The 144,179-nt window shown below is 46.7% G+C and overlaps 1 protein-coding gene across 1 annotated transcript; it reads right to left on the bottom strand.

The window, feature by feature from the left end:
- Window positions 1-55,404: 55,404 nt before the first annotated feature.
- On the bottom strand, window positions 55,405-136,828 carry LOC115332177 (neprilysin-1-like). Its single transcript, XM_040216234.1, has 20 exons — window positions 136,738-136,828; window positions 133,507-133,548; window positions 128,395-128,556; window positions 121,870-121,953; window positions 101,527-101,720; window positions 91,882-92,064; window positions 91,120-91,188; window positions 90,274-90,407; window positions 85,704-85,932; window positions 77,392-77,490; window positions 77,240-77,317; window positions 76,934-77,046; window positions 76,252-76,310; window positions 75,874-75,925; window positions 75,546-75,613; window positions 65,768-65,898; window positions 62,295-62,360; window positions 61,895-61,996; window positions 60,889-60,965; window positions 55,405-55,504 (listed from the first exon to the last, which is right to left on the bottom strand). Exons 1-20 carry the CDS (start codon window positions 136,820-136,822, stop codon window positions 55,405-55,407), a joined length of 2,127 nt encoding a protein of 708 aa, XP_040072168.1. The 5' UTR covers window positions 136,823-136,828.
- Between the last annotated feature and the right edge of the window lie 7,351 nt (window positions 136,829-144,179).

Raw genomic sequence — 144,179 nt, 5'->3', positions numbered from 1 at the left:
CCGTCTTGGTTGAACGCGACAACTATGCATATTTATGCAGTCACACGTGCCGTGTGGGGGTGGGCATTGCCGTGATGCAGGGACATACCGAAGTCAGCAAGCCACAGCGCTTTCACCTGATCACAGACTTCAAGTAGTTCTCGAGCAGGCCACAATACGTCGTGTTGCTGACGCTGAGTCCCCTGGGCATGTAATGTTGGATTATTGGTCCTCTATGGCCCCAGATGTCTACGAGCAGAACCGTGTCATGTGCCTTCTTTGGTCTTGGTGACGAAGTGTGCCTCCCAGCGGCGTAGACTTTCCATTTTCCCGGGGGGGGGGGGGGGGGCAGGGTCAGAAGTTTTCCGGAGGGGGGGTGCTTTTCTACGCAATTTCTACACCGACAATTATCAGTTGTTTATTTTAGGGGGTACATTTTACAGCGTATGTATATCGCCATGTGTCCGTCGCTGTGTGTCAATGTCAATCACCGTGCGAGCGTAGCCGTGTGTACATCGCCGGTACCACGGTGCACGCGCCGGCGAGCACGAACCTGAAATCTTTAGTAGCGACTCCATCGGAGTCGCTACTAAACGGACTTTTTGAACAGCTCCGGATGGAGTAGGCGCCCTTTATATGAATTTCCGGTAGTTTTGTTTATCTTTTCTTTTTTTTTTGTTTCTGGTGGGACATCGCAAGATGCAGGCTGCTAAGAAAGCAGACCAAGTGGACGTAAAAGTGATCGATGCCGCGTTACCTTCTCGCCAGAACTGAAGATCGAAGCGAACGAAAGCACGCTGTGATTCCATTGCCCATGTATTTTGTCAATAAAGGCAACGTGGGCGTTATTTTGTTTACATGCCACTACTAGAAGCTCGTTACATGGCACGTGAACAGCGTCGCGGTATGCTCGGTAAGGATCATGGCCCGGGGGGGGGGGGGGGGGGAGGGTGGAGGGGATCCCCCTGGATCTCGGGGGTATATCGGGGCTCGTGCCCCCCCCCCCCCCCCCCCCCCCCCCCCCCCTTGGTGAGATCCCCCTGGATCTCACCAGGGGGGGCACGGGCCCCGATATACCCCCGTAGTCTACGCCTATGGTGCCTCCCCACTTTGCTTGCCGGCTTGGTCTATGGCTGGGCATAGTGAATTCAATGTTCGTCCCCGGTAACAATGCTTTTACAAAAATAGTCTCTCTCAGCTTTATAGTGTCGGAGCAGCGTCTCGCACACGTCCACATGGCGCTCCTTAATGTGTAGCCTATGTTGACTTGGCGTTCACCTAGCGGACGTTTTATGTTACTGCAAATTAACATGTATACTGTAGAGTCCCTAGACATGACTAATATTGAATTTTTCAGCCATTTTACTGACAGGGACTTGGCGGGATTCTTGTACAACTGTTTGACTTCTCATACTGAGTGCAGCGTCGTCGAAGTATGAGTGAGCCCAGCCGGGAGCGGGGTGCATCAGTCAGAATTGACTCTACGTTTTGAAACATTTTTTACCGCACGCACAGTTATCGAAGCCCAATACGGGCGCCTCCATACCGCTTCAACATCTTGTGATGAATGTCTGCGGACTTCTTTATTCTGTGGACCCAAAACTACAATTAATGAGCGCTGCCCCTCCCTGGTGCACGCGCTCAAGAGGGCGGCCGATTTGAGAGTGCTGCATTTACCTGACATTTTTTAGCAAGTCGCTGGATCGGCGTACACGGCTTACTTGAATGGAGGGCCAAATAATATTTGAAGCACAGCAGTCTATAGTAAGCTTTCGATTCTTTGACTAAAATTTGGTTTCTTTTTACTCTGCCTTGTATATAGAACACCTTCGATAATCTGCAAGAAAAATTCTGTTAGATGTTGAAAGGGCTCAATTAACCATTAAGCTTTTCGTTTTGTTAATATAGTGCTTTATTTACCAAAAATATATTAGTTCTTAACTCGTTTACGTTCTTCAGTACTACTCGCAGGACCTAATACTGGGCATGGATTTTCTCTGTAAATACGGCGCCACCAACGACCTTGAAGCGAACAGGCTAACGCTGCGAGAAGCTATCCCTACGTCGAAATATCACGATGCGACATGAGCTACGGTACGAGTCCTTGCCGACCACGTGAACCTGCCGCCGCTGTAGAGTGTCTTTGTGCCGGTCGGGATCGCAATCAGGCTAACGTTTAAATTATTCAAACACTTTTAATTGATATTTCAAAAGAAAGCGCATCAATTTTGAAGTTGCATATAGAGTATTTCCTTTAACGTTGAGATGTAAGCAAAGATGACATTGGTTAAAATCAGCACCGTAGTTTAAGCCATATTTTACACTGTTAAGACAAATGGAGGATGAGTCTTAACGTTTCCGATGAATTTACATCGAGCATCCCAAAAAAAATGAAATAGTGCCGTCACTGGTATACGCATTATACACTTTTGTTTTCCCAAACTGCATACATAAATGTGTAAAAAAATCTACATGAAGATTGCGATATGTGGCCTTAGGTTATCTATTGAATAACAACATTTTAAGCAAGCTTATCGATGCTAAAGCCTTTTGCGGGATAGAAACCCTAGCAACATAGGCACAAATGTTTGCGCCTAAAAGCTTTGCTTATACATTTTAAAGTAATTCCGGTCTGCACATGTTGCCACGTACATGACCAAGAGTAAGGCTTATCCATGCATCTAGATGATTCGTGTTTGTTGTTATCCCGAGTGTAAAATATAAGGGGAACAGAATGACCTTGCCTAGTTAGTCTGGCCCTAGCGCATTCCCGAAATTTCTAGGTCGAGTGTTCGAGAGAGCCGAGCGCTGCTTGGCCGACTCACGCAGGCTCTCCCGACGACGATACATTCTCTCTCGCAGTCTTGGTGAAGCCACCTGTCACGGCGATGTCGCGACGTTCGCTGCTGCTGCTTCGACGGTTATTCTTTTTCTTTTTTGTTTTTGGTTTCTGACAGAAGTTTACTAATTAAGCCTTTATTTTCAGTTTACTCTTGTCGGGCCCTTTCCATTCGTGACATTGATGGTGGAGGTGCAGGGTACTTTCTGATTCTTTTCCTCGTACGCCCCAGAGGAGCCACCGGACCAGATCGATTTCAAGTTCCGGGAAACTTCTTTCTGTGGAGCCAGACAAATCCCGAGCAAGCCGCCACACTCAAGGCCAGCCGTCAGAATCTAGTCCATTGGGGAAACAACCAAGGAACAAGTCCCCGAATCTAAAGATGTTTTCCCAGGGCCAGACGACCGGCAGCCTTGCTGCTGCACCCCCAAGTCGTGTTCCTGCTTCTCGCATCTAGTACGCCGACACCCTTCCATGGCGACGTCTAGGAGAACATCGATGACTGAACGCAGCATTACGAGCAAAGTGCCTGTCACAATTTAGCTGGACGCCGGAGCAATGCAGGCAGAACGTCAACTTTTCCTTCGAGAGACCGGCACGTTCCTGCTAAGAAAACCACGAGGGGACAGTCACCACCAGAGAAGCATGCAAGGATGAGCTCCGCCGAGAGTTTGCGACGCAGCAGCGACAAGAACGCGCTGAGGAGCTGCTTCAGGCAAAGTTGCAAGGCCCCAACAATGTATACTAGGGCCCAGGTCTCGTTCATGTTGTCCTGTGGCCCTAATCTACCCGGCATGACGAAGCCGGACCGAAGGACCGGGATATCGCCGACGGTTGCAGTTGGCCAGCTCGGCGCCACTGCTCAATCCCAGCAGTCGGCGATGTCCCGGTTCCTTGGTTCCGTCATGTAGATTAGGGCCCTGGTCGTAAAGAAAATAATTCCTCAAAACGGCAGTGCGAACGTGTCCAGACTGCTCGTCTGTACTCAGCCGAGTGACTTCATAAATCTAAGATGCCACGCGTGCGTCGCTACCTCGTTGTGAAGTAGAAAAGGAGAAAGACGAAGCGAGGGATAAAGGCAAAATAGAACCGTTAGGACAGTTTGAGAAAGACTGATTAAACGGTACATGAATAATGGCTTGGCCTCTTGACGTTCTACTTCCGAAACAAGAAAGATCCTTGATACTCGTAAGGCCCTTCCCACCTAGGAGCAAGAGAGGCAGCGAAACCGCAGTGGTCAAGTTCTTCGTAAGACGACGTCCCGGATATTGAATTCCAGGTGACGATGACTCTTAGCGCAATGCGCCGCCTGCTCTATGCAGGGGCGGATCCAGACCTCTATTTTAGGGGGGGCGGTTCCCCCCTAAAATAGAGGTTTTTACTCGGTGTAAAACGGCGGGGGGGGGGGGGGGGGGGAGTGTTTATATTTTTTGTGGAGTTATCGTTTTTACTGAACTCTGATAACATAATATAGATCTTGAGAGCTTTTGCATCGGTTTACCTGTCGGGAATGAACTCTTTGAATTAAAACCTTTCGGGTGACCACGCTAGAGGTAAGTATCTAGAAAATTGTGTTGGCACTATCCTTTCTGAACACCATAACGCAAGGAATTTTGTAGCTTATAGGAAACGGGATTACTCCATTCGCGTGGCAGCGCGCTAGAAATAGAGAAAGAAGTTTAACAACTGGGGATGAATGTTTGGTGCTATAGCGGCTGTGACAATTGCAGACAGTGTAACTTGATGGCTTAGATATTCCCGGTGGGGCTACAATTTTTGGGCTCCTTTTGCTTAAATATTTATATATTCTCGTTACACCCGCAGAGCATGTACGGAGAGCCAACCTTTGCCAACTATACGGAGGAAGCTCATGCAGCTAATGACAATGCGAAAAACGTTTTAATCTAAAACTCGGCTGTTCTTTGAGATTAAGCTTGGCATAGTAGTTAGAACTTTATATTCAGTGCCAAAATGCAGGACGTGGTTTTAAAACATACTTTTCATTGTCGCCGGTTGCTTCAACGGAGCGAGTACGTTGCAAACAAGCGACAAAAATGGCCCGGCGGCTTCGACGCTGCTCGCGGCGTCAAAACACTGTTGACGGAGCGAGCGAAACGAACGCTGCCAGGCAAGTTCGTCGGTTGTACGCCGTATATTTGGAATGTCCAGAGCGCAGCACATGCGGCATTGCCAACCCAAACTCGTGTTTTCACGTGTTCTGAATGCAACTCGAGAGAAAGAAAGTGAATAATTGTTGAATATTTTTGAAAGCATGTTGCAGTTCGAACTTAGACAAGACCTTAAACCAGCAATGGATCCTTCCAAATTATATTCAATTGCACTTCGTCTGGATATTTTCTGTATGAAAGGAACACTTGTTTCTGGGTAGTTAGCTCATTTGTCAGGGTCGAGAGGACAGGTGCAGAGATAAAATGTGGCAGAGCGGTTGTCCGATCGGCGAATCTCAACTGGGCTAAAGGCCGATCACGACTGCAGCATGGATGTTTGGGAGTCGGTGTTGACTCGAACGGGCAGAGGCACTGTCTATTTAATTTATGTATAGTCGCATCTTTGAAAGGGCTCGTTTTCCCCAAGTCTCTAAGTAGGGGATTCGAAGCCGCAGTTGCAAACCAGCAAGCTCCGCCTCTGTTCCGTTCGACACACACATATTCGCTCCTGCCAAGCCGCGCGAAAGCTCTGCCGTCAATCCACGGAAGCCGCGTTTAACTCGGAAAGTAAAGACGGCGCCTAGGGGAGACAAGCGGTAGCGGGCGCCTTTCCTAAAATATGTCCCGCCACCCTAAGTTGAAACGGCATTGTATACAAATAAATGCCTACGGCATCGGCTTGAGGACCCCGTGTAAGCAGCCTCCAGCCTTTAGAGCGCTCGTACCGTTTATATTTCTTTTATTAGCTACCCGCCACGAGAAGTAGTACCGCAGGCAGTATGAAGCCCATTAGAGGAAACATCTCCCCCTTCTGCCGCTCGTCAGCTTCTTTCTGTATTCCGTGCTGCGGCCTATCCTCAGTGAGGGATGGAGGCGAGGACGAAAGCGGGCTTATGTTTAAGCCAAGGTCATGGCGAGGTCCGGAGCGTCTTCGGGAGAAGCTCAGACCCAGACTGCACTGTACCCCAGAGCATTTGCTTCCTCTCTCAGTTGAGAAGAAAAGCAATTGGTCACCTGGTTGTACAAGCTGCATCCCCCCCCCCCCCCCCCTGGAATGTCGCCTCCTGGTACGTCCCCCTCCGCACTTCCCTTGGCAATGAGCACACCGTACCAATAAGATACCTTTAGTGAGCCCGTGGGCGACAGCGTCTCAAAGCAAGCCAAAAAAGACATGCCAAAAGACAAGCCCAGAACCACGAAGAAACCATAAACGAAAAGTGATGAAAAGGCGGCCGCTAGAGAGGAAGGATAATCCGCTGTGTATAGGATCGTACCCTTGAGGAAGGCTGCTTGGCGTCTGCGTTTGGGAGCTTTCAGGGCACAACTTTTTCCCAGACAGCCTCCAGAAAGAGAGAGGGAGACAAAGAGAGAGAGAGAGAGAGAGAGAAAGGGGACTAGATATGTTGAAGGTATTTTCCCCCCGTGCTCGACGTGCTGGCCTTGTTTGGAAGTGTGCCTGCAGTCGAGGACCCTGATATTTGGTGCGCCTCCCCACCGTCTCTCCACTTCGAAACTCCTGGCGCCGTCCCTATCGGGAAGACGTACCGTGATCTTGACGGAGATAAACTCCCTTTTGGAAGCGCCCAGCAGGCGCGTCCACCCACCGCTGTTTTAATCTTTTGACTCTCGCGCCGATTGCTTACGTTTTTTCTCCGAGCTGACGAAGAACCCCGGGGGGGGGGGGGGGGGGAGTTGCCTGGCGAGGCGTTTGGGATGGGGGGGGGGGGGGGGGGCGATCGCCCCCGCCGCCCCCCCCCCCCCCTTGGATCCGCCACTGGCTTTATGTTTGCAGAATCGGCATCTTGTGGCAGGGGCTTTTTTATTGCCGGCGACTACCTCCAACGGGGAGTACCTTACTGTTAGCTGCATGATTCTCGGAGGCTTCCCGCGTCTCGGCTTTGCTTTCTGGCAAGACGGGCATCCACGAGTGTACCGGAAAGCATACAGCCTCATGGCCTTATGTCGCACCTCATATCGAGGCGCGACATAAGTTATAAAAGGTCTTGCTGCCACTGGTATGACCAGCCAGAGCGTAGTCGTGGAAGTTCTCGATAAACCTCTCCCATGTATAAAATCGAGACCCTGAAGGGAGACTATTACCTTCCTCTTCATCAATCCTTGAGAAGCAACAAGCCGTCTTCGCCCAGCAGATATAAATCTAAATGCTCATTAGCATGTCTGCCAGCGCTCCAGACGTTAACTACAACTTCTGCAAGATTTCCTCAACACCAGCTTACAAAACACATCTGCTTACTGGGCCTCAACAAGTTTTTCTGTGAGTACAATGTCACCTCAAGTCACGATGCTCTGCTGTTTCGTGCAAAGTCCTAAAACGGCGACGATTCCGGATCTGGGAGTCCACGGTCTCTTTTTTCCACGTGCCGCGGGGCTTCCAACGTGTCCTCAACTGGCGGAGGGGGTGGGGGGGAGGGGGGGGAGGGGGGGGTTTGTACGCATCCAGGCCATGTAGAAAACCGCGGACCGATTTCCCATTAGAGTACCTTCAACATTTTGACATCAAAGCGTTCAACCGTGGTCCGGGCACAAATGCAGGCCGATCATTCCCAAAATCCGCGAAAGCGTCTCGAACATTGCCGTCATGAAGCGCGTGAGCTCACCGACGTCTCCCCCGTCCGCCGCCGGAGCTGGAGTCCAGAGCTTCGTCTGGGTTCGGAAGCCAACAACTCTACTCACTGATACACGCCTGGAGACGTTCGACCCTCTCTGAGCCTCGCTCTCGAACGAAGTTCCCCTATTCGAGCCCACGTTCCACCTCGTATCGGCAAACATCATGATAACGAGCGCTGAGCAATTTAGGCGACCCTATTTCCCCAAAACGGCCGAGTAACGCGTCGAGTGTGACTTCCAAGGAACAAAAGAAAGTGAGAACCGGCTGATGGGGCCACATGGTCGAGCTCTATATAATGAGGGGTGTACACTTTAGGCAACGCCGGCTCAGGCCCCGTTTCTACCGCCCCGAAGGAGATCTCACATCGCGTAAATTTACTGTCTCAGTGTTGTACGAAATCGAGGCAGCCCCTGAATTTTTCATCGTTCTATGGCCGGCCATTCTGTAGCTTGGTGCCCGAGCACTGCCCCATGCCATCCTCATATCCCCCCCCCCCCCCCCCTCTCCGATTCCAGGTCAGGCCCCATCGCGGCCGCGATCTCCACAAGTGGCAGGCATACACTACAAGCCTCGTACTACCTTGTTGCGTGCAAAGTATAACAAACAGAATATTCAAACAAAAACCAGAAATCGATGTGTTGAGATATGCAGTATATAACAAGCTTACGGCCTATTTGACTGTTATCCTGAAAAATGTATGAAAGGTCCTTATATGTTTCAAGGGCAACAGTAACATGTTTAAATGTTTTACCTTTTCTTTCCCGGCCGATATACGTAGATCGCTTGACTTTTCAACTTGTCTCTCTCTCAATGCCGCATGCATATGGCACACACACTTTATATTACATATATATAGCCTGTAATCAAACGATCCGGAATTATATGACATTTTGGGAACTTCTTACGTCAATGAATTTCTTGGAAACGAAACAGATGTTTCGTTTGCAACGAATCCATTGACGTAACATGCTCCCAAAACGTTTTGTTTCGAATTTTAGCTCATCCCTCCCACACTGTTGGCATGCAATGGCATCCGCTTACTATTGTTTTACAACTTCTCATGTCAAGATAACAACAATCAGCGTGCCGGACGTTCAGCTTTTTTGTCTAGATGCGTAAACAAGAATCTTTTTCGCCAGAATTATGAAACAAAACCAAAACCTCTCTGCTAGTGCAGCGTAATGAGCGTTCTTCCCTTTATCCCGAAAACGTTGAATAAATAACACGTCATGTCTTCACACTTGGACACTTGCTTTAAAGGGACTGTTTGGTGATATCAGGAACTAATTTTAGGCGCTGGTCACCGTTGAGGGATCCTATATATATACAGTCAGAGTTGATATTTATTTTACTAAAAGACGCCCGAATATTCGTTACATCAAATATGAGCATTAATACGAAACTTCTCGCCAAATTTCGCAAGTATGCATGGCTGGTCGTGTCTTGACGTTACATCAGGCATCGTGACGTCAGAGTCGCGGGCGTTGACTTAATCCCGTTTTTGATCAACGTGGCTGATGGTCCGCACAAATATCATCTGCGGAGAATCGAGCTTTCCTCAATAACTTAAATCATGTCTTTTTTATGACAAAGCTATTTTACTGAGACAGCAGTCAAGGGTTGTCGTGTCTCTCTTGGCATGATGTGGCATCAGAGCCTCTGCTCTTGCCTTGGAAAACGCAGTGCGTTTTGCGGATACAATCCGAGCAGTTGGGCTCAACTACTTGTGCGGCGGAGGATTAAGAATTCGAATATTGTGCGGATAATATTCCCAAAAACAATGATGATGTAATTTAATTGTTTTTGAAGCACAAACTTTTACCCGGCAATCCCTTTAAGCTACATAAATTGAACCAGTTTTCGGAATAACCGGTGTGTTTTCTTCCAGGCCAGCGACTTATACCTAAATTAAATATTGCTATTGAGAAAACGGCGATTCAAGGTTATTCCCAAGGAAATATTCAAACGTCTACGAGCTTTTCCTCGGGGTGACGTCGGATGTTGCTAAGCCTGAAGGTTGAGCAGGTAGTCTAAACAAGACTCAGTAGACTTATCTAAACAACATACTATGTAGCATATTTTTTTCTTTTGCTCTGCTGGAGTGTTTTTACCCAGTATTGATTTCACAGCATCAAGTTTCTTATAAACCGTCGTGAAGAAGCCATCCCGCGGACATATAAATCTGTCGCCACTCTTTCTCTGTTGCCAGTATATCCTTTCTGTTCAAAAAACGTTGAGGACAATAGTTAAAAATTAAGTTTCTAATAAAACAAATAGGTCCCCTGAAAATGAGGTTAGTCGTTAAAACTTGCGTATATAATGTGTTGTAAAACATTTGAGGCACGAAACAACTCTACCATCGTGATGGATAACCAAATATTTAAAGTTTAAGTTGAATCCTTACAGGCGAGCACATTTTGAAAATCGTTTAAATGTCATATTTTGATATTCTAACCACTGCAGCATCGTGTCGCCAAGCAATTAAGCGTAAACATATCTACAGGTAATATTTTAAGCATTCACGTAATAAGGTAAAATATCTGATTTACTATATTTTTACTGAATGAAAATGGCTTTTGGTTTAAGAAAAAAAGTAACGGAAGTTTGAAAGTAAGTATAGATTTCTTGTGTTTTTTTATGCCGAAAAAAAAAAAAAACTATACTGTTTCTGCGAAAATGTAGCACCTCCGGTCCGGACAACATGCCAGAGTTTCAAAGCTAGCCGTTATTATATTCAATTATTAATTTTACGAAATATTTCGTAAACAAATTTGCCCCTTTAGGTTGCTCGAAGGTATTGGAAGTAAGAATTGTAAGAAGAGCGGCCACTTCGTCACGCGGTGTCGGCAGGAGCTCACACCAGAATGTGTGGAGTGGCGACAGCTCTTTGAGTCCTATGTACCACCGATTCAGGGAATCGACAGAATGATGCCGCTGGCGCCTGCGAGAGGTCATCAGTAGTTCGGAGCATCCCAGGTGACGAAGCAGTGGGCACCAAACAATTCAGGTTACACTTAAAAGGTTAAAACAGCGCAAAAGACAACGGACAGGGTAAAGAAGGACACAGACAGCGCTCTGTCTGTGTCCATCTTTACCCTGTCCGTTGTCTTTTGCGCTGTTTTAACCTTTTAAGTATGTCACACCAACTCGCCCAGGCTTCAACCTTAGCAACAGGTTACACTGAACGAACAGCCTTTGACAGCTTTCTTAAATTTGAGGGCAATGAGAAGTCTCATCAACGTTTCCATCGCCGGTTAGCTGAACCTTCTGATTCAACCTTCTTCTATCGGTCTCCACGGTGCAAGTAATACCCCTAAATAAAAAAGGTAGTGACATCTACTCTCTTCTCCTCTGAAGTGCACCCTTTTTATCTTTATGTTTTGCTTTTCTACACCCGCGCGTCGACTGTAGCGCCGCCTGGATCGGCCCAAGATAGCAGACGGCCTTCCTATACTTGGGTCAGAGTGCGGTCAAAGGCTGAAAGACACGCAATTACATCCACACAGACTAAAAGCGCACTGTCACGGTTTACCAGCCTCGAAGGATGGGCTCAGAAAAAGACGATAATGGCGCGTTCACACTGGAAGCGGATCCGCGAACGCAAAGCGGATGCGCGCGTTCTCAACCGCAATGAGGCTTGGATCGAGCGGTTGGAGCGCGTTTCTGCCAACCGCTACGGGACCGATTTCTTCTAACCGCTTTTACGAACCGCAAAGCGGCAACCAATCACAATGCGACGCTGACGGGATGCCAGTGACTTTCGAAAAAAGGTGCCACCTGTCGCTTGTGAGGCGTCCAAGGCCTAGCGTTACAGCAGACAAATCAACAGAGAAACGTGATGTTCACGTCCGTCGCTTGAATCCGCCGCGAAAAGAATTGACTCGTAATTTTAAGGGGCTTAGCAGCGGTGATTGGGTTCGTGTAAGAGTTTGTTTATTATTCCGGGTGCCACAGCCCGAAGCTTGCTGCGTTGTTCTGCCCGAAGGACGTCGGAACCCGCCCCTGATCCGCCGAAATATCAGGTTTTCTACCCACTAAGATAGTCGCGTGAACTATTGAAAGCTTTCGACACCGAGCATGGCGACCACGAAGGCCGATAGAGACGTCGTGAGCCCGATTACGTAGCCAAGGCACTACCGCGGAGCGGGCAGGGTACCTGCGCTAGCTCAACCTCTAACGTTTGCTACTGACAAAAGATATAAAGGGAACCTACCCAAGGAACAAAGTGTATGTACCAGACGATGCAGAGATAATCCATACGGCGTTTTTTTTAGCTTAATCTAAAACAAACAGTAGACTCGATCGACGTGCGAGTGACGAGAGGAGAGTCCACCACCAACGAAGCTACGACCGGCTAGCACCGAAGACATTCCCCCGCACCACGGTTCACCCCACCGCTCACGACTTCGAAAATGATAAGAGCGAACGAGGAGGGAAAACTGGCCCTCTATCCCGAAAACAAGGTCAGCTAATCATGCGGGAAGGGTCCACTTCGAAAAAAAGGTCGGGGCATCGTGTTCTGGGTCAGCAAGGCGCCTCTAGCTGGGCTTTGCTTGTGGGCGAAGTCGAGGGAATCACAGGCGAGTTTGGCGGGTCCATGCTTCATTTCTCGCTGCCTGAATGCGTGATGCGTGCGAACATCCCGGAGAAAAATCTCCAGCGTGCCAAAATAGCAAATGTTTGGCGTTGGATCTTGGATTAAAGTGAATTTCGGACTCTAAAACAGGGTTGCCAAACGCAAGTCTCAATAGATCACGCGTGATCGCCGAGAAACCGCCAACCGCCTCCCTGTGTGTCTAAACGGGGTCGCTCGTGAACCACATCCGCAACCGCTTCGCGAACGCGGATCCGCTTCCAGTGTGAATGCGCCATAAAAGCCGTGACGTTGCACAGTCGGCGTTATTTGACTGGCGACTTGATCTCTTAGCATACTTTGCACTCTAACAGCATAGGCATTCCTTTTCCCTCCTTGTCCCTCATGCATACTCATATTGTTATATTTTGCTCTTTAGCGCTTGCGCGTCGACGGTAGCGCCGCCTGGATCTGTCCAAGATAGCAGGTGGCATTCTTCAAAGGATGTCGCTACTTTTCCGTATGAAGGGTCTTTAGGTGCAAGGGGTGAATGCCTCGCGAACCTTGGCGATGCCACTGCCACAGTGACAACTGAGCGACAGACGCTGAATTAGGCATTCATCGTGGTCCCACATCTGGAGGAAGAAAGTTTACTTTTTGGTGACGATTTCCGGACAGCGTTCAAAATCATGATCCATCGCGGTGCACATAGCTTTTCAATTCCTCCGCCTACGACATGTCATAAGGTCATCTTGGTTAGGGAGCATATACCTCCGCGGTCCTGAAGGCTTGTTCAAACACGCCTGAAAAAACCTGTCCGAAGGCAACCTACGTAGAGGTGAGCGGCACAGAATTTTTAAAAACTGCCGTCTTGTTCAGCCCATTGTTATGGATAAGACCGAGAGCACATTCTACGTACTCGTGGCCTACCCGTCATCTCGACAAGTGGCTCTACCCTCTGATGCTGCTGTCGGAGTCAGTAAGAGGGGGGGGGGGGGGGTCACAACTGTCGAAGACATCGAGCTTAGCGACGACGAAACTACGTCCATCTCAAGTTGCTCAAGCTTGCCTTCACTGGGAGATCTGAATAGCCCAAATGCTTTGGAAATCATCGGCCCTCAACATCAAGTGCTATTGGTTGAGCGTGTCACGCTCAACATTGCTTCAACGCTGGCACCTGAAGAGCTTCAAAAAGTTTAAGAGCTTCTTGCGAAAAACATGGCTTGTTTCGCGCGAACCAGCACTGATATTGAAAACTGTCAGCTTGAGCAGCACTCCATTTCGGCAGGCAATGCGATACCTATCTCCCAGAGACCACGTCGACTGTTACCGGAGCAGCATGATCTTGTGAAGTCGATGATCAAGGATCTCATTGATATCTAGATTGTGCAGCCATCGCGCAGTCCGTGGGCATCTCCCTTGGTCTTAAGCGCGGTTCAAACAGACACGGAATACAAATACGGATGCCGGAACCCGTAGTGACGTCAGCGCTCCCTCCGTACGGGCGGTGGCGTAATTACGGCTTCCGGCACCCGGAGTGAAGAGTTGAAAAATTTTCAAGTTTCTCCTTTCCGGGTCGTGACGTAGTTCCTGTATTTGCTCCGCGGCCAATCAGCGCGGCGCGCTTCCCTCCTCCACCCTCTTTGCTACCGGCGTTCACGTGGTTCCACGTGCAAATACCTCAGACGCTCCGTGCTTGCTTTCAAGAATGGCTGCGACGATAAACTTCCCGCCCGTCTCCGACGCGAGTAAAGCTGCTCAAGTTGCAAAGAAGAGTGCCGCTGCCGCGAAGAGGGCTGAAGTCGCCGCTGCGTTTGACGTACCCGAGAAAACCTATAGATTAATTCAGCTAGTTCAGGGGGTACCCCTGGATGTACGACAGGTATCGTAGCGACCACAAGGACCCGGACAAGCGAAAAAACTCGATACTGCTTTTAATAATTTATTCACCCGATTTCGGAGACACGAGAGGTGGTTGCAACCCGATGAAACGGCACCTTCAATGCAAATATGAGTGGCCTTTAGAAAGGCCGTTTGTAGAGGCAGGCAGTGGTTGGCTTGCTGGCTGCAAAGATACCAATAAGGCAGTGGGATGTTATTCATAAGCAGGTGTGCCCCGCTTCCAGCTTTGAGGGCATGCTTGTTCACTACAATTGTCATGAAGCAGCTCATTTGTTTATTTTTTTTTATACACAATGTGTTACCAGCCTCAGGCACTCTGTAACCCACAAAATGTCATGCGCGCCCCTCCCCACCCCTCCCCCCCGAAACAAAATCCTGGTTACGTTCCTAGCTGCAACCATTGTGCATGTGAGCTACATCCGACACTTAAAAGGTTAAAAAGGTCAACGACGCCGGTACGCGCTATAGATGAGAGTTTTTAAGCAGTATTGTCCGACGGCTAGCCAAGGGTTTTTAACACGCGTCACGCAGTAGTGAAACACGAACGTCTGCTGGTACGATGCTCATCCAGATCGAAACGGGCAGGGGTGGGGAGGGAACCCAAGATCCCTGGGTTCTGCAGCGCGAGCTTTCGTGCAGAATTCACTCACAAGCAGCTTGTAAGCACACATCCTAGCTAGCACAAAGGACAAGGAAGCACAACGGGCTTCCGTCATACATGCACTCCAAGGAGCACAACACCGTGACCAGATTTAGTGATCAGAAAAAGTGTGTCGTACGAGCTGCACCTGTGCCTGCCATTGCTATTTTTTTTTATAGCGCAGACGCAGTAAAATCTGACAAGCGTGCGACTGTTACGAAAGCTGATCTCGTGATCCTGCCGTGTTAAAAATGATATCAGCGTGGTTTCACTGCGGGAGCGCACGCTCCACGTGAGTATTCCTGCGAGCGACGCGCGGGCCCACGTGGAACGCCACTTGATATATAACATGCAAATAATCCAAAATAAAAAGCAGCACACCCTACCTGGCTCGTGACATTCGGAAGCACTCGAAGAAGTCCCGGCCGTCGGGGTCTTCGTACATCTGTCTCACGATGGTGGCATACTCGCCGAGCGTTTTCCGAGACTTCAGGAGCTCGCGTACGGCCTTTCGCGTCTTTTTCTTCACGCTCCGCAGGTACTGCTCACACGCAGCCGCGAAGGTAGTCAGCCGACGCCGGCTGATAGTTCTTGCATCTGTGACGTACCTCACTACACAAAGGTTCATAAGTGCAGTGGCGGATCCAAAAAGGGGGCGACGGGCGCGGCCGCCCCCCCCTCCCCCCCCCCCCCCCCCCCCGAACAAAATCGACCCCCCTCCCTCCCCCCTTCTCAGAGGGCAATTTGACATGGGTGGACCCCCCTTGCACAAAAAAGAACGCATTTCGCGGTTCCTAAAGGCCATAATTTTTGTTATGTGTTTGCTTTCTTCCTGAGTGAGTATGCCGCGATAACTTTAGAACCACTGTTCAGGCACAGATCTTGGGCGTCAGTAAAGGCTCATCCAAAAAAACTTCGTGACGAGTAGGGGACGCTTGTTAGGGACTCTGTCGTAGTTAGCCAATACCGGCGTTTGCGGAATCTTAAGCTCCAATTGACATAAAAGTTTAGTGGGAGATATATGATGACGCGAGGAGGACTTTATAGTAGCTTGTGTGCAGTAGTGAGTGCGAAAATTTATTGCCTTTGCTTAAACTTCTATGCGGCAACGTTGGGCTCATTTGTGAGTATCCTGTGATAATGCGGTTTGTTTTTTGCGCAATGAAGCAGCAGGAAGCGGACGTTTGGCGAACAAAATAAGTGTAAGGGTAAAAGTGACCAAATTTCAATTGTGGTTCACTGGTGCTGGACAGGATTATTGAAAGTAAGCTCAAGGATGCAATCGTGGGGTGAAGGGACCAAGTCACGTCTTAATACGTTTGCATACGTGGGCGCAATATCTGGCATGTCGGGAACCAAGGAAAGTGTCCCGGTCTTCCTTCTATATCGCTGGATAATGTTTAGAGTATTGTACATTTTTGAGAGGTCGGACAGTCGAAAACGCAAGCAGCGCATTCGGTCACGGCGTAATAGCATGAATTGAAGCTCCTCAATCGAAACCGAAATTGAGTGGCCAACTAGTTCCCAGAGTGCACTGCGTGGCATTTCGCCGCGATGGGGCGCTTCGAGTTTTGGAAGTATTTTATTTAGCAACCTCCCCAATGAATCTAGAGACTTGACCCAGCTGGCACGTAAAGAACAATGGCCTGATATGCTTTCATGATACCGGTGTCGCCGTGGGACGCCGGGTTTGTTATCGCCTCAAGAGGGCGAACGCGTAACAGGCGGAGGTGCGGTCATTCGCAGAGTGTCGTCGCCACCTAGTTAATGGTGGACGCTTATACTTCCCCCAAAAATAGCGTGCAAATCTTATCGACAAAACTTAAAAAAAGCAAAAACAGATGCAGCCACGCCACTCATATCCCATAATACCAAGCGAAAGACAAGCTAAGACACACGAAAATTGGGTGGATTTATTAGCGAAATTTTAAATCTTAACTGGTTTCATATAATCTTTTACTTTTAGCACGTACCATAATCCTAAACCAAACAAAATGTTGCAGGCTTTGTACGCAACACAAATTTAATGAAATATTGAAAATTCGCAGACTATTAAGACGATTATTATTTGTATACAATTTGGCGATGAAAGAAGGGTAGACAAAATGGCGCAACATCAAATTGGTCTACGTTTTATTGGCTATTATATGGTATTAGTGTTCCATAGTTTGATACTATATTACGGTATCTGAGTTAAGGTAATTATGTGATTTTTTTTTCAATGCGAGGGTCGAGAAAAGCAATAATTTCAAGAATACGCAAAATATGTTGCATCACAGGATCGCCACTTTGTTTTGTACATTTCATATAACTGGGGTTATCCCAATCGTATGGAGCGTGACAAGCTTTGGAGGATGCATACCGAACGCGGGAAATGTTGGCATCGTATCAAGAACCACGTTATGATACCTCCTGAAATAAGGACCCCGTCGTGTGCACACGCTTCTTCTTAGTGAAGCAGATATTTTTAAATTTAAAACTCAGCATGACGTATTTTTCTATTCTCTTGCCTTAAGCACATTCACACATGTGGAATAGGAGAGTTAATATCAGAGGTGTGAAGCTCACGGAAGCAGCTGCGCGTGCGAATCTATTTTGAAAAATACTTAGCGAACGCGGAAATGCCTTCGTATTGAACCCCATTGTGATATGCTCTAAAAGGCAAACACTGCAGTGCCCACATGCTTCTTGTTAGTGAAGCAGCTGTTTTTAGCGGTCATATTTCCGCCCGCAGGGCCGAGAAAGCAACGTGGTTCTGCTTGTGTTTTGTGTATTTTGTGTGTTCAGTGATGCATGTACATGTTCTACTATGTGCGTCCACAATTCGAGAGAACATTGTAATGAATTTTTTTTTAGTGTGTGCTGGCTAAAGAAAGTCATAGGAAAACCCATACAGCCTTCTTTAGCAGATCATATAAACGGCTAAAGACACCAAACGAAAAGCCATAGGCAGCTATAGCAAGCTGGCTATAGAGTCAGCCATTAGAAAAGCTAAAGAGCACTATGGCTGAACAGTGATTGGGCCATAGAGAAAGCTAAAGAGGCCTATAAAGACGACCATAAAAATGATAAAGACAGCCATAGAAACGTTTTTAGCTAATTGGGCCAAATAGCTGAAGCGGACCATACAAAAAATTGTTTATAGCCGACCATAGGGCATTTTTGTATGGGCGTAAGACAATATTGGGCTTTGATATATCAGAACTCTAGTGAGCACACCTCTTTGGCGAAGATCTGGCAGGCATTAAACTCGGTGACGGGGAAAGCAAGGTTGAGACATCCTCTACAGACATTAGCACTGGCGTTAAAAAAGAAAACGCAAGAAGTGGCCGACGAGTTGTATAGGCTATTTGCGCCGGCAGAAGCCCCCGAACAACCGGGAGTACTGGATATGACCAGGGGACCCCTTGATGCGGCTTTTACTGTGGCGGAGCTGCAAAATGCACTAAGAAAATGTAGAAAAAAGAGTGCGGCGGGGTCCGATGGGATAGCATGTCAGGACCTGATGAACTTAGGAAAATACTCACTGGAACCACTGGTGAACTGGCTCAACAGTATCTGGGAACAGGGATAGGTTCCGGAAACTTGGAAGACTGCAAACATCGTACCGATTCTAAAGGCAGGAAAACAAACTACAACAACAAACGACGCCAACAAAGACTACGTCATATCGGCCAGTAGCACTTACATCATGTGTAGGCAAGCTCTTTGAAAGACTGGTCCAGGCGAGACTGAGCTGGTATCTGGAAGAGCACCACGTTATCCCAGCGTGTATGACGGGATTCAGGAAGGAACTAACAGCACAGGACAGCATCTTGGAACTAACCAGCGACCTCGAAGAAAAAAAGAACCGTAGGCGGAACACGATGGTGACGTTTATGGACGCAGAAAAAGCGTACAAATGTGTCCAGAGTTCGGTCATTCTAAAGAGGCTTACAGAAATCGGACTCACAGGCAGGATTCAAGGTTTCCTGGACAGTTTTCTTTGTGGCCGAGTCCTCCAAGTAAAGGCCGGCGACACCGCGTCTACCTCAAGGAACCTGCATAAAGGACTACCACAAGGAAGTGCACTTAGCCCCGTCTTGTTCAACATTGTAATGGCTCGGCTCCCAGAGGTGATTCCCAGAACAACACTGCAGGTGCAGGTATCGATTTATGCAGACGACCTGTGCCCGTAGACAGCAGGAATCTACACAAGCAAGATCACCGGGAGCATCTAAGGACCGATCGACGTGGTGGACGATTTTCTTGTGGAGTCCGGCCTCTCTGTATCTACGAGAAAAGCAGTGTCGATGGCAGTACGTGGAACCGGAAGTAGATTCCGTCCAGGTGACGTAATGCTGGCGGGAAGGCGCATCAAGCGAGTCCCAAAGCAACGATTCCTGGGATTTATTATTGAAAACCGGCTGCAGTAAACCCAAGCCACAAAAGGGGTGCTTGAGGCCTGTCGGCCCGGAGCAAATGAAATCCGCAGGCTGACTGGAACGTCCTGGGGAAGCTCAGAGAAAACCATCCTCACGATGAACACAGCCCTGGTGAAATCAAGAGCGCTATACAGGCTGCCCTACATGACACCATCGCAGTCGGACGTCTTAAACTGGAAGCTATGCACAGGAGGGTACAGCGGACAGCACTGGGAGTCTTAGGAATCGCGGGGAACGAAGCGGTCCTCAGCCAGGCGACAGCGATACCTTTCATGAAAGAGGCCGGCAGAAGACGACTCCTCCAACTGGCGAGACTAGCAACCACAACCTTAGGAAGGTGGTTTTTAGAACGGATTCAGAATCAAAAAAAGACCTCGTGGAACAGCACGACAGAAGAATTTTCAAAGTTAACGTTGCCGCTACCCCAGGTGACAAGGGGTAAACGTAAATGCAAATGCAAACGTAAATGCGGGGTAAATGCAAGCGTAGCACCATGAGACATTGCCAGAGTGGACTAAGACACAAGTATCAAGTAGCTGAGGAAAAAAAAAAGACCGGACGATACAGTAGGTTAGGGCCGTGGTTGGGAATCACTTGGAAGAAAACCACTCAGATAAACTGCAGGTGTACACAGACGGCAGCGTCAACAGGGCAAGACCATCATGTACAGTAGCTGTGTACATTCCGAATACCGGGCTGGGGGGGAATGGAAGGCTCTCAGTACCAGCGTCATCCTCTACGACGGAGATGGTTGGAATTGACAGAGCATTACGTATCGCCGTGAAGTTGCCACCACAGCGAATTTTAGTCATCACAGACTCCAGAGGGGCGCTGCAGGGGATAATGAACATACCACAAGGAGATCCAGCCACCACAGCAGCGTGGGCGGCACTTGGGGACCTGAAAAAACACGGAACTGAGACATGGTTGCAATGGATTCTTGGTCGCGTAGAAATAACAGGAAATGAAAAGGCTGACAAACTGGCAACGGCGGTTCATGGGGAGGCTCCAATCATTTCATCGCCACCAGATCCGGGACAGGCAGCACAGTGTATACCATTGCACTTTCTAGAAGAGGAAGATGAACTGGCGCTGCCAAAAGGGGCGCTTACAAGACTGGCACGGGCAGAAACTACCCTGCTGTGACGCCTGCGTACGAGAACGGCCTTCACAAACAACTACCTGCAGAAGAGGGGAAGACGGCGCTGCTCGGAGTGCCACAACTGCCCAGTCGTGGAAGCAGTGCAGCACGTCATAACAGAGTGTCCCGCATATGACAGAAGCCGCGAAATAATGTATGGCAAACTGGCCATCGGAAGCAAACGAACGACGGAAGAGCTGCTGTTTCCGCAAGGAGCAAAAAGAGCATGCCGGAAGGTTTTTAAGATGCTCCCACAGTTTTTCCGCAATGCGGGACTCGCGGCGCGGCTCTAGACAAGAGCAAGACGAACGGACCTGGAGACAAGCAGCCTCAGGCAGAGGATCTATAAATAGCCCTATTTAGGGCTCGTCCCCTGCCAACACCAGCACAAATCGCTAGGCTAACCTAGGGGACGTAAAAGCAAACAAGGTACCACCACCACCCACCTATGCCTGGATAGTCAGAGCCTAAGCACCTTCCTACACGAGTCATAAGAACACTTAAATTACAGAAATGAAGTTCATGGAAGCAGCGGTGCTCTCAAATGTTAAGATGAAGCACGTCCCAAAGCTGGAAAAGGCGCCTTCGTATCAAAAACCTACTACTTGGCACAAACCTAACATCCCTAGGCAGGGGAGGATGCAGGTATTTTTAGAGGGGCAGGGGGGGAGGAGAGCCTGCGTATCGGATGTTTGATAAAACACGCCCCCCCCCCTCGTTTACGCTATCATACAATTTTACACAAACGGAGCTCGAAGGACGGTTAAGGCGTCCAGACCCCCCCCCCCTCCCCCCCCCCCCCCTCTTCCTTAAAATTCGCTCTGATCCGAGGGATCTAACTTCGGCTTAACACTGTTTCCTTCCAAGGAGCTAGTTAGGGCCCGAGTACATTTATTCGACTTTATAATTTTTCTTTGACTCGTCACGTAATTGACGAAGTGCCAGACTTCTGTTGGAATCGTGAGAGCAGCCCATGCACCAGCAGTGACGGCTTTATCTTTGACTTGCATTGCAATTTAAGTCAAAAGTTGCCGCATCAAAACGAAACGGCTAGAAGTGGAGCCTAAAGAGCAATCCAAACCAACGCGTTTTTGTGCGCGCGTAGGTCGTGAGCTTCCCAGAATATGCGTATTTCGTGATGTTGCGCTGATTCTTTGCGCCTTCCGTGCGCGGATAAGAAAGCTGGACGTTTCAACTTTTTCTGAAGGCTCACAAAAACGCGCTGTGATGTAGTAGGGCGCTCCTCTCCCGGCCAATCGGTGGAGGGCAGTAGTTCCGCCTCTGCGTTTCTACGCTGTCTTGCGTAGATGCTCGCCGCTCGCCCAAAAGCGCAACGTCCTAACCAATGCGCATGGTTCTGGCTCAGAAATCGCACCGTGAACAGCAAAAACGTCACCAAATACGCAATTTCCGGGAAGCACTCGGCCTTCGCCCGCACAAGAACGCGTTGGTTTGGATGGCGCTTAACTTGGCACTTGTTTGGCGACTTAGGCCCAAAGATTCCAGTTGAGACTTAAACCACCAAAGCGATGCCTTTCACTGGCATTTCTTTGGTGAATTAGGGCCAAGATATACATACTTTGGACGAAAAAGGTCAACCGTGATTTTTTCTACCTTAGCTTTTAATATATTTTCTAATTTTAAATTCAGCGTTACCTGGTGGCTCAAATAACAACATACCGTTTGCACTACTAATGGCGGTAATCGACCTGCAGTCTGTAGTACATTGCCCAGCACCATCTTTTTCACTAGTAGGCAGCTGTGAAGAATGTGTTTTATAGCGGTAGCTGTTAGTTGGAAACTTCGCGGTTTTGCGCCATCGACCGTGCTTCGTATCGACGCGGGGCATTTTCAGCACCCCGCCAGAACATTCCACGGGCCGTTGATAACAAGAAATAATAAACAAGCAAGGTAACGTGCAAGGTTACGCATGGTAGCAAGATAACATGTACGGTCAGTAAAACAGTCCCTGCCGGGCAATCTGGCAGTGCGCTGGGCCCATGTGACTCAGAATTCGCCCAAACAACAATTCTCGAAAGATACGCAGAAACAAAACTGCCTGAGAATTTCACGATACATTCTGAAGCATAAAGCAAGGGGAAAGCAAGAGCGTTAGTGTCGCGTCGATGCAATTGACAGGTGCAGAGTTCTATCTTCTAAATGAATTGACAGAAAGATGGTAGCAATGGTGCATGCTTTCTTAATAAACCTTCATTTAAGAGTGCACTTCGTGTTGTGTATTTTATTGTCCCTGTTTATTCGGCGCTTTTCGTTAAGCGCGTATGACTATTTGTACCGAAGTGATGTACGAAAACACGCCCTCCTCTTTCGCAGACGGTTGAAATGCTCGCCACTTAATATACCCTCATTGGTTTCAAACGCTAGAGAAGTTTCGTCCTGTGTGTTACTCGCGGCTTCATACGAAACGCCTATGCGGACTCAGTGATGCGTGCTTGCATCTTTACCGCTCATTCAGTCCATCTGTTCCGAAATGACACCTTGGCAGTTCTCACGTCGTACCTCAGTTGTCGCTGTGGTTTACCTTACGGGTTGCGTAAGAATTAAAAAAAAAAACTACCTCACAATTCTTTCGGCATCTTTCCATTCCAATGGTGACAAATATACATCCGCTAAGGAAAAGGCATCCACCCAAATGGACGCCGTGATAAACTTTTATTCATCAAGGACAGGTGCGCGTTTATGGGCCAGACTCGGGGGGGGGGGGGGGGGGGGGGGGGCGTAGGCATTTGGCTGGCGGGGGAGGGGAGGGGGTGAGTTTGCTGAGGTATGACGGTATAGCCGAAATGTTGCAGATTTTGTTGACCCATTATTTGCTCTAAGCAAAAACTAGACTTTCTGCTAATGCATTTCAATTTTCTAACAAAAAGAATTTAGGAACACCTAACCACTTTTTATGAGTTGTGAATGCGACAGCATTACGTTCTCTCTCCTAGCGCGTTTCGCCGCTGCTCGTTCCACCCGCCGAGAATTCGGAGACTTAACAACGATGGTGCATTACGCTGCCTGCCTCTTAGCCCGTTTTGCGGCGTTCTTCCGCTCCCTTAGTTCGTCTGCGATGCACTGGCGTGGACGGGCACGTTTCGCTACTGGTTGCGGCCGCCGACGATGTACAGATCGCGACACTGTTAGCGCGAACACAACATCGGCGAAGTTTCGCATTTGACCTCTAAATAGTAATAGCGAGCACGAAAGTTTATCGCTTACATTATAGAACTAAATGAGCTCTTTCCGTAGCAATAATAACTTGGATGACATCCCTTGGTTTCAAAGAGAAAAATTGGAAAAACAGGCGATCGCTTGTTCGCGCTAACAGCGCCGCGATCTGTACATGCCTCAGGCAGCGTCATGTTCCTCTGGGCCGAGAGCAGCAGGGCCGACTTTCTAGAAACAGCGCCTCAGCTGAGACCGGGGAAAACAAAGCACCGCCAAAGCCAGCGCACGAGCTAAGCGGGACTCAAGTCGTGTCTGGAGACGCTCGCGTGCCCCAGCCTTTGCAGTGCTTTCTTTCACCGAGTCTCAGCTGAGACGTTGTACTAGAAAGCCGGTCCACAAGCAACCGAAAGCACCCCCCCCCCCCCCCCCTTCTCCCTCCGGCAACGCCTGACATGAGAGCGGTATGGCCGAACGCGCGCTCTTGTGAAGCAACCGCAGCCTCCACCCCCCCTCCTCCCCCATCCCCCCTATTGCAACGCCTGGCATCAGAGCAGTGGCCAAGCGCACGCTCTCGTGAAGCAGCCGCCAATGGGTATCTAGGAGCCGTTTCACTCAGCCAAAGGGAGAATGGGCCTTTCTTTCACGTGTTTTCGCGGTTACAGACGCCGCCAGCTCCGCTCCATGGGATGGTTCAAGCCTTCGCATTAGAACGTTGACTGCCCACTCCTTCTCATTTTGCCCCTGATGAAGGGGCTTTAGAGCCGAATATGTGCTGCCATTAGACTAACTGGACCCGAGTAAGAAATGAACGCTACATGCAGGTCTAAGGTTCGATTCCTGAGTCGCATCGTACTAACATCTCGAATGTATAGGCTTCCCATCATCCGCTTCGGAGCGTCTTAATTGCAACCAATGTCTTCCATTATCAGTGATCACAATGCCGCCATTAACACGGCACATATGCCATTTCTCAGATGAAGATAGTTATAAATATGGCCAGACTAAATTTCGGTTAATTAAATTCTCCGAAACTTCGGAAGCGTCGTTCTAAGCTGGGAGACAAGTCGCTCGTTGAGGCATACACACCCCAATTTTTTGGGGGGTTCACTCTAGCCTCGCGTTTGCCGTTACCAGCAAGGGCTAACGGTCGGCGCGGCGTAAGACAGCGTAGAAAAATAAACTGAGCCAGATATCCGATTGCTTCCGAAGTTTCCATTTTCGAGTCCTTCAAACATACTTTGTGAACGCCCTATTTGCTAATGGCGTTGAGCCTGTAATGAGTAGCGTCAGGTAAGCACGAGTCACGGTCGTAGAGGACAAAAATCTTCTGACCGTGATGCTTTTTTTAACGCTTGTACGCTCGGCGCGTGCTTGGCTCGCTTTCGGAATCAACGAACTTGTACGTGCTAAGCTGTGCTCCAGCACCGATCTTCACATTCCACCATTTTATGAACAAAGAGCTTCTCGCCAATGCCATCTTCAGCGTTCGTGCGTGTGGCGGGTGCTTTACCAACACCACCTAGAACAGCATTGGGTAAAGTACATCTTAAAGGTACTTCAAGTAAAGTACAAAGTCAATGCGACGTGATGTACTTTAAGGAAAGTATTAAGTGCACTGGATGCAACGTACTTGAGGAAAAGTACTATAAATACAATGTACTTTGAAAGTAAAGTACAAGTATTTTAACACAATTTTTCACGATGCCCTTTCATTCCCCTGTACAGTGATTTTTTTAACTGGTACGCATTGCCCAGGGGTAATCAGGGGTGCAAGACCTATTTACAGAAACAGTGACGAATATTTGATAAAATTAGGGGGCCACAGAGTAGTTATTTTCAGGAATGGAGGCAAATTAAGAAGTCTCTCTTCTGAACTTGGTGCCCCTTACACTGGATTGTTGCACCCAAGGGGGTTAAATGTATCAGAAAAGAGAATGACGTCAGCCCCGTAGCTTCCGCAAGCAATCCTCTCACAGAAGAGTGTCCTCTACTTAATAAAAAAAAAGAAGAGTGAGTGTGCAAGCCAGATGGTGATAATTAATCACAATGTGACACCTGAGATTGCTGTGCGAAAAAAAATTAAGGAAATTTCAAATAGAAAGAAAAGTCAAAAGGTAATGTCTCAAAACATAGTGACGTTCTCTTCTGTTGTATTTTACTTCAACTTAAAAATTTAATCCTTCCGCTGCACAGTCTCAGGTGCTACATTATGATTAATTTTACTCTCCTAATATTTTAAACCTCCTCGCTTGAGCTGACCGACCGAGAAGTAGCAAGAGTTCAAAAAGCTACGGGAAAGCCGCTCCAGAACAAACGGGACGATGCGTCGTGTGCTCACGTTTCTGGTCAAAGTAGATTATCCCTACCAGTATTTCTTCGGAGTGTACAAAGCATAATTTTGTGATACGAATTTAAGAAAACCAAACTGTACTTTTGATAACAATAATAATAACCCTTCATTTTCGTCGTGTCAAGTATTGTGCTTTCATTGGAAAGTACCAGAAAAAATATATAAAGTAAAGCACAAGCACAAACTCAGTGAATATACTTCAAGTAAAGTACAAGTTTCCTAAACCTACTTGAAGTAGTACTTTAAGTGCAATGTACTTAAAGTACTTGCCAACACCGACCTAGAATGATAATTGCCCCAGAACGTGCCACTCTTCCTACATGGAATGTCGTCAGGGTCGGATGGCGCCAACTCAGCGGTTGGACCGGAGCTCGACGCCGAGCGTCCTCCGACACGTTGATTGGACACGAGTCCCACCCGAGCACCGACGCAGCACTCGCATCCAATCGCTGTCTTCGCTCAATCTCACTACAATGGCGTCAAATTCCGAGCGCACAGGCTTCGAATATTCCATGGTGGTGTTGGCTTTGCTCGCTTTTCGAAGAGAACGAACAAGCGTTTGCTAGCCTCTAAAGATAGCAGGCTGGGCTGCGATTTTGTAATTGTAGAAACTGCGTAAGCATCTGCCAGCATTTTCTCACCCACGCTCATAAAGCGCAAACATAAAAAAACGGACTCGGAACTTGACCTTTAGCGTCGTATCAAACAACTAACAATGGTCTCCATTCGGTGTTTTTGTAAATGTTATTTCTTCCACACGTTTAAGGCCCATTCAAACAAGGAAGTTGTTTTTTTTGTTACGTTAAATGTTACCGGAACATCCGTGCTTCGTATGATGCCTGCAAAACAACTTGAATTAGCTGTACTCCGTGCAAAGCACATACGAACTACACCCTTGCATTGTATGAAGCCACGCTTCATACGAAACACGGATGTCACGGTGACTGTGGACCTAAGCATGCGTAAGCTCCCGTAACATAATGCAACTCGATCAAACGGTACTGCGTGAATGAACTTTTATAATTCGTGTACAACTTGGGCGAACGCACAGGACTGGTGGTCGAGTGTGTTAGCACACCGCAGCTCGGAGCACGTGGAGCGAAAGCTCTCGCTGCAGAACCCAGGGTCCCTGGGTTCAATCCCAACCCCTGTCCATTTCGATCTGGGTGAGCCTCGTACCAGCGTACGGTCGTGTATCACTACTGCGCGTTGCACGCTAAAGGCACCAGGCTGCCAGTGGTACTGCTCTGGCTAAATGTGTCATCTACAGCTGAGAAACCAGACGCCCATCGGAGCTGACAGACTTCCGGCTTTCTAAACATAAAACAAATTGGAGCCATTCCATCCTCTGAAGGTGGTTGGCCAGCGAAGCTGCGGAGCACCACCACAAGTGATTCACCAAGGGATTAAGAAAAGCACTTAATCAATATACATCATTTTGAAAGAGCAGTAATGACTGCTTTGTGATCATTATGGTACACACAAATGGGTTCCATTCAGGGTTGTAAAGTACCTAGGTACAAGTAACTGAAAATCGCTATCTAGGTACTTTTGTTGCACCCGAGATACAAACCTAAGGACGCTACTTTCGACTCTGGGTATCTGTATCTGCGTCTTAGGTATACATTTTCCAGTAACTTGTAACTAAGTGAAGTTACTTTTTGCAGGAACTTTTCTATTCACTCCGTCAAAACGGTAAAAACTTTAAATCTCGAAGTATTAACACACTGCTATGTGCCGTGGTTAACATTGAGTTGGGTAGGTCCTGGAAGGCAATGACTTGATAGAACGACGTTTTAGCGAACGAAGCCCCACCCATGATGTTTCATCGAACGACGCCTGAGCGAATGGCGGTCTTCATTTGAGCGAATGATGAATTAACGATGACGTTCTAGCGACACCAATTGATCGAATTACTTCGGAACTCCGTTTAGGGAAAATAGCGACCTGCTTCCTTCATATCAAACCGCAATCGACTTCACTGCGTGTCTGAAGATCCTCTGACCGCTATACAAGGGAGGAGATAATTTGAAAGATGTGCGCAGTTCCTGTTGCCTGTATCATGTCCTGGTCGTGGCTCTCTGCTGCCAGAAATACAATAAAACTATAACTTAAATTGAATTATAATTACAATCGTAATATAACATTGTGTATATAATATAGTTTCCACTCAATTGATCGGGCTCAAATTTTGTAGTTGTCAAAATTGACAAGTTCAAAAAAAAAAAAAAAATTCCGACTAAAAAAAAAAAAAAAGGAAAAACGAGGACGTACAAAGTTTTTCGTTCGTCGTCGCGAAGGTTAGGTGCATATGCACTTGACTCGTACGTCTCTTCATGCGGTTTTCCTTATTACCCGCATTGACACCAATAACGCACATTTATCGAACTCGTTTTTGTGTGTATCCTTAGTATAAGAAAACTTTACTTCCAGTATATTCTGACGAATTTGGGGAAAATAAATAAAGTATCTTTGAAGCAACTGGAACTGCACCTAGGTACATCTTTAAGCGAGTATGTAAGTGCATACCTAGGTACCTTTTCGTAAGAGCAACTTTAACTTTATCTTAGGTACATTGTTAAAGTAACTTTTACTACAACCCTGGTTATATTACAACTTTGGTGAGATTATTTGCTAAAGTTAAATCTATACATGACCCATGGCGCTCGTCGTAGGCACGTTGCTCTTTAGGAAATACGTGGCCTTCCCATAGCAACTGCAAAGCACAATGGAATGACCTGCTCGGCAGCTACGGCTTTACTACACGTAAAGCGGTGACGTCACCCGACTCAAGTGGGAGAAAGTTCACTGTTTTCGGATGTATCTACATCATCACACGTATCGATGTCTCTGCCTATCAAAACACATATCGAGGTGACGAGGCGTATATGAATTTCCCTACAATGAAGCGCTTTTACATGCAGTTGCTTACTTGCGCTTGCACACAGATACCGGAAATGCATGGAACCCTAGCCATATGGCATATACAGCTTCGGTGTAAAACAACACGATTACAGTGCTGAGGCGCGTGGCATTAGTGGAGAAATGAGGACCACGCGTTTAAAGCTTTGAATAGCGCTGAAGCGGTGCGAGAGGTCGGACGCCAAAAACTTTAGCCATAGCCCCTTATTTTCGCGTTGAGAAGCTCGCTTTGGGCGCTTCTGTTTTACTCACTTGGGGTGGTGCAAAAGTAAAACAATACCCACGCGGTATTTTTTTAGTTTTTTCAGTGCATAGGAGCTTGGCATTGCACGTGCTTGCACAAACAGGGGAAGTTGAAGCATCCTCACTTTGGATTGTAAAAACGTTCTACCAGGCGGTGATATTCAGTTCAATCCTCACTCCTGCCCGTTTCGATCTGGATGAGCATCATAGCGGCGTGCGGTCATGTATCACTACTGCGTGGTGCACGTTAAAGACCCCAGGCTAGCGGTTGTACCGCAATGGCTAATTGCTCATCTACAGCTGAGCAGCTGAGTCACCAGACGCCCACTGAGGCAGACTAACTTCCGGCAGTATAAACACACACACAACAATTTGCGATATTCATACTTTTCGCCACAAATAGGGGACTGTTATTCGGCTTCATATCAAAAGAGAGTGGTGTCCAGGGGGACTATGAGCTTACGCTGACGTTTAGTAAATGGGTCTGAGACTATGGACGCATGATGTAGTGATTTTATGGCAACGTCCAACTGCTCGCCGCCGCGCAAGTTCCTTTCACTCTCAAGAGTTGATCACGGCCGACGCATCGGTATATCCCAGAGTGACTCTATTCAGCCGATCCGGCACCACGTATCTTGAGCTCTGCCAATCGCGAGTTCAAACCAAAAAGGCATGTGCTATCAGTGCTGGATGAACTCCGATGGCTTTTAGCGTCAACTTGACAGATCTCGGCTATTCATTGGCTGATCTTCCTTTATGTATTCGTAAATTAGTCGGACTATTGCATCTCTCGGTACGGGCGCGTGGACTCTAGTTAATGCTTAATAGCGCTTTTTAGAAGGTCGCGTGCTTACGGTTAAAAGGTGTCGAGCACTGTAGAAAGGCGGAACAAATAGCACTTCAGAACGCACGAATCTAAAAGAAGGTAAAACTATTCGCTCTTGCGTGAGTTGAAACATGGTGGCGCCAGTGTGCGAATTGCCCCAACTACAGTGAACTAGAATAGGAGTAGTGGTTTGTTTGTTTATTGTTTGGTTGTTTATTTCTGGGGTGACGGGAAAGCGTGGACACCAGAAGATTGTGGGCCTCCGTTAATGGGGCGAGTCACTATTTGGTGGATTAGGGAAGGGGATAAAAAGGGGAATAGGAGAGAGTGAAAGAATGAGAAAAAGGGCAATCTTTGCATACTGTGAGTGCTATGCAGAGAGGCTCAAGAAGGGACATGAAATGTTCAGCACAGCGCCACCGCAATAATGTGCCCGTCCCCGCCACGCTGGGAGCAGACCCGAACCGACCGCAAGGAAACGCTCCAGCCTAGAGTTCCTCGATATGCTCCCCGAAGGGGGAGCAGAGTTGCGCATCTGTTTTTTCCGCGCCGCCACGCGGCTATTCGCCGAAATCCGTCACGTGAGGAGCAAAGCATCCGGCGCCGTGCAAGAAAGCCAGCTTTACGGTCGCTCCGCCGACGTTGCTCGCGCCCCGGCGTATGTTCCCCTGCTTTCGCCTCCTTCTATTTTTCTGTCTTCCATGCGCGGCGGCGCGCGCGGCGCCGCTATTCGCCAAATTTAGTCACGTGAGTAGCAAAGCATCCAGGGCCTGCAGGAAAGCCGGCGTTACGGCCACCCGCCGAGGAGGGAGGAGGAATAAACTTTATTGTTGTGAAAAGCGCGGTTCGAAAAGAAACCGTCTTGACGGGTGGCTAGGCGCACTTGATGGCCGAGAGCCCGTGTGCCTCGGCGACCTCGGCAGCTCGACGAACCACCTTTAATTGGGTGGCCGGGTCCCAGCTGCGCAGCACAGCCTCCCACCGCTCCTCCGAGGGGAAAGGGAAAGGAGGGAAGAATGGGCAGTCCCATAAAATGTGGGAAAGTGTGGCTCGTTGTTCACAGAAGCTACAGTTAGGAGTATAAAGGGGTGGATAGATGTGGGAGAGGATTAGGGGACACGGGAAGGGGTGTGTTTGTAGCTGTCGGCACATGATACTCTCTTCGCGGGAGAGGACAGGTGCCGCTGGAGGGTAAATACGGGGGGTTAAGGCCCGTTCACGCTCTTGCGACCGAGTACGACTGAGAGAGACGAGATCTCTTACAACTTCTTAGATGTTTCTAGAATGATGGAACACACTGACATTGTGGCGCCATCTATGCGGTGACCCTAGAACTGCATTTCACAAAAGCGAAGGTTTTGCGGGATTTCCGAGGTCAAATGTGCATAATACCCATAGAAAGGCTCGTTTATAACATTGACAAAAGTTTTTCGAGCCAAAAAAAAAAAAGGATATTGCGCGAGAAATAAAAAAAAATATGCCGGACCGCCGAGTTTACACAGCTTCCCAATAGATGGCGCCAGTGTGTTCTCTGGTTTAAGAAGTTTTAAGGAACCCAGGTTTAAGAGGTCGCAAGCAGTCGCAAGAGTGTGAACGGGCCTTTAAACGGAAGTGAGACGTAATGTCGTGAAAAGTCACCAAACTGTCACGGGCCGAAAGAATCTCGGCGGTCCGGAGCTGTGCCCCCTCCGCCCGGGTGGTGTATCCTCGGGCAGTGGAGTCGGCCAGCTCGTTCCCGGAGAGACCTGAATGTGCCGGCGTCCAGACCAGACTAACGGCAGATTCCAGCGGTTGTGCTTTTAAGGTCCTCAGGATGGCCTGAGCGGGGGTGGACACGTATCCTTTGGCGTAGTTAAGGATGGCGGTTTTGGATTCGGATATGATTGTGCGGGGGCGGGGCGTGGGGGTGAGGACTAGTGCTATAGCTGCCTCTTCCGCCTGTTCTGGAGAGGTGATAAAGATTGTGGCTCCAGCGGTTATCTGCCCCTCAGACGTCACGGCGGTAATAGCGAAAGCGGGTCTGTGCCCGTATTCTGCGTCCACGTAAAGGACATCCGGTTTATCGGTATAGATTTTGTGAAGGACAATGGCTCTGCTGCGTCCGCGGCCTTCGTGAAAGATGAGATGCATGTTTCTTGGGAGTGGAGCTACCGCGAGGCGCGAGTGGATCTCGTTCGGTATGGGTCGCTTAGGAGTCCATTCTGTGGGGGGCTTTATTTTGAGACGTGACAGGATTAGGCGCCCGGGTAGGGAGCGCGAGAGTCGCTCGTATTGGCTCGTGCGGTGCACTTCGATTAGCTCCGCTGCGGTGTTGTGGATTCCTAACCCTAAGAGGCTCCGTGTGGGTCTGTTGTGGGGGAGTTTCAGAGCAGCCTTGTAGGCTTGGCGTATGAGGGTGTCTATCTTGTCAATTTCGGTAGGTGTGAGGTGAAGGTACGGGAGCGCGTATGTAAGGCGGCTGAGTACAAAGGTATGCAAAAGGCAAATGAGCTCGCTTTCCCGCAGGCCTTTGCGGCGCAGAGTGATCCGTGATATGAGTCGGATGATCACTGGTACCTGAGAGGAGAATTTGGTGATAAATTTTGAGATTTTGCGGTTGTGCTGTATCATGAGACCGAGTACCGGTATCGAGTTTACCGTGGGGACGACATCTCCGTTAACTCGGACTTCTATGTTTGTTGGGGTAGAAGGTACTTTACGTCGACGGACTGGAGGTGGGAGTAAGAGCAGCGCGGATTTGGACGGTGAGCACTCTAACCCTGCTTGCGCTGCAATGCTGTATACCGCGTGCGCGCCTTTGTTTAGGGAGTCCTCCAGCTCTGCGTCGCTACCCTTGGTGACCCATAGGGTGACATCATCCGCGTATATGTTATGATGGAGCCCTGGGATTGTGGTTAGGGCGTCGGGCAGTTTAATTAGTGCGAGGTTAACGAGTAGGGGGGAGAGGAGCGCGCCTTGCGGGGTGCCTCTTCCTCCCATAGTTATTTCGGGGGAAGTGAGATCTCCGATTTGAAGGGGCGCAGTCCTGCTCGATAGGAAATCTCGAATATAATTGTAGGTCCGCACTCCGGGATTTGTGGAAGCCAAGCCTTGGAGAATTGATGCGTGTGAGACCTGATCGAAGGCCTTGGTCAAATCAAGGGCTAAGATGTCCTGGCGGTCGTGGTGTGTGGGGGGAGTTACAACGTCGGGATGGAGCTGGAGCATCACGTCTTGTGTCGAGAGATAAGCCCTGAAACCTATCATTGTAGGGGGTATAGTTGTCCGCTTTCTTCTAGGTATCTCGTAAGACGGGTGTGGATAACGTGTTCGAGTAGTTTCCCGAGGCAAGATGTAAGAGGAGATTGGTCTGAGATTTTCCAATGCCAGGGGCTTTCCTGGCTTTGGAACTAACACTACTTTAGCGTGTTTTCAGGTAGGTGGCAGAGTGCCGCTTTGCCAACATTCTTTGAAGTAGGCTGTCAGAGCTTCCAGTGAGGGGGCGTCGAGGTTTCCGATGGCCTTGTTAGTAATCAGATCTAAGCCGGGGGCGGATGATGTGCGCAGCTCGAGTATTGCCGCGCGAACCTCCGGCAGCGCAAAGTTCCTGTCAAGGTCCGGATTAGCAGAACCTGCGTAGTCTAGTAAAGGCTATGTGGGAAATGGACCTTTTCCAGTAAGGAGTGCCCCATGACGGTTTCGCCGCCTACTACAAATGGAGGGCAACCGGACTCGCCTTCTCCCACAGGAACAGATTAGTGTCGCAAGAAAACAGTGCCCCCCCAAATATGGCGAAAGGGCGGTCAAGGTCAAGTGGAAAGGGTGTGCGCGTGCGCAGACACTTACTGGAAAAAGGTCCATTCAGGGAGGTATTTTATCTGCGCTTCTTTGAGGAGGTCTTCGTCCGAGCCCGGATATTTGTGAAGAAGCGGCGTCATGCGTCTGCGTTGCTCCGCTTTGCTCGTTGTGGGGTCATGCAGGTGTCGGAGCAGCTGCCACGTTGAACGCCTTCCGAGGCTGCCCTTCATGCGGTCATATATGTTGTCCCACTGATTACGCTGAAGTGTGAGCGTGTAGTGTTCTACTTCAGCTCGCAGGGCCTCCAGCTGGAGTCGGAGCGTTCTATTGGGTTCCTGTCGCCGCCACGCACTCTCTTTCTGAGAGAAGTTATTCCATAGTATTGCAAGATGCGAGTCAACGGTAGGGGAAGTTACGTTCTCCGGTAGGAAATGCGTCGTTGTTTTGACGTCGTTAACCACCTGTTGTGTCCATTGTTGGATGTCCGTTATGGGATTTCCGTTCGTGCTTTCGCGAAGCGTGCGGAAGCGATCCCAGTGAACTAGTGTGGCTTGTCGACATTTCGGTCTAGGGGTTTGAAACTGGAGGAGTGTAGCGAGGATGCAGTGGTCGCTTCCTAACGTGTGATCTCTGTTTGTCCATTGCGCCTGACCTTGGTAGGAGGTAATAAAGGTTAAATCGGGACAGGTGTCGCCGGTGACACCGTTTCCTTTGCGGGAAGGGGAGGTGGGGTCGGTTAGGAGAGTAGAGTGTTGCGTTTGGGATTTGTGTCCACAGATCTCGACCCTTTATCGAGTCACTGTGGTATCCCCATGCCGGGTGAGGGGCGTTGAAGTCGTCAAGGACTAAGAGGGGGGGTCCCTAGCGGCTTCTCGTTTAGCTAGCGCTAGAAGGTATTCAAATCTATGTTTGTGCTCGCGGGGAGAACTTACACATTTAGGATGTGGATGGGTGAGTGTTTTCGGGATTGCGGGTAAAGAGTGGCGAAGGTATGTGGGATTTCGACCGAGTCAAAGTGCGCGGACGTACATGCCATATTCCGTCGAACAAGGATTGCCGTCGCATATTTGTTCTCGGAGTGTGGCTGTTGGAAAGGTCGGTAGCCCGGTAACTTAACCTGCGTGTTTGCCTCTTGGAGCGCTATTATCGCTGGAGGTTCTGCCATCGAATGAACGTGTTGGAGGAGGTGTGGTAGCTTTCTACGCGCGCCGCGGCAGTTCCACTGCCGGATCAGTAGTTTTGATTTTGAGGAGGTTGGTGGGGACTTGATGGTGTTATTATTATTATTATTATTATTAATATTATTGTGTCGGGTGGATCTCCTGGAGCAGAGAAGCGGGGGAGCTTGGATGGCTTGGGAGAGGGATCCTATAGTTGCCAGGATTTTCATTTTGAAGGATTCGAGTTGCGAGGCGAGTCTCTCTATAGCCTGACGGTTTTCGGCGGGCATAGTTCGAAGAGGTTCGACTCGATCGTCGTCGTCGCGACGGGGTTTTGAGTGGGAGGGCTCGGGTGCTGCACGTTTTTTGGGATTAGGTCCACCGGGCTGCTCGGTCCACCCGCCGAGGCTGAATGCGCAACTCTGCTACCGTAGGTAGCTATATACAGGAACTCTACTCCAGCCTTCCTCGGTGCCCTACTGCCCGGGAGTTTTCGTTCCAGCGCGGCACCCACATGACGGCCGGCCAAAACGTCGCCCCTCCTCCTTCTCCGGTGCGGCCCCAGCCCTGCCCCGGCACCGCAGCAACAGAAACGGCACCGCGGCACCGCTGTGTTAAAACTCGCTAGTCACTGTTTCGCTGGAAACCTGATCAATTACCAGCATCTGGCCGACTCCAGCTGAGGCGCTTCGTGTCGAACCTACCAGGTAGCGCTGGTGTTCCATTCCGGAGCACTTCTGCCAGCAAAGTTCCCGCCTAGCGCAGCTGTTTTTGATCTTGGCGGTCCATTAGTGTGGCCTATGTATGCTTTATGGGTGTTTCAACGTCTATGAACTAATGTTTAAAGCTTGCTTGGGGAATGTAGTGAAAACCGGGGTAACCAGTCTCGCATGCTGGCTCGTAGCGGTGCGCATCCGTCTTCTTTCTCTTCGTTTTCATTGCCTAGCGAGAAGGCTCGAACCTATGTAATCACAATGCCAAGCACTTGACATTCACGAAAAAAAATTGCGAGAACGAACCATAGACGTCACAGAAACTATCTGAGAACGTACGCGACGTAATATCCCATGTTACAGTAGCCATGTTCTCCGGATTTCGACAACAGCGCCACCCGCGGCAGTCCACACTTCTGGCTTCACACGGCTAATGGGGCGCCGCCGACGCTTTTTCCACTGCCCCTATATTTTAATTCACTGTACCTCAACCACTTGGCGTTTCTGAACTAGACGAAGGGTTTCGCAGTATTTACGAAATCAAATATATACACCATCTTCTGAAAAGGGCCGCTTGTAGCACTGTCAGACTTAATTCACTCTTACGATAACAGAATGATAAGTAAAAACTTTCAGCCTTTCCAGTCAGGTGAAGGAGGAAGACCAGCGGAGCTGTACAATCGGAAGTAATGGCCGGCCGCAAGTCGGCAAGCCATGGTGATGATGATGATGCGGCTGTTCCCTTTGGATCGGGCGGGCCTGAACTATATTCATGCCCAAGTTTGGGGTCATTTGCATGTTATTGCCCCTTAAGGTAGATCTTTTTCCACCAGTCCTCTAATTGTCTCTGTTGCCTCGACAGACGGCCTATGCGGGCCGCTGGAGGCCGTAGTCTCGTTCAAGGCAGGCCTGTCCGCTTGTGCGGCTGGCCTAATCGCAATGGTTTAGTGTCCAACTCCAGAAACAGTGAAGCCCAATACTTCGGCAAGCTCCAGGGGGCATTGAAGGTCTCGGTCGTTGTCTCGTGACCGGGTTGGCTGGAGTCCTGCACATTCCAGTACAATGTGTGCTACTGATTCGTCATGGCCGCGCACACCCGGCACACCCTCCTGGCGGGTGTATCACGTGCCACGTATCTGACGGCAACCCGATACGTAGCTTGCCGGCGTCGCTCACAGATGGCGGTAGGTGTCCAGAGTTTGGTGTCTTCATTTTTTTTCGGGGGACAGAATCCGGGGGAACTAGCCATGAACAGCTCCGCTGTAAACAAATTAGGAAATAAACGTGAACCGAAAGTGTGCCCGGACCACCCGATTGATAGCGCGACTGAGTTTGCTGCTAAACAAAAAAAAAAAAAAAAGAGGGAATACTATGAACGTTTTCTATTTCTTGTCGTTTTAAGTCACGTCAGTTCCGTATCTGGTGTGCGGGACGAAAAAAAATAAAGCATTTCAACCTGGAATGTGCGAGAAAATATAGGTGAGTCAAAACAAGAACGTTTAGATCACTTAGCCTTAGATTCGGTGTTAGGAAGGTAATGTAATATTGCTCTGCTTTGTGGCAAACTGTTTAAACATTTGTGCAGGGCGGAAAAGCGTTTTCTGTGATTTCAGATAAAGCTTCGGATAAATGGCGACCATGATTTTAAGGCACAATATGGCCAAGTGTCGTTACTCTGAAGCGTAGCTTATTTAGTGGCGCTAGGCCACGCATTTCAATACTGCGACACCATTTGCTTCCAAGGGAAGCTCGACACACGGACCTCGACCACTGGCAGATTTGACGTTACTTTAAAGACAAGCGCAAACATATTGAGAGGCTTTAGAACTAAAGGCCAAATTTTCACTTCGATCCGATACCTTTTTCAAAAGCTATACTTGATTTTGTGAAAATTTCAACAGGAAAATGGGACTGATTTCAGCCCGTTTTCGGTTTCTGGCGCCTTAGAGCTCCATGTATTTGAGAGCTCCGTCGGCCATCATTTTTCCATTTAGATTAAAAAAATAAAATTATAACTTTGGAATAAAATTCTCGTTCGTGTTGAAACTTTGGCATCTAGTTCGGACCTCTAGCGCTACCTTTGGGTGAATAATGAGCGTTCGGCGATGCCTAGTTTATTTTTGCGGCAAAGAATACCCTGTAAATATTTTGCGGGGACACCACGTACAGCTTGTTCCACACCCCAAAATATGTATTGAGATTTTCTTTTTCATCGTAAAAATGAACGACGAAATCGAGATCACTGGCTGTGCAAACAAAAATACGATTCGCAAATGAACTCATTCAATTTACTTTTACGCAAATAAACATTGTTACCCTACATTTATGTTGTAATATCGAGCACACACAGGTAAACACCGCATCAATTTTTTTTTATTCTTACAGTGAACGTTCCATTTTAAACTAGAGGGGCCTTTCCGAAAGTTTTTAAATGCTCTGCAGGAAACCCGATAAATTTATCGAATAAATGCTTTTTCTGGTGATGGCCTTGGTCCGTTGTTCGGGGTCAGTCCCACCAAACTTCCTCTATGAAAAAAAGTTGCTTAAGGATGTATCAAACAGAAAAGTATCAAACGAGAAAAAGGTTTTTGTTTTTTTACTTTAATGCAGTTCACATTATTTTCAGTAGTACGTTTGTTAAAGTTACCGAGCGCGAGCATTCAAAACGAAGGTTTGGTGAATATCATGGGTAGACTTTTAAGCCGTGGTCACACTGCTCATATATCATAGAAAGGACGGTCTGCCAACACGAGTCACCGCGATATCCGTGGTTCGAATGCCGCGTGCAAAGTTTCTCCTTGAACTCGTTGCCATGCGGCATTCGAAGCACGGGTCTCGTGGTGACTTGCGTTCGAATCTTTATGCAGACTGTCTTTTGCATGATGCACAAGCAGTGTGACCCCAGCCTTACGGTTAAGGCTTTATGGCTTAAGTGAATATTAGGCTGCAGTCTAAAGACAAGGAACTACATAGCCACACGCATATATCTCTCTAGTAATGATTTAAGAAGCTCGTATAATCATTTTCATATCACACAGAAACCTCGTTCAAGCTACATAAGCCAGTAATGTGCTGACATGTTTTGTTAAAGGCGCTGTGTTCCCGTGCTGTTAGTATCGTATGGGCAAGCGTCCTGCAGGAAATTGGGTTAATTTGTTTAGCCCGAGGTTAAACATCATCATATTGCCGCGAGCGCAGCTGACCAACCAGGCAGCGCGCTCGTGGCCTGGTGGTTATCGCGCTCTCCTTCCACGCAGAAAGCCAGGGTTCGATTCCTGGCCGCGGATACGCATTCTTGTTGTCTTTAATGTGATGTTCTGGAAAATTCAAGAACTGTTTTTAATTCGAGGTTAGAATGTTGTACGCGTCGAACCTTCTACGCCGACCATTCCAGAAGCCCACGCGTGTACATAAGGGTCTTCGCGTAACGAGCCAAGGTCAGTCTCGCCCGAGCGCTCGACCCTGCGGTTTCGCCGACATCGACGCACGCGACGTTCTGCAGTTTTCGTCTGCTCCCTTTTAGAGCGCAGCTCTTAGGGGCCCGTTTGCGGCTTGAGCGGCGTCGGCGTCGCCGTTGGCGTCGCCGTCGGCGTCGGCGTCGGCGTAACCGCGCGGTGCATCATGGGAAATGTCCCATAATGCACCGCGCGAGCCCCCCACGTGACTTCGTGGGGGCACGTGCCCCCCCCGAGGTCACGTGACCCCCCGAAGTCACGTGACTCCCCTGAGGTCACGTGACCCCCTCCTCGAGGTCATGTGACCCCCCGAGGTCACGTGACCCCCCGATGACGTCATCGACACTGATGACGTCACCGGCATCCACATCGTCATCGTCATCATCACTGATGACGTCATCATCAGTGATGATGACGATGACGATGTAGATGCCGGTGACGTCATCAGCGATGATGATGACGATGACGATGTGGATGCCGGTGACGTCATCAGTGATGATGACGTCATCAATGATGATGACGTCATCAGTGATGATGACGTCATCAGTGACGATGACGATGTGGATGCCGGTGACGTCATCAGTGATGATGACGATGACGATGTGGATGCCGGTGACGTCATCAGTGATGATGACGTCATCAGTGATGATGACGATGACGATGCGGATGCCGGTGACGTCATCAGTGATGATAACGATGACGATGTGGATGCCGGTGACGTCAACAGTGATGATGACGATGACGATGTGGATACCGGTGACGTCATCAGTGATGATGACGATGACGATGTGGATGCCGGTGACGCTACCGACATCCGCATCGTCATCGTCATCATTACTGATGACGTCATCAGTGACGTCACTGATGTCGTCACCGGCATCCGCATCGTCATCGTCATCATCACTGATGACGTCGTCAGCGACGTCACTGATGACGTCACCGACATTCGCATCGTCATCTTCATCATCACTGGTGAAGTCATCAGTGACGTCACTAATGACGTCATCGGTAGCCGCATCGTCATCGTCACTGATGACATCATCAGTGACGTCAGTGGTGACATCATCGGCATTGGGGGTCACGTGACCCCCTAAGGTCACGTGACCCCCCAAAGTCACGTGACCCCCGCCCCTGGTTAGTCTTACCCCCCCAGCGCCCTTCCCTCCTCCTCCTCAAGAGCTGCGCTCTAATTCGGCGTTACAGGGAGTTGTAAGCGGCTTTCACTTTTTTGTTTTGGGCGCAAGTTCGCCCCATTAAACGTTTAGTTTCTTCAGTTATCATTGCCTCGTCAATTGTCATTCATGACAATATATTGATCAGAGAAATAGATTGAATTATTTTTGATGCAATTGATATTAATGCCAATGTTAAATTTTCAGGCGTTCTCAATAGTAACAATATTCGATCGAGTAAATTATCGATTCTTAGAGTTGAAAACCACACTGCAGACTTTAACTGTTAGGGGACCGGAGTTGTTTAAAGTACGATAATAGGAACCTTTAGCAAACCATTGCCGTGCTCCGCGTACCGCACTACCGGAGCCTTTGAAGCATGCTTTTAAGCGCGCGCCCGGGTGATACCGTGACCGCGGAACGCGCGCTTAAAAGCACGCTTTGAAGGCTCCGGTAGTTCGGTACGCGGAGCACGGCAATGGTTTGTTAAACGTCCCTAATATAATCTCGGCAAAATGTCAAACATTTCACCATAGAAAACGCATCCATAGAAAACAAGAATATGGAATAAATATATTTTTTTAATTCAATGTTTATTTCAAATTAAGTCATGCAAAATAAAGAGCTGGCCCACAATGGCAGCATTCTGCTTGTATGTGGGGCCATGCGACCAAAGGAAATACATGTTGTGAACAAACAAAGCTCCGCGGCACAAAACGAGAAAGGGAAGGGATGTAACACTGCGTGAAAATGAAAAATGCACAAAATTAGCAACAAAAAAGAAGCATAATTCGACATGAAACATAGGCACTCATAACCAAATCTACTCATGCAACAGTGAAACAAAAGTACGAAATTTTTACAACGGTCAGTCTATGATATCTACAACTCAGATGTTTGACACCAAATTTTTTAGTATTTGTTTCAATACCATAGTGAATGTTACATTAATAAGGTACTCTGGAAGTTCGTTAAACAAGGAAGGAATGCAATGATTTTTTATGTTTATTTTTGTACAGTGCTTATATTTTCAGAATGACGTACATTTCAGTTCATCTCAAATTTCTACTTTTATTTACGACAGTTTAGTAGAAATTACTGTAATAGTTATTTGTTATTGCTACGTATGCAAAAATACTTTTAAAAAAGTGAAAGCCGCTTACAACTACCTGTAACGCCGAATTAGAGCGCAGCCCTTGAGGAGGAGGAGGGAAGGGCACTGGAAGGGGGGGGGGGGTTCAACTAACCAGGGGGGTCACGTGACCTTGGGGGTCACGTGACCCCCAAATGCCGATGATGTCATCCCTGGCGTCACTGATGACGTCATCAGTGACGATGACGATGCGGGCACCGATGACGTCATTAGTGACGTCACTGATGACTTCACCAGTGATGATGACGATGTGGATGCCGGTAACGTCATCAGTGACGTCACTGATGACGTCATCAGTGACGATTACGATGACGATGCGGATGTCGGTAACGTCATCAGTGATGATGACGATGACGATGCGGATGCCGGTGACGTCATCAGTGATGATGACGATGACGATGCGGATGCTGGTGACGTCATCAGTGACGATGACGATGACGATGTGGATGCCGGTGACGACATCAGTGACGTCACTGATGACGTTGTGGGGAACGAAGTTCTCTACCTATTTTTATCTACAAAATTATATACACGTCCAGTCCGGTCGGGAGCAGCCGGTGTTCTGAGCTCGGTCTCCCAGCTCGTTCTCTCTTGTCCACCTCTTCTTCCTTCGTCCGAACAACCGGTGTCTACAGGTACTTCCCCTCCAACAAGGAGGTCGTTGGGAAACGCCGAGTTGTGGTGGTAGAGGTGCCCAATTGACATGGCGTTTTGGCCCGTCAGGATGCTTCTGTGGCTTCTTTTCGGAAACAATTCGCGGTAGGTGTAGGGATAAGTGTTGGTGTATGTTCTTCGAAATTCCCGGTGTGCATGTCCTTGATTCAAGTGAAGTGGTTGGAGGTGTAGAAGCAACAGGAGTGTCAAGGTAGGCTGGCTTGAGGCGATCGATTGACACGGTGTCTTTTCGTCCCTTTAGATCCAGAAGAAAATATTTGTCCCTACGATCAAGCACTCTGAACGGGCCGTCGTACGGATGTTGTAGAGATGGGCGACTGGCATCGTGGCGGACGAATACGTGAGTGCAGTGGGCGAGCTCAGTCGAAACGTACGTCGATTTACGCTGTTGTGGACGAGGAGGGGTCGCTCGGAGGGCTCGCATAGCCGTCGTGAGTTGCGTGGCATAGCTGGCGGGATCGCTATTGGCGCCGTGATCAGCCGGGATGATCAATTCCCCTGGAAGGCGAAGGGGTGCGCCATATACGAGTTGGGCAGCACTGCATCCGATATCTTGTTTGAAAGCGGTCCGGAGTCCCAAAAGCACCAATGGGAGGTGGACGCTCCAATGAATACGATCATTGTGTGCTATTAGAGAAGCCTTGAGCGTGCGATGGAAACGCTCTACGATGCCGTTAGCCATGGGATGGTATGACGTGGTCCGAATACGCGAGCACCCTAGTAGCCTCATGAGCTCTCGGAATAAAGCGGACTCGAACTGTCTCCCTCGGTCGGTGGTAACCGATGAAGGCACACCAAATCGAGCAATCCAACCTTCGACGAATGTCCGTGCCGTGGTTTCGGCGGTGATGTTAGGAATGGGAAATGCTTCAGGCCAGCGGGTGAAGCGATCAATGCATGTCAGTATGTATGTGTTTCCACCAGATGTTGGGAGAGGGCCCACAATGTCTAGGTGTACGACATCGAAGCGCGCTGTCGGTGTTGGGAAGGCATCGTATGGTGCTGACGTATGACGTTGAATTTTAGACCGCTGGCAGGCCAGACAAGACCGAGTCCAGTTTCGTACGTCTTTGTTGACACCCGGCCATACGAAGCGTTCAGTGATTAACCGCTGAGTTGCTCGAACTCCAGGGTGTGCCATGGAGTGTAGGGACTCAAAAACTTGACGACGGAAATTCAGCGGTACTAAAGGTCGGGGTGCGCCTGTGGTGTGGTCGCAGATGAGTGGTGTACCACACATTGGTAAGACTACCTCGCGCAAATTCAGGCTGCAGTGCGGCGATGAACGAACTTGTTGAAGCTCGGTGTCATCTCGCTGAGCTGAGGCCATTGCTTCAAAATCAATTGTCACAGGTACCATGCTGCAGCAGGGAGTGACGATAACCCGGGAGAGCGCATCGGCTGCCAAGTTGTCTTTGCCTTTGACATGGCGGATGTCTGTCGTGAATTCTGATATGTAGGACATTTGACGAATCTCACGGGGAGTAAATTTGTCGCTCCCTGATTTCAGTGCGTATGTTAAGGGTTTGTGGTCGGTGAAAACGACGAAAATGACGACCCTCTAGGAAATGCCGGAAGTGTTTGATGGCTTGATGAATCGCAAGGAGCTCTCTACCGAATGTACTGTAGCGTGACTCTGTTGCGCTGAGTTTTCGGGAGTAGAACGCGATGGGCTGCCAGTTCTTGTCGGAGAGCTGCTGCAGGACAGCGCCAATAGCAATATTGGAGGCGTCGACCATGACGCTCACGGGAAGCTTTTGGCAGGGGTGAACGAGTAGGGTAGCGTTAGCGAGATCTCCTTTTATGCGGCTGAAAGCTTGGAAAGCCGAGTCACTCCAATTTAACGGTGTTGAGTCCTTGTGTTCGCCTTTGAGCATATCAGTGAGCGGCAGGAGTGTTAAAGCGCAGTTGGGAATAAAACGCCGATAGAAATTTATGAGACCCAGGAACTCTCTGAGTTTATGAACGGTTGTTGGTTGTGGAAAAACCTTAATGGCTGCGACTTTTTCGGGAAGTGGCCGGACCCCTGTGTGATCCACTTGATGGCCTAAGAAATTCAACGTCGTGACTCCAAACTCGCATTTTTGCTTGTTGATTATGAGGCCGTGCTCTTCAAGGCGCTGAAAAAGCAGTCGAAGATGCTGAATGTGTTCTTCATCGTCATAGCTGTAGATTAACAGGTCGTCAACGTAGGCATAGACGAAGGGAAGTCCTCGGATGACGCTGAAATGTTTGAGCTGCATTTCGTAACCCAAAAGGCATGCGAAGATATTCAAATAAACCGAAAGGTGTGATGATGGCCGTCTTGGGAACGTCACTCGGCTCAACTGGGATCTGGTGGTACGCCTTTACTAGATCTATTTTAGAGAAAACCTTTGAGCCATAGAGGGAAGTTGTGAAATCCGCGATGTATGGCAGCGGGTACCTGTCGGGGACTGTGGCGTTGTTCAGAGCACGATAGTCCCCGCATGGTCTCCAGTCACCAGGGTTTTTCTTGGGAACCATGTGCAGTGGAGACGCCCATTGGCTTGATGATGGTTGAATGATGCCAAGCTCTAGCATGTGATCAAATTCATCTCGCGCGATCTTCAAGCGGTCTGGTGGAAGCCGACGTGGTCGAGCATGAGTAGGTGGCCCAGTAGTCACGATGTGGTGGGCAACATTGTGCTTCACTGGACGCTGAAAGTTGGTAGGGCGAGTGATAGACCCGAACTCTCGTAGCAAACGTTCGTACGGCGAAGTTGGACTGGAGCAGTTAGGCCTGTCCGGAGGTCGTGCAGGCTTGCATGCGAGGTGTGTGACAATATTTGTAGTAGCATCTACGAGGCGCTTACGTTGCATATCAACGAGTAGGTTAAAATATCGTAAAAAATCAGCGCCGATAATAGGATAGGACACGTCCGCGACGAGAAAAACCCAGCGGATTACTCGACGCAGTCCGATGTTGAGGGACAAAGCGTGTTCACCGTAAGTAGCGATTGGAGTCTTATTGGCTGCTTGTAGGGTGGTAAGTGTCTGCCTGCCTTTTGTTTCAACGGCAGAAACTGGTAGTACGCTCACCTCCGCGCCGGTGTCAACCAAGAATCGCAAACCGGAGCCGCGATCAGTTATATTCGTTCATATATTCGTTCATATATATATTCGTTCATATATATATATATATATATATATACAAACCACTAGTACAGCGAAAATTTACTTGAAAATTAACTTTACACGGGAAATGAGCAGATTAAATAGCACTCTTTACAACCTTAAGTAAAAAAAGAATAATTTCTGTTGATAATTTGTTAAGTTTACCATTCTCACGCTTCTGTAAAATAATCTATGACTTGTAGACAAGATCTCTTTTAGGCACCAAACTTGAGATGTCTACAAAAGGTATTGTAAACTTCAGCAGCAGACACTCTGCACAAGTCAAATCCTGGCTGACTTTCGCCGTGAATAATAGACTGACCTCAGCGAGCGTTCGGCGCATGCGTGACGCCGCCATAACTTTATATATGTATATATGTATATGTTTGTGTGTGTGTTTTAGAGCGCAGCTCTTAGGGGCCCGTTTCCGGCTTGAGTGGCGTCGCCGTCGGCGTCGCCGTCGCCGTCGGCGTCGGCGTAACCGCGCGGTGCATTATGGGAAATGTCCCATAATGCACCGCGCGAGCCCCCCACCGGGGTCACGTGACCTCGTGGGGGGGCACGTGACCCCCCAAGATCACGTGACCCCGGTGCATCATGGGAAATGTCCCATAATGCACCGCGCGAGCCCCCCACCGGGGTCACGTGACCGTGGGGGGGCACGTGACCCCCCCCGAGGTCACGTGACCCCGGTGCATCATGGGAAATGTCCCATAATGCACCGCGCGAGCCCCCCACCGGGGTCACGTGACCTCGTGGGGGGCACGTGACCCCCCCCGAGGTCACGTGACCCCCCGAAGTCACGTGACTCCCCTTAGGTCACGTGACCCCCGCCGATGTCGCGTGACCCCCCAATGACGTCATCGTGACTGATGACGTCACCGACATCCACATCGTCATCGTCATCATCACTGATGACGTCACCGGCATCCACATCGTCATCATCACTGATGACGTCACCGGCATCCACATCGCCATCGTCATCATCACTGATGACGTCACAGGCATCCGCATCGTCATCGTCATCATCACTGATGACGTTACCGACATCCGCATCGTCATCGTCATCATCACTGATGACGTCATCAGTGACGTCACTGATGTCGTCACCGGCATCCACATCGTCCTCGTCACTGATGACGTCACCGGCATCCGCATCGTCATCGTCATCATCACTGATGACGTCACCGGCATCCGCATCGTCATCGTCATCATCGCTGATGACGTTACCGACATCCGCATCGTCATCGTAATCATCACTGATGACGTCATCAGCGACGTCACTGATGACGTCACCGACATTCGCATCGTCATCGTCATCATCACTGGTGAAGTCTTCAGTGACGTCACTAATGACGTCATCGGTACCCGCATCGTCATCGTCACTGATGACGTCAGTGATGACATCATCGGCATTGGGGGTCACGTGACCCCCAAGGTCACGTGACCCCCCCTGGTTAGTTTAACCCCCCCCCAGTGCCCTTCCCTCCTCCTCCTCAAGAGCTGCGCTCTAATTCGGCGTTACAGGGAGTTGTAAGCAGCTTTCACTTTTTTAATTCGCGCACCCTGCAACAATTTTCCCTTTTCTTGGATACAGTCTCTCTACAACTGTTCAGATCTCGACATATGTGCATCAGTGTCTGAGTTCGGCCGCCGGTGTACTAATTCATTATTTATTTTTAATTTTTTTTGTGTGTTTTGCACTATATTTGTGTTAGCGTATCCTCAGTGTGACCCTGTTTATATTTCTTCCCTATCGTATATTTGCGCAAAAGCACCAATCTAAAGATCATTGTTTGTTGGCACATTTAGTTGAATATTATTATTATTATTATTATTATTATTATTATTATTATTGTTATTACTATTAATATTAAAAATCCAGGAAGCACATTCTGTATAAGAAAAATACGAAAAAAGAAGATAAGAAATTTCAGTTTGATTCCGGAATTCATTAACATTAATTGTCGCCAAACAAGTACACCATTTTGTTTTCAGACCAGTTCAAAAAACAACAAAGCTTTTAACCTGCGTGTTCATCTTTTGGAAAAAAAAGAAGAAAAACTATAATTTTTAAAAGTTTTGGCCACAAGGCCACACAGACATAAACGTGGCATTGAAGATTAGGCGTAGGTTTTCTTTGTTTTTTGAAACCATAGATCATGCACTGACGACACGCGCTAGTATAGAAACGATATTTGCACGAATGAAACTCAGCAAAATGATATATAACTGAAACAAAAAAATTGGGGCTCCAGTCCACGTTGCGAAGGTGGCTGATCAGCGAAGCTGTGGTATCAACTGCAACGATTGCCTACTCCACTATACGAAATGCCGGCGCCGGCCGCAGCACGCCGCCGCTAATCTTATTGCCGTTTCTTTTCCCTTGTTGCTCCTAGGATTCACGCTGCTCCTCGAGAGTCCTAACCTATTCATGGCGGAGCCGCAGCAACAATGAATTCACTTGCTATACTCCGTTTCATCTTACGTTTAAGCGCCGCAGATTTTACGAGCCATCGGAGCCAATCGGAGGCTGTGAGTGTCACGTGACCTTAGAGAGGGGGCACAGCGACGCGCGGAAAGTGTATCACGGGTCACGCGTCCACAGAACTGGATTGGCTAAGATAGCTCGTAGCATCCACTGCGTCCGGACGGAAGGTGAAGCGGGGTATTGGCGGGCTCTTCTTTTGTATACGAAAGGCTAGTGACGTCACTACGTGCTTCGCATTGTTCGCAGGCGCCGTTATCATCCATTATGCGGTTTGTACTTCACAGGAGGGCTTCGAATGACGTCAACCCCTTTCGAAGCAGCTGCAAACCTAATCTCTACCGGAACGCATGGGAGGGTGTTCCCATTGTTCACACGCGCCTTATCATCCATCATGTGGTTTTGATGCTTGTTACGTGGTTTTCTTTATTGAAACGGATACTGAGCTGCCCGCTGTGTGCCTGATATCAAAAGAGATATGCTGTTTTGCCTTCAGTTCGCCGGGAGTTTTTCGCTTAAAAACGCCAACGAAACGAAAATTTCATTGGCTGGTAGAGGTATACAGCTTCACTGTGAAATCAAAACTTTAATGGGTCGCACTTGTGCCAAAACAAAATTACGATAACTGGAATAACGGACGTCGACATCGCCGAAACAACCGTCACGACCGCTAGGGTGGGCTGACTGAACACAGAGTCCTAGGGGACCTTTGATACACGCTCTAGATTCCGAACAGTTAAACTAGAACATGCAATGACGGCTAAGAATTGACTGAACTTTCGCGAAGAAGAATGAGTGGTAAAAGGCGCTCTAGATATCTTAAAGCGACTTTCACGCCAAGAAAGTTGGAAAACCCGATTTACGGAGGCAGCTCGGCGAATAACGAGGCTGAAAACGTACTTATGCCTACAAAATACAATATCTATACACTCTGCGCTGTATAACTAAACAGTGGGAAATGCTACGCGCAGTGCCAAAGCGAAGACAGTTTTTATTTTTCGTCACTAGACATATTTTCACCCCCATCTTTCGCCGAGCTCTGTCCGTAGATTGCAACGATTGGCTGTCCCAATTGTAGCGGGGAAGTAGCTGCTCCAGATATTTTAGTGTATGTCAAACTGCGTTGTGATTAAAAGAACGACACCGACATGGAATGACTGGTCGAGTAGGTTTTATTTAGATTGTGACATCTACAGGCGTTTGGAGTATTTTTGGATAAAAATGCTTTGGCGCGGATTGAGCGGCGTGACCTCGAAGCCAAGCCTGCAAACGCCGTCACGCAAAAAAAAAAAAAAAAAAAATGTTGATGTTTGAGAATAATAATTTACAAAAAAAAGTGACAAACATTTTTGGCCTTTCAACTTAGATGAAGAAGAAAGATCAGCGGAACTGTAGCTTCTGTTCTTGGTGGTGGCCCTCCATGCGGGCGATCTGCTCTTCTTCCGTAAAGGGAGTCGGAATCGGTCGAGGCAGTGGAACCTTAGGCGATAGCGGCCGCGCAGCGGTTGCGGAACCATTTGCGCTGCTGCACACATCGCCACTCGTTCTGTTACCGCTCTTCCCCCTAAGAGATGTTGCCGCCACCTATGAGCGACGGCAGCAACCAGTTGTCTGTTTGCCGAGGCTGGAAAGGTTGCCGCTATCTATTAGCGACGGCGGCAAGCAGACAACCGGCAAACACAACATTCTGGACAGTTACCGCCATCTATCAACGACGGCGGCAACCAGCGTGTTGTGTCGACCGCGGGTGTCGACAATTGTTTGGTACCCGAACGATCTGGGGAAACTAGCCTTTAACAGCTTCACTATAAAAATGCTAAGCACTCAAAAGCCAGACTTGAAAATCTTATCGGGCGTAGCACGGTTACTCGAGGCAGACGATGTAAACAGCCTCGGGTGCGGCAGACATCATGATGAAGGTGGCCTTCGGTTGGGAAGCAATGCATACGGAGAGAAACTGAATGAGAGGAGGAGACGAGAGCGTGCGGTGACGTCAGAGCGCAGAGCTCTGATTGGATGGATTAGGGGGTAGACGCAAAGGCTGGACCCTTTTGTCTCTGCCCGCTGTCTCCCTTTAGTCAAGGTGAAGAGAGCGTCGTCTGCTCCCGCGCGGAGTCTGCGGGAAAAGACGACGCTCTCGCTCTGACGTCACCGTAAGCTTTCGTCTCTTGCTATTCCTCATTTGTTTTTTCCGCATAGCTGTGATCACAACAAGGTGGCAAAGCATATTTAGCTTCCAAAGTAGCGTTTTAGCAGTTTCTCGCCTAGACCGCGGTGCCGTGTCAGTGTCGACGTCCACACCAGGTCTCCTGCAGGCTGAAAGGGGACGTCGCGACATCAAAAGCTGTACCTGTTGTAGTCGACTTGCTCTGCTGGCTTGACATCATCTAGGATCCTTCGGGACGACTTACGCTTAGAAGACAACGGTTGCGGGAGTTGGACCTCGCAGATTGCCTACAATTGAAGCCACACGCAAAACAGCGCGGACTGTCGGTCACGAAATTCTGTGGAGTGGACCACTCTGCACTGCACGCCACTCATGTGGCGGAATGTCGGGAATCGAAAACAAAAGGTGGACAGATGTAAGGCTGAAAATGATATTTGGAGATACTTGAGCTTGATCCTACTACAACTAAGGTAACGTACGTAGTGCGGCGGTGACAAATAGGTCTTTGCCTGGATGCTGGCACTGGCGGTTACTTTTCCACAGAAATTGCGTCGGCAAAAAACTTGGCGGACGCTTCAGCTTCGCCTTTAGGAGTGGAACGCGATAGACTTATCGGGCGCCGTTCGCAAAGCCTTCTCATATCAATCCGCGCTCGTTCCGAAGCCGTGCAAACGCGTGTGCGTGGCCTAGTCGATAGCGTCACGTGTGACGTGATGTCACATGGCGTCGTATGATGTCACACGGGGCTGCGCGCGTTGCATTAGGGGATTTTACGGTCCCACTGACGCCGACATCGGATTTTCTGCGACACGAGATCCTAATCGCCATCGCGTTAAAACATTCCAGACGTAAGCACCTGTCCGGTTAGGAGATTCTACTGGAGCATTCCGGGAGGCAAGCCGAAGATGAAACAGAACTATACTGATTTTTATTTGACTTCCGACCGCAGTCTACACTACCACTCGATGGAGCCACCAATCAATCAGCGCCGAATGTGCATCGTCACGGAGCTCATACCGCATTTGTCCGTCTGGTGTCCCCGACTAAATCAATCATGCAGTGTAAATGTGCCGCCATCGTGCTTTTTTTTTGTGGGCGATTGGTTTAGTTGGTGATAGTATAGTGTAGGCCTTGACCACGGAGAGACGCAGACGGAGGCCGTCTGCTTTATGTTGCATCGCATAGGTGGCGCCACCACCTATGCGGATTGGCGGGCTATTACGGGCATCTGCCGGGCTTGGCGGCAAATTCAGAATTGTTCTCTATCATTTCTGAAGTATCACTTTCGCAGTGCTTTTCACTGCAACGGACATAAAGATTACACGCTCTAATTTGTGATACTTCGGTGCATTTGCACACGCATAACATTTCTTCATGCTAAGTATTTTAGCAGATGTCGTCTGCTTTGCTCTTCGCAAATACGAACGGCGCGGCGCACCTATTCTTCCCGTTCGGTAGCACATTCAACACTTGGTGCTGCAGATTATGTGAAGTTCGGTATGGACGTGGTAGCTTCCTCTAGTGGCCAAGTCTGCTCACTGCCAATAAACCGTTTATAACCTAATTAATTTTTTTTTAAAGTTACAATATTTGGGCTCCGCCGGCAGAGGAGCCTCCTTTCGGTTGCAGATGAACTTCAGCTGGGCCGATATATTTCCCTTTTTTAACTTCTGTACCGTTTTTTATGTTTGCGTACTTGGTTCTTTCTTCTTTTTTTTCTGTTTTTTGATGACAATGAAAATTAAAAAAGGGAGAGGCAGAAGATGCCAAGTCAGCGACTTTGTGACCCGGTTTACTCATTATGCCGAGTCTCGAACACGATCAAATTTATTATTATTAGTATTATTAAAGGAATTCAGTACCTTTGATTTGCAGGTATTTAGATTAAATGCTGGACAATTAAGCTGCACCGTCAAAGAACCAGGTTCACCATTTGCATGGTCCGGAGACACCAGATATGAGAGACACGGGAGAGCGCCGAGCAGCAGTAGCTCAGCAGACGACAACCGTAATTGGCAGCCCTAAAAAGGGCCATTTGTCAGAGGTAAACAAAATAAAAACGGGAAAAGAACGCACACATGGCGGAAGCTATTCTTGCTTCCAGATGAAGGTATGTGGAGTGCGTCAGGGGCAGGCACTGGAAGGCAACACCGTAGTCCTACGGTTCTGCCTCAACGTGACCTCCCAGCTTCCAGGTGCAACGTCCAAGTCTCGCCTCGTATTCGGCAAACACCGCAGCCCTCATTTCGTGCGTAATGAGAAGAAAGGCAGCCTCAATGCATTGCTTGAGGATGTTGAGGGTGGAGATTCGGTCGGTGTAGACCTGTGACTTGATGAACCCCCATAGCAAAAAATCACTAATTGTTAGGTCAGGGGATCGCGGTGGCCATGGCGTGCTGGGCGAGCCTCTTTCCATCCAGCGTCCAGGAAAGGTGTCACTTAACCATTTCCTGACGGAGGTCCACCAGTGTGGGGGGCTCCATCTTGCATGATTACGCAAACTTGTCGTTGCATGTGGAGGGCCTCGAGCTCGGGGAGAAACTCCTACTCAAACATGCGCATATAACTTCTGCCCGTCACAGACTCATCGAAAAAAAAAAGGCCCAACAACATCCTCCCTCCAGATCCCGCACCAGACAGTTGAGAAGTCTCCGTCCCAAGGTACGGAGACTTCTCAACTGTCTGGTGCGAGATCTGGAGGGAGGGTGTTGTTGTCAGACAGACATTGAGAAGTCTCCGTCCCAAGGTACGGAGACTTCTCAATGGAGAAGTCTCCGTACCTTGGGAGAGTACACAGACTTCTCCCATGTCCAGTGCGGTTTGCCGTTGCTCCAGTACCGGCAGTTCTGAGCGTTGACATTTCCGTCGAGGTGAATGACGGCCTCGTCCGAGAACAAAAGGAAGTCCAGATGGGAGGGTTTGGCCGCGATCCTTAGGATCTCTTCGCGGCAAAAATCGAGCCGTCTTGCATAGTCCTCAGGCTTCAGCTCGTGGAGAACGTGAACCTTGTAGGCATGCAGGTTGTGTCGGCGAAGAATCCGGCGCTCAGTGTAATCTGAAACTCCAAACAAACTCGCCGCTCTCTTCGCGGACAGGTGCGGGTCCGCTTCGAAAGCACCCATGATCCCGTACGCGAGCTGCTCTTTCTCTGGCGTGTTGGCGAAAACGTGCTTCTTGTTCGCGACGCTGCCCACTGCGCCAAAACGCTGGACCCACTTCCAGATGGTTCTTTTTGACGGCGGCCTGGAACGGTGCACTCGACGGTATCGGCGGCGAGCATCCTTAAAGCTTTTGCGCTTTAAATACCAAACCACGACGTCCGAGCGTTGCTTTTGGGTTAATCACCTCATCAGGCAGGAAAGTGCAATGAAACACGGTAGAGATTAAAAGTAATCAACGGGAGAACCGGTGTTCGGGTTTGCGAAGAGCAAAGCAAACGACATCTGCTAAAATAATTAGCATGAAGAAATGTTATGCCCGAGCAAATGCACCAAGGTATCACAAATTAGAGCGTGTAATCTTTATTTCCGTTGCAGTGAAAAGCAGTGCGTAAGTGAAATTTCAGAAATGATAGCGAACAATTCCGAATTCGCCGCCAAGCCCGGCAGATGCCCGTGATAACCCGCCAACCCGCATAGGTGGTGGCGCCACCTATGCGATGCAACGCGAAGCAGACGGCCTCCGTCTGCGTCTCTCCGTGGTCGGAGCCTCCCCGTAGAGATTTCTCGTTTTTTTTCTTTTGATTCAGGTAAGCTCATGTTCTGAAACTTAGGAATCTTGATTGGACCGCTAGGGTTACATTCTGGCGAAGTTTGAGCGTTCTGCGATGCGTAGTTTTTTTATGCGGGCCGAAAAGTAGGGTTTACTTTTTTCGATCGGACCCTGTATATATATGTTTATATTATATTCCGAACAGTTGTACATGGTACTGAGGCATCACCCTCAACATTTGGAGCCTGAAAACAAAGTATAGACATATAAAAAAAAAAACACATATTTTGAGATAGCCGTATTTGAAATTCCCGTGCTCCTCGGTGATGTCAAGAATGGCTTGGAGCATTTCCTTGCCCTCTTCTTTTTTCCTTTTTTTTCCTGCCGCTTAAAGGCCGACGACCAGACTCGACATTCTGCAAGGCAGAAGATCCCCCTCACCATGGGGAGGAGGAAACGGGCAACAGTGGGCAGGGTAGAAGGGGGGAGAGAAGGAAGTGGGTGAAAAGTGGAAAGCGCGAACTGGTCGTCGGTCTTCAAGCGAGAGTGTCCTGCATCTTTTCCTCTTCTCTCCTCGTCCATGAGGCACTAGCTCTCGGATTTCGCTCCGCAGCGCCAGTGCGTGCGTGGGCGGACGAGGAACGTCCGTTCCGAGTTTCGATTAATTGCTGGTCCGAAGCGGGACAGTGGAAGGCGAAGTGCAGCGGATTTTAATATGCGACGTGTGGGGCGATGTCGCTTCAGTGTTTGCACCAGGGACTGTCCCAGCACTGGCATATCCGAAAGTGCTGCTCTATGAAGCTTCGAAAGAATAAAACGGAAAGGAAGGCGTTGCTGGAAGACGTTTCCTGCAGGACAACTACTCGGCCGCATGCAACGCAACCATAACAGTCTGCGTTGTCGAGGAGTTACAAATTTGAAGCGGGTGTGAGTACCACGACCCGACAGCGTCCTTATCGCGATCTCCCGGCACTCGATCCAGCGTCTCGCGCGGTACAGGACCCAACGTCCGTGAACGTTCAACTACCATCTCCCTAAGTACGAAAGGTCGTCTGGTACGGAAAAAGACACTCGCTCTTCTCAGCCGTTGCTAAGATTGCACTCACTTCCGGCAAAACCGTCGGACGTTGTCATTTTGAGAGACCGAAGGAAATATGACAATGAGAGGACAGGAGACGATATTGAGGCGTTGACCTCATGACGATACCACTACCGGAATTTTATTTTTACATTTCGAAACCAGCGTCGTCGTGCGCAAGCCAAGGTTGTACAAAGCATGGTTTCTAGACCTTTTTCACAAGGGTGTCGCCATCTTGAAGTATCGTCAATTCCATTATGGGCGAAAACATTGCTGTGCCGTCGCCACGCCAAAGTAATGCATTTAGGATAGAAGCGTAACCGTCACCCATTCTCGTTTTGTCACCCCTTTATTGTTTTTCTTTTGGCAAGTTGAAATGTTTTATTTTTTTGTTGTTACAAATACCGGATAAGCCTAATTGGCGGCTGAAGGCGAGAGTAAGCGAAAAAGGCCTACACACGCCATAATAAATGTTATAAAAATCAAAACTTGAAACCTCAATATTTCTGCCTATTGAACCACCAATTACGTCGCATCAAGTAATCAGAAAAACAATTGCAGGAAGGTAAGGTGGAGAAGGGCGAGCTCGTTTAAAAAACGCGTCTGCACAACAATTTTTTTTTCGCGTTGCAATTTTTTTTAAGTAATTGATTTGACACCATTTCGGAGCGTTTAAGGCTGTAAAAAAAAAAGACCAATTATGGGGTATTGGTATTCCTTAAAAGTAGAACGAAGTATAGGCGTGCGGGGTTCGAAGCACATAGTTCCTTCCGCGTTGTTGCGGCGTTCATTTCTAGCTCCGATAAAGACGCGGCAATATGAAAAGTAGTACAGCCTAGCTAAAGTGTAGCTCTCTTTAACTTTGTTTTAATATAATTTAATAAAGTAAAATAGACTGCATGATAAGTTGTTACCACAAAATGCATTTATTTTTAGGAGCCATGGGAGAACCTGGCATACACCTGAAAGCCTTTTGAAATGCGTTGCAGTTCTGCAGGGACACATTAACTCTGAAAAAAAGAGAGTAATCGTGAACAAGAATGTACTGGCTGTATTGAAAGAAAGTAACGCTATTTCGAAGCTTTAAATTAATGTTGTTTTTAAATATGAATAATGACAATAAGTACTAAAATAAAAAAGACTCGTGATTAAACGCGATCTGGATGCACAGACAAAAACAACATGGTTGAGTTTTTGTTTTAAAATTTTCCGTTCAATGTTGTCCCCCGAAAAAAAGGGGTCCCTTGAACAGTAATAAACCTACTTATTGAGGCTAGACGTACGAGACAAATAAGATACACACAAGTATTCTACGCTTACTCTGTAATTACACAAAACAAGTGTTATGGAAAGTGTATTTAAGGTAAGGGCTTGAATTACTTCGTATTAGTCATCTTGAACTTGTGTAGAGAGGGGAAGAATTAAACGGAGAGATTGATGTTAGCTGGTGTCTTTTCTTCATTTAACTCTTCCTCTATCTACACAGGTTCAAGTTGACCAATACAAAATATCCAAGGTATATTTGGAGCCTTGTAATGTTATAAAATAAAATTATGCTTTGAATATTTACACCCTAATGGCCTTACTTAGTCGATCGCAGCAGCTGTTTTCTTGTACCCTTGCAGCGCATCACGAGCATCACAATTAGACTGAAATTATTAATACCTTGTTTCGAATATCGGTCATATATTTTGTAATCGATGTATTTAGCTAAAATGTCTGCTGTAATTTATTACTGTGCGTAATCAGAACATTTTTAATGTAGTTTTTTTTTTGCAAAGCTATCGTTAACCTAGAAAACAAACAAACATACTGGTGAAATATAAAGCCGAAAATTCAGTTGCGCAGCACGTACTTCAAACTCTTCTTACATGACCTGCACCAACGAGTTGTGTTAAAGGTGTAGTTCTAAATGTAGGGCATCCAAGATTCGTAAACATTTAACCAAAATATTTCTTTCTAAAACGGACTATCAAGCATTTGCCATGTCATTTTGAAGTATGTCTCCAAAATCTGAGGCCAGATTCATAAAAAACCTCTTACCTACGGCAACTTAGCTAAGAAGTTCGTAAAGTTACGATCATCGTAAGATGAGGCGAAAACGGTATTCACAAACGCGTTCTTAAGTGAGAGGAGGAAAGTTACGACTTCTTACGGAGAAACGATGACTTCCGGTGCTGTTGCTATGCCAACGGCGTCTTCGGCAGAACAAACAACCAATTAGAGAGCTAGTCATAGTTCGGAGCACGTGGATTTTTAATAACAAACACAGGCTAACGACTCGTTGACAGACAGCTCTGTGTATGTCCTGTCCTGTCTGTGTGTAAATGTGTAGTGTTCAAGCTGATTCTCATAAACACGGGCGACCTTTCCACCACCGCTTGTCTGGGGTTCGTGTCCGTGCAGTGGTATATTGACGCTAACACGATTTAAACGCTTCGTTGACTGCTACAAACTCGATCGCTACGAAGTCAACACAACTGTCATCGTTGGTAAAAGCCCCGTGCCAGTCGTTTGCAAAGCGACGTAGAAGGAAACAAACCGCCGCGGCGTTTCTCGCGGCCTCGGAAATGCAGGAGTGAGCCGACGTTAAAAAAGATAGGTTTGAACTACGAGAGTGTCAGCAAGAGTCGCGCAAATACCTGTTCACACTCGGAGCGGACGCGTGCGTTTGATCGAAGTGCTGGATTCAGACTGCGTTTTGGTAAGCGCTTCGGGACCGATCTTCTACGATTGCAACTCGATACTGACGTGACACTCGGCAAAGAAAGGTTGGACCGGCATCGCGTAGCTCCCACAAACTGATACAGCTCGACAGTTAAAAATGGCATACTAATAACAAAGTGTACATACCGTGTTCCGAAGGTAATCCATACGGCGTTTATTTGAGCTCTATATCACACAAAACAAGGAGATAGAATCGAGGAGTCCCTTTTCGACGACAGCGTTCGTCACCGCTGCCTCGGAAAACAAGGTGATCGAGATGATAAGGGGAATCGGTTGACCTCTGAAATTTAGTTCAGCTATCAAACTATTCATACGGGGAGGGTCCACAAGAGTCGCGCGGGCATATTCCATTCAGCAAGCCAGCCGGTCGTGGGCAGACGGTCTTGGCCAAGGACCGTCTGAGCAATGCTGCGCCGGAACGGGTCGGAGTGCCTGCTAGGCCTATATATTCTGCCGAGCTCGCTTGGTCGGTGGGATCGTCGCCTTTGTTGCCTTTTCCGGGTGTCTGTGGATCCAGCGTTCATGTTCGTCGTGGTCGGTTTCAAGTACTTCTTCATTTTTTTCTTGCTGCTTGAAGTCGGGACGCGCAAGAAGAGCAGGTAGAAAAATAAATGTCCATTGGGTCGTCGCGACCGAGCAACTGAGCGACGTTGTCGGCCATGTTATTTTGATCGTAGAAAGTGCGTAAGACAGCTTCGGAGCTGTCGTAGGATTTTGTCGTAACCTGCGCAAAAGTTACGACAATTTCGTTTCGAGAATACGGATTTTCTCTCAAATTTGTCGTACGCATTTTTTTCGTCGTAAGTTCGCTTTGAGAATCTGGCCTCTGGATAAGAAAGGCTTTCGAAGCTATACCTTGTAGGTCGTAATAAAGGTTGGGAGCCTGAGAGCTAGTTAAACCCAATACCACTAGATATTAAACAGAGGGTCCTTATCCCATACAACCTGTCTCGGCCATAGCCCGATATTATCATTGCTGCTTCAGGTTCTATATTACATGAGCAAATGACATTTTAGCGAGCAGTGTCGTGTGGCCGAATTGACATATTACCGAATAATGGGGGTGTGCGTTAACCCATCCCCCGTTTGCTAAAACGGCGCTTTTGCTAAAACGGTGTTTGCTGAAACATCGTTCGATGAACTGAGTGCCACCCGCTGCTTCATTTTTATATTGTGATGCTGGTGTTTTCTTCACTGTAAAATGAATTGCCGTCTAATTTGAATTCTGTTACTCAGTTAGTTTAATGCATGCAGGACCATGAAGATATACATTAGGGCAAACATAATATAAAAAATCTCGAAATAAAGGTAAAACTTCTAGGGACAACAGGCTACTCAGTTCCAAATAGAATCTTCCGTTTGACACAATATTAGCCGATAAATTTGCTTAGTGTATTAATTCAGTATTCTCGAAAAAATGTTCTTGAAGAGATCAGTGCAGCAGCAGAATAGCCTTAAGTATTAAATTTCATTTGAACTGTAAAACCTATAGTAAAAAAGAAATACTTTATTTTTATGCGAATGTTGCAGTTAAACATCTTACAAAAGAATGTCATCCGAAGTACCATTTTTTACTCTTGCTTTGTTAAAGGCTGACCTACAGAAGCGTCTTCTTCCTGGGAAAGCACTTTTCAAGTGTCCTTTCCATTACCTGTCGGCTCTCGCGCGTTTGCATTTCAACTTTCCGAAAAAAAGTCCCCGAGCTAGTTCCCGCAGAATGGAGAATCTCCTTTCTCGAATGGAAAAAAAAAAAATTGAGGGGAAGTTTCCTCTTGTCTGGTTGCTCGTCGGCAATGAGGCCCCCTGTTGTAAGCTTGGTAATCGAACACAGACGTAAAAAGTAAAAAACAATATCTTAGAGCAACGGAAGAAGAGGGGAACGTAACGTGCTCGCCAGTTTCCGACTTAAATTAGGTTTTATACCTCTGCAGAGTCTGAAAAATACAGAATAATGACCTTCACAAATTAATAATTTCTGCAGTGACTATGATGACCTAGCTGAAAGGGGGGCAAAAATGTATATATAAAGAAAAGTAGTCTAAATAATAAAGCTTTAAGGTTGCTACAGCAGCTTAGCGTATAATGTGTTCCGTGCCCTTCCGTGTAAACAATTAAAGGCTGAAAACATTTTAGTTTTGATAACGTGTCGCTGCCGAGCGTATTTACCCGTTTTAAATTCGCGATATTTGAGGTCCACATTTTTAAACTAGATTACACTCTCCGCTTGAAAAAATACAACATTATTTTTAGAAAAAGAATACTGATAGTCAACGTGATCCCCAGATCAAAAACGTAATTCTTCTCATAATCTATAAGAAAGAAGCACATTTTTGACAGAACAACGTAGTTCATCCCAATAGGAAGCGAGGTTAGAGTTCACTCCGAAGGCTTAAAGTATAAAATATAACTTCCACCGTCCTTAAGATATCAGTTGTAACCCTTGAATAATAAAAAGTGACGGTTCCTTAACTTTTATGTATGCGAAGGAACAGTGACCTTAATATGCAACGTACTGCCGAACCTATGTCGCCAGCAACACGAGGGTGTGAAACAAGATGAAATGACCTTCACTTGTACATTGCTACCTGCTTTTAAAATTATACCTGATATTTTCTAACTGTCGAATAAGTATAATTTAATTATAACTATTTTTACAATGAATGATATACATTACAACAGATGCCGTCACTCTCTAGACTCTTTGCAATAAAATTGCGGTACTTTCAGTCTCACATAAGTATCGCAAATGTCCGGTTACTTTTTTGTTCTAGTGTCACTACAATCAAATTACAAGTAACCCAATCTGATACTTCAGTGGGTTGCCCAACTGTTCGCCATTTTCACCTCCGTAGAGTGTATTACTCTCCATCTCTGATACGATCTCTCCTTAGCCCGATCACCTACGTTTTTTCGAGAGTGAACCACTCGTGAACGATTTCCCGACTCAAGACAGAATGACCAAATTCAATGCCTACCACTCTTGCCTCCTACCCGAAATTATCATATACTGGAATGACCTCCCAGATGACTTCGCCTTGCACTAACCAATCCCTTCTCCTTGCAATGCTAGCAGGGCCCCTAATGGTACTTCTGAATAACTTAGTTACTTAATACACGAATAAATTAATCAATAGAAATACATAATGGTCTATTATCGATTATCATAGATTGGAGAAGATTGTGAGCTGATGGAATTCGTCTGGAGTCAACCACGATTTGCGATTACAAAGACTAACTGAAAAGCGGCCACGGACCATATGGTCGACACATCAGTATATGCCCTCATGGTCTCCAACAAATAATAATAAATTAAACAATTGCTCGTTAACGTTCGCGAAGTCGCGGTCAGCCAAGTTTGTGAGCAATGCTCAGCAGGCTTTGTCGAAACTGCGATTGTTGCCAAAGAATCCACGACAAGAAAATAATGCATATAAGCAAAGAGCGTTGCCACTAACAATTTTTATAAAAACAAAAACAAAAACAAAAAAATGTCCCGTGGTTATCAGCTTATGAAATCCTGGATGGCGTAAAAAATTATTCTTTTACTTATATTGTTCTCAAAAAGCTATAATCTAAATTAAAGAAATAACGCATAGAAAAGATTAGTAAAACTAACGCACCTAATACGAGGACAACAGAAGTAGCGGTAGTTAAAATATTCACTTACCTAAATTCTGGAAGACTGTGAGAATTAACTTTTATATATTGCTTCCGTGCTCTGGTTGTGTATTTGCTGCATAGAGACTAAATTCACGGAATATAAGTTATATAATTAAACACTATCCATTATGCGCAATGTAATACATCTACCCCAAACACTGAATTAAAAATAATACAATCAATTAAGTACAAAACGAGCGTGTTGGTAACCATATCCACAATAAGGAAGTTAACACAGAGAAGGGTCCGATCCTGTGTTACCTTCCATATTTTGTATAAAATTAATATTTGCAGGTACAGTGACTCCCGTTATCACACACGCATACTTATTATAGAGCGATTTCAGCTTTGTCGCAAAATACTTTTTCTAAAATAAATCTTAAATGATACAATAATACGGTTTGTACAGGTTAGTAATGCGGCAAGGGGAACAAACTATGAAGGACGAATAATCCCAATAAGACATATCCAACTTGTAAAATATATTTTGACATTAAAAACATTATGGTTTGAATTGAAAACTGTACGAATCCAAAATAGCCAATTAATTAATAATTTGGAGAAATATTTGACGCGCGTGCTAATTTTTGTTTCCCGAAAACGCAACAAAGTTGGACGAAACCGCGCGGCTTTTACGTCTCTTATCATACGCGTTTTTACACTGCCATCCTCGCGCCTCTAGCAAAGGTGGTAACTTTAGCGCACCACCGCGCTTCACACGCGCTCCAAGTATTTCTGCACTTCACTGCTTAGTGGTTTTCCATAGGTTCAGGAAGTTTCTAGTTCGGACAGTGTTTATTTTCTCAACTTATGAAGGTAATTGACAAAACTGAGTTAATTATGTGTCTCACAGTGGACAATGAGGCCCCTTTGTCCGTATAACTCACCTGTACAAATAGCTATATGTAACTTTCACGGCTTGATTAAGAAAAAGTGTTCAAGATAAAATAAAACAGCCTACATCTGTACAACCTCAAGATAACATGTAGGTTACCGTTAACTTCAATACATACATTTCCGAACGAAATAAAAAGTAGCTGGCGTGATGAATGCTGCTCTAGGCCAGGAAGCTTCACATCCGCGGCTGGTGTTTCTTTTATTATCGCTTTCAAGGCCTGAAAATGAAAAATTGTTCGTGTCATGCTGGCTGTTTTTGGCTAAACGTAAACCTAGCACAACGAATTCAATAATGGTCTATCTATGTGGATGTTGCTTTCTGTTCATGACTCTTCGCAACATCATTTTTGCCAGTGAAATTGAAAACATACCGTGGTACAACTTTGTTTGCAATTTTATGTGCCACCACTTTTTTAAATAACTAATGAAAAATGTATGTTGAATGTCTGTTACAAGCTCCACTATTATTCACAATCTTCGACATGCATGAAGCCCAGTAGAAATGTAAAGACCCACCTTCACAGCTGCTCGGATGCCACCATTATCCGCAATATTTTCGACTTTTGTACGGACTCCACGCAGCTGCGCAGAAACACAATAAGCAATAAATCAATATATTCAACATAATCAGCGCTTTAGTTTACACGTAAGTTTTTTTATCCCTTAAACTAACTGATCAATTTACTAACTATTAGTCAGAGCAAGCCCGAAATCTTGTATAGACACCGCCTAGATGGATTTCACCTTGTGACGAATGACAGACAAAGAGGCAGAAGAAAATGAAATGAACTAAAGATTTATTGTGGGCTAAATTGTGCCAAAAACGGAAAAGAACGCACGTCGAGAATGCAGCAGCGAGGCAATTGTACAGTACGTCGCGTAACAGTTGGCAATTGCGAGAAAGAATCAGCGAATAAATCGGCAATACGGCGCACGGCTCTTTATCTACTATTCGACGTAGCCACATAGAATGTTGGACCAAGAGCTAGGGCGAGCCTGATTAGGCGAGGTCATTCTTACCTCCTATCGTTTACGCTCGGGGTAAGAATGTACGCGAATCTTCTGGATGAACGGAAAAGCGTAGCTTCTCGATCATGCACGCGGAAATATACGTAGAATAGAAGCATTTCGTATTGCATTTAGCCCAAAGGAAGTGTAAGAAGTTCTGAACACTGTTCGTCTTAATTTCAGCGCACTGATTTGCAATCATGAGTTGGTTCGGTGCTCACATATATTGCGTTAAACTAAATATAAAATAAAATTCCCCTCTAATAAAGTGCTAAGTCACTTTAAAAAAAAAAATTTTGATATGGTCAGTTTCCAGAACCTCTTGTAGAGGGATGTCGTCGTTAATAGCTTTCCTTCAACACAGGCGGCTATTTGCACCTCGTATAAACAAACACGTCTTAGACTACGCAATTTTTATAGAGTACGCTGCATACACTAAATCTATTCTCTTATTTGTAACAAATTGTTTTGTTACAAATAAGTCGAAAAATAAGTCGTCATCGAAATAACACTTTTACAGAGTCCAAAATACCGGACAAAATGAAACAAAAGCTTTTAATCTGAAGAATTACATGTAATGCTGCAGTCCGAGATATCAAGACTAATGGAAATCTTAGCGGTTAAAACAATCATACGAAGGAATTTTTATTCGGCGGGAGCATAACTTTGGCACTGACTCGTTTAAAGTTAACAAACAAACTTTTTTTATTGTTATTCCGCACGTGACTTTGTACGGTTGATCTTAATTGGAACATGTCCTGGAACTTTAGGTACACTTAACGAGCCAAAATAATTCATTTGATTATCAGCCTAATCCAAGACCATTTCCAAATTAAAATCTCGCCAGATATTTATGCTTGCAAACTTAGCACTTCATTAAATTTCAGTTAGTGCCGCATCTTTTCAACACGACAATACATGGGCTATATTTACGCCATAAAGAACTATATTGTTGCAGCGAATCCTTCGTGTGATTCTATTTAATCGGAATTAAAATAATTTATATCTGGCACATAATATACAACTAATGTATTTATATTTTAAACGTACACTGAAATAGTGTGGTCAATAAGGTTTGCATTCAAAAAGCATTTTGTGCGCAAGGTTGAAGCACTCTTAAAGGCCTTTTATGATGTGTTCGTTATAAGGGGTAAAGGCGCTCGGTGTGTGTTTTATGACACGCAGATCTAATGGGTTTTATAATATTGAACTAGATTATTCTATAAACAATTTTTAGAGATTCGAGTGAAATCTGTCACAAGTAGAACAAGACAAAAGAAATTTCCGTAAAAAAAAGAAAAAAAAAGAACTGAGTACACCTAAGTACTTTTTATAAGCTGTGATTGCGAAAGCAAGAATGTTGCTATCCGCTCCCGTAGTTCGTCTGCGGTGTACTGGCGTAGAGAGTCACATTTCGCTACTGCCGAGGTTGCGGCTGCCGACGATGTAGATGACTAAGGCGGCGCCATGATCCTCGGCGCCGAGAGCAGCAGAGGCCGACCAGAGCCGTATATGTAGAGAGTTTGGTCAATGGGAGGTGCGGGCAGAGCCAGGGCGTGCGGCAGACTCGGAAAGAGGTCTTGGCATACTCTCTTGATCAACCAGAAGCCGAAAAGAATCCCCTAGCGGTGGTAGCCAGAAACAGTTCTGATCGAAGGTCTATGTTCGTATATGGTTTTAATAAGTGCGTAAGAGTAAAGTGTAGTAACTCTTTGTGGTTGAAAATAGGGTGCACCTGTTGTTTTCATCATGATCATGCAGAAAGATGTAAGAAACGAATGCGCCGCTCAACTCTGTTTTGCTCGGACAGAGTGTGACCGCTCGGACGGCAGATTCCAGGCCCTTGCCGTTTGGCGTACGGATTATGTCGATCGTTCCGCTAGTCGCACTCTTCCACCATCATTTTGGATGAGCGTGATTGAAACATCACGTGTACCATATTTTCAGCCATTGAGGGTTAATCCAATGCAGTTATCAGGTTTGTTTTTCGCGACCACCGCCAGGGTATTATTTCCGGCTTCTGGTTGGTCACATTCGAATTTCTGAAGACGGCGTGGAACACGCCCCGCCCACTTTCGGCCAATGGCGCCTCCTCATTTGTCTCCTATACTTCCCAACGAATGGCCACTCTCTCTACATATACGGCTCTGGGGCCGACTTGCTACAAACAGCGTCTCAGCTGATACTGGCGAAAAGAAAGCACTGCCAAAGCCAGCGCACGAGCTGAGCGGGACTCAAGCCGCGTTTCAAGACGCTCGCGCGCTCCAGCCTTTGCAGTGCTTTCTTTCACCGAGTCTTCGGCATTAAAACCATTAACAGGCAATATTGCGAGCCTTTCTGTAGCAGTTCGTTGATATGTGAATGCTGCAGCTAATCGGTGATTGCGGTAATAAGACTGTGTTAAAAATGTAACTCCAGTGAAGTTTGAGTTAATGGTTCATTATACTGTATATCCCGAGGTAGTAATAAACGGTGCTACGTAATTTCTTAAAACTGTACTATTTCTCGCGCAATCTATATTTACAGCTCAAAACAAACTGAAATCGAAACATTACTCTCGGTGACCAACATTGCCCCTGCGTCGTCATCTACATGTTATAACAGCTCCAATCACATTGCTCAAATCGGGACGCCACGTACAAGACGTCCAATCGCAGCTCAGCGCAAGGGCGAATGTGTTGTATGCCACGATCGGCAGTTTGCTACACCCGACGACGCTTGCACAACCACGACCTCACCATATTAATTGTACTACGAGCGATTAATACGATGAGAACTACTTTAGAGTCCTCAATTTTTGAAATAGTAAACGTATATCAGTAAAACCTTGGAATTGTTTTGTGTCCTGATAAATTACCATCTTAGTATTTCTTTAAAACACCTCGGCGATATCATATTCAACACTTTTCCCGGTCTCTTTTTCAATGTGCTTACAAGCTTTCACGCAATCTCTTGCCGCTTCGATTGAAAATTATGCTTACGTGTTCTTTAGCTTCCCTGTCATATATTTTCGAATACTGGTCACGAAAGCAGTCAGCTTGGACTTCGAAAGAACTGCGGACAGCTTCAGACCACCAGTCACGATACCGGCCAGTTGAATCGTATCTAGATCCTGGGATAACAAAGACATTTCGTCTCATCATCTTGAAATACGCAGAGTTTCCCCGCAAGGAGAAATCGGAGCTATTTTACTTTCCGCAACTAAATCGTGAGACGTCCTAGCATTTTATTTTTACACTACGTGATTTCACAAGGACTAGGCTACGTGGCTGTGGAAACAAAATTCAGTTTTTATTTTGCGACACAACTAAAGTTTGTTGAAGGTTTATAAAACCAGGAAAGCATTTTTCGAGAAAATAATCTACTCTTCTCACTTTAATCAAATCAAAAAAAAAAAAAAAAAAAAAAAAAAAAAAAACTACTCCGAGCACGGAGCTTTGTGGGCGGGTCTTGTGGTGCTTTTCTTTATCTGCAACACCCTATAAGGTAATAGCGCAGAGTCTTCCAAGGCACGAACTGGTCGAATGGGCGTGGTGCATGACCCGTGAGGGACGGGCATGTCTGTTACCGCAGTGTAATAACATAACTTATATAAGAATAAATCACAGCATACATTCGTGTCATGTATTCTCAAATCTAATGAAATATTTTATACACGTATAAGGGGGGTTTTCATTAAGTGTGGGCGAGATCACTCCTAAAAAATATGCATATCACAAAAAAAAAAGAAAAAAGTACAGTGTCTAAACTTACATAATAATTCGCTTATTTCCATCTACATCGATGGTGGAGGTCGAGGACACAAGCTGTGAAATACAGTTTGACAAGGCCTTCAACCCCCTACATAGGCACAACAGCAAAGTTACAAAAAAAAAAAAAATGCCACTTCTTGCGAAAGTACAAAACGGGTGGATCATATACGCAAACAACACACAAATAAAATATTGAATAATCCTAGAAATATTAAACCAACCGCCATATCACTGGCATTTTACCTATCTAGGCTTACAAAATATTCTCTAAGTTGCTTTAAATAGCATCCTAGTCAAATCCAACTAACTGGCATCAAACTGGTTGAACAATTTAGGCATCGTATATCTAATCATCTAAGAGCTGTAATTTGTCCTCCGCGCTACCATTTCCCAATGTTCTGCGTGACGAGTGGGGTAAGCCGGTTCCTTCACCAGATAGATGTCCCAAATTCGTAAGAAAACGCGTGTTTCCGTAGCTTTCCAATTTGAATGTATTGCTAAGTCTATAATACTATAAATTGTATATACAATAATACCTCGTCAACTCGAAGTCATAAGAACCGGGGAAAAATTGGAGATAAGCGAAATTTTGAGATAAGCAAAGTACCGAAATTGTTTTACCTCTGATCGCGTGATGTTATAAATAAAACTTCTAGCAATCGGGTCGTCGTCACTAAATACTTCGGTCCACTCGGTGTTGGTAACATCCTCACAAGCCGCATCCAACCGATCTAGAGCAATGCTTTGAAATAATATAGGTTGTGTTTTGGTTCTGTTTTGAGATATATTCTTGATTTTATACATATTGGGAGATGATTGCTCAGATAACACGCAAGGACTCCGCTTTTTATGTCGCTAAGTAGAAGATTGACTATAAATAGGTGTATTGTAGTTTCTGTATGCAAAGCACTCCTGGTTGGTCTAGTAATAGTATTTTTACAACCGTTCCTATTTATAAGCGACATCATATCTCTTTTTACTTTCTTGTCTGCACTAATATCTATGTTAAAGGGATACTACAACAAAATTTCGGCGCTCATTTTTTGGTCTATACGTGTTCAAAGGAGCAGCATCACATCGAACATACCATTATCTTGTTAAAAAAGTCACGAAAAGGAATTATAAAACAAATTAAACGATTAGCAAAGAGCACCTGGTGGATATCGCTAACGCCTCGCTTGTAATGCCCGTCTAGGAACCTTGACAGCTAGTGACGGAGGTTGTCTCGCCTCCGGCCACGACGCGAGAAGAGGGGCAGGAGGAACTCCCCTCTTCCCGAGAATGCCTTTTGTGTTTCGCTGAAGTCGCTATTGTCCCCCTACAAGATTACAGAAAATTAACCCTTCACTCAAAATTCATACAAAAGCAGCCGCTTCGGTGGCTGGAACGACTAGGCCAGTGGTGGCCAAGCTGCGGCTCGCGAGCCGCATGCGGCTCTTCCCATGTTACAGTGCGGCTCGCGGCTCCCTCCCCAACCTCCCCCCTCCCCTTACCCGGCTCCCTGCCGGTCACAGAAGCACGTCCCCAAAAAGAGAAATGGAACGCGTTTTAAATCGAAGGCAGGTTCCGATTTGGCAGTCTTGTGCTACTGCTACTCTACGTACAGTTGGACTGCCTTTGACTCGGATAGATTGAAAGTAGTTCGAGTTTCGTTTATTGCTATGGACAAACATTTGCCCCCCCCCCCCCCCCCCCCCCTCCCCGGGGCTCTTGGAGGTATCGTGGCTTTGTTTGCGGCTCTTAGGCCGGATCAGCCTGGCCACCCCTGGACTAGGCCATCCCCTGAACGTCAGCCTCGCCGTAGCTTTGCTTGTCCTGAGTCGACCTACGTCACGATTTAGTTGGATGTCACGTGGTCTTCGCTGGGCCTTCTCCGAGCGCTTGCCAGAGTGGGCCGTTTTTAACGAAAAATACAGCCAGAAGGCTCAAAATACAAACGTGCGATTGTCATTTACTGATATTGTGGGTCATATTCAACCTATTTTTGAACACGACGAGAATATTTCAAATTTCGTTGAAGTATCCCTTTAAAGTCACCAGAACAGATGAAATTATATTTACCTTAATTGGTAAATACCAAAAAAGCATCTAAAAAAATAAAAAAAGCATGAAAGAACTTAAAAAAAAACGACTCAACATTATCGTCTGGAGGGCGGTAAACTACAGCAAAAATATTTTGGTGGTTACGAATGCACAATATTTTATAATCATGAGTAATGCAACAGTATTTATCCAGCAGTTCACAGATTATATCTTATTTCATTAGAATGCTCACACCTCCTCCCCGTTTGGCAACGCGATTTAAGTAGTAAGAACGGTAAAGGGGTAAAGGAAATACGTCCGACTCATCCGTATACCAGGTTTCGGTAAGCATAACTGCGTCAGATAACCTATAAATTTAGTCAAAATACATATCTAGTTCGGTAGCTGTATTTTTGGCCGAGACGGCATTTAAGTGAAAACAGTTTGTAGCGCGTGTGTAATCTGAACCAAGATGACTTTTTACGTTTTGTGGGAGTACGAGGTAAGCCATAGAAAAGCTATGAAACTTTCAGCGTAAACTCAGCACATTCATGAAAATTCTGCCACCTCTCTTCCGCTCATTGCACATTATTATCTAAAAGGTTTACCTGCAGCGTACTATCCTTTTCTCTAACCCCCCCCCCCCCCCCCCCACACACACACACACACAAATAATTTAGAGGGCAGTTTTGGCGTATGAGACGGGCGGGCTCATCAGAATGAGGGAAATACTACGTTTCTTCGGTTCCTGTTGTAGACTTCACTTGAATAGCTAAACTCGTGGAGCAAAACATTCTTCGCTTTTTGACGTAGCGGGGGGAGTGACCAAAAGAACGCCACTAAGTTTCCTCATCCCTGCGCGCGCTCAACTTCGCAACTTTTGAAGAAAAATCCCCCGCGATCCCTAGGCGGTGCACGAAAGCACGAGACAGCGCGGGGAGGCGAGCGTTCACGCCGCTCGCTATACGTTGTCTTTGTGCTCTCTAGCGCCGACAATCCCGTCATGCCTCGCCCAGGCAAGGAGCGAGAGCAGACGACGAGAGTTCGTCTGCTACGATGCGGCATTCGCACAACCGACCTGAAAGAAAAAGTTGGTTTTCTGCTCGAAATCGCGTCCCGCGGGCCACAAACTAAAACGCAAGCTTGAATTGTAAGCGTCTGATATTTGACGAAGGGAGGAATCGACGGCCCGTGTTTCATTTGCAAAATTTGAGTCGTTTTGTTGCCGTACAGACGCTGAGACCTACCAGTGTGTAATGAAAGGCTCAGGACAACTACAGAGGCCGCGAGATCTAGCATCATTTGTGTATGGGTGAAAAGTGGAACATTTTTCGACAAAGCTCCCACAGCAGAAACCTGTGACTCATTCACTCAGCGTCCGGGAAAGCTAAACATGGAGACGTTGCCCGAGACTCTAAGCAAAGTCATATTTGAACGGCAGCTATCTTGCCCCGTCATATTTTGTTTTGAGATAGCTCTCGTTCTCAATGCCCTCACCAGGGAAATAAAAAGTTTTACGAAAGGTATTGCTAGATGTTCCAAAGAACTAGATTTAAGCCGTATCCTTTCAGTGGTTCACTCATAATACTATGCTTAAAACGAAGCAAGCCCTTGAGCGTGCAGTGCCATCAATTTTCTCAAGTGTATGCTGTTTTGCAGTCAGCTGGTTTCGGAAACTTAACGCCGTCTGTAGATATCTCTGACAGCCGAGTTGCTTAAATGGAAGTCATCGCAAATGTAAGTTCCACGTTGCAGCAACCAAAGTTTATAGATAAATGATGGCAGCGACTGGGCACTCTCGCATTCCCACCCATCACGTCGAACAAAATGGCGCTAGTTTCAGTTTGAGGTCGGTACTTTTCTACAGCATCTATGGCGACAGCATCAGTCTGCACTCGGTGCATTCGGCAAGTTCGTTCGGGGCCTGTTCTCCGTGCAGCACTCCGCGGGTGTAATGCATTAGAACTCTCACAGTGCAAGTCTGGATCGCGAATCGGGAGCCCGTCACTGGCCTCGCCGGCGGCCATTGCTTGACGACAGGCAATACGCCGCGTCCTGTCTAGTTCTCCCTTCGTTTTCGTCCTTGTTGTTTTGGCCTATTACACCATGAGGCAATACACGCAAGTCTAAGGGAGAAACACAAAAATTGGAAGCGTGTACGCGGTGCTCGAGGGCGAGCATTTTATGATGTGCTGCGATGATTATGTCGGGTTCTTGGAGATCAAATAGACATTCGTCAAGCGTTTGAACATCGATTAAAGAAAAAATCGGCCGGAGCACCATTGAATTTACCGACGTCGCTTCCTTCGGTTGCTAAATAAATGGCACGTTCAGCAACTGAACGGCACGCTCCGAGTTTCAGTTTGTCACGGAAGCCTTCACAGCAGTTCAAAGAAAAAGCTTTCACCATGAAGTACTATGTACAAGCGGTCAAAACGATGCGAAGGTCCCCAGTAAAGGCCTTCTAACTTATCGTTTGCTGAGCTTTGATGACTCCGAAATCACGGATGACTCCACAATAACTCTCGGTAGCCCTTGTCTTATTAAACACATGACAGTTAACGCCCAACAAAGTCGCCCTCGACCCTCAACCACACAACATTTAGTTAAACAAGATTGGTATTCTAACGCGTTTAATATTCTTGTCCACAATATTAACTGTTATTTGCGGAAACACGTTACAAGTTTCATGGTAGAGAACAACCTACACTCTTAGAAAAAAAAGGTGTACTATTACACCCTTTGTCCCATATAATACACCCCAAAACTTCGATTCGACGTACAGCGCCCTATAATGGAACAGGCGGCCCCAAAGTTTACAAGGGGCTTGATAACCGTGTGGTACAACTTATTAAGGTAGGCAATGTACGTAATATCAACTAAAAAAAAAAAGATTATCGGAGTTTTCTTGGCCCTACTGCAAAAACTCCGTGTTTTCTTTCTTTGGTCTTTGATACGTACTTTAGCGATTTAATAAGTTATATCGCACCGTTATCAAGCCCCTCGTAAAGTTGGGGCCGTCTGTTCGACTATAGGGCGCTGTACGCCGAAATGAAGTTTTGGTGCGTATTATATGGGACAAAAGTGTGTACGGTGATACCCTTTTTATTTAGAGTGTACTAACGTAATAAAATTGAGTTTTCCCGTTTCTCCTGTAGCATGTATAAGATCGTGTCAAGCGATGACTGCCGGTAATGCCGCTCGACCCCAGCAATACAGGCCTCTATCCGCGATCTAGCCTTCTAAGAAATCAGTGGTGCCAGTGCTATCAGACATAAATCGTTTATTTGCATCGGTACACCCATACCTACCGGATGTCAGGTCGAGGCGCAAAACCGTACATCCGGCCAATATTGAAGCCGGTTTTCGGCCGAAATTGCCACGACACTCGCCAAGAAGCAACGTGCTGTTTCGGCGACTCGTTTGTGTAATTTATTTGTTCAGTCATAATATTGGGTCCCGGGCCACTGTGTACACCCCAAAAAAAGAAATATACTGTGGTAATTACACCTTGACGAGAAGCAGGCACGTAGCCAGAATTGTGTTTAAGGGGGGAGCCCATGACAAAGTGCTCTATAAGGGGGAGGGGGGAGAGGAGACCCCAGCAAAATGGAAAATTTCAAGGGGGGGGGGGGGGGGGCGGGCCTTATGGCCCCCCCCCCGCCCTGGCTACGTGCCTGACGAGAAGGGGTATTGTAGTTTCACATCTTTATAAAAAGGTGTAGTACATTATAACACGTTGTAAGAAACGTGTTTAAAAAATTACACATTTTTAAAGGTGTGAGGTTTACATTTTTTTTATAATGTCTTTTGCTACACTTATTAGGGTGTTAGTTATGGGACACCCCACTTAAATGTATAGCCTGACGAGAAGGAGTATTGTAGTTTTACATCTTTATAAAAGGGTGTAGCGCATTATCACACGTTTTAAGAAACGTGTTTAAAAAATCACACATTTTTAAAGGTGTGAGGTTTACATTTCTTTCATAAGGTCCATCGCTACACTTATTAAGGTGTTAGTTATGGGACACCCCACTTACACATATAAAGGTGTGAAAATGTTTAATGTGTATATACCTCTAACGGAAAAAAATCTCTTTTATGTGATTACATTGCGTGCCGATGAAACGACCTGTTGATGACAAGTCGTTCGATGAACTGATTTGACCGCCAATGAGTGACGACTGTCAGTAGAACTTCGGGGAAATAATTCTGCCGGCTGCCGGGAGACTCAACCCTACCCAAGAATTACCCCGGTTCTTGTTTGTTTCCCAACATTTTGAATTGTATACCAGCTTATTAGTACCTCTTCAGATATTACAGAAAAAAAAAAAAAAAAACGATGGCCCCGCAAAAACTTTGGCAGCCCGGCTCATAGTCATGTGGGAGACTGACAGGTGCTCGTCAGTCGCCACCATGCCTTGAAAGCTACCGGTTCCGAAGAACCGCAGCGCGCAGAAAACTTGTTGTTCCACGGTCATGGCCGGTAGACGCGATTGTCCGCCGCCTCGAGGTCCGGGCGCCGAACGAAGCTCGTCGCAGAGTCAACGCTCAACGGCTTTCGATAGCCGGTACTGTCGCCGAATGTCGTCGTCGGGGAGTTGAAAGGCGTCCCCGGTGGTCTCAGTAGCGACGCCGACGGTGGCGTAAGATAATCTCGGCCGCAGCGTACGGCACCGCCATGTTGACAAAGTTCAACTTCGCCTCGATCCGAAGCGAAGATCTCGAGCTCAAACCACGGCTCTCGCAAAGTTCAGAAACGTCACTTTGACGTCAGCGACAACTTCGACAAACGAGGTTTCTTTTTTACACAAACTTCGGAGGGATTTTGAGCGCCAGCAGGTCGCCTAGGGACAATCTGCAAAGCATTAATTTTAGCTTGGCGTAGGGATGTAGGGACAAATGGGCGGTACGTCATCGGCGAAGCCGTTCAATCAGCGGTCTCCTCGCGCCCCTCACGCGCCGCACGCGCGCCTCGATGAACTTTGCTACATTCTGCCTCTCTCAAAGAAATGAGCGTTCGAATGATTGACACCTCGCTCGGCGCGACGTCAGCGTCACGAGAGTCCAATTAGCGCGTTCCGCAAACTTCGGGCACAAAGTTGTGCTTGACGAGTTTAGCGACCCTGGTGACCTTGGGCTGTTCCGCTGCACTTGGGCCGCTCGGTTGGGAGATTTGCACGGAGCGGCTGCCTCCGCTGAAGGGGCGGCTGACTTCGATGCCGGCCTTGAACCGGTTGCTACTGCGGATGCCGCCGGTCCGTTTGTCAGCTGTACGACGTCTCGACCTGTGCCACCTCTTCTTTGTCTTCCTTGACCTCGAACTCTCCTGCCATCACTTCCGGATGATCGCCTGAATCCTGCGATGCATCCCCGGCGTCGTGCGGCGGCAGCGACTCCGTGGAGGCAGGCTGTATTGCCTCGTCACCGGCGTCCAAAAGCACGTCGTCGGGGGCCGCGTTCACTTAGACCCTGGCTTTTGCCGCGTATGTCGGCACCCACTCAATCTCGACGTGGCCGAATCCATGACACCCTGCAGCACCAAGGAGCCTGGCACTGCCTCCGCATGTGCCCTAGCTCATTGCAGCGGAGACACAGCGGCGGTCGGCCAGGCATTGAGAGCAACACATTAGAGGCCTGATAGGAAGGTTCTCCTTGTTGACCCCCTAGCTGAGAACGAGGATGACACTTCTCGTTGTGCTGTGCACCTCGTATGCGCCGTTTGATGCCCGCCATTTCTACCGCGTAGATTGCTTCATCCTGCCGAAAGAGGCAGGAGCGCCTTCGACCTCGCTGTTTGTCACGAAGGTAGGCAGGCAGTGGACTCGCCGCGTCACCTCTGTCTGGTTGGGGTCGATAATGATGCACCTTCTTCCCTTCACGGCTCCTTGAACGCAGCTAGACGCTCCTTCGCCTCGGCGCTGTCGGGTATGCAAATCAGCACGTGGTTGTATTTGAAGGTTCCCAGTTCCACCCCGTGCTTCATACCCACGGACTCCTTCAGCGCCTCGGCGACCTGGTCCGGTACGGCCTCCTGCGCAGGTCGCCGTGCAGAAACACCGTCGTATCCAGCCGCCTTCCACGCGGGAGTTGGGGCAGCTGCATCCTGTAGTCGCCGTCAAAAGGTTCCGCTGAATCCTGTCCGGTGGGCGCCGGCGACGCCGCCCTCCCTTCGACATTGCTCCTGGCGCGAGGAATCGAGAGCTCCGGAGAAGCATGTCCACTCTCGACAAACGACGGATGTCTTTTGTCGAGTCCTTGAGTCACGTCGCCGTGGTAGCGGATCGCCGACGGGCTTCCCTCGGAACGTTGGCTTTCGGGCAGTATTGTTCCAGATTTTCCCTGTGGGGCTGGGGCGAGGCCAGCCACCTGTGCACTCCCTTAGGGGCTGAGCCGAAGTCGAACCGTCTAGTCCAGCAAAAACCTCTCGCACACACAGGGCTGGACGCAGGTATTTCTTGAAGGGGGGGGGGGGGGAGGGGGTCAGGTGTTGGTCAGTGTATCATATGCTTAAGGGCCCCCTCCCCTTTTGCCGCTTCCACGCCCTAAATATTTACACATGCAGAATTCAAGAGGGGGTCAGGACATCCGGACCCCTCCCCGCCCCCCCCCTGAATCGCCCCCTGCGGACACACCCGTACCTCTTATCTTTATCTTTTTTTTTCTTGTTCCGTTTTTTAACCCTGACACTATTACTTTTCCTCAGTCCTTTGGAAGGGAGTCCAATACGACATAAACATTTTTTTTTATTGTGCAATGCAGACTTTAGGATTTTGTAAAGTAAAGAAAGTAACACCCTGTATATTCCCATCATATTTGTTTTTACATTAAAAAATAGGCAAAAAATGACGCCTTAATTTACAGAAATTAGAGCTCTCCCGATTAGAAGGTTTACATCAAATATCAATCAAAAAGATGGTAAGGCTCATTTTGAGATGTTAGAAACCTTTTGATGCGTACTACAAAGTGTACTAAAAATACATACCAATAGTGTCAAATGCGTGAGTGAGTTCATGTCCTGAAAACCATCCGACGGAACCTACATTCACAGCTCTAGAGAAAATTATAAAGAAGTGTATTAACCGGTGCAAACGCCAATAAAGTCTGTCTCAATTCATCTTGTAGGAAAAGGCTGACGTAAACATTTGACATTATATCAATTAAGTTTTGACTGCTTATCGCCAAGACACAGTTTTGTAACATTCTTGATAGGTCAGTGGCTCCTAAAACACTGCAGCAAAACAGATGTGCTGTCCCAGCAAAGAACGACTAGCAACGATATTAACCATAAATATTTGTTTATTTGTACTCACATGGGAGCACCTTGTATGTAGAGCGGCTCCTGAATTAATCCGGCATACAGAGCTAGAAAGTGTGATATAATCTCGATCAGGAATTAAGAAACTTCCGCACTATAATTCCAGCACAAACGAAGCTAACGCAGGCACCTCCCCTAAAATGTACACATATCCAACTGGAATGCAATATAAGAAATACTAGTTATGTGTCTAGTCGGTATATCTTAATTACTTTAGGAATATATTTATATTAAGTGCCCAACTGTTGTTATTGTGAATTTTGTGCCTAAAATGACATGTATTTGTGTGGAACATGTTTCTAAATCACATTTCATATCACGTGCCCAAAAACTGCATGGCCATTGATAATTTGGTTTATTTCGCTGGACTTACCAAAAGAATTTGTCTGGGGCTTGTACTGCCCATTAACGTCAGCGAAATCTCTGTCCCATCTGAAATAGCCATTATGAGTGTGCTCTACTTAAGCAAACATCAAATTATACATAAAAGTTAATTAAAGTGCGATCACTTTTGTTATGAGATTTGTAAAATTTATATATCGAGCAAAAACTCAAAGTCTACTGATTTATTTCCACTTCATTGTTCGTGATTTCTGGAAACAAAGTCTTACGGGTACGAAAAAACTTATACAAATACATATAATGCTACATTCAAATCTTCAACTATGGCCCCTTTCCTAATAATAGTAATATAACAATTGTTTAGAAATGATTTAAGCAGGGCGCAACGCGTGTGAAATGTGTGAACCCTGCGTACATTTGAAAAAAAAAAAAAAAACATTTGTTAAACTTGGTACTATAACCGTAGCTAAACAGTCATATAAACTATTTCACAAGACTCCCTGCTTTTTATTTTGTAGTCATTTATAGCATGAAAATTGAATAAATGAAACGTGTTGTAAATTCCATGACTAAAGTTGTCAATCACGCTTCCATTATATGCAAATTCGGCCGAATATATTTAGTAAATATGCTATTCATGTGAAGTTAATCCCAATTGAAACAAATCGAACATTTTTATAAATAAGTTTCAGTCTAAGACTTCGTATACTTACTCTTCATCCGATTGCACCGGAAGCTTTATTTTTTCGTAGTTCACACGCAAATTGTTTGAGATGAGAAGCATAGATATTTCAATGTAACTCATTTTTAAATTGAAGCTTTTAACCTACGGGGTAGAAATACCGAGACAGCCTGTTAAAAGGCAACATTAATTATTTTGTACAGAAAGTTTCCTAAGAGTATGTTACATGTTTGCAGCATAAACAGAATTTCGAAGACACAAAACTTTATTATGTAACTCTGGCTGACTGTGCGCTATGGTGAAAACGTAAAGGATATAGCTCCCATAAGCTACTCACGTGTTTAAATAGCTGTTCAACCTTAACTTTATCTCTAACCCAATTAGGGTAACCAACCATGCTATGCATGTAGAGTACCTGTAAAAGAGGGACATAAAAATAGGCGCTCGCATTTTTCAGTTTTGCTAATCGAACGAACACATTTTACCCACCTTTTTTAGAGCTTCCGCTTGTGTTGTTGCGTCGATCCAGCTCTTCTTTTTAATCATTTTTTCAATAGACGCTTTTACTTTGTCACTAATTTCTCTCACCTACAAGCCCAATATGCCGTTTGTGTGATTAATTCTGGTTAATATTAATTAACCAGATTGTCTATGAATTAATTATATAATTTTGCGCAGTTTGTGAGACTAAGGATTTTACGGACGAAGGATAGAGGGGAATAGAGTAATAAATATATAAAAATTGTTAATAAAAATAACATGAAAAACATTAAATTTAATCTAGAATGGCTTTAGCATCCAATATTTTATAGTGTTCCGAGCAGTTATCTCAATGCATTCCAGAACATAAGAATATATGATCCCTTTCTTTTCGTCCGGTAAACCCGATTCGTAAGATCAAACCGGAAAACAAAAGGTTAACGACACACAATGTGACATTTTTCTTTCCATGCTGCATAATGTTTGGCAATGTTAGAATAGCTAAACATATTCCAGTGGTTATAAGTTATGGAACATCTAGGCACTGCCATATTTCAAATGGAGAACCCTAATGGTATATTTAAAGGATACTTATTGTACACCTGAGTAGTGTATACTCTCAAGCTGTAGTATGTGTAAAATAACGGTTTAGATGGAGGACGTGCAAACGAGGGTGTAATGCGCACTTAGTATAGCGAGTTAGAAACATAGTACGAATATTTTCACTGATTCGATGGTGCAAACAAATGAGTGGACGGGGGTGGGGGAGGTTTAGAGCACTATACGTTATGGGCACCCTGAGTAATTGACGTTTTTATTCGTACCCACCAAACAAATTGGGCCAAAATGTTTTCTTATATTTTTTTTCTCGCTCTTTGCTTATTTGAAAAAAGCTAGCGGAGGTAACATTTGGCCGGTTATATTTCGAATTGTGCTATCCGTTGTAGAATATTCGTACCCAAATACTCGTAGCTTGTCATAAATGCTCATAACATTATTTAGCTGTTTCATCCTTGTTTAAGGCATATTCATGATTATTTGTAATGTATAGCGAAAGCACGGCGTGCAGCCAAATAGGCAGCGTGTTGGCTGCGCGCAAGCGCTTGAGGTGCAAGAGATGTCGAAGGTAGGAAGCCGGGACAACTGAAATTCCTTGCTGCCGTTCTCACTTCGTCAGGTAAAATGGTATAAACCTAAGTAGCGCACTAAATAAACGCATTACTTGGCACAAGCTTGGCAATCCTAGGAGCCTAACTTGTGCCTAATAAGTTTTGCTTTAAGGTGTTAGTTGATGCCAGAGTGCTTTTTGGAGTCTCCTTGGCTTTTCTCTGGCTCGCCACATGATTCACCAAAGTGCCAGACATGAGCGAAATATGGCACGTATAAACCGAAGAACCATCAGCGAAGACTAAATCTTGCACTTGCTTCGGAACTTAGGACCTAATTTGCAAAAATGGACAACCAAAAGTGAAGCCTAACATTGCCACTTTCCAATCGAAGAGACCGTAATAAATATTGGATGATCCATGAAACTTTGTTGACGGCCCATCATACTTCCTTGATGGCCCATCACACCTTCTTGGCGACCCACCACACAGTCTTGATGACCCAACAGACCTTCTGGATGACTCAAGAGACATTTTGATGGCCCATCAGTCTTCTATGATAGCCCGACAGGCTTACTTGATGGTTTCGGGTAAACCATCAAACAATATCTGATGGTGGCTGACGGAGCAATAAAACTTCTGCCGCTAGCTCACCGACCGTCAAAACGTTTCTGGTGGTCGCTAAAATATCAACGAAACGTTTTGAGGTTGCCCGGGGAAAGACCATTAGAACGTCAAAAAGGCTGATGGTGCTTCTCATAACATCCTTAGGAAGAGGGAAGAACCTGACCATCTTCGGGACGTTCCAGAATTGGCTAATGATCCATGCTGCGCACGACGGCGTTGTGCGAGAATTACATTCACTGAGGAAAATTGACATCCGCGTGGCTCAATAGCGGAGTGTTCAATCCACATTAATCCGCCTCAAAAAGTGTACTAGGATACTCAAAAGGCTACAAGTTCCTTCTTCAGACGCAGGTGGGATCTTGAAACCATAGTTTTGCTTTAAATTGTGCTCTGGTTCGTTGATGAAACAATTTGTTGACCCTCTTTTTATGCCAAGTAGATCATGTTTACAATGTAAGTGGCAGAGAATATGCCGAAAATTGCATTTTGCTTAATCGGAAATTTATTTATTAGGCGGGTGGGTAGGGTGAACTAAATCTGTTCGAGTAAAAACGTTTACAAAGCCGCGAATTCTGCGATACCAGGCTTACCGCATTCTTGACCCGACGAGGCTTGGTATGTTGCACGGTCTCGCACAACGCCGTCGTGCGCAGCATGGACGACGAGGACGCAATGCGTCGAAAGCAGCGCAACAGGTCAGCTAATTTGCACGTTGTGGGGTCTCTAAAATAGCGAATAGATTAAGCGCATTTTTTCTTTCGTTTTGGTTTTGCGGTTACATCATTCATCGTTCAATTATTTATAAATAGGAATAACCTACCATAACCAAGATATAAACTTGGTTTTCAGGTTTCCACAGGGATTTCGGAAGGTATTCTAAAGCTTTTGGTGCTCCTTCTTAAAACAAATATGATGGGCACGAAATGAAGTTCAGTTTTTTCCTATGCAATTTTTGTGCTCTTCCGGTACATTCGCGTGATTAAACTTAATACCGACTATTAGACCAACAAACTGCCAAACCATTAAGCCGTCAGATGTCCCAAAATACGACATACCATCAGACCATCAAACCACCAAGCAATCAAACCATCGCACAACCAGACCATCAGGCCATCAATGTCTCAAAATATGACTGACCATCAACCTGATGGACCATCAGAAATTTTCTAATGGTCCTTTTCGATAGAGATGTTTGGCGAATTAGGGCCAATATACACCGACTCTGGCCAGAAAATTTCAGTTATGGCTTTACCTTGACTTCTTCGAGTTTTTAAGGCCCTAAAACACCCAGACAAAGACCAAATTTGGTTCAAAGCACTAAACTACCAGAAAGGTTACTTAAAATTATTCTGCATTGATTGTTAGCCACCTTTGCAAAACTAATGAGACCGTCGTCGCACGTGAACGAAAAGTGACTCAGCGGTCAGTGATCAACCCAAGACACGCGTAGCATGCATGCGACGATATATTTGGCAGGCGGCTCTCATGTGCGCTAAGTTCCAAACTACCATGTTACTGGAAGCCTTCCCGAAAGCGCCCAATAGCGTGGCGTGCTTGGGCGCTCTCGTGCTACGTCGGATTATTGTTGAGTGAGGCTAAAAGTGCTGGAATCGCTTTGCATTAGCAAGTCATACTCTCCTTAATCTACGCCTACACGTTTGCCGTTATTGCGCGAATTGCATGTAACATCAATACATGTAACATCATCCATATAAATATATTACTTCGTCCAAGTAGTATGGAAGAACACATGGAAATGCACAATGACAGAGCAGCACACGACAAAACAGCACGCGACAAAACAGCAGGGTCAAAACAGCACGCGTTAAAAGAGCACAGCGTCAAAACAGCACGGCGACAATACAGCACGCGTCAAAATATCACGCGGCAAAATAGCACAGCGTCCAAACATTACTGCGACAGAAGAGCGCGTGGCAAAACAGCACGGCGTTTAAACAGCACAGCGTCAAAACAGGACATTGACAATAAAGATAGGGCTTGGCGTTTTCGGTTTTTATTATTTTGAAATTCGATGTATTTTTCGGTTTTTATTCCAAAAAGAAGTTTTCGGTTTATCGCGGTGAATATTTGTGGACTCAAAAACTTCTCGGTTATTTTAGTCTTTTTTATGAAAATCAGTATACTCACGGAAATTAAATATTTAAAAGCGTTTGTTTAAAATGTATAGTGAGTAAACCAGGTGCTGGTTTTCTTATTTGTTGCTGTCTGTGTCCGCCGACGCGTTCTGTTCCGCAGGACGCACTGGGGCCCTATCGTGATTACACATTATCGTCGTGTGCTCGTATTTGTACACATGGCGAACATGAGCTTCCCTACCACTTCAGTCGAAGGGGCGAATATAAAATTTTAAAAATTTGAAAGCATTGCACTCAGTGCGTTTTTGCCCAATTTCCACGACTGCGGGAGGTGGTAAATTCGCGCCGATTACAAAAGCGACAATAAAACAATCGCATTTATGTTCTCCTCTAGTAGACGGAAGCTAGGGGCGTTAAAAATGGGCGGCATTTGCGGACGCCCTTGATTTTCATTGTTTAGTTCACGATTAAACTCTCTTCTTTGAACAAATAATTCGGTACACAAGTCCCTGTCGGGGGAAAAACTAAGCTTTCGTCCTGAAGACTCCTGTGCCGCCGGAGCTTTTGTTGAACGTTGAACCAATCTCGAAGACAAGCTGGAAACTGCGAAAGGAACTTGTCATACGGTCAGCAATGAGTTACATCCCCTTGCCCCTCAAAACGCCCTCGAAAAAACTGACCTTTCTTAGTTAAAATCTATTGCAAAAATGAATTCTTACTTTTACCGGTTTTATTCGGTTTAAGCCAAAAGCGCGGAACCCTAAATATAGCGTATGGAATTAAAAAAATGCATGTCTCAAAGTAGGCACTGTAAAGTGATGGAGGGTTATACATAATGACAAATACACAGCGCAAAAGGACAAAAAGGGAAGAGACGCACCGGATAGAACAGAGCGCTGACTCGCAACTAGACATTTTAATTGAAGAAAAAGAGAAAGAAGAATATTTCGGTCACCATAAATCGCACGTGTGACCTGTGCCATGATATGTGGTCGCTATGGCACGCGCTGGGCCTTCATGGTCAGTTTCATAAACTCTACCTCTTTGTTGGACAACGAGACAGGTGGTGTGCTGATGCAACTTGCTGTTCCACTGTGGATGTAAAAAGCTTCCAGAACCTCTCTGGTTGTTTTGTCCCGGTGTTTTCCCATGACTGTGGTGGCACCAAAAGACGGTTCACATAGACATTCTTCGCAGTGAAGTGAAAAATTCCCACCCACCGTGGCTCTGAGGGAATAGTCGTGCTCACGGAGCCTGTCGTTTAGGCAGCGTCCTGTTCGTCCAATGTAGGAGCGGCCGCAGGATAGTGGTATGTTGTAAACAACACCCGTGGCACAAGGCACAAACGGCTTGGGGTGCTTTTTCGAACATCTGTTTCTTAGACTTCCCTCCGCCTTGGCGTTGACTCTTGGACAAATGGAGGGTCTAGGCCGATTCCTTGAAGACCAACTCGTCGACGGTCAATTTGTTGAATCCGTTCTCTCGGGAGCGAGTTCCGAGTGGGGAGTATACTCGATGGGCACATGAAGGCTCCTTGGGCAGCACTGAAGCACCCGCTGGTGCGTATTCTGGCTATTTCTCGAGCAGTTTCGCTAATATTGACGCGCAAGTTTGCTGGTGATGTCGTCTACAATAAGTGAATCAACTAACGACAGCACACGCAAATGTGTTGTCGTTAGTTGCTAAAAGAAGAACAACAGAAAACGTGTGCGGCAACGGTGTGCTCAGCCCGTGCTGTACGGCAACACCATTGAGGCTGTATAATGTTTCTGTTTCACCGGTTTCCAGTCGATTGAGGCCTTCGTCGGCAATAATCTGTAAATTTAACTCAATACAACTTCTCGCCTGGAAGATGCAGCCGCGTGTTTCCGGGACATTTAACTCACGGCGAATGAACCCGGCAGAATCGGTGCCCATGGTACACCTTGAATACGCTCGACACCAAAGTCACCTTGTCTTACCGGTTCTATCAATGCACCTGTAATTGGCGCATCTCCTACTTTTTTTAATTTTTTTTTTTTTTTTGGGGGGGGGGGGGGGGATTTGGGGGACGTTCTACGCTTAGGTAGTAATTCCGAAACTACGAGTTCTACGGAACCTCACCGGACCGCCGCAAACCAGACGCTTCGTCATTTGAACTTATGGATTTCTTTTTCCCTATAACTTTTCCTCTTTCGCTGGTATTCGTGAAAAGCGCGAGAGGAGGTCGTGACGCGATATTTTATGTTTTGGAGGGTCTCCAGGTTGTGGAGTTTGGTAAGCACTGAAATAGGTAATAAATTCCTTTAAAATCTAGCGACAATAAATGAAAGGGTCAAGGAGGTTTGAAAATATTCGCACAAGAAGAGGTGAAGTGCGAGCTCAAAGTTGCTAAATGCGTGCTGCTTTGTCGCTGTGCTGTTTTGACGCCGTGATGTTTTCGCACGTGTTCTTCTGACGCTTTGCCGTTTTGACGCCGTGCTGTTTTGTCGCGTGCTATTTTGACGCGTGTTGTTTTGTCGCCGTGCTGTTTCGACGCTGTGCTTTTTTGAAGCGCGCTGTTTTGTCCATGCTGTTTCGACCCGTGCTGTTTTGTCGTAAAGTGGAGATTTGGGCCACTTGGTTCATTGCAAGCAAAAAGCGCCGGAAACATACAGGACACAGACGAAGGGAAACAGGACAAGGCGCACTCTCAGCTGAAGTTTAGTTTATTGAAAGTTCCCACGTTATATAGCCATAAAAAACCAAAAAACACGAGCATCTATCGCAATGAATTGCAAGGTGCCGCGAAGGCGTCGTTCTTGTAGAGGCAGCGTGCTCGCGGGTGCGATCATTAGCGCACCTGCCCGTCTGGTGCACGTACGTTATCCAACACGACATCGGAATTTCCTAGACGACGCCAGTGGAGCATTCGACGTACTTATTTTGATGTTTAGCAGTGCACGGATCTGAAAATGGCTGTGGGGAATTTATCTGGTGACAAAGTCGAGCCATCTTATTGGGCGCTGAAGAAACTACCGGTACATTGTAGCGCTGGCTACCTTTTTTAGATTGTGCGTGACATTGTGCATATATGGAATGACAACAGGCGTCGAAGTCGGTCTATCGCTGTTTGATTTCTGATTACTTTTAGTATTTTTTATTAAGATTTCTGCCACTTCAACCAAGGATCTTAGCGGAAAACAAACCCTCTGCAGGCGTTCTATCTGACCCTCGAAGCTGCCTTGCGCACTGTGCTAACATGACTTTCTGAGGGAAGCCCCCAGGCACGAACTGGCTACGCTCCTTTTCACAACCTTCGAGTGGGCGGAATCAGAAGGAAGGATGCCCTTCTTTGTTCGAGGCGCCTACTTCCAACAAACATGGTCCCCCAAGAACGATAGCTCGAGGTCCAAGAATTGCAGTTTTGCTGGTTTTCTGCTGAGATCTTTGGCTTAAGTGGCAGAAAGCTTAATAAAAAATATTAAAGGTAATCAGAAATCAAACAGCGATAGACCGACTTCGAGGCCTGTTGTCATTCCATATATGCACAATGTCACGCACAATCTAAAAAAGGTAGCCAGCGCTACAATGTACCGGTAGTTTCTTCAGCGCCCAATAAGATGGCTCGACTTTGTCACCAGATAAATTCCCCACAGCCGTTTTCAGATCCGTGCACTGCTGAACATCATAATAAGTACGTCGAATGCGCCACTGGCGTCGTCTACGAAATTCCCATGTCGTGGGGGATGACGTACGTGGGCCAGACAGGCAGGTGCGCTAATGATCGCACCCGCGAGCACGCTGCCTCTACAAGAACGGCGCCTTCGGAACACCGTGCAATTCATTGTAATAGATGCTCGTGCACCCCGGCCTTCAATGACACTAAGATTTTGGCTAGGTACAAAGATAAAGTGTCGCGGGAATTACACGAGACGTTTGAAATTAGGACCAGGGAGAAGAAATGTATAAGTGACACGTCCCTCTCCTTATTTACAAATGAGTTTGAATTTTTGAAACGCGGGCTGAGTAGATAGAGTAGACAGGGTGTTTGTGGCTATATAACGTGTAAATTTTCAATAAACTTCAGTTGAGATTTCGCCTTGTCCTGTTTCCCTCCGTCTGTGTCCCTGTATTTTTTCGGCGCTTTTTGCTTGCTGTTTTGTCGTGTGCTGCTCTGTCGCGTTCCCTGACATGAGAATTTATATGCCCTTACTGTTACTTCTATTATTTCATAAGGTGCGGTATGTCCGTCGGGCAAATGATATACATCTTTTTTTTTTTTTGAATAGTGCCACTCGATATATAGGTACTAATGCTCTCTATAATGAGTAGTGCAATATGTTACGTCGCAGATATGAAAGGGTTCTTGCCATATGCAGAACAACCGAGGGCACAGCCACATGTACCGGCATACAGTGTAGTCCGTTTCAATATTTGATTTGGGCGCACTTTATACTTTCTGATAAATACGTTACGCTGAGGTTGTGCAGACAACTAATAGCCGCAAATCAAGAATGCTTAAAATACTCACCTCTGTTTTAATTTCTTCTGATCTGAAATATCTGTCAACATATATGCTGCCAAAAGCGTATTTCATATTCTTCATAAGGTCGCTGACGCATACGTTTTCGATAGGTCTCTGGTTATATAAGGGGTCTACCGTTTTCATGAGACCGGTGTACATCTCAAATAGATCTCCTCTTGAGTATTTCATAAGAAGACAGGCACTCTTCCACCCGAGAAGGTTATAAAGGTCTACCCTGCATTGTTAAAATCGTTTGCCTTAGTTTGTGAAAATTTACTTCTGAAAATTAAAGTTCTCTGTAGGCGATAAAAATAAGTTAACATCATTATTGCCGTGGTTTCTGGCTAAAAAAAACTACGTCTTTCTTACGCTGCGTATTTCCACGATCGAGATGATTGTTCAGCCCTAAGGCTGTTCATAGAAGAAAAATGTTCAGGCAAAATATATCAGATCAAGCGATTTTGATGCATTTACAGTGAACGTATAAATGAACTAACATCGCAATATTGTCGAGAGTTCAGTCCTGATTTAAACCAAGCTACTAGTTTCCTTATTTTTCAATTCGCCTGGTTTATCCTTTCCTAACTGTAGTTCAAAAATTAGCTTACATAAAACTAAATTCCATAAGATTGATCATGCTGACAAAAGCTGGCGAGCACAAAATCTGTTAAAGGCACATTCAGCCGTGGTGTGTGATGTGCCAGCGCGGCTGGCAGATCACAGATGAGGTTACATTTTCTGAAACGTCAGGTGGCATCCTGTCATCAAGGCATAATAACGCGACGTAACAATATGACGTCACAGAACTTTGTGGCGTCACGTGACGCCGTGACGTCGCGCGATTTCGGGTGTCACTTGACGCCATGATGTCGTATGACGTTAGGATGCCACTTGACGCTATAGCATCTCTGACGTTGATAAACGTTATGCTCTCACGTGACTGCACAGGATACGTGACCTCATTGTGTGGCGCGCAACAAAGTGTCACATGATGTCATGACGTCACGCGATGCTATGGGCCTATATGTTTCATACATGACTTGTGCAACGGTCGACCTAACGGCATGACGTGCTTGATCATAATGGTTTTCCATAAAATGCAGCTCATAAAACACACTATTTGCTAATTTTGCGATAATTTTGTGAATGTTAGGTACACGATAAATATAACTGAAAGGATAAAATAACAGATTCACATCAGTACCAAATGCATATAAAGTCCCCTAGTAAAAATTTTGATATGTATAAAAGATTTCTATGTTCAATAGACACATATGATCAAATAAGATTAGAAAAGTACACACAAAACGTTATAAGAACATATAAGAAAAATATAAGATTACATAAGAAGTTATAAGAAACTTCTTATCAGTTTCTTTTAAGTCCTTATATAACCTTATGTTGTTCTTATATGTTATTAAAATAATTAAGGTTCTGCGGATATTCATACAGCGTGTAGTTGGTCAGCCATTCCAAAGTTGCGACGAGTCACTCGCTGTAGATGGGAAATTTAGCCAGTGCAGCACAACCGCTAGCCTGCGGTCGTGCACGTCGGTACGATGCTCATCCAGTACGAAACGGGCAGGAGTGGGGATTGAACCCAGGATCCCTGGGTTCTTCAGCGTGAGGTTTTGCTCCATGTACTTCGAGCTGGTGTGCGCTAGCCCATCCGGCCTCCGATCCCCTTATATTTTCTAATGAGGTTATTGTACATGCTTACAATATTCCTATTTGGGACTGCGAGCTATAGCACGAAATCTGCAGGGACCAGGGTCTTGCATGAATTAACGTGTCCTGGTAAAAAGTCTTACATGTATGAGAAATGTCTATGTCCAATAAACGCATATGATCAAATAAGATTATACGAGCACATACACTATATGTTCTTATAACGTTCTTGTTTGTGCTTGTAAAATCTTATTGGATCATATGCATTCATTGGACATAAAAATTTCTAATACATTTAAGATTTTTTACCAGGACACGTTAGCTCATGCAAGGCCCTGCGCCCTGGAGATTTCATACTGCAGCTCGCAGTCCCAAATAAGAATATTGTCGTGCTGTTCATCTAGAATACATCCATACAATTAATTTTCTGAAGAGTCACCGGTTCAAAAGGTGTGAAGGTCAACCCTACCGAGACACTCCAAGAACGCGTTAAGCAACACTCCTCCGTCATATGAAATGCGGGGATGCGCTTCCATCCGTTTGTATTGTTCTTTTTTCTTTTGTCCGGGGGGGGGGGGGGGGGGATCTTTTTACGCCAACGCCCGCTTCCGTCCTTGACGGAGGCCTAGAGCATGTTCATGTTCATCAGGTGGGTCTGGACAGCCACTCACACGCTCTTTTGGCCGTCAGTAAATATTTCAAGGCCTCTGCTGTTTTTCAAGTCTAATCCCGAAAGCGGGAAGGGGAAGAGTACGAGGGCGCGGCAGAGCAAATGGACAGCCACCGACGTCACAGAAAAGCCTAGGAGGCGAGGGGAAATCTCGTGATGTTTGCCTGGTAAATGTCCAAACAGACGACGGACGGCCAGACTTCAACATTCACTTCAAGTGGCGGTGAAGTGTCGCTTTTTGCGTTCTGAAGTATCCTGTTTGGACACTCATTGACATCACGTCAGCTCACTTGACTTGATCATGTGGTCGGCGTCACTGACGTCAAGGTACCACATTGTGGCGTAGCAAGATCATGCTGATATCGTATCTAACCAAAGTCATGCTCATGACGTGCGTGACTTCGGTGCTATGAACTTGGAGGGGGGGGGGGGGGGACTATTACCCATACGCTTTATCGGGACTATTAAAGGGATACTTCAACGAAATTTGAAATATTCCCGTCGTGTTCAAAAATAGGTTGAATATAATCCACAATATCCATAAATGACAATCGCACGTTTGTATTTTGATCCTGGTAGCTGTATTTTTCGTTATAAACGGCCCACTCTGGCAAGCTCTCGGAGAAGGCCCAGCTTAGAGCACGTGACATCCAACGCAATCGTGACGTAGGTCGTCTCAAGACGAGCAAAGGTACGGCGAGGCTGACGTCGAGAGGATGGCCTAGTCGTTCCAGCCACCGAAGCGGCTGCTTTTGTACGAATTTTGAGTGACGGGTTAATCTTCTATAATCTTCTAGGGGGACAATAGCGACTTCTGCGACACACAAAAGGCATTCTCGGAAAGAGGGGAGTTCCTCCTTCCCCCCTTCTCTCGTCGTGGCCGGAGGCGAGACAACCTCCGTCACTAGCTGTCAAGGTTCCTAGACGAGCATTACAAACGAGGCGTTAGCGACATCCACCAGGTGCTCTTTGTTAATCGTTTAATTTGTTTTAAAATTCCTTTTCGAGACTTTTTTTAGCAAGATATTGGTATGTTCGATGTGATACTGGTCTTTTGAACACATATAGACCAAAAAATGAGCACCGAAATTTCGTTGTAGTATCCCTTTAATTAGTGTATAACGATTATTTATAAATTTCACCACTAAATGTAGCGGGAATAGTCCGTTCCACAAGTTTCGCTTCTGTTGCCATATTCGTTACCCTTATTCACTTCCGTTGTCTATTTAGTGTTCCGAATAGTTTAGCATTAGTGCCCTAGTGCATGCGCTGACCTTATACTAGTTTGAACTAACCAAAGTTCGCAACGATGCCACAAGATGGCGCCACGAGATGGCCCACTGACCGTGGAAACTCACTAAGAATCACCTTCTGCAAGCGTGGACAGATGGCGGGCGGGGTGCGGGTGCGCGCTTTGGACGCCATCGGAAGGTTTTGCCGCCTGTTTCAAAAGGCGTGTGCAGGCACACGGGCTGCGGTTCCGTTACTCGACCTGCCGCGCCGTGCACGGAGACTCACGACAGCGCCACTATTGATTTGATCTTCAGTCGCCGCTTACATCGCATTAAAACGCTGCCATATGTGGCGGACTTCACGTTGCACGTGCCTTTCATGTGTATGATCTATCCGCCGCTAGATTAAAGGCACGTTCGCGGTGAATAAATACGCAAAAAGAGATAGCTTTGTCGGTTTACGCGCATTGTGAACACGGACGTCCCTCATGCACACCCTAATGCCCGCGTCCCACTAGAGCGACAGCAGAGACAAAAGACAGTGACAAGCCTCAAACCCATGCAGCATGCTCGTGATGGTACCTTTGGCAGGCGTTTAGTCGTTCGGTGCTCGCAAAGTAAGCACGAGCGATTGCAAGCCTGCCAAAGATACCCTCGCGTGCATGATGCTCGTGTTTGAGCGTAGCCTCCGTTACTATACAAAGCGTCTCAAATCGCGAAAGACTCTGGTTTGAGGCTTGTCTTCGTCTTTTGTTTCTGTATGTCGCTCTAGTGGGACACGAATATAAGGGAACTGAGTGCTCGCACTAGGGAGAAGGGGGGTTTCCGGTATATTCATTCTGCAGAAAAGTGCTGAGAGGCTGCATTCACCATGCTTTGTCATATATAACCGCAACGCATAATGCTCACGCATTTCTTAGAGAATCAGTGTGGTGGCAGCAGCAATTTCGGCCTATTTTCGTATGACACTCTAGCCCTATAACAGTTTGTGTAAATATTTTCTTACGCTCCATTTTCTTCAATGCTCTCAAAAATTGATGTGTAATATCCGGGTGTCCAAACAATAATGCCATCTTCTCCGCGAAGGGATACTTTTTTATTCCTAAACTGGTACGTGATGGCCTCTTTGAGTTTGAGGTCCTGAAAGAAGACCGTTGAGGTTAACAGAAAATGCAAAACCTCTAAGCACCAGGATGTCTCAAGGCGCAAGGCTGGTGAACGCGGGTTAAAACGTAATCATTTTCTTAAAATAATTTATGCAACTCAGTCACTTTCAATGAACGTCGCCCACCGCAATTCAAAACCCAAAAACTACAATAACGGGCTACAAAATAATATTACTTTTGTGGTGCTTAGACATACTTGACGAATAAAAGGTATCTAAAACGCATGTCCAACCATGTCCGGATTAGAGACACAGCTTTTTTGGGGTATACTCAGTTTACTTTTAAGGGCGACTGCGGCGATATTCGTTCATGAGCAGTATTTATTATTTTTTGTCTTTTGTGATGGTGGTGCACTTCTTTTTGTGTTGACGATGACGCGAAGTCTGCTGATTTAGGCAAACGGTAAAGCGCAAAGAGACCTATTGGTGTTTTTTTAGGCTCATTTTGAATGTGCAGTGATAATAGAAACTGTCTTTGTCGATGATTAGTTGCAACACTGGTAATTCGGGTCTTGAGCTTAATGCAGAGATTTTCGAAGTAGGAGTATTGGAATGTATAGGCTGGACGTCTTTTCTAATTATTATTGCCCCCAACTAGACAAACTCCTGTCAGATCTTTACCTTCATACGATAAAATTCCCATTATTAAGTTGAGCAGGCTACAATGTTTCTTATTGTTAATCTTACCGATTTTAAGACCTCGTCAATCTTCGACACTGTGGTCTCTCCAACATCACTTGACGGGTATCTGCTCGCCTATAGACGAAGAAACGGACTTTCAGTGGGCATGCTAAAAGTAATGGGCAAGCGGCAGAATATTTATCACTTAATTAAAGAAAAACTACGTAACATGTCTAAATTATCCGCATTGTGACAAAGTTCCTCTCTAAACAAAATGACGTGGCCACTTATTTTTTTATTTGCTCTGGTTGAACAAAGCATTCGGCTCTAATGACTGGCCTTGAGTTCGTACTCTTAACACTGCAGGTGCATCACGGTTAAGAGTGATGTAACAGTGGAGCATGCGGTGTTATTTCAATCTTCATGCCGCATCCGGTGTATTTCGATATGTTCTATTCTTGGTTGTGAATTCAAGGCTCTGATTGTTTTACTGTGACAATTAAGGTAAGAAAGGAAAGTCTTCCACGCTTGTAAACTAATATGATATAGGGTGTGTTCAATACGGACGGTCATAGAGGTGTCACGCCTATTTTTGTTTGCAATTAAAGTTTTGTATGAGGTTTCAAAACATGTCCACACAACGGAATGGATCTTACTTTAGCATAAAATGGTCCTTGTTTTTGTAAAAATATCGTGTCCTAGAGCTAGGATGTGTAACTACGATTTTTCCAAGTGCGCGTAGACGCAACCTTGAGGTCACATGAATAAAAAATTAACTTCTAAACAACGCGAATATTTTTTTATGTATAAAGCACGCCTGCTACTTACTTGAACTTGTTCTATCTCAAAGTCGTAAATCGAATCAGCTATTTCTTGCGCTTCTTTGTTCGACAGAGTAGTCTTAATTTTCGTAATCACTTGAACAATAAACGTTTTGTAGTCTTGAATCTCAGCCCCTTCAAGATCCTCAAGTAGCTCTAAGCTTAAGGGTTCAAACACCGGCAGACTCATCTGCAACAAAAAAAATGTTTTTCGTAAGCTTATGTTGAATAAATTGTATGCGGTAGATAGGCCACAATATTTTACAATACAAGGATAGATATCTGAAAGAATAGCATATGTGTTTTCGTGAAGCCGCTAATTTGCAGTATTTTATTTACATATTGAATAATATTTATAACAATTATGGATATGATTTACATATGTTTTGTTTTTCCGCCTATAAACTTTACCCAGAAAACTCCTGCGAACTCTCTGGGTTGCGTTATTGAAAAATTTATGACCTTGATGACATCCAAAATGCATTTTTTAGAACTATTCATGTGAAACAACGAAGTTCGACAAGCCGAGCCTTCATCTTCAGAGGTTTTCGCCAACTGCTGATCAAAATATAATATTTATCATACATTTTGAGGTGTTAGTCACATGGACCGTTTTTTTTTGGGGTTCCATCAGAACAGTTCACGCTAAAGTTGACTATACATGACCTCTTACTGTTGCAATAAATATAGGTGTTGTCATCATGACTTTAATACTAACAGAAGTTTTCGCATACCCCGCTTCGGGAAACTTTTCTAAGTGTATGGTACTTCATTATTTCTTATGTCAGTTTTGGTAAGTTTTGGTCTGTACCAGATATCTATGAACAGTACAAGATGAATCCAGCCTCCAAAGATGTAGGTAATGCCCGATCACTTGCGTATCTAAGTTTTAGAAATAAATTCAAGCGCGCAATGGAAGCAGACGAACTGCAAGACGAAATATGTGAAGGGCAGTTTTAGTTTCTCTGGCACCCATTTGTTGGTGTGACGCTTTTCTGGTTTGTTTCTCATTCATTTATTACCTTCAACATGCTAAGTCCTGAAAATATATTATGTCGATTTATTGGTTTTTATTTATTTCTTAACATATTTTAACTCAAATGTTCCAAGCAGAGGGGGTTTCACTTGATATGTGTGATCTACATCGCAAAATTATAATAAATGCGCTCAAACTGCACACAAAAAGTTAAAACAAAAATATGTAACAAACTTTAACGGGAAATGACGCGATTTATTGTTAGTTATTTACTCATTTACGGGTGAAGATGTTGAGGATGTAAGTGAAGAGCAATAAGGCAGCCAAAAGGCCGTCTAGTTGGTCTGGAGGGGTTTATAAAAAAGGAAATCCGGGGTTGTAATAAAAACAAAAACACGCCATGTGTAGTATAAAGACGCAAAAATCGGACAATTTGCCTTCACTAGGAGAACAAGCGACTGAGGAAGTGTAGACCCATTTCAGTACCTATTGGGTATTTTATCAAACTATTCAGGTGCTCCAACGTTTGGTTTTCTCAATAAAATATGGGATGAGCAGACGCGACTGTCTTTAAACGACGGTGTTAAACTTGCAGGGTGTAGATAATAGGGCCAAAAAAATGCGAGCGTAGCGTGTTGTAGGTGTGAGGTGACAGTGTGCAATAGTGTCTAAAAACGATGAATATTGGAAAAATTACAATAGCAAGCAAGCGGAGAAAGAGCAGTGCGTGTATTGCGTGATATGACACAGGTCAAGAAAGCTTGTATGCTTCAGCAAGGCAGCTGTTTTAGCCTCTGGTGCACGCGCGTTACTTCAGCTAAATATTTTAAGGGAAACTGAAGGAGTTCTCTATGTAAGGAAAACACTTTAAACGTCTTTATTTGGCCTCCAGGTTTACGAACATCAATATTATGTTTCAGTTTCATGTTCCAAGTAGCCACAACAGCGCTTTCGAAATAGCATCGAAGTCTCTCCTTCCCATCGGTTTGGTGCGACGAGGGAATTAGGACGTATTATACACAGATCTCAACATTTCCCCGCTTTCTGCAAGCCTTGCTAGAGCAGTCAAGAACTCTGCACGCGTTCCCCCACAAGCGGCACACGCAAGGCAACTGAAAAGTCTGGGCTTGACGTCACACCCAGCTGTTGGTCTTCTGATAGTTCTCGCGTCTATTGATTAGTGGTGCAAATCTAGCGATAGGACTATCAATACTATCGATAGTGCAAACCTAGTCTAACTATCGATCGTGAAAACAAAGTATCGATTGTATTATATGGTCCACTATCGTAAGACTATAGATAGTACTATCGACAGTACACTATCGATTGTCGACTATTGTGAAGCTATCGATAGCCGACCGTAGTAAAGCTATCCACAGTATTTTACTAAGAGGCGCAGAAACTAAAAGAATCGACAGCTTAAAACAAAACTAGTAAAAAATCCTTATGCTAAATATGTTCACCAAGTGTTTCCGTATCAAAAAAAAAAAAAAAAAAGAACTGATTTTTTTTACAGGTGTGAAGCTTGATTTGTGATCTCGCAGGATATACAAAATATATGCACAGAAATGTAAAAAGACGGCATTTCTGGTTTTTCTCTAAATTGATTTTATGCAAATTCAACTTAATGTTTAGTTTCCTTTTTATGTCATGATGTGCTGAGAGAATTGCATTGCAGCTTGTACATTTGTCTTCATCACCTTTTGGAAATGTGTTTTTATTTTCGTAACACTTGATAGTTCACTGAATGTTTACTTTCGATATTATCGATAGGCAACCGAGAGCCAGCTATCGATAGTGAGCTATCAAAAGTACTATTGATAGAGGACTATCGATTGCACTATAGATAATACTTATTGATAATTTTCGACACTATCGATAGTTTTTATCGACACTATCGACACCATAGCACCGAATATTTAACCGATAGTCAAATATTCGATAGTTTTGTATCACTACTATTTATTCGTTCGGGTGAAAGGCTTGTGATATCCAAATTCACACACACAAAAAAAAAAAAAAACTTTTCAGCTTCGCTGTAAAGTCTGACGACCAGTTCGCGCTTTACACTTTTTTCTCGCTCCCTCCTCCCCCTCATTCTACCCTTTCCATCGTTGCCGGTTTCCTCCTCCACTCCTTCCACCCCCTCGTCCCCTACCTCAGAGGCCTATCCCTGCTCCGCTAAGCAAATGTCGGCTGAGCGATAAGGTGCAACTATACTTCGTTTTAGCTTCGGTCCGAGCGCGGCCGATGTTATGAGCCGAAGGGCCAATCAAACAGCGCAAAAAGCGCAGCGTCATAATGTGCTCTCAGCGCTTGATAAGACTAGCCGGCGGAGGAGCGCGCACAGAGAGACGGCGAATAGCGGCTGGTCCTATCAACTGCAGAGAGCACGCCATGACGTTGTGCCTTTTTCGCTGTTTGATTGGCCCTTCGGCTCATAACATCAGCCGCGCTCGGACTGAAGCTGAAAGGAAGCAGAGAAAAATAAAAGGGATTTCGATGCAAAAGGGTCACCCCAACATAATTGACAAGCGGCCTTGAGTCCGTGAGCTACAATGCCGTTGGCTTCAGTGCAGGTTTTTAGTCAGCGTGCCGGGCACTGGTATTTCTTTATTTGTTCCACATAAACAAATTCTTCTCTTTTCTTTTTTGGAGGGGGGGGGGGGGGGGGGGCGTTGCTTGACTTGATTGAAAGCGGAGTTTTTGCTTTTTATGGCTTAATTTTGTTTTATCGACGAGATATGAACTATTTTGGAAAATATCGTCTGCGCATTAGCAGCACCACGCAGACGCTGGTTCTAGAGTTATGAGTATGAAAACGTGTGATTGCGTGTTCGAACGAAATAAGCCACGGCCTCCCGAGAAGGGGAGTTAGTTTCTGCTACCTAGATGCAGTTGCCTACGAATGATTGGGTTCCCCTCACAATTTCCTTTGTACGCATTGTGGCTTATCTATGCCTTATCCTTCGCCTCAAAGTTGGTACAAAGCAGCTTCTTCAGTCGTACTTCTTTGTGACCCTCAAAGTTTCATTCCGATGCATTCCGACCCAGGCTTCCGACAGGGGGCAGCTTTTATTTAGAAAGGAAGAACGTCAATTCACGCAGATTAAAAATTACACCGACCAAAGAAGCACCCAGCGAAGACGTACCGCACAATGCAAGAAACCCAAAGTTGGTTCTTGTTCCCTCCTCATACTTTGCTTTTCTGGTCCTGGAAGGTTCCTTCGCTAAACCCCACGCACGCAGATCATGACGTGTTCATTGTGGGGGTGCCCTTTTTGTTGGCCTATCTCCATTCATGTGTTCGCACAGTGAATCACCCCAACATCCGAACGGCGCGCGCGGACTCATGCTCGACTTCTTTAGTCTCTTCTTTCCATCCTTCGTTCCCTCACTCGAAGACGTGGGAGGAGAAAAACCTTGCAGAATATCGGGTTCGGTCGTCCGCCTTTAAGGTGCAAAAATGTATATTTTTGACACAGGCAGGACCTGTATGAAGGTAAATGCGCGAACGTCGACCTTAAGCACAGGCATGGTCATGAGTCAGTGATCGTGGCGACATTGGAATTATGATTTTCAAGGCTCAAGGTAGCGGTCGTTTGGTCCAGCGTCACCGCCAGAAACGACGACAACGTAATTATTCTCTAGATTAACAAGACTTGTCGTTTGGCTAGTTGGTTCAAGGTACTGAGTAAACTTGTATGCTGAAACACAGAGGACAAACACGAAGGAGTGGACAAGGACGAGTGAAAATTTCAACTAGTTTTATGCGTGGCCAAGTGACTGTGAAATGTTTCGCGGTTATTAGAAAGAAATAAAAAGGTAAGAGAACATGAACAACAAGACAAATCCGCTAGCGATAAATTTGGGTGGACACTAAGCGTTCGGTTTAAGATCCGTTATGCTTTGGTAAAAAAAAAATCCTTCATTATTTGGGAAAGGGGGGGGGGGGGAGAAGCGGGCATGCTCTACATTGAGAGGACGATTCTACAAATAGCGTAAACAGGAAGGCAGAAAATCGTGTCTGAAACTCTGCAGTAAATTGTATACCAAATAAAGATACCCTGTATTATTCTCGTTAATATTCGTATCCACCCTTACAGGAGAACGACCTACTTTCTACTCGTGAAGCGTTACGACCACACTCAAGGGGTTCCACACCATCACCCCAGTGTAAGCACTCAGATACAAAGCTCACACACGAACCCCGATTGGGGGGATAACTTAATGTTACCACTAAGAAAGACGCCTGGAGCCCGGAGAGCTGCCTTGAAATATTACAGCTGTCAGAAACAAAACGTCGCAGAGAGATGGTTCGCATCATAGTGAAGGCAGCCATGAAGACATGAGTCCGCCACTTATAGGGGCGCTAAAGATGTTTCTGAGATCCTCTGTTCTTAGATAACTCATTCTACGGGATCTTAGCATCCCAGAAATTGAAAAATTATGTTCGTGCGACGTCCATTTTCCTACTAAAAACGTAATCAAAGTTCGTGCCCCACCCCTTCTGAACGAAAAAGTCCGGAGCACAGAATCCAGTGGAGGCATCGGCGCCGTGACGGCGGGCGCGCTTAAGCCTGTCGCAAGCCGCATTTCCAAGAGGGGCGGCTTGCGACTGGCTGACGCGGTCAATATAATCAACTTCCAAATATCCAAAATTCTGAACAATACAGATCTAATAGATTTTAACTGCAATATACTCCAAGTAACTGAAAAACGGACGACACTTCTGGTAGGCAGTGACAGTGTGTTTAATATGCGTGTATTCTATACTTATTATAGACGCTTTGCAGCAGCTGTGCATGGACGCCGCCATAACTGACCTTCAGTTTTTGTTTCCTCTTATTTCGTTTATTTCACTTCATCATTACCATAGCAGGCCAGGTTATTGCCATATTAGATTCAACTGTGTCCTTTCCTAAAGCATCGGCCTCTGTAGAGGATCGTCAACTACCGTTTCAGTTGCTCGGCATCTCAGTAAGACGAGAGAAGGTCAGCAATGGCGGCTATAATTTGGCGCGTGTGTAAAGCGTCTATAAATTGTAACAATCAAAATATGGCAACCAACCAATTCCTAAACATGGAGGAGCCCTACGTTTCAAACCAACTCGGTTCTTTGTCAGGGGCGACTGTGGCCGTTGAGGAGCGGCGTTTTTCGGTCTTCTTTTTCTTCTCTTAGGAATGTAGCGTATTTCTCGATCTTCTTCTTTCATGAATATGGCGAAGCCCGTTCACATACACTGTTGGTAAAGCACCAAGGTACCTATTTATGTTGCCTGACGTCGTTTGAATATGCCAGGACTCGATGAAAAGCCTATGTCGGTTGTTAGTCTCTGCGTTGATAATGCTGGTGTTGTCGAAGTCAATCCGGTGGTCTTTGACTTCGCAGTGCTCAGCGACTGCGCTGCGATGTAATGTATCCCGGGCGAAGCTCAAGCCACGACACCGCGGAGCGTCCAGGTGTGCTTTTAATGGCGCCTGGAATTGTTGGCATAGGATACACGGTTGTTTTTGTCTCCTTGTTTACTGTACTTCGATAGTCTCCGCATAGTCGAATGGTCCCGTCTTTCTTGCAGACCACCAGCACAGGTGTAGCCCACTCGGAATGCTGTGTTGGTTCTAAAATACCTTGGCTCTCAAGACTTTTCAACTCGGCCTCTACCGCCGGACGTAGTGCGAACGGCACGGGTCGTGATTTGAGGAAATGAGGAGTAGCGCCCTCTTTTAGTTGCAGGTTTACTGGTGGACCACTGTGCCCCCTGATGTTGGCGTCAAAAACATCCTCATGAGCCTTCAAAATATTCAAAATACAAATTAAATTATGTCCATACTTCCCTTTTAATGCGTTAAAATATTTCTGTCTAATTTGATTTTATCATCCTTTGTTGAAAAAACATCGTGTGGTAAGTGATTGATTATGTTTTTTGTTTTCTTTCTGGGTTGTATAGAATTTTATAGTTTCTTTAAATGACTGTCTGGTCAAATTTTGTATTCGAGAAAACAATTGAATATCATTGTGATTGCCTCGAGACGCATCGTACGTGCAATATCTGAATTTCATATGCCTCTCTGCATGAGTAATTGATTTTAAACTGCTCCAATCGCACTCTAGCGTAAACGTTCTTTTCGGCGGCAACATGGGAGCTCTGACGTCACACAACACAAAGCGAGCATTTCTGTCTCGTCGTTTACCTGCGAGTGAACGCCTCAGCGTGCTTCGTTTTTGTTCTTGTGCTCGACTTGTTCTGTGGTTGGGTGAGATTTTGGTTGCCCGGTTGAGTGCCACAAACACCGTGCAGCACATGTGAGCCAAGAGATGACGTTCCACACTTTTCCGCGAGACGTGCAGTGACGAGCACAATGGATCGTCGCCGTGCGTAGGGACTGGGTTCCCGTCAAAATCGAGATCCCGCGCATGCGGCAATCATCTCAGAGAAGAGAGCTACGAGCTGAGCTCTAAGCGGACAGAAGGCTCGTAAGCTGAGGTGTGATGCTGTGCCAACGATATTAAACTACGTCCATCCACTCCTCGTCCAAATCGGATCAATCAATTTGTTTATGCAGCGAAACCAAAACCAAAGCTAGACCACCTGTAAACGATACCGAAAAGTTGTATTTAGCAGGCGTGCATCCAAATTCTGTTTGACCCGCATGTGCAAATAGAGCGTGGCTACAATTCACCAAGCTCGTCCAAGCCAAGCGACGACATGCATTTGAATGAGTTGCCGGTTGCCTTCGACACGTGGTCATCACCTCTGAGGGAAAGACCCGCAGCCTCATCACCGATCCAGTGGATCCGCCGATATGTGTACCCCGATACTGCTTCGTGTACCTAGTTGCCGCTTCAGAGGCAAAATCTGCATCCTAATTTGCTTTGCAAGCGCGCCTAATTCGATCGGTGGCCGTCGCAGTTGTGTTTGCGCGAAACGCATGCGTTTGCTCGAAAGCTTAGGGCTGTTTTCGAGTAATATCCTGCTAAAAGGTGTGCCTTTTTTTGCACACGCTTGGGAACTGCAATAAAAGAACCTTATGTCAGTAGGGTACAGCCTAGCACAGTGGTTCTCAACCATCGATGTTTTGCGGGCCCCTTTTGCATCGGCGGAGATGATGGAGGACCCCGTTCGTGGTGAGAGGAGAGGAAAGGTATAGGTTAACTATAATAATCATTTAATAAATGGACATAACTAAGGGCTAGTGTGAAGCAGACCTCTCTTATTGACGTTCAAACGAAAAAAACTCGCCCGAAAACTAAAACATTTCTTTTTGAGCTGAGAAAAAGAAAAAGACAACTTTTATTGCCGGGTTTGACTGATGAGGCATGGCTTCGCGGACCCCTAGAAGGCCTTCGCGGACCCCCCTTTGAGAACCACTGGCCTAGGAGACTATATAATTCGAAACAAAATACAAGACATCCATTCACCAACGCGTGTTATCCCGACCATCCGACAAACCTTTGCGTTTTGTGACGTCACGCAGCAGCTACGGATGTCAGCCATTGACACCGGCGAAATTCGGGGTGCAGTTTTGTACATACGCTCATGAAAGGTTTAGTTAATAACGGGAGATCATATATCAAAATAAAAATGTTGTTTGTCTACATGAAGGCTCCCTCGACGTAACGAGCGCAAAAACTTAAGTACTTCCGGTTTCGACCGGACAATCCCTTTAAGCCAGTCGCAAGCCGCCTTTCCGAGAGAGGCGGCTTGCGACTGGCTGACGCGGTCAGTATGATCAACTTCCAAATCTCCAAAATTCCTGATCAATACAGATCTACTATATTTTAACTTGAATATACTCCAAGTAAATGAAAACAGACGACACTTCTGGTAGGCAGTGACAGTGTGTTTAATAAGCGTGTATTCTATACGTATTAAATTATGCCCATATTTCCCTTTTAATGCGTTAAAATATTTCTGTCTAATTTGATTCTATCATTCTTTGTTGAAAAACATCGTGTGATAATTGATTGAACCTGTTTTTTTGTTTTGTTTCTGGTTGTATAAAATTTTATAGGTTTTTTATTCTCTATTTTTCGTGTTCAAAAATGTTTGTACCCTACACTGCTGTGTTAGAACTGTAAAGGGGACAGAGACCTCGTCAGACATCACGCCTTTAGTCTCTGCCCACTTCCCGGTCAATGGCGAAAAGAAAGAATAAAGAAATAAGAAAGACTCTCCGCTTTGGCGTAACGACTGAACAAAAAGCATTGTTTGAAGAAACGGCAGACTCGATATCATTCAAGGTAATAGGTAGACGGTTGATGAATGCGGATTCTTCAAATATCGTTAACACAGATGTTCGGGCGAGCTGGTTGCTCATAATATACAGGGGGAGCAGCGTACCCACAAAACAGTCACACAACTCAACACACACACAAGTCCACACACACACACAACGGAGCGCTGCGTAATTGTCTCCTTCTTTTGTGTGTGTGTTGACTTGAGGACTGTTTTGATGGTGCGCTGTTCCCCCTGTACTTCAAAAATCATTCAGGTTTGTTTATAGATTCGGGGCGGAGGTTACAAGGGTATTTGTTTAGCTGTATGAACAGTCTTGGCAAATTCATCTTAGTTCGTATACTTATAGGTATACGTTTTTATATGGCATTTGAATAATGTTTTGAATGTTAAAAATAAAAGTTACTAAAGAAGAAAAGATAATGCAAACACTCACAACGATTGCGTGCCTAGTCACTTGGAAGACATTGACGGAGACGTCAATTCCAAAAAGACCAAACCACCCGTAGCGTTTGATAATATTACGAGTTGTCATAGGTAGCTTTTCACTTTTTTTCTGCGGCCAATCAGTAAAACCTTTATTTGCGAAAGCCTTTTTAAAGTCGTCGAGGTCTTTCCTTGGCAATACGTCTGCAGGAAAAGAAAACGAACATGTGTCGTATCCTATAGGATTATGTTATTTATATTAAACCACAAACACCCTAAAAAGCATATATGACAGCAAAATCAACCGAAGCCAGCTTAAATACATAAGAACCTCATGTACAAATGAACGCAAACTGACAATACCATCGTTCCACCCGCAGAAAAACGCACAAATCAATTCAAACACCCCCCCCCCCCCCCCCATATCGCGCATACATTTCTGCACTCTATGTGGAATGCATTTTTGCTAATTTATATTTCAAAATATTACAGATCAAGAGGAGGAAAGCTTCAACTTGAAGCTTGACAACTTAATCATGGCCCCATCCATAGCAGAGGTTATATTATTTTGTTTATTGGATGATGTATATAAATGACAATATACATGTCAAAGCGCTTGTCCGGTCTGCGTGTTTCTTCTCCTTCGTCCGCGTTTGTTTGCGCTGTTTTTACATTATGATCAACGAATACCAGCTAGCCCAACTCTCGACATTAATGTCAAAGTGTTTACCATAATACAACTACTATTGTAAATTAAATTATACACAAAGCACATAAAACGCACAGCTATTAAAAAAAAAAAAACCTTACTAGTAATGGTGCTTTTCTTGGTTTTAAGTTACCCTCACCTTCCTCAGATAGGATCGGACAACGTCACCATTAAACTACACAAAAAAACGTTTTTGGGAATATTGCCGCGCGCCAAGTAGGCAGAGCGGCCGTAGCCTAACGGTTATCGCGCTTGCCTCCCACGCGAAGGGCCAGGGTTCGATTCCTGGCCGCGGCTACGCATTTTGTTGTAATGAGATGTTCTGGTGAATTCGAGAACCGTCTAGCTGATTCGAGTTTAGAATGTCCTACGCGTCGAACCTTCTACGTCGAATGCTCCAGAAGCCAACGCGTGTACAAAAGCGGCTCCGCGTGGCAAGCCGGAGTCAGTTTCGCCCCAGCGTTCGACTGTGCTGCTACGCCGACTTCGACGCCCGCGACGCTCTGTTATTATCTTTGTACTCTTTTAATTTTGGCACAAATTCGCCACATTAAAGGTTTACTTCTTTCTGTTTATTTATTGTTTATTGGTCACCACCCGTGACATTTTGGTGGAGGTGCGGGGTACCGCATGCCCGTGCAGCGTTCCCCTCCCAGGACCCGCAGTGCAAGCAAGACTTCAAGCTCGGTGAGAAGACCACTCAGCGTGGAACCTTAAACTCGGACAAGCCGCCGCACCCAGGGAGAGGATCCGGAGTACGGTTTGCTGCTGGACAAACCCAAGCCGAAGAAGACGACGATGGCCAACCAGTCGCAGGCCCCCGCCGCTCCTGCCGTCGTCTACCTACCCGTCGCTCCTCGGACACCGGCTCCCTTCCACGGCGAAAGCCACGAAGACATCGACGACTGGGTCCAACAGTACGAACGAGTGGCCCGTCATAACGGGTGGACACCGGAACAGTGTCTGCAGAACGCTTACTTCGCCTTGGAAGCCACCGCCCGGAACTGGTTCGAGAACCACGAATCTTCGATCACTTCCTGGGAGCAACTCAAGGATGAGTTTCGAAGAACGTTCACAAACCAACAACGAAGGGAACGAGCGGAAGAGCTTCTTCAAGCGAGGATTCAAGGCCCTAACGAGAGGGTCGTTAGCTTCGTGGAAGATATCCTGCGACTGAGCAACCGTGCCGATCCCGAAGCACCCGAAGCAAAGAAGCTCAGATTCTTGATGCGCGGCGTCAAGGAAAACATTTTCGGTGGTCTTGTGCGGAGCCCGCCTACCACCGTCGAAGGCTTCATGAAGGAGGCCACCAACATCGAACGTGCCCTACAAGCACGAGCCGCCCACTATCACCGAGTTCCCGGCGTCGGTTCCTTCTCGCCTTCCGGCTGCAACACCACGGACATCCGCGAGATAATCCGAGGTGTCGTCCGGGAGGAGATCAAGAAACTTCTACCTGCCGCCGCAAGCCCAGCTTCGCCCTCAATCGCCGAGATTGTCAGGGAAGAAGTCAAGCAAGCGCTGCAGCCTGAGGTTCTTGTCAGCACCGCTCCGGAACCACCGACGTTGAGTTACGCCGCAGGGGCCCGACGGCCACCGCCTCCTCGTCGCACCTATGTCACGCCGCCCCGACGTCAGTCTCCTGCTCCGCAGCACGACCGACGCCACGACGACCAGGTCCAGTACACCTGGCCGGAAGACTCGCGCACCCCGCAAGACCGACGTGTGGCGAACGCCCGACCGACGCCCTCTGTGCTTCCATTGCGGGGAAGCGGACCACACCTACCGCCGATGCCCATACCGAGGACTCGGGCTACGCGGGTTTCACCCGAACGACCCGCGCCCCCGTCATGACGAACGCCCTATCGAGATCGACGAGTACCTGCGACGACCTCAGTCCCCCGAGCCTGCATCCCGCCGAGAGTTCCGGTCGCCGTCACCGCGACGTCCAGCTTCGCCGATGCACCGACCCCGACGTGAAAGCCTGTCCCCCCTCGCTCCTCGCTGGGAAAACTAGGCGCGGCAACCCCTGGAGGTGGAGTTGCCGAAGACGACCGACGCTAGGGTCCTCCACGAACGTCGGAGGGCCCCCACTCGAACGCTACCAGAGACCGAAACGACGCCCCGGCAGCGGTGTCCAATAACCCAAACGTCGTCATTGACGGGCACGACGCATCAGCACTCGTGGACACCGGAGCAGACTACTCGGTCTGGAGTGGGAGGCTCTCCCGTCGCCTTCGAAAAGTCACCACGCCGTGGGATGGACCACAAATACGAACCGCCGGAGGGCACCTCATCACACCAGTCGGGAGATGCACTGCTCGCGTCGACATCCACGGTGAGACGTGCCCTGTGAAGTTCGTCGTTCTGCAAGACTGTTCAAGGGACGTTATCCTCGGAATGGACTTTCTCTGCGAGTATGGCGCCGTCATCGACCTCGGGGCAAACCAGCTCACGCTGCGAAAACCTGTTTTACCGCCGGTGGAGACCAACACGACGTCAACCGCGATCCGAGTTATCGCCGACCACGTGAACTTACCGCCGCGGTCGAGTGTTTTCGTCACCGTAATAACCGACGCAGCAATGCACGGTGAAGCTCTTCTGGAAGGCAGCGTCCAACTGCTCCTTGAGAAAGTAATTGGCGTCGCACGAGGCGTAACGGATCTCCAAGAGGGACGTGCAACTGTTCTTGTGACAAACTTCCGAGAGGAGCCGCAGCACTTAACGAAGGGTACCACTGTGGGCCACATTGAGGAGCTTCAGGCGCTAGCTGTGGTCACCGCAATCTCCGAAGAAACCTCGTCGTCACAGCAGAACAGCACGCCGCCGCCGCCGATCGACATTGACCCCGAGCTCCCAGCTCCTAAGCGCCGGCAACTGGTTGATCTCCTCGCTGAATACCGTGACTGTTTTGCCACGTCGTCGAAGGCTCGCCAAACACCAATGGCGAAACATCGCGTTATTACCGACGACGACGCGCTCCCTGTCCACCAGTCGCCGTATCGAGTCTCCTTAAAGGAAAGGTAGGTGATTCAGGATCAAGTCCAAGAAATGCTCGACGACGACATCATTCAACCCTCAAGAAGTCCACGGGCGTCCCCAGTCGTCCTTGTAAAGGAGAAGGACGGAACCCTGCGGTTCTGCGTGGACTATCGTCGACTGAACGCTGTGACGAAGAAGGACGTCTATACGCTCCCCCGCATCGACGATACGTTAGACCACTGATCTCTATGTCTATTTGCTGGATCGCGTTTGACCAGCTCCGCCTATGGACCGAAATGCGGTCACTGGCGGCCATCTTTAGGTAGAGTTATATCATCTCTAGCCATCATAGTAATATGGCGGACAGCGCAATGGCGGCCGGGTGCCATAAAATAGCCGTGGATCTAGTACACTGTACCGTGGGAGATAATTCGAGCTTGATTCAAGTTGTTCGACGACGCAGATTCTTGAAACCCGGCGTGAACGGTAGCCTCATCTTTGAGGACCCGGAGAAAGTTCTACGAAAGCGAAGCACCGGGGAAAAGCAGCGCAGCTCGCATCGAAAGCAGACTCCGTAACGGCGTCTGCTTTCGATGCTTCCTTCGATGCGACTTTCGATGCGAGCTGTGCTGCTTTTCCCCCGGTGCTGCAATTTCGTAAAACTTTCACCGGGTCCCCAAAGATCGCGCTACCGTTCACGCTGGGTTTCAAAAACATGTTTCGTCAAAAAATTTCAATCAAGCACGAAATATCATCCACCCTATTTTGACGGCAGCCTGCCACCACACCTGCCAAAACGCTGTCTGCCATGGATGGATTACAGTGGCTGCAGGAGCTATACCTTGGCTAGAGGTAATATAACTCTACCTAAAGATGGCCACCAGTGACCGCATTCGCAGAGCGGGCAAACGCGATCCAGCAATTGACATTGAGGTCAGTGCGTTAGACCGACTGCGCCACTCACGATATTTTTGGTCGATGGATCTGAAGAGTGGCTACTGGCAGATTGAAGTCGACGAACGCGATCGGGAGAAAACTGCCTTCGTCACTCCCGACGGACTGTACGAATTCAAAGTGATGCCATTCGGGCTTTGTACTGCGCCAGCCACCTTCCAGCGTGTCATGGACACCGTGCTGGCAGGTCTGAAATGGCAGAGCTGCCTCGTCTACCTCGACGACGTCGTGGTACCTGAAACGACTTCGAGCCGTGCTTCAAGCCATCAAGACCGCCGGCTTGTCACTCAAGCCAACAAAGTGTCGATTTGCCTATGGTGAACTTAAGTTCCTTGGCCACGTCGTGAGCAACAAAGGTGTTCTCCCAGACCCCGAAAAGACCCGCGCCGTAGCTGCATTCACGCCGCCGTCTGACAAGAAGGCCGTGAGGAGATTCCTCGGACTTTGTGCCTACTACAGACGATTTGTTCGGGACTTCGCCAAGCTGTCCGCAACCGCTGACGCACCTCACGAAGGACGCCGTAAAGTTCGAATGGACAGACGAACACCAGCGGTTTTTTGATGAGCTGAAACGAAGACTCCAGACGCCCCCGATTCTTGGCCATTTCGACCAGTTCGCTGATACAGAAATCCACACGGACGCCAGTAACACCAGACTTGGCGCGGTGGTTGTTCAAAGGCAGGACGGGGCAGAGCGAGTCATCGCATACGCGAGTCGGACGCTGTCTAAGGCGGAGAGGAACTACTCTACAACTGAAAAGGAGTGCTTTGCTGTCGTCTGGGAAATAACAAAGTTTCGCCCATATCTCTATGGAAGTCCTTTTCGCGTGGTCACGGGCCACCACTAGCTCTGCTGGCTCGCGAATCTGAAAGACCCCTCCGGACGCCTCGCCCGGTGGAGCCTACGATTGCAGGAGTTCGACATGACCGTTGTGTACAAGTCCGGCCGGAAGCACCATGATGCCGACTGCCTGTCAAGAGCTCCTGTCGAGGCCGGTCCTGCCTGTATCGAAGACGACGATGATGAGTGTTTCCTCGGCGCTTTGGACGTCAGCGACATGGCAGCACTCCAACGAGACGATCCTGAACTGCGAGCGCTAATCGAGCACTTAGAGGGACAAGCGAGCTCGGCTCCCCGTGCTTTCTTAAGAATCCTGCATACATTGTCCATGCGGCAAGGGGTGCTGTACAAGGAGAACTTCGTCAACAACAACAGAGCATGGCTGTTGGTTGTTCCTGCCAGCCTTCGAGACGAAATATTCCAAGGATGCCATGACGACCTAACGGCTGGACACCTTGGGTACAACAGGACGCTCGCCAGGATTCGAGAAAAGTACTACTGGCCGAAGCTACCGAAGACCGTTCACCTATACATTCGATCATGCCACGAGTGTCAGCGACTCAAGAAACCGCCAACGAAGCCGTCAGGACTTCTGCATCCGATTTCTCCCCCGTCTAAACCGTTCCAGCAGATCGGAATGGATTTACTTGGCCCTTTCCCGCCGTCAACATCGGGAAACCGCTGGATTATCGTCGCCACCGATTATCTCACACGGTACGCCGAGACGAAAGCCCTTGCAGCAGCACGGCTGTTGAAGTCGCCAAGTTTTTCATCGAGTCCATCGTCCTCCGGCACGGCGCTCCAGAAGTTTTGATTACTGATCGCGGATCATCGTTCATGGCACAGCTGACCCAAGAAATCCTCCGACTAGTCACACCAGCCACCGTCGTACAACTGCTTACCACCCGCAGACCAACGGGCTGACGGAGAGACTGAACAAGACAATCGCCGACATGATCTCTATGTACGTCGACGTTGAGCACAAGACGTGGGACAAGGTGCTGTCCTACGTCACGTTCGCCTACAATACGGCGGTTCAGGAGACCACTGGATTCACCCCTTTCCAGCTGGTACATGGTCGGAAGGTAACGACCATGCTGGACGCAATGCTGCCCCATGAGCCATCTGACAATCAGAGCGACGACGCCCAAGTGGTTGCTCAACGCGCCGAAGAAGTCCGCCGGCTCGCCCGACTCATGATTCAAGACCAGCAACGCGTCGACGCGGGCCGCTACAACCTTCGTCGCAGGGACGTTCACTTCCAGCCCGGAGACAGGGTGTGGGTGTGGACGCCCATCCGTCGCCGCGGCCTCAGTGAGAAACTGCTGAAACGGTACTTTGGACCATACAAGGTACTTCGTCGCCTCGGCGAGCTGAACTACGAAATGATGCCCGACGGAACAAGAACATCATCACGCCGCCCACCACGACCTGAAGTCGTCCACGTCGTGCGCCTGAAGCCGTACTACGCTCGATAGGACTGTGGATCTTATGTGTTTCAAATAACTCTTTAGTTTGCCGTTCTTTTTATGTGCTTTGTTTTGTTTTGTGTTGCATCGGGGCGATGCACTTTTTTAAGGGGGCAGTAATGCCGCGCGCCAAGTAGGCAGCGCGGCCGTAGCTTAACGGTGTTCAGAAAATCCATAGAGTGTTTGCGGTCTTTGTTTGGGGTTCGGCGTGGGAACGCACCAGTCGTACAAACCTGTTTCGTTCAGTTAAAAGTGGCGGTCTCGGCCTGGTTCATTTGTTCTTACGGCAGGTGGTATCTAGATTTATTTTTTTGCGTGACCTGAGAAATCCATTTCTACGCAATGTTGTGCAAGTAAGGTTGAGTAGTGCATTGCCTGAATTTGTTGTGTCTTCTGATAATGTGAAATGCGGGAGGATCCAAGGTTTTCTGCGTGAAGTAGTTTTGGCTTTTAGATTTCTGAAGGTGCGCTTTTCATTAGAATATTTGAGTTTGGTGCCGCGAAAGCGTTTGTACAAAGACCTGGTGGACACGGCTTTGCCTGTTCCTCTGTACCGTTCATTGTACTGTGCGGACATTGGTAGCGATGTGCTGAAAAGGGTCAAAAGAATGCCGATTCGACCGTCCGCAAAGAGTTTTTTTTTCCAGCTACATAGCGGCACGCTACCCGTTAAAACCTGGCTTCAGGAAAGGGGTCTTTTTGTTCCCTGGACAACCAATTGCCTGTTATGCCGTAAACCTGAAACCGTAGAACATATATTCCTCGACTGCTGGGATGCCATATTCCATTGGGACATCCTTCAGCGCACTTTAAAAAAGGATCTTCCTGTTTCACCCCGCGGCATTCGTTTCCTTCCGGTCGACAAGAGCGGCAGCGTGCCCTATGATATGTTCATGGGTTTGAGCCTCCATAGTATTTGGCGAACGCGGATGGCTGTGCGTCACGCGGACGTGGATGCGCGTCCAGTCCGAGAGTACTTCGTGGAGAGTGTTGTGCATATAAGGGCGATGTACAAAGCGCAGAGGGAGCAGCCTGAATGGCTCCCTGTTTTGGACGAGCTGGTTGCTTTAAAACCTTTTTAATCCACCCGCGCCAGCCAAGGAGTGGCCGGCGATTTTAGCAATGCTCTGAGTGTATGTGTTGGTGTTTCATGCTCTGTTTAAACCAGGCAATAAAGAAAAAAAAAAAAAAAGGCCGTAGCCTAACGGTTATCGCGCTTGCCTCCCAAGCGAAGGGCCAGGGTTCGATTCCTGGCCGCGGCTACGCATTTTGTTGACACTGTAATGAGATGTTCTCGTGAATTAGAGAACTGCCTAGCTGATTCGAGTTTAGAATGCTCTACGCGCCGAACCTTCTACGTCGAATTCTCCAGAAGCCAACGCGTGTACAAAAGCGGCTGCGCGTGGCAAGCCGGAGTCAGTTTCGCCCCAGCGTTCGACTGTGCTGCTACGCCGACTTCGACGCCCACGACGCTCTGTTATTATCTTTGTACTCTTAATTTTGGCACAAGTTCGCCGCATTAAACGTTTATTTCTTTCTGTTTATTTATTGTTTATTGGTCACCGCCCGTGACAATATACATAAAACAATGAATTTAGATATTTAATTATAGAAACCTCAGATTGGCGTGCCTTGCGGTACGCCAATCTTTACGGAATTAATGATCAGTAGTGAACCATCAATATTTAAACACAGCTTCCTGCCTTGTAATTATGAATACCCAAATAAAATTGGAAGACCAAGTATGCCCTACCGGTTTTTATTATTAATATTTGTTAAATATTTGAGAAAATTGGAAACATTAGTCGCGTCCACAGAGATTGCATATAAAAATTTTGGCTTTGCTTTTTACAGTACAATCTTCTTTTGTAATAGTCTTGCAGAATGAGTATCTATTTGTTTGATAAAACAAAATGGAAATCTTGTATTATCACCGGAAGCTCGGAGGAGTTCATGTAACATTTGTACAAGCAATCATTGCTGGATGTGTTCTGGCATCAGATTTGGACGGAACGTCACGAACTAGTAAGAGTCACCTCGCAAGCTCAAAAATCATTAAACGCCCAGTTTCTCTGCCTTTCTTCTATTTCTCTCTGTAAAATCCCCCGCTCCAAACACTCTCCAAACACAATCTCCAAACACCTGTGAAAGCAGGTGTTTGGAGAGTGGCGTCACCTCTGACCTCAAGCCCCGAAGGGTGCGCCTGAACCTTAGATGTTAGGTGCTTGGTGAGTAGCCTCACCACGGACCCCAGCCACATGGGCCAACATACCCCGCACGCAGGGGGCACTTACTTTAGTATGTGCTTGGTGAGTGGCGTCAGTACGAACCCCGATCCATGTGGGCTCGCCCACACACTCCAGGCTGTTCGTGGCTTAAACCGTGTCCAGGGAAAAGGGGATCCTGGTGGTTGAGCTGAGCCCGGGTACGTTTGTACCCTTCGGGGCCCCCCGGGTGAGGCAATACACCACTTCGGTCCTTGCTTCTCGTAGATGGGCATCCTGGCTTGGCCCGACCAGGATGATTTAGTCAGTCGCCTCTTCTACTCACTGCTTTCTTCTTTCACTTTTCCTCCCACCTCTTTCTCTTTTCTTCTACACTCTCTTCCTTCTTTTTTCACTTCCTTAGGCGCCCACGGTCAACTTTGAGTGGAAACAGGTCCTGCCCCTGCAACCACACTAGGGTATAGTGCCCGGGCAACACTGGTAGGATAATTGTGTCAGTCAATCTCATCTTGCCATGGCACATTACCTACCCCCTTGTTGGGCTCCGTGATGTGCGGTGCAGACGGGCACTGAAATTTCCTCTTATCTCCTAATGGGTCTGCGCAACAAAACCTTTCTCGATCGGTCTCTAAATATAGGTTGCACCGAAGCTCAAGTGACTCCTGAAACATCCATAGTACTCGAAATATTTCCAAACTTTCTTGTCTTGCAGTTTGAAGAGGAAAAAACACTTGCTAAACTCTCCCCTTTCCTTTCACGAAGGTACTGGAAGGAATCATTGGGAAGGATTACTCTGCAAGAAAAATGCCGTCCGATGATCTTGTTGAGATAAATACCAAAAAAGCAAAGTGATGTTCTTCTTTCTCTCAATGATGTGTCTGATTTCAAAGTAAATGTTACTCCACACCGGAGACTTAATACAGTTCAAGGAGTTAACTCAGAGGACGACCTAATGGACTCATCTGAGGAAGAACTTGTCGAAGGCCTTTCAGACTAAGGAGTTGTTGCCGCTCGACGCATCACCCTCCGTGGCGAGGGTGTGGAGCGTAAAACGAGACATTTTATACTGACCTTCGACGCCACCGCCCTCTCAGAAGCCAAAAAGGGCAGGCTACCTCCGGTGCCGTGTTCGCCCCAATGTGTCGAACCCTCAGCGGTGCTTTAAGTGCCAAAGGTTTGGCCATGGGTAACGGAGCTGCCGGGGAAGTGACACTTGTGCGAAATGCTCTAGTAAAGAGTATGTTGCCGACAGTTGCGAGAGCGAACCGAGATGTGCCACTTGTGAGGTCGTCATCCAGCGTTTTCGCGCTCTCGAAACATCTCATCAACCAACTTCCAAACCCTTTTTTAATCCCTGGTGATTGTAACGCCCTCCACCCTTTGTGGGGAAGCTCTCTTCAAGACTCTCGAGGTGGAGTTATTGAAATGCTTCTATTATCAACTGGTATCTGCCTGCACAATAAGAAAGAATCAACTTTTTTTTGTGCTGCCTACAACCCTTTTACATCGCCCGAGCTATCAGTATCACCATCTCTAATTTGATGCCTTCATGGAAGGTTTTAGACAATCCTTTTGGCAGCGACTATCTACCCATAATCTTAGAGAACGTTTTACCAGTTTCATCGATACCAACCCGGCTTCCGCGATAAAAGTTGGAGGCTGACCGGTCTGTTTTTGGTTAAGGAGCAACACTTGATCCCTCTTTGTTTCTCCATTAGACTCCAGAGGATGCGAGGCTTTACGTTACAGAATGCATTATAAATGCTGCTTCTGCATCGATTCCACAGACCTCAGGAAATCTTCCCCGGACGCGCAAGCCCTGGTAAAATGAGAAATGTGCTTCCTCTCGGAAAAGCCAGAACAAGGCATGGGGAATTTTTCGTCAATATCCAACTTTTCATAATTTGATTGAGTTTAAAAAAAAAAGAACACAAGCTCAATGGACGCGAAAACAGGCCAGGCGGGCTTCATGGACAAAGTATGTTTTATCCTTAAATAGTTTTGTTACTGCTAAAGAGGTATTGGATCGTCTCAAATAAGTTAGCGGGCAGTACCATGCTTTCAGGATTCCACTTTTTCCTTCAATCTCAGCATCGCTAACAGGGTAAGCTGACTTCCTTGCAGAACATTTTCACCTAGTTTGTAGTTCTTTCAATTACAGTACGGCGCTTGTAAAGTTCCGGTGTGCTGCTGAGAAGCAGGTAATCACTACGCCGGGCTTCGAATTTGTCGCATACAACAGACCGTTCACAATGCGTGACATCGAAGTGCATCTCAGCTTAAGAAAGCAGTCTGCACCTGGGCCAGACAGAGTTCACTATGACATGCTAAAGCACCTGTCTCATGAATCTTTGTACCACCTGCTGTCCTTTTTCAATTACATTTGGGAAGCTGCCGCTTTTCCGCATTCTTGTAGATGTGCCCACTACAACCTTTGCTGAATCCTGGCAAAGATCCGTCTCTGACTGCAAGCTACAGCCTCATAGCACTTACAAGCTGTTTGGGGCAAACTTATGAAAGGCTTATAAATCGCTACCTTATATTGCTTTAAAGAGAAATCTTTTTCGACACTAACCAGCGTGGCTTCCGGGCTAGATGATCGACCATGGACCATCTGCTCCGACTTGAGACCGTCATACGTGAGGCCTTTGTGCACCGGCAGCATTCCGTGTCCGTGTTTTTTTTTTTTTTATCTAGAGAAGGCATATGACACTACATGGTGGTATGGTATCCTTCGAGACCTCTACAACTATGGAGTGCGTGGCCGCATGCTCTGTTGCTGCAGACCTTTTTAAATGAGCGTACATTTCAAGTTCGAGTAGGCTCGACTTTATCCAATGTTTTCTTGCAAGAAAATGGTGTCCCCCAGGGTGGAGTCCTAAGTGCCACCTTATTTGCAGTTGAGATAAACAGTCTGGCTGAAGTTATACCGTCATCCGTTTCTTACTCGCTTTACGTGGAGTCATAGCCTCCTATATTTTTCATGCCCGCACGATGGCTCCGCCGGACCCGTCCACCTCCTCCCCTCGGCTGTCCGCGAGGGGCGCTCGCATCCTGGGATAGACTCGGCGCAGTCAGCGGCGGTATTCTATGGTGGCGGCGCATCTTCAGAAGACTTCTGCTCGAGTTTGGTTCTAGTGCACTTTCGCCAACGTTCGCCACAGCCCTTATCTACAAAAAAACGGTATGGGGTATTGTCAGCAAATGTAATATGTATTTGTTGCTTCACGTTTTTGTATGAACATGCGGCAACAATTGAGGCAGTGCATGTAAACAAACAACGTCGTTTGTACCACGTGTTTACATCGCAATCTTGATGCGCGTCTATTATGTCTTGCAAGACCTTTCCACGTACCTATGAGCGCATTTCGGTAAGAAATCAAAGAAGTTAATTAAAAGTTTTCTCCTTTCTGTCCGTGCAGCGGCACATGAAGACGAGTCTCCGTGGTTGGACAGCTCAACCTTGCCGGGACGACCCGCGGGAAGCCCAATGGCTTACTGTTGCGTACCTGGCTGTAAGTCATCAAGCAGAAAGAAGGAAGCAGGGATTTGATTTCCCGAAGTTCCGAGCGACGAAGAGTTGCGGCAGAGGTGGGTAAAAGTCATCTCACGAGACAGTTGGACCCCAAATACCACCTCCTGCTACTCAACTGTGTGCAGTCGTCATTTCACTGCTTCTGATTTTAAAGAAGGATGCAAAACGCGAAGACTTGTGAAAGGTGTTGTACCTAGCATATTCGAAGAATATCCTTGCTACTTGCAGCCTTCGACAAAAGTCCCGAGAAGTGACGCGGCCATTAGAAAAAGAGCCAGTGTGTTAGAATGTCCAATGGCAAAGAAAAGGCGAGCAGTCCGTTGTAGCCGCTCCGACTCCTCTCCGTGGAATTATGATGACATTCCCACCAACAACAGGCGCGATGGGTCGCTGCTGTCAGGCAGCAGCACTTGTGAAGACGGCGTTCCTGCTACGAGCCAACAAAGCGATCAAGCTGTACAAGTATCAGTACCTACATTTGTCCCGGCCGTCGAGCGGATGAAGTGGCGAGGCAAAGAGCGCGACCTTAAAGCACAGATTCGCCGTCTGAGACAGACTGTAGACAAATACAAGCAAGAACTTGAAAAGCTCAAAGAAGATTGCTATGTTTCCGTCTTTCTCAATATCCGCGAAAAGGCCAATGAAAAAGACTTACAAGCGTCGATGCTGTTGAAGCAAATCCAAAATTTTCAGAAGAAAAAGCCTACATGGACGGAAATGACAGTACGTCACGCAGTTATACTGCGAAATCTCTCAACGCGAGCGTACGTGCATATGAGGGCCGAAGGCATACTTCGCCTCCCATGTCGAAGCATGTTAGAACGTTTCATGGGCTCTTCACGCGGAGAAGTAGGTGTGACCGACCTAGTCAAGCAGAGGCTGTCTGCAGAACTGTCTTCCTACATTTCTTCCCAGAGTAGAACGAGTTCACTCATCATTGATGAAATGAGAGTGAAGCAGCGGCTTCTCTACGTAAAGCAGAGGGATGCGTTCATCGGCGAAGTAGACTATGGACAAGGCGTTCCTGTGGAAACAACAGATGAGCCAGTGCTGGCAAACTCACTTTTGTGCTTCATCCTGAGTGGCCTGTCAACAAGCTTTAGGATACCAGTGGCTTATTTTTTCACGAAAAATTGCAAAGGCCGGGAACTACACTTACTCATGCGCCAAGTACTCAAGGAAGTTGAAGCTGTCGGCTTCGTTGTGGTAAGAGTTGTCACTGACAATCACCGGATAAATGTCATGGCATTTCAACTTCTGTGTAACGGAACTTTGACGCACGTTCTGCCACACCCTGAAAATTCAGACCGCAAGCTTTTTTTGGCGTTTGACCAATGCCACCTGATAAAAAACGTGCGGTCACAGTTTTTGGCTCGTGACCACGGGAAAGACGGAGGTATTACAGCAGAGCATGTGAAAAACCTCTACAAAATGCAACAAGACAGCATTGTGAAGCCAGTGAGGTTCTTGACCAGGAAGCACGTATTTCCCAGTAACCTGGAGAAAATGAATGTCAGAAGAGCAGTGCAACTGCTGTCGGCTGCCGTGACTGCAGCCCTCAAGCTCTTCAAGCAGCAGGCGGGGCACACCTGCGACGCAAGTTTTTTGGATGTTGATGAAACTGTTCAGTTCATGGACACTGTCCATCGGTGGTTTCTGTTGATGGATGTGAGCAACTGCTCAAAACACATATATCAGAACAACCCAGACTGCAGGCAGTTTGACTCTGAGAGCGATGAGCGTCTGGAGTGGTTAGAAACAACCTTCATAGACTATCTTTCTACCATGAAACGCCAATGCCTCGCAAAAAACGTTTTGACCAAGGAAACATACCAAGGGCTGGTCATGGCTACGCATTCTAATGTCGAGTGCGTTAAGTATCTGCTGACAGAGAGTAATTTCCTCTTTGTGCTAACTAGGAAAATGTCTTCTGATCCCATTGAGTGATTCTTCGGGTGGCTCAGAAGGTCAGCAGGGAGCAATGACCAAACAGATGCCAGAGCTGTTTTGTCTGGAATCGAGAAAATGTTGAAGACGGGTATTGCTTCCAAGTCGGACTGCAGTAGCGTCGTCTCTGTTGATAACAGCAGTTCTTTGTCAACGATGCTACGAGATCAGACAACCATGGCTGAGCAGGCTGCAGGACATTTCCCCAGGGAAGCGTTAACAACGCTATCAGAGAACCTGAACGAGGACAAGGCACTACTACCGACTCCAGATATAGCTGCTCTAGCTATGGTCGGTGGCTACCTGGCAAGAGCTATAGAGGAGAGGACCTCCTGCAAAGAGTGTTTGAGCCTCCTGACGAAGCCGAGCTCTTCAGCGCCGTCAGATGCACTGATTAAACATCAAGACAGGGGCGGGCTCCTCTACCCTTCTGGAGAGCTGCTACACGTTCTGTACAGCTTGAGTAGGTACATTGAGGTTGTACTGGCCAAAAAAAGAAACCTGAAGCGCCCGCTCAAAGAGGCCGTGGGCAATGCTGCTAAAGTACTTCGAGAGCGCAATCTTCTCGTGTGCACAGCGCCGGGGCACCATGAAAAGCTTGTGGATGTACTGCTCACAAAGTTCTTCCGTCCCATTTTTACAAATTTCGCCATGAAAGTGACGGACAAGCATAACTTCGTGACGATCTTTGAAGTGAAGCCACTTTAGCGAAAAGTACTAAAATTGTGATTACTGGTTGTGAACAGCGTCAACGATTGGACTAAAGCTCGTGTGGTTGAAAGTAGATTCATGAAACTCTCGATCGGCACCCTCTTATTCGTTTCCGCAGGTCGCGAATGAATTCAAACGCAATAAACAAGTTTATTAGCCATGGCCTAATGGTATGGTTTTCTGTTCAATGTACATTCTCTCTTCCATACTTATTTTTTAGTATCGCACTTTTGTTTACTTAAGCTCGGCGCGTTTATATACGCACAACGAAGAGCCCGTCAGTGCCGTCTGCAGCACGGGTGCCAGTCCCTGCCTGTTCTGGGAAGGCAGCGCCGCCTGGTGGTGACTGCGGGAACTTGGCGCGACGGTCGGCTTCCTTTGATCTCGGCGCCAACGCGCAGGCACAGAGTATATAGGAGGCTATGCGTGGAGTGGATGAAGTGCAATTATCTTTTTCGTCCTGCAGCCTCTGTAGTTGTGAACGGCAACTGTAGTCACAATAAACAGGATGAGCAAGTGGGCAGATGAAAATGGTTTTAAATTTTCCCCAAAGAAAACTGTGTCTGTGCCATTCTCCCTGCGACGAGGTTTGTCATGGGATCCAATCTTTCAATTAAATAACACAGAAATATCGGTGAGGCACGAACTTAAATTTTTAGGCAGGATGTTTTGATAAAGAGCTTACATTCAAGTCTCATTTAAAGGGGAAAAATACAGAAGGTGCTTGCGATCCTCTAATATCCTTAAGGTGCTGTCGCATATATCTTGGGTGACTGACACGCGATGCCTCCGACGGTTATGCAATGCTTTATTCCGGTCACGTGTGGATTATGAAGCGATTGTTTATGGTTCGGCGCGACCTTCCACACTAAGGATGTTGGATCCGGTTCATCACCTCGGACTCCGGCTGGTCACTGGAGCCCTTCGCACATCACCCGCACTAAGCTTGTATGTAGACACACATCAAGTGTCTCTTGAAAAAAAAAAAAAAAAACCCACACTGCTTGAGCTTGTATTATTAATACAAATTGCTGTCGGAATCAAAAAAGTTCCTGCTTATGGTAATTTACACGCCCCGAAATTCTGTAAATTGTTTAAAAACAAGCCAACAATAGTGCGCTCACTAGGTTTTCGACTTCAAAGTATTTGTAGCTCTCTCGACCTCCCGTACCTTCCGTTAGTGGTGATAACTTGCTAAAAAGAAGACCGTTGCTCATCAGTTTGTTCAGCAAGAGCTTCTATCCTTGAAAGAAAGGATACGTAGAGGTCGCATCAAGTACTATACTGACGGGTCAAAATCTTTATGTTCCGTTGGCTTTGACCTTTATACTAGTAACCTTAGAAGAGCTTTGCAGCTTGACGCAATGGCAAGCATCTTCAATGCAGAGCTCTCTGGTATTTTATTAACCATTGAGCATACTCTGGGCCATTGAACGCAGTCATTTATGCCCATTCACAAAGCGTCTTATCTGCTATTTTTTGCAGGGTTTCTAAAAAAATAGTACTTATACAATATGTTCGTTTGAAAGTAAACAAAGCTCTTCGCTTTGGATGCAGTATGAAATTTTGCTGGGTACCGAGTCAAGCGGAAATAGCATGAAGTGAGAGCGCAGATCGCCTGGCTGCATCTGCCACAGATTCAATAGCATTTTTGACCTGCCCTACCAGGATTTTAAACCACTTTTAAAGAAATTTCTTTTAAAGACTTGGCAGCTAGAATGGGGCACTGAAACCAACAACAAGCTCCATGCAATTAAACCCATGATGGGCATATGGCAAAGTTAATTTCACAAAAACCGCCATCTCGAGGTTCTGCTGTGCCGCTTGAGAATTGGTCATTCATGTTTGACACACATGTACCTTCACTGTGGCGAAGATGTGGCAATTAGTGTCCATTGCATGGAATTACTTACAGTTTTACACATTCTATGGAAGTGTAGGTTTTATCATCAACTGCGCGTATCATGTTTTTCTGAACTTTTTAGTAGCCAACTGTCCTTTCATCCAATGATTTTCCTTGAACACAACGCTTTAATACCACTTAGACGGGTTTTAGATTTTATCAACAAAACTGGCTATCTACGCCAGTTATAAAAAGTTTCTGTAACCTAGCATCTGTTTTTCTTAAACTTTAATACACATTTTATTTGGCGCATTATGGCCGCCGTTGCCGCTGTGCCATTCAAACCTTAATCTTACCGACTTACTTACTCTATAAAATTATTTACGTCTTCTTCCCTGTAAAACAGTCGAAATAGCGAGTCATGGCGATCATCGACATGGTAAGAAAGCCGACAAAGCATCTCTCTAGAAAAATGCAGCCTGCACTTTGACAATGACAACGTTCGCACAACAACAGCCGAACTGGACTTGAGCGCTTCTTTTTCATACGACCTGTTCCGTCACAGGAGAAAGCATGCACATCTCCCTGCGTCGTGGCGCTGCGACCCAACTATTCAAGCCGTTCCACACTGCTGCTCAACAAATTATGTTTTACGCGGCAAAACGGTTTTCTGTTGTGTCTCGAATTGCAAGTCGCTATCAGGGAAGACTTCTGGCGTGTCTTTCCACCAGCTACCCAGCGATGAATCGTTAAGCACAGCGTAGATGAAGTGGACACCTAGGAAGAACCTTGTAAACGATAAATCTCCACCCACGGTTGTGTGCAGCAGGAACTTTACACCTGGGGATTAGCTACCGGGATACCGCATAAAGAAGCTAGCCCCTGGAGCCGGGCTCAACCTGTTCGATGGGTCTTCGAGAGACCTAACGCTCGCATTCAAGGAAGCCGGACGTGAACCTGTTTTGAAGCAGTCAACATCTGCTCCATAAAGCAGAAATCGAAAGGCAGTTGTGCTGGCCCCCCAAGAGGAATGCGAACAGAACAAGGGTATACCACACTGGTTTTATGCACGCGCTCCCGTACCTTTAACTGCAAACCCATAAAAAGGTATTCTCCCATATAGTGATAGTATTTATTGCACTTAAAAGTTTGTAGTGCCGCTCGGTGTGCAGGTGAGGAGGGAAAGGCATGCGCCCATACAGATATTGTGCCCCTTTCACCAACCGGACGGCATCGTATGACCGCGTCCAACCGGACGTATCCATTGACCGCGCTGCGGCGCAGCTCTCGGCCGTCCAGTGGCTCTTCCAGCCATCTGCGTGGCAGTGCTGCACTGCAATCACAGGTGCTTTTATGCCTCACTCGAGAGGCCATAAGACAGCGAGAGCGTATCCAGACCGGCCGTGGCAAAAGAAAAATGTATGCCGAGTGGTACAGCGCAATCAGTATACTTTTGTAATCAACACATTTTAAAGCGGCCAAGCCATCCTATTTCAGCGTCTACCTTTTTTTTGCTGTTTCCACATCTCTTGTTGTTAGGGCAACCCAGCGGGCGTGGAGGGAGTCCCAAAATATCAGTCCGTCATATTTCAACCGGACGACGCGGGAAGCTCCCAAAAATCAACGCGATATGACCAGTCGGCATACTCGCCACCAAGCGGTGGAAGAGGCGGCGCAGGTCGGCGCAAACGCCCCGCGAATCCTAGAAGACGACGCACGACACTGGCGGCACATTTTGCAAGAAGCGTAAGTACGAATTGGTTTCCTGTGGTCTCGCGCCACAAGACACCCACCCGGAACTTGCCCCGAACTTGAGCGTCGTCGAGTTGGTGCCGAGACGCGTCGCCAGCGCACTCCGGACGCTTACAAAGAGTGTTCTAGTACGGCACTACTCACAGCTCCACACCTTTATTGAGGATTCGGAGCTCCGGCTCCGATAGACCCGGTAAATTCTTACCGGCAGCGCGGTGGAGGGCTGACAAAAGCGACGAGCCGTTGACGCGCACGCGGCTGCAAGCGAAGCGACCATCAGCGTAAGCCGCAGCCGATTAGCCAGTCGCTTCGCTTTTATCAATGGCCAGCCAGGCCAGGACCAGGGACTTCATAGAGAAGGCGATATTTTGCGTGGTGATTTACTTGTAAATTATCTAATAACTTTTAAAATAGGGTTCGGTGCAAATTAGAGACAAAAAAAAGTCGTTTGCAGGGCCCCTTAAAAAAATATTTCTAAACAAGCTGGTTGAGACAATCGTGTCAAAAATATTAATTTTACGACAGCAAAAATATTTTAGAGAAATATTGACGGCGCGAGATTTACTTTAAATTCGGCGCGCAAAGTTTATGACGTCACGGAATGGTCATATACTCTTTCCACCTCAGCGAAATGATCACACACTCTCTCAACCTTAACGTGAAGGCGAAGCTGATCCACCTCTCCTCCACGCGCCGGAAATCCAGAGAAAGAAAACAAGGGAAAAGAAGGTGACTACCGACTAAATTGCGTTTCGTGCCGTCAATATTTCTCTGAAAATGTTTTTTCTCCACGTAAAATAATTTTTTTTTTACACTCGTGTCTTAATCAAACTGAATAAAAAACGTATTTTTTTTTTCAGTGGCCATTAAAGCTTTGTCTTTATCCAAGCTCTAGGCGTATCCGCTACCAGGCCGCGCGCCTGGTAGTTATACACCCTAGTGGAGGTCTGAGGCGACGACTGTACAGTGGCGCTACATGGGCGCTGCACTATTTGTTCGTTAATTTAACCCGCGACTACCACAGGTCATTGTTGCAGTAATTTGAAAAATATGTAGATATAAAAATATCCACTTATAGGTACGAAATCAGCATAAAAACATACACAAATTACTCTTGGAAATATACAACCAAATATACACGTATTAAACAGGAACTTCACGGGGCAAAACTTAACACATAAAAATATCGTTCGTCACTTTAATTTAACGAAGGGTGCAAATACACAGGGTAATGAGGTGTTTTTTTTTTTTAGAAAGCAGAAAAATGTTTTCCTTAGACAGAGCCATATCCAGTTGTCACATGGTAAACAATGTAATATATCTGGAAGGTCTTTTACACACCAGCTCTCAGAAGCAATTTATGTGAAATGCAAACGTAAGCCTACCTGTATCCTTGCAGACTTTGTAAGCAGTCGCCATTAAATTTAAAACTTTTTCTTGTTGACTTTCCATGTGTTTCTCAAGGATTTCTGGAAATAAATAGTCAGAGAAACGTTCAAAATAGATAGTCACTGGCGTTATGGTACGAGAGTGCAAAAATAATCGCATAAAATGATTCCAACACACGCATATTACTTTTCTTATTTTTTCTAGACAGCTTTCCAATGAGGAAGCAAACAAATAAACAAAAATGCACCTATAAAACACGTAACTTCATGTTACTCCTCAAGTACGAGGCATCCGCATCTTCTGCCAGCACAACCACAGTTCTAAAAAAAAAAAAACTATTACAAGAAAAATCTTTTTTTTCGTCTGTAGTAGGTTCGTCGAATGACACTTCGTCGCGAGTCAACTGGTAGCTGGGTTGTTTGTCACATGGGGCAACTCGTCATAGGGCAAATCGTCACTACGACAATTCGTCAAACTATTCATAGTTATTCCTTATTTTCTTAGCATTTCTTGTGTTTATCGAGCATTGTTCTTACGATTACCAGCGGTAGCTTTTCTCGGCCCAAATCATTAAACTTTTACTAATTTCTGAGAGGCAGTGAGTAACCGTCTTGTCCAGCAAAATCTTGGAACCTCTCTCAGTCACTAATGGAAGAAATGGATGGCAAATGGCCACGTAATTGTGGAGTGACACGTGAAATGTTTCGGTCGCGCATGCGCAGTCAGCGTGCCTCGCGCACGTCGACGAGCTAAATTTGGGCCATCGCAGACACATAAACTGCGCAAAACAAGCAACGGTACGTCAAAGCAAAAACTCAAGTAAAGAGCTAAAAAAAGTTTCACTTTATAAAAAAGAGCGCGTAAAAAAGAGTAAGTACGTTAAATAAAGATTTTTTTATCAATGTCATTCTACCGACAACAAAATCGTACACAATGATATATTCCTGGCACATGCATCGACAATGTCCATGCTATCGCCCCCGTTATACCGATGGGGAATCGCCAGGAGTCGCCTCTCGTTGCTGCCTGCTTCCGCGACACCCTCGTGGAGATGACCCCGCTCGCAGCTCGGCTCAGCTTCATTCCATCATAGCTTGCTCATTTTTGGTGACTTCAGGAACGCCCAGAGATTTGGTGAAACAACCTTACGTTGATTTGCAAAATCATATCGGGGGCCTTACAAATACGAGATTAAAATTGTGGATTGTGCATGCGAGACGTATAAGGTGAATAAAGAAACTTATCAACAATGGCGTGTAACCCGTGGTAACATGCCTACACGCTGTTGGTCCGCAGCATTCTACTGAGCGTCGAACTAGGCACTAAAATGTTGTTCAAGTTAAAAGGAAACAAAATACCCAATTTTCTAAGCAGGATATTACGCAGAAGACGAATAATAAAAACGAACGAACGCTAAAAAAAAAAGCAAGTACGCGGGCAACAAGATCTTTAGACATTGCCTTCGGTTTTTCGTCAAGTTGTCCCAGTGACGAATCGCCCTACGACCAAATGCCTTACGCGACAATTTGCCCTCTTCGAATTGCCCTATTACGAGTTCTTTTTCGACGAACGGCCCATACCCCTTTTTTTTTTTCTTATACATTTATGAGCGCTCGAAGATTTTGGCAGGTTTTTCCTCGTCTTAGGCTTACCTACTTTTTTGGGGACTGCTTAACACCGGGACGTTTTGGAAGCAAGCAAGTTAGGGATCATGAATTGTAAAAGACAAACTACATGAAAGTCGAAAACTACCTACCTCTCTGTACTATTCTACGGTGTTTACTCGCTTTTATGTCTTTCGTGAGTCTCGAATGATAGTGATGGCCTGTAGCTGAGCCGGTTGGTTATCCATGCTCACTGATTACCAGCTGAACGTTCGGAAAAGCGACGAAGAGAGAAAGAAACACACTGCTGGACTATCAACCCTTTTAATAAACTTCTTTTTCCGCAACCCAATCTTAAAAGGGTAGCTTCTTCTTCTTCAGTCAGAGCTTAGACTTAAACTTCATTTTTCTCCTCACGAACCGTGGTGTTCTCCACCTCTTCGACTTTGCCCATCCTTAAAAGGGTAGCTTCTTCCTCTTCAGTCAGAGCTTAGACAGAAACTTCCTTTTTCTCCTCACGATCCGTGGAGTTTTTGTCTTCTTCGACTTTCGGATCTTGAAATATTTCCTTTCTTTTCGTCTTTTATACTTCCGGTGGTGTCACCCTCGTTTTAATCGGTCGGATCTTGGAGTCGCAAGGTCCCAACTTGGTTCATCCGAGGTGCCGCCCTCCTCAGATACATTTTTTCTTTGGGCAAGAGCGCAATGGAGGCAACACTCACGCATTCACCTTCCCCCTCCTCAATGGCCAACGCCTCAAGGAGCTCCCTTCCAAGCTGCTTTCGGTGTTTTGCTAAGACGGTGACGCTTGTGAAATCAGGAGCACATTTGCAGGCCCGACAATGTGCCGAAAGGTGGCCCACCGACGTTAGTGCGGTCACAGAGGCTGCATGTTCTCTGGTGCGGTCGTTGATGCACCTCCCTGTTTGTTCTATGTAGCTTTTGCCACATGACATAGGGATCTTGTAAACAACTCCTTTTTCGCATGGGGCGTAGGGTGTTCGATGCGCAGTGCTGCAGGTCGTCGTCCCGTTCTGGGCGGTTTTCCGGTTCACCCTACGGCACATGGCGTAGGCCTTGTTGGGGGCGGAGCACCCAACGTGGATGCCTTGTCGGCCCGCGATCTTTTTTAGCCGATGAGTAATGCCGTGAACATACGGGACCACTGCGAAAGGCGTTGGGGGCTTCTTTTGCGTTGTTTGATTCTTCTCAGGATTTTGACGTACTTGTCTACAAAGTTTTTCACACACCGGTACGAGGAGGGTACTCGAGTACCCAGAATCCTGGAGTCGACCCAGCTGTCCTTGAAAGCAGCGCCCAACCTTATGAGGGCATTACTTCTGTAGCGCCGAGATTAAAGCTCTGGTGGCCAACCCCCGTTTTACGTTTTTGGGATGTTCCGAGGTAAACGGAAGGAACCCCTTACATGAGCGGGGTTCATAACTCCAGCACACGTGGGAAGGTTGAAACTCCAATGAGAGGTCTGAAAACCGTATGGAATTGTCGACGGGAAGTTCATGGGTAAAAGCCAGTCCGTGGCAGCTATGTTCGAAGCTGCGCATGACCACGTCTAAGCACCCGTTTCTCTCCTCATCTGCATCAGAGTTGCTTAGTATGAGGAAGTCGTCAACATGCCGAAAGATGGCCTCGATACGTTGATCCTTTAACTTGTCTTGAATGTTCCTCCCGCACGCTGCTAGGAATAGATCGCTCAAGTAGGGGGCCACTCGAGACCCGATGCACACCCCGCTTTTTTGTAAGAATAGCTGATCCTGGTATGACACCACCGTCGCAGAAAGATATGCCGTCAGGAGCCCCAAGAAGCTGTCAAGGCTCATCCGTGTTGAATTTTGAAACCCTTGAAGACCCTGCTCCTCAATGGTTTTTCGGAGGACCTTGAGGAGAGCCGCATGGGGAATGAAATAGTGGAGGTCTTGGATGTCCAAGGAAAAACCTGATACAATATCAGAACCCTTCTCCTGAAGAAGGCGAATCACTGCTTCGGAGTTTGGTATCCGGAAAGGACCCTTTACTTCAACTTGTGATAGGTATTTCGCCAACCGAAGTGAAACTTGCCCTTGCCAGGTGTGTTGCTGTGAGACAATGGCACGAAAAAGGACCCCTTCCTTATGTGTCTTTGCCGAGAAGAACACGCTTAGGTCCCCTCGTTGGGCTCCTCTGATTTTTGTGACTAGCCCACGGCTTTGCTCTTTTTCGAGTATCTTGAGTATGGCTCGTTTGGCTGGTTTGACTTGAACTTGATTCACTTGTTTGAAGTTCTTCGCTAAAGTTTGTGTTGCTCTGTCTCCATACGACCCAGAGTCCAGAACTACAAACCCCCCCTTCTTGTCTGAGAGACACAATGGAAGGGTCTTGCGACGCAATTCCTCCACCGTTGAGGCAAAACTCATCCGTGGAGGTCCCAAGCTCTTTATGCCTGCCAAACACTCAAGACCCAGGTTGATGATTTGTGAGGTTGCTTTCTGAGGCGCCTTAGATGCGATTTCTCGTACCATTAGGACCTTATCGATATCACTTAACCTTGGTGGAAGGGCGAACTTCGGACCCTGCTTAAGCACCCTCCGGGCTGATGCTGAAAGGGACATATCTCCGATGATCTGGAGTGGCGTGCTTTTGGGTTCTGTCCTAACCCTTCGGGCGATCCTTTCCGGATACCAAACTCTGAAGCAGTGATTCGCCTTCTTCAGGAGAAGGGTTCTGATATTGTATCAGGTTTTTCCTTGGACATCCAAGACCTCTACTATTCCATTCCCCATGCGGCTCTCCTCAAGGTCCTCCGAGAAACCATTGAGGAGCAGGGTCTTCAAGGGTTTCAAAATTCAACAGGGAAGAGCCTTGACAGCTTCTTCGAGCTCCTGACGGCATATCTTTCTGCGACGGTGGTGTCATACCAGGATCAGCTATTCTTACAAAAAAGCGGGGTGTGCATCGGGTCTCGAATGGACCCCTACTTGAGCGATCTATTTCTAGCAGCGTGCGGGAGGAACATTCAAGACCAGTTAAAGGATCAACTCATCGAGGCCATCTTACGGTATGTTGACGACTTCCTCATACTAAGCAACTCTGATGCAGATGAGGAGAGAAACGGGTGCTTACACGTGGTCATGCGCAGCTTCGAACATAGCTGCCACGGATTGGCTTTTACCCATGAACTTCCCGTCAACAATTCCATACGGTTTTTAGACCTCTGATTGGAGTTTCAACCTTCCCATCTGTGCTGGAATTATGAACCCCGTTCATGTAAGGGGTTCCTTCCGTTTACCTCGGAACATTCCAAAAATGTAAAACGGGGGTTGGCCACCAGAGCTTTAATTTCGGCGCTACAGAAGTCCTGCCCTCATAAGGTTGGGCGCTGCTTTCAAGGACAGCTGGGTCGACTCCAGGATTCTGGATACTCGAGAACCCTCCTCGTACCGGTATGTGAAAAGCTTTGTAGACAAGTACGTCAAAATCCTGAGAAGAATCAAACAACGCAAAAGAAGCCCCCAACGCCTTTCGCAGTGGCCCCGTATGTTCACGGCATTACTCATCGGCTAAAAAAGATCGAGGGCCGACAAGGCATCCACGTTGGGTGCTCCGCCCCCAACAAGGCGTACGCCATGTGCCGTAGGGTGAACCGGAAAACCGCCCAGAACGGGACGACGACCTGCAGCACTGCGCATCGAACACCCTACGCCCCATGCGAAAAAAGAGTTGTTTACAAGATCCCTATGTCATGTGGCAAAAGCTACATAGGACAAACAGGGAGGTGCATCAACGACCGCACCAGAGAACATGCAGCCTCTGTGACCGCACTAACGTCGGCGGGCCACCTTTCGGCACATTGTCGGGCCTGCAAATGTGCTCCTAAATTACAAGCGTCACCGTCTTAGCAAAACACCGAAAGCAGCTTGGAAGGGAGCTCCTTGAGGCGTTGGCCATTGAGGAGGGGGAAGGTGAATGCGTTAGTGTTGCCTCCATTGCGCTCTTTCCCAAAGAAAAAATGTATCTGAGGAGAGCGGCACCTCGGATGAACCAAGTTGGGACCTTGTGACTCCAAGATCCGACCGAGTGAAACGAGGGTGACACCACCGGAAGTATAAAAGACAAAAAGGAAGGAAATATTTCAAGATCCGAAAATCGAAGAAGACAAAAACTCCACGGATCGTGAGGAGAAAAAGGAAGTTTCTGTCTAAGCTCTGACTGAAGAAGAAGAAGCTACCCTTTTAAGGATGGGGAAAGTCGAAGAGGTGGAGAACACCACGGTTCGTGAGGAGAAAAATGAAGTTTAAGTCTAAGCTCTGACTGAAGATGAAGAAGCTACCCTTTTAGGATTGGGTTGAGGAAAAGGAAGTTTATTAAAAGGGTTGATAGTCCAGCAGTGTGTTTCTTTCTCTCTTCGTCGCTTTTCCGAACGTTCAGCTGGTATTCAGTAAGTAAGTCTCGAGTGATCTTTGTGGCGCCCCATGCAAAGCTCCTCTTACTGAAGATCTTTACGTCAGGGCCTTAAAACAATGCCACCTAAGTAAAGAAAGCCTGCGTCTCCTCCCCCCCCCCCCCTTGCTCCCCAGCCTTGCCCCCCCCCCCCCGCCCAAATGTCACCATTAGTAGATCCACGGAGCGCCACCTAGTTGCCTCAGCGAAACCGCTAGCATGTCTTAAGGCGCCTCACATCGAGCGGGACACTAGCACGGTGCGACGCGAGACTCACCACGCACCTGCCGCCTAGTGGCGTGCTCTCATCGACCACCAGCCTCTATGTGTTGGGGCGGGTCAGGGATTGAATAACATTGACGTCGTGCATAGGCCATGTCTTTTAGAGTTTTCAAAAGCAACAAAACAGCGCCTGGAATTTTTTTTTATCATTGAAAATGTTCAAACACCAAAAACGATTAATAAGGCAGATTCAACGCTCACTTTTCATGTTGTCTTCCACCATCCGTGCGGCTTCCGATAATCGGCTGATAAATGTCGCTCCTTCCGGAATTTCGGTCCTTTTAATCCATCCTCCGCACACAAATCCGTAAAAGTCGGTACAAGGCGACACCGATTGGTCCATGTCCCTAAGAATGCTCTTTGCTATAAAGCAAAGTTTATGCCGAAAAAATGAAAACACCATATATATATATATTTTTTTTTTTTAATTTTTACTTTGTATTTATTTTTGACGTACTGCTACATACAAAAAGCCTTGAGAAAAAGGGTCAGTTTAACAATCTCTTCTGTAAGCCTTCATAAACCCATCATGCAAGACTTTGCATTATGGGTTTCTGCAGGTCTCAACTCTATAACTTGTAGGTCTCACAGAAAAAAGAAAAAAAAATGTGATCGGTGAAGTAATTTTAAATGTTTAAAATATGGCACAACCTCCAAAAGCATCGAAGCATGCCATTCTACGTACCTCCGTAAATTATCAAGTTTCTCACCACCCCCTCTCCCCCTCCCTCCCCTCCTCCCCGAATCTCAAGAGACGGTAAGAAAGCAGGTACTTAAGCTATGTAATCTACATTTCACACCAAGTGTCAAAGCGCCGAACAGGAATGTAAATGTTAACTGAAGCGTTTCTGGATATGTGAAAAAAACACTTAAATCATCTTATTTGACACCCAGTAGTATATGCATATTAAAATAATATCTCAGATCGATGCGCCAAGTAGTCAGAGCAGCACTTTCAAAAAGGCGCTGAAGCCTCTCTTTCCTGAATTCGCTGCCGTTTGCGGTGAAGGAGAGGATCGTGGCGCATTAGACAGGAAATCTTAACATGTTTGCGGCTTCCGCAAGCCTTACCCGAGCAGTCAAAAACGCTTCACGCGTTCCGTCATCAGCGTCAAGTGAACGATAGTTGAAACTTCTGGGTATGACGTGACACACAGCGGTTGGTTTTTCGGTTTTCCTCGCGTTTACTGATGCGTTCAGGTCAAATGCCTGTCATATTCTAAGTAACAAGACAACCTATATGCTAGAATTCACCTTTAATTCGTTTCTTTTTAACACCAGCTTTTTTTTAAAAAAGTTTAAACAGAAATATACACCGAGTGCATTAACTGAACTTCCAATCTTAAAAATCGATAGATCGCGGATATGCCTTGTCGTCTCCTATGCTGATTTATATGGGAATGAGTCTTCATATCTAAAAAAGTTTGATGCTTGTGCATATTAGGCATCAACAATCTTAACGATTAGATCCTTCTCATATCTTGCGACTCAAGCTGTATGATTTCCGTGAAACCTTCAGTTATCAGTGGCGCTTGGTGTGTACAGTCGCGATCAATATGAAAGCGAGCTTGCAATTGCCGACACTTCCCGTTGGAAGCAAGTTCCATTATATGACCTCCCATAGGGAGCAGAATTGCGCATTCTTCTTTGCTGGAATTTAAAGTTATGCGGGAAAGCGACTCTTCACGCGCCCAGGAGCCATATTAACGTCAGACAGAGTGGATAAACCTAGCCCCTCGAGTTCGAATGCGGTGGTATACTCAAGTTGCCATTGTTCCGCGAGTGTTCCCTTAAGCGCCTGATGTCACACGCGTGATGTCCACTTCTTCAGCTGACAGCATGGTGAGAAAATGGAAGCCGTTCACAACTCCCTGTAACGCCGAATTAGAGTGCAGCTCTCGAGGAGGAGGAGTGGAAGGTATGGAGGGGAGGCTATGCTCCTCCTCCTCCCCTCCTCCTCTCGTTCAATTTAGCGGGAAAATTTCGCTACGTTTCCCGCTAAATTCAACACAAAAAATTCCCCGCTAAATGTAGCGGGGAACTTTTTCCACTAAATATAGATGAAAGTTTTTTCCGCTAAATATAGCGGGAAAATTTTCCCACTACTTTTGGGGGGAATGTTTTAAATATTTTTAGCGGAAATAAATTTCCGCTAAATTTAGCGGGGAAACGTTTCTGCTAAATTTGCCGAATAATTTTTTCCGCTAAATTTTGTGAGGATATTTTTTCGCTAAATATAGCGGGTGAATGTTTCTGCTAAATTTACTGAAAAAATTTTTCCGCGAAATTTAGCGGGGAACGTTTTCAAGCGTGGACCCAGCGAACAAGAACGCTGGATCCACAAACACCCGGGAAAAGCTACAACGACGATTCCACCGACCAAGCGAAAGCGACCTCGGCAGAATATAGGCTTAGCAGGCACTCCGACTCGGTGCAGCGTTGCTCCGACGGTCCTTGGCCAAGACCGTCTGCCCACAACCGGCTGGCTAGCTGAATGAAATATGCCCGTGCGACCCTCGTGTATCCTTCCCGTATCAATAGTTTGATCGCTGACTTCAGTTTTAGGTTAAGAGGTCAATCGCTTCCCCTTGTCATCTCCTTGTTTTCCGAGGCAGCGGTGACGAACGCTGTCGTCGAAAAGGGACTCACAATGATTCTACCTTCTTGTTTTGTGTGATATAGAGCTCAAATAAACGGTATACGGATTACCTTCGCAGCACGGTATGTACACTTTGTTATTAGTATACCATTTTTATTCTGACACGACTGAACGTCACAGTCGAGCTATAGCTGTTCGTGTGAGCTACGCAATGCCGGTCCAACCTTTCTTTGCCGAGTGTAAGCAACCGGTCCTGAGGCGCTTACCAATTCGCGGTCCAACAGAGCAAATCCAGCACTTCGATCAAACACGCGCGTCCGCTCCAAGTGTGCACTGGTATTTACGTGGCTCTTGGTGACACTCTCGTAGTTTAAAGTTTTAAACGTATATTGTTTTAACGTCGGTTCGCTCCTGCATCACTGAGGCCGCGAAACGCGCCACGGTGATCCGTTTCCATCTACGTCGCTTTGCAAAAGACTGGCACGGGCCGTCTTTTACCAACGATGACATTTGTTGTGACTACGTAGCGATCGAGTTCGTAGCAGTCAACGAAGGCGGTTAAGTATCCCGGTTTCAGCATTTGGGCGCGTTTAAATCGTGTTAGCGTCGACATATCCCTGCATGGACACGAAGCCCAGACAAGCGGTGGCGGAAAGACCGCTTGTGTTTGTAATTAAAAATCCACGGGCTCCGAATGGCTCCGAACCATGCCGAGCTCTCCAATTGCCGATTTGCAAAAAAGCTGCTGCGCATGCGCGAGCAGAGTGTGTTGTTGCCAGCGCCCCCTGCTCGGTTGGAAAACAAATGGGCGTGACGGCTATTCCTAGGCGGCAACAGGCGCGGAAGCGGGTTTGATTTGTTTGTCGCCATGCCAGCCCACTGTGTTGCGCCGACACGACGTTCACACCGCTCTTCATGGACGGCGCACACGTCGCTCGCACAAGACCGAGCTCCTTGTCTGCGGTGTCGACGTTGAGCATGACGTTCGGAACGCATCCCTCTTCCTTGAACGCCCAACCACGATGTGCCTGACGGACTGTATGTGTGACCGAGTTCAGCTAGCTCCAGACGCTATCACTTGAGATGCTACAGGGCGACACGTCCGACACCCACCCCTTGGCCCGAAACGGGACACTGTCATCTCCCATCGAAGCACCGGGAAATGGAGAAGAGGAAGCACGGAGGACAGCTTGCGTGCACGAGCTCCAAGGCAAACCAAAACCATGCAGCACGAGTTGTTTTCCAACCACCTTCTAGCCTCGCACCCAAGTTTCCGGCGTTGCGCGATAGGTGGCGCGCACTTTTTTGCAAATCGTCAATTGGTTGTTCGTGCTGCCGAAGACGCCATCGCCATGGCAACAGCACCGGTGAATTCTAGCTTTTCCGTACGAGAACGTCGCTTTCCTCCTCCCACTTAAGAACGCGTTCGTGAATACCGATTTCTCCTCTTACGATGTTCTTAACTTACGAACTTCTTGGCTAAGCTGTCGTAAGCTAAGAACCTCTTCGTGAAGCGTGCCTCTGAACTTTCCCTCGTGTTCTTTGTCGCTTATATCTAATTCAGTGCAATGCTGAATCGCCTACGATGAGAACGACGACGACGACGATGACAACGCCAGCAGAGCAGCAAATGCGATGCGAAGCATGAGCCATACAGCCCATGCTTTAGTGGTGCCCTTTCGTGCCGTCGACACGAGGTACGGCAGCCGTGAGCGCTGGCGGAGGTCGCTATCCCTCCCCTAGTTCACTTTAGTACGACCTCAAGCAAAATCAAGATACATAGACACATTTGACTATAGTGCCTATCTAGTGGCTAGCGACTAATGGAGCTGTGGAGTGGCCCTAATAAAGGCGCTTTCGCTCAGCATTAGATTTTTATTTGTCACGTGGTTAAATACGGCGAAAAGCGGTGCGGCGGCCGCGAAAAAAAAACGTTTAACTATGACGCCCCTACGGAAAGACTATTTAGGAAGTCTAGAAGGTCTGCTGTGGCAGCGACATAAAACGACAGCCGCGGAAGTTTGCGCACGTAATCTTTTGCCTTGACATTTGATTCGAAACGCCCACACGCTGCCGTGGACGTCCCTTCATGACGTTGCCAGAGCGGAGCAGTCTAAAATCGTGTGTTCAGCTTATATGTAGCTACACTCTATATCTTCCTACTGGCCCGTAATTGTTCAGCTCTAATGCACAGTTCTCAAGACACATGTAACTCCTCCGAGCACGCAATTCAAAACATGACGGCCACAGTGCTAGAATTAGATTTCCACTCGAAATAAAACCACGATGAATTCTAATCGCGCCTAATTCACAAATTCAGCCCACTATTCGAATCGATGTACCAAAGAAAAGGAAAGCTAGGTCTCGGTGGCAGGGCTCATCATGTCGCGCGCCATATCTGCTTGTGCCAAAAGATGTCACTGGCTAGGTAAGCATGAATGCGATCGTGGCGCATTTAATCGAGCATGGACCAATCGCACGCAGCCTGTCTTCCTACTTCTTCCTCTTCTACCCATCTGTTGCCAATCCAAATTGTCAAAGTTGAATTCGATGCGCTTTGGTTGGATCCATGCAAACGCAGCCATTGACAGTCTCTAATCCAACTTGGTTGTAAACAAAGTGGACAAGAACGTAATAATGTGTCCTTTGTTTACTTCTGCTTGTCATCGAATATGTTAATATTAAAATAAAAAAGAACCTCTCCAACAGCTTACCAACTTCCTTGCACTTGCTTGTCATACAAACGCCGTTCACGACTGTGGGAGAGCATTTTCAAAGTAAAATATGTAGCAAATATAGTGGCAGGTAATCATCATCAACATCGTCATCATTCATTAAACCTTGAAGGCCCCTACGGGCATTACACAAGGTGGGGGTACTGGCTGGAGAATATGGTTAGATAAAGCAAGAAACAGGAAAAATAAACACTCAAGTAACTTAAGAGAAAGAACATGTAATTAAATATACATATATATATATATATATATATATATAATAATAAAAGAGACGTGTTTAATATTTAGCATTACTATTAACAAGACGCACGGAAATAGATAGAATCTCCAACATTACGAAAGACCTACTTGGAGCGCGTGACTGAGACGGTTGCCGCTGAAGGCGCAAATAATAGTTCCATATTGCTCTGACGAAAGCAAACCTTAATAGCGCAGCCAAACAGACCGATCTCACTAAGAGTTCCACGCGTGCGTCACGCCGCCATAGCCGTAGTTTGTAAGAGACAGGTGCCAGTTCACGAACAGCTCTTGCGGCTACCTGCTCTGCTCGCGCAGACCCTCATCGGAGTTGTCGCTCGTGCAGAAATACTACAGTTCGTAGGATGCACGGCGGCAGCGGTGGCTTAATGAAACTGCGTGTGAGATCGGTCTGTTGAATCGACAAGCATTTATATCACTCGTGGAGGCAACCACATGCATCATTTTAACTAGACACACATATCTCAGCCCACGCACCGCTACTACGGAAACCTACAGCGAAGACAAACCTGCGACGGCTGAGTGGCAACTGTGCACGCGTGCACAGGGGTGTCAGAAGGGCGGGCCAGGGGAGGGGGGGGGGGGCGCTTATGGGGGTGCAGCCGGTGCAGCTGGTCAGTGAAAGGGGAGGGGGTCGCGCGGTCACGAGAGGAGGGCGGGGGGGCGGTTCACAGCAGGCCACGAAAGCGGTGATAAGGGGGGGGGGGGGGGCATCGCGGCGGGCTACAGACCTGGATGCCGCTGACCCTAGTGACGTCACTGCGCCTGCATTTCACCGCGCTGCGGCGCGCCACCTCCTAGATAACCAAGCCGTAGTGCTGAATGAGATGGCGTCATCAGAGAATGCCAACACTACACTGGGCCAAGAATGGACACGACGATTGCGTCAACAATCGGCTCAAAGCTCAAACTTGTCCTGAAACCGAGCTTTGACGGGGCACTCATTTCCAATCTGTGCCCAGCGTTGGCCTTCTCTGATGACACGTTCTCAATCAGCAATAAGACTTTATTATCCAGAGGGTGTTGTGCAGTGCCTCCTCCTATCTGGCTCCGTGCCAGCTGTATGGGTGACTTTGACGAAATCCAACGGGCTGGTTTTGACAAAAACCCGGTGGTGTCTTTCAGTTTCTCAGTACGGGGAGAGAAGGAGAAGGAGGGGAAAAGGTTGACGCCTGCTGACGTCAGCGCTTCAAACCAATTGCAGCTTCCTACACGCCACACTCTCCCCCTCCTTCTCCCTTTCTTCCTGTAGCTGACAAACTAAAGACACCACATGGTTTTCGTCAAAACGAGCGTTCTAATCCTCACGTATTATAAAGAGCAAATGATTGAAAAAATTATAAACACGTCTCGATCTTATGGCTTTTTGCAAAAAGCCTACAAAATAGTCCTGCTTGAAGATATTAGAAAGTCACAACATGGTTTTCTGCGAGGAAGATCGGTGGAAACAAACTTAGTGTCTTAAAGGGCTTTGATTAGTTAAAGGGCTTTGATTTAGTTGATAATTCATTACTTTTGCCGAAAAACTTAAAGCATTTGGCATTAGTAATTCACTTTGCACCATGATCCAGGAATATTGGTACAATATTCCATCTTTTCCGGCCTTTTGTTTCCCTCGCTGGTGTTCCTAAAGGGTCCATACTTGGACCGATTATTTTTAACGTTTTCTTAAATGACCTCAGCTCATCTGTTGGACACTCGAAAATTCTGCAATACGTCGATGATATCAAGCTATTTATGCAGATCTGAGCTGTGTAGAGCTTTGTGAAACTTATGTATGATGTGAAATCAGTACGTGGTTGGTCTAGTCTGAACGTGTCGACGCTTAATCCAACCCAGACTGTTTTTATGTCTTTTTCTTGGAAGCTAAGGCCTACTAACTTTTGATATCAGCTGGGAATGCTTCGCTTCAAAGACTCGAGTGCCCTCGTGATCTTCGTGTTTAGCTAGAGTACTCTATAATTTCTCAAAATATAAAGGATACTATCGTTTCTAGAAGTACACGTGCAATTTTCATGTCAGCCAGCATAATGCGGTTATACTTTTTATTAATTAGACCGAAGCTGAAATTTCCCTCTATCGTAAAGAATTGTATTGGGCGCACGCACAAAGAGATGATTGAAAATGTCCGGTAGCATTTGTTTCGAATTTTTATGATCTGTATGTCTGTCTTACAGCTTACTTTGAATATATATGACTCTTAGAACGATGCAGTTGTTCTACCTTGAGTGGTAGAAGACGTGACAGAGATCTTCTATTAGCCTGAAAACATCTTCACGAAGCAGTTGATTGCCCTGATCTAGCTTCAACGATTAAAACTCATGTTTCGAGACGATTTTATGTCAATAAAATCTTCCGAACTTGACCCATGACACACATTCGGAATTTGTATAATGCCATCGACGCACTATGCATTGACGTTTTTAACCCGTCTTTCATCGCGTCCAAGCTGCTATATGCTTTTGGCAATATGTATATCTGAAAGCTGTTCATGAGCAGAAAAAAATAACGAATGAATGAATTATTATGAGAAGAATCTTTTACAAACACTGAAAACTTGTTAATTTTCTCTTCAGTTTTCTTCTTTTTCTTCAGAATGATGAATGTTAAAGTTAAGAGTGTATTCCACCTGTGGAAATATTGTATGTTCTAAAGGTTTAAATGCTTTTGTTCTTTCTCTGGCATATCCGAGTTTTGCCGTTGTGTATATATATCAAATAATCAATGCCCTTTTTTTTGTTTAAGGCCTTAATTCACAACGCCAGTATTTATCTAAAAACAATATTTATTGTCCGACCTTCATGGCACAGTATAGGCCACTTTTAACAGGCGACGGAGAAACATATCTTATACTTCTCAGAGACATCTATAATTAAAAACTAGCAAATACTAAAATTGTCGCGTTTTGCCTAAGCAAAAAATTCGAGATATATGTTACTTCTAAGTTCTTACCATTGTTTGGAACAACAACTGACAATGCCTCGTGATTTATTGTGAAGGTCCACACGAGTAATGTGAAGTATGCTCTGGCTTCCATGATGTCGTTTTTTTATCACCTCTGGAAAATATGCAAAGCAAGTGTGTGAAACAAAACAAAGAATTAGTTGTTACTTGCGATGTCGCTTGAGTCTGTATTGGAGTTCTATTTAGCTGTACGTGAAGGGTTGTACGAAAGTTTTAAACATATATTCATATAAATTCATTTATTCCTCAATATAAAACACATTATTAAGTTTAAAAAGAGCATTCGGGGCCAGTTCTTCCCAGGATTCATGACTGTCAAAGCTTTCAAACTTCTGCATCGCCGTAATTTGGAGTTCTATACTGTTGTCACATTTGACTGGTTTTTATTTATTACAGATTTTAGATCATACGTTTTTATGATATCATTGAAAGAGGCCAAGCACTTAATTGATCTAATTGAACCGTTAGTCCAATAACACTGCTGAGTAAACAGGCGGCTGTGCGTATATTTTTCTAAAGCTTCGTCCTCTGTTATTAAATGAAAGATTCTATGAACTTTTACCTTAGATTTCCTCCTCAACTCAAAAGCAAAATGGGGAGTCAAGCGTAGTATTTCACCGTAACCCGAAGTTCTCCCATTCTTCTGAGGGTCGGCGGGGTTAGCAGCCCGTGTTCCGTGGGTCTGATTCAATTGTCGATAAATTTTGAGCTACAGCGATAGCCTTCCCATCCTTCTGGCCGAAGTAGTCGGCCTTCTACGACTGGACAGTATGAATAATTTTGGTTTCAATGACGTAGATGAGAACCATGTCGGATCGTCAGACGGTGTTGGTTTTGTAATATGATATTTAGGAGCTTCCACCGTACTTTTAGAGCGCAGCTCTTAGGGGCCCGTTCCCGGCTTGAGCGGCGTCGCCGTCGGCGTCGCCGTTGGCGTCGCCGTCGCCGTCGCCGTCGGCGTCGGCGTCGGCGTAACCGCAACCCTCGTAACCCTCGTGAGGGTTACGAGGGTTACGAGGGTTAATCTCATGAGGGTTACCCTCACGAGGATCCGAGGGCCACGAGGGTTACTTGCTCTCGTAACCCTCACGAGGGTTACGAGGGTTAGTTACCCTCAAAAGGGTTACCTTCACGAGGGTTACCCTCACGAGGGTTACTTACCCTCGTAACCCTCACGAGGGTTACGAGGGTTAGTTACCCTCAAAAGGGTAACCCTCACAAGGGTAAGTAACCCTCGTGAGGGTTACTTACCCTCGTAACCCTTACGAGGGTAACGAGGGTTAGTTACCCTCAAAATGGTTACCTTCACGAGGGTCACGAGGGTTATGAGAGTTACCCTCACGAGGGTCACGAGAGTTACCCTCACGAGGGTCACGAGAGTTGCCCTCACAAGGGTTACTAGGGTTACCCCCCCGAGGTCACGTGACCCCCCGTTGACGTCATAGCCACTGATGACGTCATCAGTGACGTCACTGATGACGTCACCGGCATCCGCATCGTCATCATCATCATCACTGATGGCGTCATCAGTGACGTCACTGACGACGTCATCGGCATCGTCACGTGGCCCCAGGTCACGTGACCCCCCGACGTCACGTGACGCCCCAAGGTCACGTGACTCCCACAAGGTCACGTGACTCCCACAAGGTTACGTGACCCCCAAGGTCACGTGACCCCCCGCCCCCCGAGGTCACTTGACCCACCCCCCAGTAACCTTCCCTCCTCCTCAAGAGCTGCGCTCTAATTCGGCGTTACAGGGAGTTGTAAACGGCTTTCATTTTAAGCACAGCATAGAACCATACAATTTTTCATTCGTAAGTTATGATAAGTGCTGTCACGGCACTCATTGTCCTTGAACGCAAATCCAAATATTCGTCGACGGCTTGATTGTTGGGGAGCACATACGTCCGAGTGACACAGTGCTCGTCTTCTGTGTGTGAGTTCGGTGTGGTTACTGCGCTTGTGAATTGCGGATGTATCCAAGTAAAAATGCGGTAATCCTTCGAATGTAAGGAAGTAAGAACTGGACCACTATATTTTTATATGTTCATACTGAAAAGCAGGGTTTGGGTTTTATAAAAACGAGTGCAAAATTTTTAACGCACTAAACAATATATGATTAGAAAAATTTAACATGAAATTGTTAATTCTTGCCTAAACTTTATTTTATAATCTCTTAAAGGTTTTCTTAGACTGCACGAAACAGGAGACCGGGCCGAAAAATATACTTTTTGCAGTTATTTGATTCAATATGCTCGTAATAATAATTAAAGCACTATCTCCACGTCGCCAACATAAAATATTCGAATCGACAGTAAGGCACTCAACTAAACGTAACTAAAACATAACACATAAGGCTTTTTTGGAAATAGCTAGTTACTTCTAGTCTTCGTTTCGGCTTAAGGACTCCGGCCAGCCGCCCATACACCGGTGACAACTTAAATCTTGGACATCTACTAGCCCGTTCTCGGTATTTTTAACTAGGCAGCGTTATCCTTCAGGGCATCTTCGGCGACTACATGGCCTTGTATCAGAAACGCCGGCTGCAGCTGGAGGCATATCACCACTAGCCGCAGTGTGCCACAATTCAGCTCGTGTTTGGTAATAGTGTATTCTTCGGCAAACAATCTGTTTCGAGCTTTTGACCGAATACAGCGTTGACTGAAATCGTCGAATTCAAGAGCCCCTAGCATGCTATAATCTTTTCAGAATCAGAAGAGCAAGTTTCTCAGGACATCGAATCATGGTCAAAAGCAACTGAAATTTGCTTTTGCCCAAAGATCGGGCGCCTGGAGACCTTTTGTGTAACTAAAGGTAGGTTACCTCGCCAATCATGTGACGGCTTCATTTGCAGGTAAATTTAAGAATCAAGAAAGCATTACTGATGTATTCTTCTTAAATTTTAGCACCCCGACTCAAAAATTAATTTCTCAAATTGGTTCTATTAACAATCTCAATTCATTAAGGTCACTAATTAATAAAAATTGGCAATTCATTTTATGTGTTAAGTGTGTTTATGAATTGCCTGAGCGACGTTGTATCTTGACCAGGGGTACATTGTTCCAGCGACAGAAGTGTTTTTGGCTGGAATGGCTTGGACGTGGCTTATTGCTTTCCTAATGGCGCTTAGTATGATATGAGTGCATCTGTCATCTGGCTTGATGGAGGAAATGAAATTGATCAAAATAAATTTATTGTGCTCAATAAATTAAAAAAAAACATTTAGAGTATTTATGTTTCAATGAATTGGGACTCTGTTTCTTTGATAATCTTGGCAAAGCTTGTGAATTTTTACATGTCACTTATTTGAGCTATTTAATAATAAGTGTGCGAATTAAACGGGGTATCGGTTGTCTCTGTTTAACATCGAAGTGCTGAAGACGAGAAGAATGAAACTTTCATTCTTCTCGTCGTCATGAGAAGAATGAAATGCTTTCGAAACACAAGTTTCTTCACCGGCGGGAGAAGCTGGCTTCAGAAATAAATGCAGTTCGCAAAGAGCGCGTGTTACAATTTTATTTGCTGCACCTCTCGCCCCGTACAATAGACGCAACGCCCTCGCTAAGCCTTATTGGGCTCGATTTGCTTGATTCGGGGCCACCGTAATGAGATGCAGGCAACGGAGGAACTTTGCTCTATGGTTTCAGGGACGAAAGTTTCTCACCTTTTGAAGGAACATAGGTGACAATAGCTCTCCTCCCTTTGGGGAGGGCTATATAGACCTCTTTTTTTCTAAGAGTGCATGATATCCCGAGTTCCGGAAGTCCTCCGAAGTCTGGAACTAGAGAGGGGGGGGGGGGGGGGGGAGTAGATTGGGGGAGACGTGCGGGGAAGACGACGGCGCGGAGGGCATGGGACAAGCGGTCGGCCGCAGAGACACGAGCTGGCGCGAGAAAGGCGTGTTGCGCGAGGTGGGGCCAGGGCAGGAACAATGGAGCTGGTCTGGCTGGTCTGGCCCATGGGGATGCCAGGGGCTGTCCGCCAGCAAGATTCTGACCAGGACCGGAGGGAACAGCGAGCCCTAGCCATACCGGCCTCGGCTATGACGATCTCAGAATAATTCCGCAGCGAAATTCTGGCTGTGATGGCCCCGAACCGCTAGCCCACGCATCGCTGACGTGGCAAGAACGATTCTCAGGCCTGGACAGAGGCTCCGACTGCGAACTTTGAACGACGGGCGACCGCCAGGGTCGGCGGACGCGGAGTGTCAGCTCTCGAGGACGGGTAATCGTGAAATACAGTAAATCCATTCGCTCCCTTCTAGTTGTGTTGTGCCACTCCTTAGGCGACGAGCGAAGCACAGACCAATAGGCTGGCGATTATTATGGAGTGACTCCGCAAGTTGTAAATTATTATGACTACATGTTAACATTGTTCTTAAGTTGAAGAGAAAAGAACTTAAAACAACTTACTGAGCCCTCTCGCAATGTCTCTCATACGACAGTGTGCCAGTGCTTGTGTCTGACCAAAAGAGTTCAACATCGCATTCCTTCCATTGAGACTCACGATTTTTAATCTTCTTGGACTGCTATTTTCAACGAAAGCGGAAGCACACATGCTTGCGTCTCTTGCAGTAAACTCTCTTCCTGAAAGTAGTTAATGTCGTCATACGTGACGTCACCAGATGTTCTAAGTCAAAGTTCATTTTCTAATGTCAATGGAAAGAACACGCCTGCATGTGAAGGAGGAATTCAAAAGATGATATTGTAAAGAGAGAAAATGCGGAACAGGCGCGCATATTATATCCGTAAACTGCAATCTTCGTTGTTTTATATTGTTTTTAACAGAAAACATGATTCAGGGTTAGATTTTCTGAAAAGGTGTAAGGCTCAAGCATGAAAAAAATCGCTTTACCAAAACCAAGGCAGAATAAAGGACGCATAGCTCATCGCACGGAATGCATAAATATTCGAAACATGTAAAGGGCGTAATTGGATATAACACTTTATACGTGACTATAGAAATGTTTTATTTCGGTATTCTTCTGTTTCATCAGTTGCTTTTCCCTAAAAATGTTTTATGTGTTTTTTTTTGCTGCTTTATATATCAATGTTTTCCAGCATGTAACCCACTTTTTTGTTCGTTCCTTTATATAATGCTTCTTCAGCAGTTACTCCCACCTTGTGTAATGCCAGCAATGGCCTTCAAGGTTTTAATAAATGATGATGATCAGTACTACAAAGACACCATCGAAACCAGAGAGATCCACCACGGAGCTCAGTGGGCGTCGAACCCAGACATTGGGATTCCCAGTACAACATCTTTCCTTTAAGACACAAGTATTTTATATTTTTTATTGCTGAGCCACAAGCAGGAGATGCGCGAGAGTGCAAGCAACTATATTAATTATGACTGACCACCGACGGTCGTCTGCAGTTTCATGCGACGGTCCGCAGCGAGTGATACTTGATCCTGCACACTTAGTTTACGGGTGAGCATCGGAGGCGAGTTATACTTAGCAGACTTATCCCGTAGTAGACCGTCGGCGACGAGCCATAGCTATTTTAGTCCAGCGTTATTAGTCCGCAGGCTAGAGGCGCTGGCCCGTTATATTTAGTCCAGAGTACTCAGCCCACTGGTGACCGTCGGCGGTAAATCATATTTGGGAGTGACTCATACTAAATCTAAGGTACTTAGTCCGCAGACGATCGTCGGAGGCGACTTATGTAGGGTGTCCAAAGTCACCAGGCTCGATCTAAAATGGACCGTAAAAATCGACGCCTTCAGGAAGCAATCTACGCCTCTCGTAAAAAAATGTACTTCACAGGCCGGTTTTTTTTATATAAAACTACAAAGCGTAGATCCCTTTCTTTGAAAATAGGACCAAAAAAAGTGAAAGCTGCTTACAACTCCCTGTAACGCCGAATTAGAGCGCAGCTCTTGAGGAGGAGGAGGGAAGGGCACTGGGGGGGGTTAAACTAACCAGGGGGTCAGGTGACCCCCAATGCCGATGATGTCATCACTGACGTCACTGATGACGTCATCAGTGACGATGACGATGCGGGTACCGATGACGTCATTAGTGACGTCACTGATGACTTCACCCGTGATGATGACGAGGACGATGCGAATGTCGGTGACGTCATCAGTGACGTCGCTGATGACGTCATCAGTGATAATGACGATGCGGATGTCGGTAACGTGATCAGTGATGATGACGATGTGGATGCCGGTGACGTCATCAGTGATGATGACGATGACGATGCGGATGCCGGTGACGTCATCAGTGACGAGGACGATGACGATGTGGATGCCGGTGACGACATCAGTGACATCACTGATGACGTCATCAGTGATGATGACGATGACGATGTGGATGCCGGTGACGTCATCAGTGATGATGACGATGACGATGTGGATGCCGGTGACGTCATCAGTGACGATGACGTTATCAGTGATGATGACGATGACGATGTGGATGCCGGTGACGTCATCAGTGACGATGACGTCATTGGGGGGTCACGCGACATCGGCGGGGGTCACGTGACCTCAGGGGAGTCACGTGACTTCGGGGGGTCACGTGACCTTGGGGGGGTCACGTGCCCCCCACGAGGTCACGTGACTCCGGTTGGGGGCTCGCGCGGTGCATTATGGGACATTTCCCATGATGCACCGGGGTCACGTGACCTCGGGGGTCACGTGCCCCCCCACGAGGTCACGTGACCCCGGTGGGGGGCTCGCGCGGTGCATTATGGGACATTTCCCGTGATGCACCGCGCGGTTACGCCGACGCCGACGCCGCTCAAGCCGGAAACGGGCCCCTAAGAGCTGCGCTCTAAAAGTGAAAGCCATTTACAACTCCCTGTAACACCGAATTAGAGCACAGCTCTTGAGGAGGAGGAGGGAAGGGTACTGCGGGTGAAGTGACCTGGGGGGGGGATCACGTGACCTTGGGGGTCACGTGACCTTGGGGGTCACGTGACGATGCCGATGATGTCATCAGTGACGTCACTGATGACGTCATCCGTGATGATGACGATGCGGATGCCGGTGACGTAATCAGTGACGTCACTGATGACGTCTTCAGTGATGGTGACAATGACGATGCGGATGCTGGTGAGGTCATCAGTGACGTCACTGATGACGTCATCAGTGACGATGACGATGCGGACTCCGATAACGTCATCAGCGATGATGACGATGACGATGCGGATGTCGGTGACGTAATCAGTGACGTCACTGATGACGTAATCCGTGATGATGACGATGACGATGCGGATGCCGGTGACGTCATCAGTGACGTAACTGATGACGTCATTAGTGATGATGACGATGACGATGCGGATGCCGGTGAGGTCATCAGTGACGTCACTGATGACGTCATCAGTGATGATGACGATCACGATGTGGATGCCGCTGACGTCATCAGTGATGATGACGATGACGATGCGGATGCCGGTGAGGTCATCAGTGACGTCACTGATGACATC

The sequence above is a fragment of the Ixodes scapularis genome, unplaced genomic scaffold (assembly GCF_016920785.2).
Source record: "Ixodes scapularis isolate PalLabHiFi unplaced genomic scaffold, ASM1692078v2 PGA_scaffold13__105_contigs__length_92229423, whole genome shotgun sequence".
NCBI classification, from domain to species: domain Eukaryota; kingdom Metazoa; phylum Arthropoda; class Arachnida; order Ixodida; family Ixodidae; genus Ixodes; species Ixodes scapularis.
Note: the sequence above shows the minus strand (reverse complement) of the source record. Positions and strands in the feature narration are given on the sequence as shown.

Bases quoted from the DNA above. Each gene is read 5' to 3' on its own strand.
- LOC115332177 (XM_040216234.1), bottom strand. From the start codon at position 136,822: ATGGAAGCCAGAGCATACTTCACATTACTCGTGTGGACCTTCACAATA. The intron at 128,557-133,506 runs GTAAGCTGTTGG...TTTGCTTTATAG, and splicing joins AAGCAAGTGCAAGGAAGTTG to CAAAGAGCATTCTTAGGGAC. The intron at 77,047-77,239 runs GTGAGTAGCTTA...TCTACCCCGTAG, and splicing joins TTGAACAGCTATTTAAACAC to GTTAAAAGCTTCAATTTAAA.